The sequence below is a fragment of the Daucus carota genome, chromosome 3 (assembly GCF_001625215.2).
Source record: "Daucus carota subsp. sativus chromosome 3, DH1 v3.0, whole genome shotgun sequence".
Taxonomy (NCBI): Eukaryota; Viridiplantae; Streptophyta; class Magnoliopsida; order Apiales; family Apiaceae; genus Daucus; species Daucus carota.
In genome coordinates, this window is record NC_030383.2 from 13,473,826 (window position 1) to 13,618,004 (window position 144,179).

Genomic DNA, 144,179 nt, shown 5'->3' on the forward strand with positions numbered 1-144,179 from the left:
TAGTGTGTGATATAATATGACTGTAATACCTTAGCACATGATCTTCTTCACATAGGACTTACCTAAACATTTTTCATTGTCGGTGGCGAAGTTCGGTGGAGGAAACGAATGGAGAAATCAAGAGCCATCACTTTCACGAAAAGCAAGGTTGAACATGTGGGAGAAGAGAGATTGGTGCAAACCAAATTGAAACATAAAACCTTGAAATCTTATAACAATCACATATGGAGATGATCCAGCGGCGAACACAGTGGTGGGAAGGGGAGCGGAAGGGCCATGTGCAATGGTGAAGATTTCGGTGTAGTACCACCGAAATCTCTTCAACTTGAATGGGCCTTCTAAATCTATATATTATTAAAAAAGATGATAAAATCATAGAGAGTCACAAATATGGTGTTCTCTTCTTTTGTAATCGCTGCAGAGCATTTTTCAAAGTCGTTCAAGAAAATCCCTTCTGACCCAGATGAGAGTCAGCAATCCACCTTTTGTAACCGCTCAATCCTACATGTCGATTATAAATGATGATGCAATGGAACTAAGGATTTTCCTAGTTTCTCAAGCAATATTCTAAAGGGAAGAGATATCTTGATGTACAATTTAAATATTACACTTAGAGCAAATGACAAAGTTATAATTATAATTTTTCAAAAATTGAAAAATATTAGCTGAATTGAAATTCCAACACAGAGGCCAAAGTTAGGACCAAATTCTGAATTTTCTTAAAGTGACATCCGTTAAATAACCACCAACGACCCTAACAAAGTCGGGGTAAACGAGGATCTTAGATCAAAAAAACCATGAGTCACCAACAATCAAAACCCTTAAATATTCATCTTCATATTCTAACTCAAACGTCTGTTATCAATAATCAAAACCCTCAAATATTTCAAATCATTTTCACGATATATGAATCAATCAGAATCAAAACCCCAATTGCGGCCAATCCTAGTTCATATGTATAAGCCCTAAATGTTGGGTTGATTTTTCAGATATACACTCCTTTTTGTTTAATTGTTTAGAATTAACGGAGTATAGTAACGGTCCTTAACACTCCTTTTTCAGATATACACTCCTTTTTGTTTAAATGTTGGGTACATTAAAGAAGTACTCCTTTTTGCATGTAATGTAGTCTTATTTAAATTCTAATGAAATTTGTTTTCGTAATATTATAAATTTTATTTAAAAAAAATAATTTTATTAATGATTGTTAACGGAGGAATTTGGTAGTTAACAAAATTTGAGTTTAGTGGCCGGAATCAACACAACCAACACATCGCCAAAACGAGACACTCAAACTACACAAACAATAACTCAAACTAAAGGAAACAAAAAAAATCAAATGGGTTTTTCGAGTTTTGTGCAAAACTCGAATTTATTGATGAAGAAACAAACCAAAAGAAGATGTTTATTGATATAAATTAAAAACAAGAAAAACTGTGTTTTGTGGATGGAGAAGCGGAGTTAGGAATTGACATTATCATGGGAGACAGAATTGAGATGGGAAGAAAGAGGTGGAGATGGAGATGGTAGAAGAGATGGAGGCAATCAGGGTTAGAGGAAGATGGGACCGCCGACTCTCATGATATTATTTGACTTGTTTTCTTAAGAGCATCTCCAACCCCAAAAATCCTTAGCTAAAATTTTTTATGTGGCATCTAGGTGGTACCTAGGTAGTACTTATAGAGATTATCCAAAAATTAAAGCACTCCAACCCTCCACCCCCTTAGCAAAAAATACAGCCAACCATGTTTGGTTGGCTATATTTGTCGAACTAAGAGCATCTCCAACGACGTTGAATATTAGCTAAATTGGCCCCGTAAGGCATTAGGTAAAATTTGCTGAAGCTGTAACACATTTTGCTTCAATGGTATTGGCTATATTGGTTGGCTATAATTTAAAAATAGTATGTTATTAATATTTTAAATTGTTAAAATAGAATATATCAGTTCAATATGGTAATAAATGATGTACAATCTTCCTACATATTTTCTTACAGACCTGTAGAGGTTCGACAAATTTAGGCATCCATAGGAGGTTGGCTAAATCTATAGACAACAGGTGAGCATGGTTGGAGTTGATTTTTTGGAGCTGTTGGCTAAATTTTTTTATTTTAAGTAAGCCAACTCACTTTTTAGCCAAGGGTTTTAGATAGTTGGAGATGCTCTAAGTTGAGCGCTTAGGCCTTAGGTATAATTTTACACAACCACAATTATACATAATCCCATTGGAGCACATCCGTACGTGTTCTTTTAGCAAAAAAGTTACATAATCACTTTAGCTAATCAATATAAGAGCATCTCCAACAGCGTTGGCTAAATGAGATCTGCAAGACATTATGTAAAATTTGCTGAACCTGTAAGACATTTTGCTTCAATGGTATTGGCTATACTGGTTGGCTATAATTTAAAAATAATATGTTATTAATATTTTAGATTGTTAAAATAGAATATATCAGTTCAATATGGTAATAAATGATGTGGAATCTTCTTACAGATTTCTTACAGACCCGTAGAGGTTCGACAAATTTAGCCATCCATAAGAGGTTGGCTAAATTTATAGACAACATCTGGGTATGGTTGGAGTCGAGTTTTTCAAGCTGTTGGCTAAAATATTTTATTTTTAATAATATAACTCACCTTTTAGCTAAAGGTTTTTGATGGTTGGAGATGCTCTAACCAACCATTATACATATTATCCTAACAGATGCTTTAAAAATAGAATAATCAATCAAATAAGCACTAAAATGTACTAATTGTGAAATTTAATATGATAGCATAGAAACATACTCCTGATAAGTGCAGTAACAATTAGTGTAGCATTAAAAACCTTAAATTTGGTCTTAAAAAATTTCTTGATAATGTTTATTGTTATTGGCAGTGTGATAATGTGATAGTATTATTATAATACATCTAATTAAAGATTATTGGCTCATTACAAACATTTTGAAACAGTTTTGCTATCATTTTGGGAGTAATTTTCTAAACAAATTAACATGACCTACTAGATGACGCAAAAGGCTGTTTGATAACGAAAATAGGTGTTCCCACTATAAAAATCCTATCTCCTCTCAGTAAACGAAAGCGCGGCCTTATCTTAAAGCCGGGGCAGCTAGTGGGCCACAGCTATCACAGATATCTTCCACGTCGTCACCCATTGGGTCCTAGCCAATCGAAGAGATAAGTGTCAAAGATGCGCTGGGTCCTCAATTCTTCTATGTCAACCGCAGATGACTCGACCCAAGCAAGTCAGAATGGTGATATGCTGTGTATCTGCCCAGTTTTTTTTTTATAAAAGTTAATTCAATAATAAAAAATCATACGGCATCTATATAAACAGACGAGTTGAACAAATAAAATACAGAAACAATAACTGATTAATCCATTTTTCTTGAAAATAAAATCACGTGATTTGTTGAAGATGATATATACACATGCTTCGTCAACAAACAGTTTGAGCTATTGACTGAGAATGCAATCCCCTGACAATCTCTATTACTAAATCAAGCACCATACTCACAAAAATGGTGAGAAAATAACAAAACTCACACAAACGGTGAGACAACAAAAGAACCAAAGCGTGACAACCTAGCAATCAGATGCGTAAATGAAATATTAGCTAAATCAAGGCAATCTTTAAATTTGGGGAACAAACCCACAAAAACAAGATAACTCGGACACTTTCGAGAATAAAATCACTGGGAAGAACGAGAAATCCGTAATTTCGTGGAATTGAAATCTAAGAAAAACAAGGCGAGATCGGAAAAGGCTTTGAATCCTTAGATTCGAAAAAACAAACTAATGTCCAAAAAGTTTTATTAAAAGAAGGAAGAAAACACAAAAGAAAAGGAAATAAAAAGTTTTGGGGCTCGTAGAGATCCGGTGGAAGCCCTGTCGGCTGCCACTGCTGAGAGAAAAAAAGAGCAGTGAAAACTAAAGTTTGCAGAGGAAAAGTGTTTGAGTAATATTTTTGGTAATGTATCTACCCCGTTTTTATTTTATTTTTCAAAGCTCAATACAATTTCATTCTGCTATTTATACTCCATCCGTCCCATGAATATTATATATTAGAGGATGGGGACGCAGTATCGACTTTAATGCTCTTGTAAAGTGTAGTTGTATAATTTATTTTTGAAATTTTCTTTTTTTGAATTCAAGTTTGGATATTAAATTTTTATTCAGAAAAAAATCTTAAAAATAAGTTGCGGAATTATATTTTATAAGAAAATTGAAATGCGTGTCGAGCATTTGAAAAAAAATGTATAGAATTAAATTGGACACGTGAGTCATTCATATAGGCTTGCCTTAACGAGCTTGAATTTTTTCTACAAGCAAGACGGGCCTAGGATTTTATAAATTTACATATATTTATAAAATATACATAATTTATTTCTGAAATTCTTAATAATTTGCAATTTCAAATAAAATTGGGTAAATTTAACTAAGAAGAAGTTAAAATTAATATTTAACCTGAAATAGATGGAGTAACTTTTGTACCAAATTTTACGCTAAGTATCACAGTATTTTCACTATTCTATGAGATAATAATCATAGCACTATATTTCATTTTTATTTTAATTTAGTGTCAAATATTCCCTCCTTCCGTCTCATTCAATTGTATATGTTATTTTTTAACACGTTATTTAAGACCTTTCTTTAAAATATAGCTCCGTGATATATTTTTAAATTATTTTTTTTAAATAAAAATTTGATGTTTATTTTTGTATTCAAAAATATAATGAAATTTATTCAAAAAAAAAATATAATGAAATTATAATTTATAAGAATTTTGAAATGCATACAATGAACGTATACAATTCACCGGGGGAGTATAGAATAATTAATTTTAAGTTTTGTTAGATTTAGTACATCACTAGACTAGTTGTTATCGTCGATGCAAATAAAGTTACTTAAAAGTAATACTGTTACACCAAATACAATTATATCAATTTGAGTAAAACCATAGATATAACATAAATCTGAAAATTCAGCCAATTGTTCCCTAATATTTTCCTTTTGCAGAATCTTGTCTATTTAAAGATTTCTTCTATAAAGATAGAGGTGGTTTAGTGGTATCTTGTGACTGGAGTAGATAGCACACTTCTGTTCTTGCACTCTTCCAGGATTACATGGATGCAACAAGAATTTGAAATGTTCAAACAAAAAAGTAGGATCATTCAACTCCTCTCTTGTGTACATTTTAATCGATTTAACACTATCGGTAACACACTAAATATTCTTATATTGATTCAACCAACCTTATAATCACATCGAGCCATATATTTTTTTATGTTTTCTCAGTTGTAATCCTCAGTTTGAATATGCTCCGATATCCATACATGAGTCTAAAATTTCAAATTCTAAGAGAGTAGGAGCCAAAAAAAGATAGAATATCCAACCAGCACCCTCAACCCCAAACCCAAAGTCCTCTTAAAGTGTTTGCACTAGCAGCAAAATCTTAAAAAATAGAAAAAATAAATTAGCAGGACCTAGTGGGAGTGTCAAGTGTGGAACTGCATAAAGAAGCTCATCCACAACAGCAGCTAACTAGAATAATCAATAAATGTTTAAAAGAACTTTAAAGATGCATTTAGAGATCTCACAACAATTTTTCAAAAATTTCAGGGTTTACAGATTACCACAAAACAGGGAAGAAGAGCTCTGGGATTTAGCAGATAAAGCTCCTCAATGTTAGCATGGAGACCAATCTTCCCAGCCAACGAATCAAATCCCGACTGACCAGCCATTTCTTGTATGTTTTCCAGAGGTCGATGTACTCTCCCTGCTATAACTCTGCAAACTATTAGAACTTTTCTCATGGTGTGATCATTTTCATCCATTTCTATTGATTCTAAAGCTTTCTGACTTGTGGAAGTTGTGAAAACTCCTATACCACCCTTAAGTTCTTTTTTGTTAGACGACCCGTTTCTTATTATTCGACAAACACAGCATTTGTCAGATAAACAAAGGCTGCAGCAACCATTTATGCCGAGGGAGCAAGACACAGTTGTTCCATAAAACCTCAATAGTTCATTACCGTCTGCAAGACAACGGGGATGTTTCTTTTGGAGTTTGCTAGCCTTGAGCTTCACCATCTCCCTGTATTCTTCGAATCGAGCCAACATCTTTTGCATGTTATGAACTTTAAATACCTTCTCAATTCGTCCACAATGGTTTTCTGATTTTAACCAGCTTGAGCGGCAAATTATTTCAACAATTTTCCTGGATGAGTCACCCTCTACGAGCTCAGTAACTGTGGAATTAAACATTTGCAAGCCTTTAGCTCAACTGAAATAAACAATCTGAATCTGACTTTTCAAAGCTATAACTGTGAAGTAAAAAGACATAAAAATTCCTGTCATGTGCAATAAACAACAAAGTGGAAAGATCAATTGACAAAAGGCCGAGTCTACTGAGCAGAAGGTGATCAAGAATCTAACTTTTAAACTTCAAAAGTAGAAAGTATTATAAAGAAATATTAGTTCAAAACTGAAATTATACCAGGCACTTTGTTTTACTTGGAAAAAAAGTACCAGATTCACAGAAATCCCAATACAAAACAACTATAATTCAATTCACAAATCACAATCATTTGGGCCAATTTGAAAGTGAGGTCCTTAAAAGAATTGTTGGCAAATATATAAAAATACAATTAAATTCACTGTCAATTACAAAAATTGTCAACCTGGTAAGATATGATTATGAACTTAGCAAAGACAAGGTAAAAGGGCCAACTCTGATATGAGACTACGAGTAAAGAACATGAACAGAAATCCAGAATGAGGAATATTTACCTGCGTGCTTGGAGAGATGATGAGCTTCAAGAGCTTCCATTTTTCCAAACTGCTCTCCACATTTATGGCATGTGACCGAGCAAGAAGACCCATCATCGCCTGCCTCAACAGTCAGTCTAGCTTCCGAAGGAATTCCATTTCCTCCCCTCGAATTAGATACCCCCCCAAATCGAGTCCCTTCCCTTTCTGTCAAAAGTGCAGACTTTCTTGGAGGAGTTGCAGCAGGGTTTTTAGTTGAAGAGTTAAAATAGTGCATTGCAGGATGGCCTCCAGGGCCTGGTGTACCTGGCCTCAAAGTACCCACATAAGTTGAATTACCACTGCTGACACCGCCGCCATCTTCTTGAAACCCCCCACCAAAACCACTAATATGAAGCTCAGTCTTTGAATTACTCAAAATGACTTCATGTGTAATTGGGTTCAAGAACTCACTGCTACCAATAGATCTTGGACTACAATTAACAGGAGTCTCCCAGTGCCTTTTACTCCCATGAATCACATCTTTGAGATTTGCAATAGACCTAGAACAGCCTGACCTCCTGGATTTTCTAGTCAAGATGTTGCTCAGCTGTTTCTTGGTTTTTGGATCATGAACCTCTGATGCTTCTGATTTACAGTGCAAAGATCTCTTCAAAGAAAACCACATTGTAGGCATTTTAAATTACCCCTCTTTCTCCTCACCCACCACAAGCTTCAAACTCAAAACCCCTTCAATTAACAGCCCTCTTCATTATCTTACAAGCTGCAGAATAACAGATATGATTGTGCATATATGAAAACAAAACCAGAAAAATCTACAAATAGTACAAATATATGTGCCTTTTATCTGCAGAGAATCAATAAAAAACAACTTTAAAAAAATTACCTAATCAGTGAAAGCAATTCATCAAGTGCACACATTGAGTGACAGTGAAATTTCAAATTAATAAAATGAATTTCTGAATTATTACTACTCGAGTACTAGAAAAATACTGTAATGACTGCTCTTTGTCTTGGGAGTATGACCAGCAACCTGGATGTAATAAATGATACTAAATGCATAGGTAAACATCATAAACAATCAAGAAAGAGACACCGCTTGAATTTATTAAAGACACAGGCTAATGGCAATACAGTCTTGCAGTTTAAATAAAGACTTGTCCCATTTGATTTTCTAAAGTTACATGCATTTGAAATGTTGCAAAGATCTGAATGCTTGGTTTACAGTGATTTACTCCTAGATTCTGTATTTATGTTTGAGATTGTTTACTAAAATTAAGCAAGCACCACACTCTCTCACATATTTGGGGTCAAGTGTGTTTGATGAAACATTGTGGGACAATGTTACAAAATCACTTGTTTCACATGTGTGATGTGTTTGTTTTTTCAGAATTGTTAAGGTGACATATGTTGACTTGCAAGACTCATAGTAGCAATCTTTGAAATTTGTCTGAGATATGTTGAATCCCTCCTCCGGCACAAAGTCCAGTGAGTTATCAATCTTTATCTTAAAGCTAAAAAATTTAACGATTTTTCTATGGTGTGTCCATGGTGCCCATGGCTAAGCGCGGAAAATTTTGTGCTTGGGAGATTTTGATTGGCTCCTCTCTCTTGATAATGGTGGACCCCCTGCAAATACACCAACCACACCAATCAAAATCTCTCAAATACAAAAATTTCCGCGCTTAGCATGTGCCCACGGGCACACACTAGACAAACCGAAAATTTAATAGTGTACGTAATTAATCTGTGAGCGGTCGCTAAATCTTGGGGACTCGATTTCAAACCACATAAAAATTCGTAGACATTGATATAAAAATATGTGTAGACATTTTTTGGGAATCACCGTACTGGGTTCCCTGTAACTTTGGTTATGGGTGTCAAAGAACCCACTGGCCTGCTGCTAAGCCCATTATATATAGTGAAATTTTTAGGAAAACCCATTTGAAATTTCTCAAGAGCCCATTATTATTTTGAAACCCATTAGATAAAGACCAATAAATTAAAATACATTTCATGTAAAACAGTCTTACAACACTCCCTCACCTTCTCTTCCGCGCACTTTTGTCAATTTGAAAAATGTTGATGAGATCGATAAAAGGCTTACAAGGACTCAGAAGAAGCGGCTTCGCCAAAAGGGGAGTTCATCCCCCCAATCTCAAGCCTAGTTTTAATGGTTTTTGATTTTTGTTCCTTTAACATAAGAGGTCTCCACAATAAACTGTCTTTCTTCAAAGATTTTGTGAATAATAATCAGCTTGGGTTAGTAGCTGTTTTGGAGACTCGTGTTAAGGAAGGAAACGCCCAGTCCCTCTCCTCTAGTATTCATCGGCGTTTCCATTGGTTATTTAATTACCAACACCATTATAATGGTCGAATATGGCTAGGCTGGGACCCTGTTTTTTGGACTGTCCGTCATCTTTCCTCCTCTTCTCAGCATATTAGTTGTTTGGTAAGCCGAATCTCTGATCAAGTATCTTTTCTTTTGACTGTGGTTTACGCTTTTAATGCCACTGTGGACAGAAGAGCTCTTTGGAGCGACCTGGAACTATTTAATTCTCAATTTGTGGACTGTGATTCTGGTAAGGAATGGTGTATTGTTGGGGACTTCAACACCTATTTGTCTGATGCTGAGAGTAGTGGGCCTCCTCCCCGCGATCATCGAAAAATATCGGATTTCAGAGATTGCCTCAACACACTGGGGGTTACTGACCTGCAGTATACTGGTGAGTTCTACACTTGGCGTGATTGCTCTCTGCACCAGCCTCTTTTACGCAAATTAGACCGAGTTCTCGTCAATGATCAGTGGCTTCTTAGATTTGATATGTCTAGAGCTCAATTTCTGCCTCGTGGGTTATCTGATCATAACCCCGCTGCAGTTTGCCTGGGTTTACCGAGGGAGAGGATCTTTAAGCCCTTTCAAATATTTCAGCATCTACTTGACCACCCTCAGTTTTCTGAGATTGTTAGTGATGCTTGGACTGATTCTGTTCATGGCTCCCCCTGGTATGTTTTGACTACCAAACTGAAACGTGTCAAGGAGGGTCTAAAAAGTCTCAATGGCAGCTTTGGCAACCTTCATAATAAAGTTAATCTATCGAGGCAAGCCCTCCTAGACTTTCAGAGTTTGATGGTTTCCCCCTATAATCAATCTGCTCTTCTTGAAGAAATGAGATTAATGGATGATTACAAAAAAAATCTGTTTTGCCAAGAGGTGTTCTTAAAACAGAAATCGCGCATTAATTGGCTTAAATGCGGTGATGGCAACAATCGGTTTTTTCTCAACTCATGCAAAGGTCATTGGAACAGTAACAAAATTATCTCTCTTGAACACAATGGCGTAACTTTAAGTTCTCATAAAGAAATCTCTGCTGCCGCTGTTTCACACTTTCAACAACTTATGGGTAATCCTTGTTCGGTTAAGCTGTTACCTAATGATCTGAATCTTTCCAGCATCTCTTCTGAGCAGAGCAACAGTATGGTGAGGCCTATTAATCAATCTGAGATTTTTAATACTCTCAAAAGCATGGCTAAGCGAAAGAGTCCGGGTCCCGATGGCCTGACTTCTGAGTTTTTTATCCAGTCATGGGACATTATTGGCAACGATGTGTGCAAAGCTATCCAATCTTTCTTTGAAAGCTTAGAGCTGCCTAGAATTATTAATTCTGCAGCGCTGGCCTTAATACCGAAGGTCCCTGCTGCTGTTAATATTACTCAATACAGACCGATCTCCTGTTGTAACGTGCTCTACAAGATTATTACTAAAATCCTTTCCACCAGAATGCAATCCGTTATGCCTCTTTTGATTTCTCCAAATCAGGCTGCCTTTGTAAAGGGGAGAAAAATTGGGGATCATGTTCTTTTAGCTCAAGCTCTCTGTAAGGATTACCACCTTCATCGGGGTGCACCTCGTATTGCTTTTAAGCTTGATATCTCCAAAGCTTTCGATATGATTAATTGGGATTTTCTGTTCAACCTTCTCAAGCTTCAAGGTTTCCATCCCAAATTTGTGGAGTGGTTGCATACTTGTATATCTGGCACTATGGTTTCGGTTAAAGTTAACGGTGCATTGGAAGGCTACTTTGGCTGTCGCTCTGGTTTAAAGCAGGGGGACCCCATCTCCCCCTACCTCTTTGTTCTCGCAATGGAAGTCCTTACTGCCTGTCTCACTCGAGCCACAAATTTGCCGAATTTCAAGTTTCACAGCAAGACTAAGGAAGCCAGACTCTCCCACATAATTTTTGCTGATGACGTTATGTTATTCTGCAAAGGTGATGTTAATTCTGTGAGTATTTTGTTGAAAAGCCTTAAGTTGTTTTCAGAATTATCTGGTTTACATTTGAATAGTTCCAAATGTTTGGTTTTTTTCGGCAATGTTCCAAGTGAAACTCAGGATATTACGATTGCTTTGTCTCGTTTTAATAGGGGATCTCTCCCTGTCAGCTACTTAGGCCTTCCTTTGCTCTCTGGTCGACTTTATAAGCGTGATTGCCAACCTCTCATTACAAAAATTCGCAGAAAGTTTGAATCCTGGAGTAGTAAATACATTAGCCAAGCGGGTCGTGCTCAACTTATTAAAGCTGTTATTTTCGGAATCTTAGGCCACTGGTCCAGTTACCTATTTCTACCAAAGCAGATCTTAAAGATAATTCAGAGTTCCATGGCCAGGTTTTTATGGAAAGGTGATGTATCAGGACCTTGTCATTTCAAAGTCTCTTGGAATCGTTGTTGTCTTAGGAAAAATGAAGGTGGGCTGGGGTTCAAAGAACTTCTAAGCTGGAACAGAAGTGCTGTGATGTTTCAAGTCTGGAGAATTCTAAAAAATGACGACGACTCCCTTTGGATTACTTGGGTTCATAAATATTTATTGAAGCGAAGAGCTTTTTGGACAATGAATATTCCTCAAAGTTGCTCATGGGGATTACGCAAGATTCTCAATGCCCGTGAGGATGTCAAGCCTCTGATTTCTTACATTGTGGGTGTTAATTCTAATTTTCTGCTTTGGCATGATCCGTGGTGTGGTGCTACTCCGCTTATTAATCGTTTTGGCAGAAGTGTAGTTTCTTCTATGGATTCTCATGATTTTGCCAAGGTTTCTTCAATTATCCGCGAGGGAGTATGGTCTCTTGGTCCTTCTAATGATTTCCGGGTTATAGAACTTTGCTCCTTGTGTGCCAGTATCACTCTTCATCGCCAGGATGCAATCACGTGGAATGGTTTCACTCATAAAATGCGTCAACGTGATATATGGGATAGTATTCGCACATCTGGTATGCAGCCAGACTGGTACAACATGGTTTGGTGTAGATTTTCGGTTCCGAGATTTGCTTTCACAACCTGGCTAATCATTCAAGAAAAATTACTCACAAAAGACAGAATGAGGGACTTCCGTATGCAAGTTGACAGTATATGTGTCATGTGTGGTACTCACAATGAAACACATCCTCATCTTTTTACTCTCTGCAGTTATGTGAAAGGTATTTTTAATGCATGGCCTTTTGCCATATCTTCTGTTTGGGCAGACTTTCAGTTGGGAAGACCTTGCAGTGCCCACAATATCAAAAACATTGAAAAAGAGATGTCTTTTCTCTTTATTTCGGCAGTTTTCTACAATATTTGGAGGGAAAGAAATCGACGTATTCACCAAGGTTCCCCTCGGCTAACTAATATGCAACTACTGAGAAGCATTAAACGGGAAGTTCGTGAGAAGCTTGCATCTTGCACTTATTTTAAAGACTGTGTTTCTAAAGATCGCACCTTAGTTACTCTTTTGTATTAATATTAATATTAATATTATTCTTGTTGATAATATTAATATTGATATTATATTTAGTGGCCATTCTGGATAGTCTGTTTTTTTTTTTTTCTGTTCTACCTTGTGTTAGCTTTGGTTTAAGTTCTTCCGCGGGGTATGCCCCTAGAAATGTATTCTTCTTCTTTCTTTATTAAACTTTTATTTAGCAAAAAAACAACGAAAATTAAAGTGGGTAAAAAATATAACAAATTAAACTGCGGAATGTTTGGCTGCTTCTAACTAGTAATATAAATTGAAAGCCCTCCGGAGCATCTTCAAGGAACTCTTTAAACAAGTTCTTAAAATCAAATTTAAAGAGCCAACGCATAAATGAGAACTCCAATAAACTCTTGAAAGCTTTTCAAAAATTAAGAGTTCATCATCTCTCCTCTCTCTCTTTTTTTTATTTATAAAAAGCTAATTCAATAATAAAAAGCTATACGACATCTACGTAAACAGTCTTGTTATTAATTCATGGACTTATCATGAAAAAGATGGCACTGGAGTATAAACTTATCATGTATATTGACAATGTGAAATGCGACGAAAGATTTATTCATATAAATGAAATTAGTGATCTTGTCAGAGTGTGGTCCAAACAAGAAAATATTTATCTTATCCTTAATTTATCGGTTGTTAAAATTTGTTTTGATTGCCCATTGCAACTACAATTGTGGAGATATGTTTTTTAGGAAAACTCGTGAAGTTGGTTTTGCGCAAATGAATTGGTGATGTATTTTTAATTGTTACTCCCTCCGTTTCAAATTAGATGTCCACTTTAAAAAAATCACACAGTTTAAGAAAAGTGGTTGTTCACAAATTAATTGCATTAAATGATCAAAATATGTGGAGTGGGATTCATCTAGGAAATATAAATAAGAGATATGTGGAGTAGAATTGACTTTGGAAATATGATTTTGCATTGAAAGTTGAAGTGGACAAGTAATTTGAAACAAAAAATTTTCTTGAAAGTGGACATGTAAATTGAAACGGAGGGAGTATCTTATTCCGACTATTGACAAGGAAGCACTTGCCAATGTTAGTAATGATGATATAATGAACACTTTCAAAAGATGAAAATGCTTAGAGAACAATTGTAATTAAAATATTTTTTTATTTATATAATCTTTGTAATTTTCCATCATTATTATCTTCATTAACACTTATTGAAGGAATCTCCTCATAAAAAACATTCCGAGTTCTCCACTATGTGCAAGGGTGGTGTACAACTATTAAAATATGCGAGGGAGTATGATGTTACCGTGTGTCTCTTGAGCTCGCACACGCACATCGCCGCAACTAGGGGTGAGCGTGGGTTGGTTCGGCTCGGTTCCGGAATAAAACCGGAACCGTAATCATATATCTTCGGTTTTTAAAATCGAAAACCGCAACCGCCGGTTCGGATTCGGTTTAAAAACTCCCGGTTCGGTTATAATCGGTTCGGTTTCGGTTACAAAACCGACAAGTTTATAAATTAAAAATAATATACGAAGAAGACCAATTGACGCGCGCAATATAGACATAATAATCACTGTGCACTAGCCTACTTACTAAAAGTAGGCATGTACGCGGTTCGGATTGGTTCGGTTGGAGGGTAATAACCGAACCAAACCGCAACTTGCGGTTTTCTAAAATCTCAAACCGCGACCAAACCGTTGGTTAAAAAAAACCAACCAAATCCACCCACGTAATTGCGGTTGGTTGCGGTTCAACCGCTAAAATAGTTAGACAAAGAAGTTCTATCATACACTCTGATATAAGTTTCCATTTGGAGCATGAAATAAATTACAGTCATGGACACATTGACTAATTTATATTGGGCTTTGCTCAAAGAGTCCAAATTTCATTAATTTAGTAACTTTTTTTAATTTATGTGAATATCTATAAGTAAATATATAAACATATATAATAAAAATATTTAAATTTATATAATGTGCGGTTGGCGGTTGCGGTTGGTTTTTTGCGGTTTTAAAAAAAATGAATCCGCAACCAAACCGCAAATTAATGGTTATTAAAAAATCCATCCGCGACCGCCCACATTGTGCGGTTATCCATAATACACGGATCGGTTGCGGGTGGTTGTTGCGGTTGATGCGGTTGAGCGGATTGAATGTACAAGTACAACCCTAACTAAAAGACATGAAGAAGAAAATTGCAGATGATCACATAACTTTGTGGGAAACCTTAACTCTTAGTTAGATCAGAAACACCAAGAGCAAAAATAAATATGACTTTGGATGAATATATCGTGAGAAGGTATAATAGCACCCCTGCAAATCATCTAAATCAACTGCTATTCGTTGCATGAGGCAGAAACTTGAATTGTTTCATTGTTAAGGCCTTGTAATTCAAACAAATTGCAACTCGAGAGCCACCATCTTAGAATCATATATGCTCCGGCCATCTCAGTTACTTGTGATTCTTGAATATTCATTTCAAATTAGTTTAAAATTCATATAAATTATATATATATATATTATTTATTTAATTATTTAAATAATTGTTCGGTTTGGTTTTAACCAATAACCGGAACCGAACCCATAACATCGGTTCGGTTTTTAATTTTTCGGTTTCGTTTTCGGCTCGGTTTTTTCCGGATCGGTTTTCATCGGTTTTTACCGGTTTCGATTTTTTCTCACCCCTAGCCGCAACCATATTCGAGATGAGACGTAACATAAGTTGTAGCCTTGTAGGTGGTATTTGTAACTCTAAAATATAACTTAATTATTTAAAATTGTATTTTATTCATTCCGGATATTATGTTAACCAAAGACTTTATCCATAAATTATTCGCGATTCAAATATTTTGGATTCATGATATATATTTTTATTTTTAATATATACAAAACTTAGAAATTGCGACTTACCAAAAAAGAATTTTAGAAATTATCGAGGGAAAAGCATATAAGCTTATATAGCACGAAAATCAGAGCTAAGAAGATTCGATATTTTCAAAAATATGATCGATATTACAATTAAAATTATAATACAGTTGATTTTCAATATTGCAAATGAGGTGGTAAATGATTGCACGTAATTTTGAAAATAATTCCACTACGTGAATTATTTAAAAAAACCCAAAACGAGAGCTAACGATTGGGCAGAGGATTAGTGGGAGGGAAAGGGACCGCGAAAGGTAAATCCAAAACGGAAAAGATACTTCAAATCGATCCGCGTCGTGCCTTTTAATCACTCATCCAGCCATCAAATAAAAACACATCCAACGGCACACAGCCACGATCCGCGTGATCACCTCCTACTGGCTACAAGCGAAACCTCACTTCACTATATAAACGCACATCCTCTCTCATCTACAACCACACACACAAACATCTCAAATTTAATTTGAATCCCCATCTCGTCACATTTTCATCCTCGATATTCCTTTAATATTCCGATGGCCGGAAGAGGAAAGTCACTGGCAGGAAGCGGCGGCGCAAAGAAAGCCTCCACCTCTCGCAGCAGCAAGGCCGGCCTTCAATTCCCCGTCGGTCGTATCGCTCGTTTCCTCAAGGCCGGCAAGTACGCCCAGCGTGTCGGCGCCGGTGCTCCTGTTTACCTCGCTGCCGTTCTTGAATACCTCGCCGCTGAGGTATATATCCAATATATTTAATTAATTTAATTTTCGTTAATTGTTGGTCTATAAATGTTTATACTAATTTAATTGAATTGGTGATTAATTAGGTTTTGGAATTGGCTGGGAACGCGGCCAGAGACAACAAGAAGACGAGAGTGGTGCCGAGGCACATTCAATTGGCGGTGCGAAATGATGAGGAGTTGAGTAAGCTGTTGGGAGCGGTTACGATTGCTAATGGTGGAGTTATGCCCAACATTCATGCTAATTTGTTGCCCAGGAAGGCTTCTTCTGCTGCTTCCAAAGGCGGTGATGAAGATTAGAGTTCGCAACTTTGTGCTTTTAGGTCTTATTACTCGTTATGTAAGGATAGGATTAGGTCATGTGTAGATCGACGGTTCGTAGTTTGATTGTTCATTGTCTATTAGTAATTTTTACCAGGTTGTCGTTCTAGTTTCTTTAAATCAATCAAATATTGCTTCTATTTTGATGTTTAATGTTCATGGCTGCTACGCCATATGGTATGATCTGGGTTATCTTTTCATCCAACAGAACCCCTTAACTAGTACACACCAAAATGGTGGTGTGAAAATTACAGTCGCCTAAAAGCATCATTTTAAGTTTTAACCTCCATCAAAATGAATTTTTTGGATATAAAAAGGAATATACTATCTGTAATAGATTATTTATATCAGAAGTTCGATTTATGATCACGAGACCCCAAGCTTCTAGAGCTGCCGGGTAAGGGATGAAGATGACAATTAATGACGATAATCATTGAAAACACGAGAGGAATGAGTTTAGTAGTTGCTTTCAGGCTCCAGTGCACTAGAAGCTCCAGCTGAAACTTCTGTTGTAATCACGCAGAACTGGTCTGCCAGAGAAAGTATCAGCACAAAACGAAGCATCAACATTGAGTTTAAGACAGCATCAGGATTCAGAAGGTTTCCATCTGTGAGGAGTTGTGGATATTGAAGTCGTCGATGAGGAAAGCATGACTGCCCTATTTTCCTTTGCACTCTCCCAGTCTGAGAACATCTGAGCGCTCCAGTCCTTAATCACAAAATGAGTTACTGATTTGTTTTCCCTTCCCTGATTTTTTTATTTCGAAGGAACCAAATTTCCCACAGCTTTTTTGCAATTCTGATGACTTTATCTTCGCTAGCATTATTGATTTTCCAGAGCAACCAGTCATGAGCAAATTCTTCAGAGTGCATATCAATGTTCCCCCTCTGTATGCCAACATTGACGTGCAAATGACCAATCACAAATCATACAGTAACTTATTTTATCTGCTTTTGTAATTTGTAATTCTGTTTATTTATAGATAAATTATTGAAATACTATAAATATATAAGTCACATTATTCAGATATATCATAATTTGTAAGTCCGAAATTATTTATCATTGATAATCTGACTACTGCACTTTAAATACTTAAGAGCAAGTCCAACAATGTCCTAGCACATGCCCTATAAATATAATAAAATAATGTGTCCTAGTGATTTAGGACATCATCTTCATATATCAACTCCAACAACATGCCTCATTATTGTGCCTTATTATTAAAATATTAATATATTTAAATTGTTATTGGAGGGAAATGAAAAGGAGAGAAGAGAGAGATGTAGTGGAATGGTAGGAAACTATTTTTTTATTGAATAGGGCATGCATATTGGTGCCTCAAAAATAAGGCAATTGTTACATGTCCTAGTGTTTTAAGGCACCACTAGGACATTGTTGGAGCATTGATTTGCTTCACATGCCTTATATTTTGATTTAGGACATTAATATAGGGCACTCTTGGACTTGCTCTAAGATCTGTTTTTTAAAATTAAGTTAAACAGTCAAAAGTTTTGACATAAAACTGAAAACCAAAAAGATTTATGACTCGTCGAGAATGCGGAGACAGATACAACGGCCCTATTTGGAAGTTAGAGGTTTGGAGGCAAAATTAGAGATTTGAGGTGTTTTACAGATTTGACCACTAAAATAAGTTAATGTTAGTATTTGATAGTTAACGGATTGAAATAAAGGTTTGGATCCAAAAAGCTAATTTTGAAAAAGCTACTTAGAGGAGCTTTTTGGGTTAACGATTTTGGTTTGTGTCAGAAAAAACTAATCAGTCAGCTATTTACCAAATAGCTTACGAGAAACAACTAATTTCGTCCGCTAGTCAAATATCTAATTCAATCAGCTAGTCAAAACAGTTAATTCAAACCGCTAACAGCTAACCGCTAATTCCCAAATAGGGCCAACTACAGTTTTTTAATATTCTGCTTTTCTGCGAGAGAAGAAAATAAAATGGCTTGTAGAGTGACTGAATAAGAGGGTGTTTGCATGGGCTTAAAGCCCAGGTTTTAAGATATCTCTGGCTTTAAACTTAAAAATGTCTGTTTGTGTAATAAGTCAGAAACCAGCTTAAAGTCAAAAATAAGCCAAAATCTGGTTTTAAACCAAAAGTTAGTTTGAGCTACTTTTTCGGTGGCTAAATATTTTTGAACCTCTTTCATGATAAAAATTACTCCTAAATCATAAGTGATTCATAAATCATTTTTATTTTTATTATTATATTTTTAATAATTCATAAGTCAAAATTACCCAAACAGACATTTTAAACTGTCAGCTTATCAGATAAGTCACGTTAAATCATAAGCCACGTTAAGTATAAGACAAAAACTCAGTCAAACGGACTCTAAGTTAGAAGCGTAGCAGTCCATAATGAAATGAATCAAAATGAATCAAGAAATGGTCAATCCATTTCTTTGGCCCAACGTAAAATAAATGATCCATTCCCTTCAAAACTGACTCGCTAAGTTTTGTTTGAAATGTATTTCACTTCGTTGTGCAAATAAATTGTACTCCCTCCGTCCCAGTCAATAGTATACATTGGGAGACGGGGGCGCAACACGGACTTTAATGCTTCAATATAGTATAGTTCTGTAAATTATTTTTAAAATTTTCTTTTTCTGTATAAAAGTATAACATTTATACTTTTATACAAAAAAAGAAAATCTTAAAAATAAGTTGTACAACTATGTTTTATAAGTGCCTTAAAAAGCGTGTCGAGCAGTGAAAAAGAAACGTATACAATTGACTGGGACAGAGGGAGTAGCCCATTTTCATCAAAGCAGGGTCGTGTGCATGGTGGTCAAGTTGTACATGTAAATATGTAATCATGTGGCCTTTGTATCGAACCCGTATATCATGTGGTAGTGGGTCCATAAGAAATGAAGGACCACACGACATACACATCAGAATGGTTGGTTGTATCTGGCTCCAATCCACTCATTTTCATTGCCTTTTCGATCGCGTTTCCACGGCCTCCAGAGCCAGAGGTCGGATTTCTCCGAATGCCCTTTCAACAGCAAGCTTGCTTCTCCTAATTTATCGTTTTCTTGTTCTTAATATATTAATTTTAGGGGAATTATCTTGTATATTGTTTTTTCAATCTTATTTTCAAAAATACTACCTTATCCAATCTTATTTTCAAATCTCTAAAATATTTTCAAAAATACTACCTTTTTGAAAATATTTTCCAAAAATACGGTGGTTGCATATGCAACCATATATGCAACTACAAATCCTGATTTCAAGTTTCAGTTTTCAAATGTCATTTTCGACCTCATCTTTCCAAATATGAGGTCGAAAATGACATTTGAAAACTGGAACTCGAAATCAGGAATTCAGTTGCATATATAGTTGCATATGGTTGTATTCAGTTGCATATGGTTGCATTCAGTTGATTCTATTACAATCTAATGGCCCCGCCAGGGGCACACCATACATCCGTTGCAACTTACAGTTTTCAGTTGCATTTAGTTGCATATGAGGTTGCATTTAGTTGCATATGAGGTTGCATTCAGTTGATTCTATTGCAATCTAATGGCCCCGCCAGGGGCACCTATACTTCAGTTGGAACTTACAGTTTTCAGTTGCATTTAGTTGCATATGAGGTTGCATTTAGTTGCATATGAGGTTGCATTCAGTTGATTCTATTGCAATCTAATGGCCCCGCCAGGGGCACCCATACTTCAATTGAAACTTACAGTTTTCAGTTGCATTTAGTTGCATATGAGGTTGCATATGAGGTTGCGTGCAACCTCATATGCAACGGAAAACTGTAAGTTGCAACTGATGTATGGGTGCCCCTGGCGGGGCCATTAGATTACAATAGAATCAACTGAATACAACCCATATGCAACCATATATGCAACTGAAATCCCGATTTCAAGTTCCAGTTTTCAAATGTCATTTTCGACCTCATATTTGAAATCAATATATATATATATATATATATATATATATATATATATATATATATATATATATATATATATGAGTGAGGTTCCAGAAAAAACCAAATTATCAAGAAAACCGAGGAACCCTCTCAGATGCCGTTGATTATTTTTGTCACATATACTTATTTCCCAAAGTAAAATCAATCATAATCTAACACACAGAGGGGCAAAATCGTAAGCAATCTGTTTTTTATTAATTATAAATATTTTATTTTTGGCATCTGTCCAAATCAAATCAAAGCACACAAAATACACTCAAATCATTACATCCGAGATCATTACATATACACACTGTAACATCTGGGATTATCCGTGTAATTATTTTAATAATTAATGAATATTATATGAATTTCTGTGAATTAATGGGTTCCTGTTCTATTTATTTAGTTATACATTTCTGATTAAATTTGAGGAATATAAATTTTTATATGTTCAGTGCGAAATATAGTTTATTTGGATATTTTCATATCGATTTATGCATGGTCGTATGATTTTATATTTGATTTATGGATTTAATTACGTATATTACAATTAATTATTAATTATTTTGATTTTACGAAAACCGTCAACCTGTAACGGTACCGAGATTTTTCTTCCCGAAAATTTCAACAAAATTCACCTTTAGCTTAATTTGAATATTCCGGACACTTTTCATGTTTTGACTTTTTCGATCCGGAGTACGGTTTGTTCCGGAGCCGGTCCGGCGGAGTTTTTCGGTATTCGATAATTATCCGTTTGTATCGATAAACGTGAAATCAGATATTTTATACTCATCCTTATCTTGTAATAATGACGGTGGGACCCGCATACTAATGACGGATTAAAAAGCCCCGTTTTGATAGTTATCTCGAAAACCGGTACCGATTGGACTTGTTTTATTATATAAAGCTATTAAACATTGTATTTTCGTGTCATATATGATCCAAAGGGGTATTAATTTTTCATATCTATAAATAGCCTTAACCGCACTTTAATTCATCGGGGAAATCATAATCTCAGTTAAACACGGGTTTAGGGAGAGAGTGTTCTTCGTGTTCTTGAGATTCAAACGAAGATTTGGAAGCGTTATCGGACTCGGATTTTGGCGTTCAAGTACTCAAATCGAAGGTTTTGACGAGTAGAATCCATATCTAGCATCAAAATCAGTGCAGCAACAACAGGTGGGCACAGATTTTCGATTTTTAATTCGAGTTAAATAAGCTTAAATTAGGTTTTTTTGATTGTGAAGTTGTTGATGTGATTTGATGATTCCATGCTGTAGGTTATCTTCTCCTGGGCGTTTTTATATGTCATATGTGTGATTTGGAGTTTAATAACACGTTTAAAATTGAGTTTGATTTCCGAATTTGAAGAACTAGGGTTTATAATTGGTTGAAGTTTTTCAATTGAAATTAGGGGTTTCTTGTTCTTTGATTCTGGGTGTTAATTGTTGGTATCATTGGATTGCCGAGGATGAGAGGAAGCTATTAATGGGGTCGATACAGATGAACGACGCCGGAATAGGCCACCGGGACCTGGAGAACAACTCGCCGGCGGCGAGTTTTCTCGAGGCTTTTCCGGCCGATTCCGGCCGTTTCTGATAGTTTTGATTGCATGGGTAAGTCGTGGAGGTCTAGTACTGTATATCTGCACCGGATGGTGGCCGTTAGAGGCCTGCAACGCCGTCTCCGGCGATTCAAGGGTGGCCGGCGGCATTTTTGCAGTTTGGTCACCCATCATTTAAAGATGGTGAAGTCTCCACACCCTAGTTTCATTTCTGACGTTTCAAACCCTGTAGTTTTAAAACTTGCGATCCAAACCCTCAAGTTTAAAAAAAAACTTGCAGTTTGAACCTTGAAGTTTCAAAAACTTTTAAAAACAGTTTTATTTCAATTATTTTATTTCGAAAATTATTTATTTAATTTCAAAAATAGTTTTTAATTATTTATTAATTTAAAAAATAATTCTGATTTAATTTATTAATTAATTTTAATTAGTAATTCATTATTATAATTAGTCAATTAATTTAAATATTAATTGATTAATTGTTTTAATTAATTATTAATTAATTTTAATTGATTTATTAATTAGATTTAATTATTTTAAATGATTTTAAAATTCCGAAAAATAGTTTCGAGCTTTGAAATATTATTCTAAAATATGTGTGAAGCTCGTTAATTGTTTTCAAATGATTTCGGACTTGATTTCGAGTATCCAAAATTGATTATTTATTTATAAAATGATTCTTTGACCCGTTTTAATTCCGAAAAATGTTCGAAAATTCATATTAAATGCCAGAAAAATCCTTTTGACTTCAAACCTTCTTTGAAAAATAAATTTCATTGAATATCTTATGTGATACGTGTTATGGCATATCTGATTGATGTGTTACGTGTCTACATGAACATTATAGGATTGTTTTAACATATCTTTTGATCCGTAAGGCGGATTTAAATGAAACGAAGGGTAGTTAGGAACTCGTTACGAAGGTGTGATGATAAGAATAGTATGAGATCATATATTGATAGATGATTGTTGTGATTAGCAGAAGAAACGAGGCGTAGAAAGGAACAGCAAGTGGCGATAGAGTAGTATAGCGAGCAAGTGTAATTGAAACTTGAGATCAGCTACATAAGGCAAGTTCCCTCAGACTTTCCTTCAATTATATGTTGTATCTGTTGTGATTATTTAGTGAACTTTCTGATGAAGTCCTGTGACCTATTGAATCATCGCATGGATTATTTATCCTATTGATTCTTGAACCTTCAACCAAATTTCTTGAACTATTTTATGGATTATTTATCCTATTGATTCTTGAACCTTCAACCAGATTTCTTGAACTATATTATGGATTACTTACCTTATTGATTCTTGAACCTTTGACCGATTCTTTGATACCTGCTACGAAACTTATTTCAATTGTAAACCTTCCATCTTTAAAACTTCTAAATGATTACCATAACAACCTAATTTCATTTCAAAAATATACCCTCGATACCTCAACCAGTTATCAATCACTTTTATTTCAGACCGTAACCAGTTGAACGACCCCAAATAACATCTGTTATGACATATAACTTACAGTTGATTGATTCTTTCCATAAACTCCAGTTTCTTGATCTTAACAGCATTCATTTATACTTGGATTCTTTTTGTGAACCTAGAACCCTCCTTCATGTAAACACGAAACTTTGACGTGCTTTGCCATCCTATAAGGCAATATCTGATTCTTTGCTAAAACCATGAAGATAATTCTCATTTCTCCTTTGAGATCCATTTGAGACACTTTGAATAGTAGTTGCTTCTGCTTCAAAATTTATTTATGATATTGATGTTCTTATTTTATTGAATAATATTGTTGATCATCTTGATTGTGATAGAATTGGATAGTTTTCTAAACTTGGACCAGATGAATGGTCAGACCAGATGAGTGGTCACTTTAGGCCAATGTGTGCCTTGGATCCAATAAACGAGCATGGTGGGACCTGCTCGGGGTTAGTGTCTGACTGATCAGCAGCCTAACCTTTGATTTTTAAAAAATAAATTTAATATCCAATTCTAATCAATGTTCTAAAAACAAATCTTGGTATTGAGATTGATTCCTTGAGACACTGGTTTCCTTCAGCTTATGATTAATATTTTAAATTGATATTGTTATACTTGCTGAGCTGGTTAGCTCACTCTTGCGGTATTTTATGTTCTTTCCAGTGAAGGCAGAGAAAGTTGGTAACGATGACCCTCAGGCTAGTAGTAAGGTCAGGATTCCAGGCTAGGAGATGAAGAGAGCTATCAGCAGCACCTGGCTTTTCATATATGTACTAGTTTGAATAACGAGACACAAATGGCGTGTAAGCTTGTAAGATTTAAGTTTTTATTTTGGGATTTGGGTTTGTAATAATTAAAGTTGTGTTGTGGCTTGTTTTATACTTTAACCTGTTGCGATCCAAGGATAGTGAAGGGTCACTATATATATTATATCATTAATTACAGGTTTATGTTGAGATGTGGACCCCAAACTTCTGACCCGGGTTTGGAGGGCGCCACAGGTTGGTATCAGAGCCACAGGTTTTAAGTCAATGAAACAAGCCTAGATTGTTAGGTTGGGTAGAAGATTAGGACTAGAAATGAGTGATAGGTAGATAGAACGTTGAGAGGTTGAGGAATTCGTAATAGATGTAGGGTTGATTCTGGTAGTGGATACAGATTCTTATGCGTGTTTGTTCTGTTGATTCTCAGACTATCAGGCATGTCAGGCCCCAGTACCCCGGTTCATTCTGATCATTCAGAGTCGACGGTTGAAGGACTTCCACCTCGTCCTGGAGTTGTACCTATATTTCCACCCAGGGCACTTACACCCCCACCTGTAGCTGGACCTTCACGTCCACCTGGATACCCTCGTAGTGGACAGACCCCTATTGCACCTATACCACTTAGGGCTATACCCCCGCCCGCTCCTGTGATGTCCCCACTTGCTCCCCTTATACGACCTCCTATCCGTGGATCTCCACCAGAGCATGAGTCTTCTGGATTCTCAGGTGTCGGACCCTCTTATCCGTGTTCCCCTCTTTCGGTACCCTATCACTACTATCAGGCACTCTTGATGGAGAGAGAGGAGTTGTTGGGCCAGATTGGAGAGTTGACACAGGCGATGCAGAATTTAGATCCTAACAGGGGAGAGCGACAGTTGAGAGAGAATATCTTTGTCTTCCGGAGGATTGCAGCAGCGAGACTACATGGAGCCACTTCGGAGTTTGGTACCCCTGGGGATATTATAGATTGGGCTCGTTGGGTCTTGGAGCAGCTGGAGGTTATCGGAGGGCCAGACTTTCCATAGGTCTGGAGTATATCATGTGTTGGAGATGGTCAGTATGGTAGTGAGTAGTGTGTATGATGCAGTGTGTAGTGAGTAGTATGTATTAGGTCAGCAGATTTTGTCATGTATATATAGACTAGCGGAGCTGACTAGATGATATGTATGTTGTTGTGGTTGTCAGCAAATTTTGACATGTATATATAGACTAACCGAGCTGACTAGATGATAGCCTTGTTGTTGCTGTTGTTGTACTTTACTTTTGACGAAGCGTTTGACGCTTGTATCTCCAGCACTGACTTATATATATCAGCATCTTTACTTTTCAGTCTTGTCCTTTACTTTATCGCACTTGCTTTACTTTACTTTACTTTCAGTACCAATCATAAACTCTTGTGATAATATTGAACCCTTTTCTTTTATTGCTCTACATTCTGTAAAGAAGCATGCAATTTATTTAGTTAAACAATCTCAAAAATGTTTTCAAAAATGTATAATTCTGTTTTCTCAAAAACTTTTTATAAAAAGAGAATTTGATTTAAAACGACTAAGTGAATTGTTTCTTCTTTACAGAATGCCTCCAACAAGACATACTCGTGCCAACAGTGATCCTGAAGGCACCAACAGTATCAATGATAACAATGATAACCAGAATGTCAACATAGGCCCAGTAGATCCTGCTGTGGCCCAACTAATTCAAATTTTGGCACAACAAACTGCTCATCTTACCCGACAACAGCAACATCAAGAGAATCCTAGGGTAACTTTTAAAACTTTTCAGGCAGTTAATCCTCCGGAGTTTAAGGGCTCAGCAGATCCTGTTGCAGCCCAAACATGGTTAAAAGAAATGGAAAAGTGTTTTGAATTAGTTCCAGCAAGTGAGGACCAGAAAACAAAGTTTGCCAGTCATTACTTAAAGAATGAAGCAACGTATTGGTGGGAATCTGTGAAGAATATGGAAGGTACAGTTGAGGTTACTTGGGAGAGGTTTAAGGAATTGTTTTTAGAAAAGTATTTTCCTAGGTTTCTTCAAGATCAAATGGAGTTGAACTTTTTAGAGTTGAAACAAGGAAATATGTCTGTGGTGGAATATGAGAATAAGTTTGCGGAATTGGCTAGGTTTGTGCCAACTTATGTAGAGACAGATAGGCAGAAAGCAAAAAGGTTTCAACAAGGTCTGAAGCCTTGGATTAGAAGCAAGTTAGCTATTTTGCAATTAGAGACGTATGCGGCAGTGGTTGAGAAGGCAATGATTGCGGAGGCTGAGAATGAGTTGTTTCAGAGGTCTAAGGAGGATAAGAAGAGAAAGCCAGACAATAGAGGAGGATCATCTCATCAAGGGAGGTTTCAGAAGAAAGGGAAGGTTCAAGCAGGAGGAAATCCTAATTTTAAGAGAATAGGCAGTGGTGGACAAGGAGGACGTTTTCTTACGGGAAGTCAGGCCAATCAACAAAGGTCTTCAATGCCGGAATGTCAAACGTGTGGCAAGAGACATGGAGGAGTATGTAACAAACTGAATGTGGTATGTTTTAAATGCAACCAGAAAGGACACTACTCTAGAGAATGTCAGAACCAGCCAGCAATAAAGGATCAGACCAATAGAGGCTCAACAAGTAAGACTCCAGCCATAGGATATACATGTTTTAAATGTGAAAAGCCAGGACATATGGCTAAGGACTGCAAGACACCCGCCTCTGGTAGCAATGCACTTAGAATCATGGGAACTGTTCCAGAAGTGAACGAACCTCCTAGGGCAAGAGTCTTTGATATGTCAGTGGAAGATGCTATTCAGGATGCCGATGTGGTGACAGGTACGCTTAATGTAAACTCTATAAATGCCAAGGTGTTAATTGATTCTGGAGTCACTAGATCATTTATTTCTCAAGCTTTTGTTGATAAGTTGAATTGTCCGGTTGAATTGTTGAATGAGGCTATGAATGTAGAGCTAGCTAATCAGGATCGTATTTCCGTTAATCAAGTTTGTCCTAATTGTGAAGTTGAGATTTTAGGAAGTAAATTTTGCGCTGACTTGATACCTTTCAAGTTGGGGGAATTTGATGTAATCTTAGGGATGGACTGGTTGTCTAAACATAGTGCGCAGATAGATTGTAAAAATAAGAAGGTAATGCTAAAGGCACCAGACGATAAGATAATAACGTTTAGAGGACAAAAGCAAGTGAAGAAGTTCTTAACCATGATGCAAGCAAAAAGGATGTTACGTCAAGGATGCGAAGCCTATATTGCCTATGTAATTGATAAAAGTCAAGAACCAGTAAAACTTGAAAATATTCCTGTAGTGAATGAATTTCCAGACGTGTTTCCGGATGAATTACCAGGACTTCCTCCAGATAGAGAGATAGAATTTGCAATTGATTTAGCACCTGGAACGGAGCCAATATCCAAAGCCCCGTATAGGATGGCACCAGTAGAGATGAAAGAATTGGCAAAACAATTACAAGAGTTATTGGAAAAAGGAGTGATTAGACCTAGTGTATCCCCATGGGGAGCACCAGTGTTGTTTGTAAAGAAGAAAGATGGAAGTATGAGGTTATGCATAGATTACAGAGAGCTTAATAAGCTTACTATCAAGAATAGATATCCTTTACCCCGTATTGATGACTTGTTTGACCAGTTGAAAGGAGCAGAATCTTTTTCTAAGATTGACCTTAGGTCAGGATACCATCAGCTCAAAATCAAATCTGAGGATATACCTAAGACAGCTTTTAGAACAAGGTACGGTCATTATGAATTTTTAGTGATGGCTTTTGGATTAACGAATGCACCAGCAGCTTTTATGGATTTAATGAATAGAGTTTTTAAGAAGTATTTGGACAAGTTTGTGATTGTTTTTATAGATGATATTCTGATATATTCTAAGACAGCTGAGGAGCATGCGGAACATTTAAGAACAGCCTTAGAGATACTAAGAAAGGAGAAGTTGTATGCAAAGTTTTCTAAATGTGAATTTTGGTTACAAGAAGTTCAATTTCTAGGACATATAGTGAGTCGGGAGGGAATCAAGGTAGATCCAGCAAAGATTGAAGCTATAATGAATTGGGAAAGACCAAAGACCCCCACAGAAATCAGGAGTTTCTTGGGGTTAGCAGGTTACTATAGAAGGTTTGTACAGGATTTCTCAAGAATTGCAACCCCATTGACTAAGTTAACTAGAAAGAATGAAAAGTTCATATGGAATGAGAAGTGTGAGGAAAGTTTTCAGGAGTTGAAGAAGAGATTAGTGTCAGCACCAGTATTGTCCCTTCCAGATGATCAAGGGAATTTTGTGATTTATAGTGATGCCTCTTATAAGGGATTAGGATGTGTATTGATGCAACATGATAAAGTTATTGCGTATGCGTCTAGACAACTGAAACCTCATGAACAAAAGTACCCCACTCATGACCTGGAGTTGGCAGCTATTGTATTTGCATTAAAAATATGGAGACATTATTTGTACGGAGAAAAATGTGAGATTTATACAGATCATAAAAGTTTGAAGTATATCTTTACCCAGAAGGAGCTTAACATGAGACAAAGGAGATGGCTAGAGTTGATTAAGGATTATGATTGTACGATTAAGTATCATCCAGGAAAAGCCAACGTTGTAGCGGATGCTTTAAGTAGAAAGGAGAGGTTAAACGTATTGACTGTGCCAGAGGAATTGTATAAAGAGTTCCAAAAGTTGGAAATCGAGGTAAGAATTCATGAACCAACAGAGATAGCGGTGTATACCATGACCTTTCAACCAGAGCTATTAGAAAAGATTAAGAAGTGCCAGGAAGAGGTAATAGATCAGGATGTAAACAAGTTAGTAGGAGAAGAGTTATGTACACAGAAAGATGATCAAGGGATTTTTAGATTTTCTTCCAGGATATGGATTCCACCGGTGACAGAGTTAAAGAATGACATATTGCAGGAAGCACACAATTCCAAATATTCAATTCATCCAGGCAGCACTAAGATGTATAGAGATTTAAAGAAGAACTATTGGTGGCCAGACATGAAAAGAGAGATTGCAGAATGGGTGAGTAAATGCTATACGTGTCAAAGAGTGAAAGCAGAACACCAAGAACCAAGTGGATTATTGCAACCTTTAGAGATTCCAGAATGGAAGTGGGAACACATTGCTATGGATTTTATTGTAGGATTACCAAGGACCAAAGCAAACCATGATGCCATTTGGGTGATAGTGGACAGATTAACCAAGTCAGCTCATTTTCTTCCGATCAATGAGAGATTCTCTTTGGATAAATTAGTTCATATGTACTTGAAAGAGATTGTAGTTCGTCATGGAGTCCCCGTATCCATTGTATCAGATAGAGATCCACGATTTAATTCAAGATTTTGGAAAAGTTTTCAAGAATGCTTAGGCACTAAATTGAATATGAGTACGGCATATCATCCACAAACAGACGGCCAAAGTGAGAGAACTATTCAGACGATAGAGGATATGCTACGTGTTTGCGCAATCGATTTCAAAGGCAATTGGGACGAACATCTACCTTTAGTGGAGTTTGCATACAATAATAGTTATCACGCAAGTATTGGGATGCCTCCTTATGAAGCTCTTTACGGACGCAAATGTCGATCGCCAGTATATTGGGATGAAGTCGGAGAACGCAAGATACTTGGACCGGAATTAGTACAACAAACAAAGGAAGTCGTTGAAATTATTCAGAAACGACTAATTGCAGCACAGAGTCGTCAACGAAATTATGCAGATCAATTCCGGAAGAACGTAGAATTTGAAGACGGAGAAGCAGTGTTACTGAAGGTGTCACCATGGAAAGGACTGTTCAGATTCGGAAAGAAAGGCAAGCTAAGTCCCCGATACGTGGGGCCATTTGAAATCTTGAGGCGTGTAGGCAAAGTAGCATACGAATTGACGTTACCCCCGCAAATGGAGCACATTCATAACGTCTTTCATGTATCGATGCTTAAGAAGTATAATCCAGATTCGAAACATGTGATAGAGTATGAGCCGGTAGAACTCGAGGCAGATTTATCGTATGTAGAAAGGCCAGTGGAAATTTTAGATAGAAAAGAGAAGGTGTTAAGAAACAAGGTAGTTAAGTTAGTAAGAGTATTGTGGAGAAACCTAAAGGTTGAAGAGTCAACCTGGGAATTAGAAAGTGATATGCGTGAAAAGTACCCTCATTTGTTCACCTAAGCGATTCTGAGGACAGAATCCTTTTAAGGGGGGAAGGATGTAACATCTGGGATTATCCGTGTAATTATTTTAATAATTAATGAATATTATATGAATTTCTGTGAATTAATGGGTTCCTGTTCTATTTATTTAGTTATACATTTCTGATTAAATTTGAGGAATATAAATTTTTATATGTTCAGTGCGAAATATAGTTTATTTGGATATTTTCATATCGATTTATGCATGGTCGTATGATTTTATATTTGATTTATGGATTTAATTACGTATATTACAATTAATTATTAATTATTTTGATTTTACGAAAACCGTCAACCTGTAACGGTACCGAGATTTTTCTTCCCGAAAATTTCAACAAAATTCACCTTTAGCTTAATTTGAATATTCCGGACACTTTTCATGTTTTGACTTTTTCGATCCGGAGTACGGTTTGTTCCGGAGCCGGTCCGGCGGAGTTTTTCGGTATTCGATAATTATCCGTTTGTATCGATAAACGTGAAATCAGATATTTTATACTCATCCTTATCTTGTAATAATGACGGTGGGACCCGCATACTAATGACGGATTAAAAAACCCCGTTTTGATAGTTATCTCGAAAACCGGTACCGATTGGACTTGTTTTATTATATAAAGCTATTAAACATTGTATTTTCGTGTCATATATGATCCAAAGGGGTATTAATTTTTCATATCTATAAATAGCCTTAACCGCACTTTAATTCATCGGGGAAATCATAATCTCAGTTAAACACGGGTTTAGGGAGAGAGTGTTCTTCGTGTTCTTGAGATTCAAACGAAGATTTGGAAGCGTTATCGGACTCGGATTTTGGCGTTCAAGTACTCAAATCGAAGGTTTTGACGAGTAGAATCCATATCTAGCATCAAAATCAGTGCAGCAACAACAGGTGGGCACAGATTTTCGATTTTTAATTCGAGTTAAATAAGCTTAAATTAGGTTTTTTTGATTGTGAAGTTGTTGATGTGATTTGATGATTCCATGCTGTAGGTTATCTTCTCCTGGGCGTTTTTATATGTCATATGTGTGATTTGGAGTTTAATAACACGTTTAAAATTGAGTTTGATTTCCGAATTTGAAGAACTAGGGTTTATAATTGGTTGAAGTTTTTCAATTGAAATTAGGGGTTTCTTGTTCTTTGATTCTGGGTGTTAATTGTTGGTATCATTGGATTGCCGAGGATGAGAGGAAGCTATTAATGGGGTCGATACAGATGAACGACGCCGGAATAGGCCACCGGGACCTGGAGAACAACTCGCCGGCGGCGAGTTTTCTCGAGGCTTTTCCGGCCGATTCCGGCCGTTTCTGATAGTTTTGATTGCATGGGTAAGTCGTGGAGGTCTAGTACTGTATATCTGCACCGGATGGTGGCCGTTAGAGGCCTGCAACGCCGTCTCCGGCGATTCAAGGGTGGCCGGCGGCATTTTTGCAGTTTGGTCACCCATCATTTAAAGATGGTGAAGTCTCCACACCCTAGTTTCATTTCTGACGTTTCAAACCCTGTAGTTTTAAAACTTGCGATCCAAACCCTCAAGTTTAAAAAAAAACTTGCAGTTTGAACCTTGAAGTTTCAAAAACTTTTAAAAACAGTTTTATTTCAATTATTTTATTTCGAAAATTATTTATTTAATTTCAAAAATAGTTTTTAATTATTTATTAATTTAAAAAATAATTCTGATTTAATTTATTAATTAATTTTAATTAGTAATTCATTATTATAATTAGTCAATTAATTTAAATATTAATTGATTAATTGTTTTAATTAATTATTAATTAATTTTAATTGATTTATTAATTAGATTTAATTATTTTAAATGATTTTAAAATTCCGAAAAATAGTTTCGAGCTTTGAAATATTATTCTAAAATATGTGTGAAGCTCGTTAATTGTTTTCAAATGATTTCGGACTTGATTTCGAGTATCCAAAATTGATTATTTATTTATAAAATGATTCTTTGACCCGTTTTAATTCCGAAAAATGTTCGAAAATTCATATTAAATGCCAGAAAAATCCTTTTGACTTCAAACCTTCTTTGAAAAATAAATTTCATTGAATATCTTATGTGATACGTGTTATGGCATATCTGATTGATGTGTTACGTGTCTACATGAACATTATAGGATTGTTTTAACATATCTTTTGATCCGTAAGGCGGATTTAAATGAAACGAAGGGTAGTTAGGAACTCGTTACGAAGGTGTGATGATAAGAATAGTATGAGATCATATATTGATAGATGATTGTTGTGATTAGCAGAAGAAACGAGGCGTAGAAAGGAACAGCAAGTGGCGATAGAGTAGTATAGCGAGCAAGTGTAATTGAAACTTGAGATCAGCTACATAAGGCAAGTTCCCTCAGACTTTCCTTCAATTATATGTTGTATCTGTTGTGATTATTTAGTGAACTTTCTGATGAAGTCCTGTGACCTATTGAATCATCGCATGGATTATTTATCCTATTGATTCTTGAACCTTCAACCAAATTTCTTGAACTATTTTATGGATTATTTATCCTATTGATTCTTGAACCTTCAACCAGATTTCTTGAACTATATTATGGATTACTTACCTTATTGATTCTTGAACCTTTGACCGATTCTTTGATACCTGCTACGAAACTTATTTCAATTGTAAACCTTCCATCTTTAAAACTTCTAAATGATTACCATAACAACCTAATTTCATTTCAAAAATATACCCTCGATACCTCAACCAGTTATCAATCACTTTTATTTCAGACCGTAACCAGTTGAACGACCCCAAATAACATCTGTTATGACATATAACTTACAGTTGATTGATTCTTTCCATAAACTCCAGTTTCTTGATCTTAACAGCATTCATTTATACTTGGATTCTTTTTGTGAACCTAGAACCCTCCTTCATGTAAACACGAAACTTTGACGTGCTTTGCCATCCTATAAGGCAATATCTGATTCTTTGCTAAAACCATGAAGATAATTCTCATTTCTCCTTTGAGATCCATTTGAGACACTTTGAATAGTAGTTGCTTCTGCTTCAAAATTTATTTATGATATTGATGTTCTTATTTTATTGAATAATATTGTTGATCATCTTGATTGTGATAGAATTGGATAGTTTTCTAAACTTGGACCAGATGAATGGTCAGACCAGATGAGTGGTCACTTTAGGCCAATGTGTGCCTTGGATCCAATAAACGAGCATGGTGGGACCTGCTCGGGGTTAGTGTCTGACTGATCAGCAGCCTAACCTTTGATTTTTAAAAAATAAATTTAATATCCAATTCTAATCAATGTTCTAAAAACAAATCTTGGTATTGAGATTGATTCCTTGAGACACTGGTTTCCTTCAGCTTATGATTAATATTTTAAATTGATATTGTTATACTTGCTGAGCTGGTTAGCTCACTCTTGCGGTATTTTATGTTCTTTCCAGTGAAGGCAGAGAAAGTTGGTAACGATGACCCTCAGGCTAGTAGTAAGGTCAGGATTCCAGGCTAGGAGATGAAGAGAGCTATCAGCAGCACCTGGCTTTTCATATATGTACTAGTTTGAATAACGAGACACAAATGGCGTGTAAGCTTGTAAGATTTAAGTTTTTATTTTGGGATTTGGGTTTGTAATAATTAAAGTTGTGTTGTGGCTTGTTTTATACTTTAACCTGTTGCGATCCAAGGACAGTGAAGGGTCACTATATATATTATATCATTAATTACAGGTTTATGTTGAGATGTGGACCCCAAACTTCTGACCCGGGTTTGGAGGGCGCCACACACACTGTCCTGAAGAACGACTACGAGATCGTTTCCAAGATCATTACATATACACGCCATCCTGAAGAACGACTACGAGATCGTGGAAACACTGTAATTCATCAATTGAAGGTCTGTACCACACATCATTCTCAAGGATCTAAAATCTTTTTCGTTAAATTTGTTTGTTATAACTTTTGTATAATCTGCAGACCCATGTATTCCTTTTCCAGAGAGAAAATGACGGAGAAGAATCTCCATGAGAACACCGACCAAAATGACGAAGAAGAATCTCCATGCTGAGATTCTTTTAGGTGTTTAGCTAGGTTTGAGGTTCTTAAGATTTAAGGTTTCTTTTTATAATGTCATGTTTTATGGCCTGTGATTCGGGATCGCTTGCTAACTCGGAATCGTCTTAAATATTGGCAAGTGCAGCAAACTGTTTCTTGTAGTTTTTGTGGAGAGATTCCTGATTCTCTTTCACATTTATATTTTCAGTGTGGATTCTGTCACTTTGTCCTTCCGAAATTTCAAAATGAGGCTATTGTTTGTTGTACCAAGGGAATTGGGAGGAGTTTATTCGAGAATCTGTTGTTGCTTGGCAAGGAAAATCTTTGAATGTTCTAATTAATAAGCTCGTCCTGGTTGCTGTAGTTTCTCATCTTTGGAATGAGAGAAATCGAAGGCTTTTTTAGAAGAAGAATAAGTCTGTTGGGTAGATTATTGATGATAAATCTGATGATATTCGGAAAAAATTGCAGGGGATTTCAATTTTTAATTCTCCGACGGTGAGAGATGATTTGCTCAGATGGGGTTTAAATTCTGAGCTTCTGTTAATCAATCATGTTTGACATGGAGGATGTCTTGGTTTTGGTGGCAGTTTATTTTTGGCTGAGCCAAGAATCTGCGTCTGCTATTTGTTTCTGGGGTTTTTTTTGCATCAGCCTACTGGATTTGTAAATTGATTATTGGCCGCCTGTTATGGGTGAAAGCCTTCTTTTTTGTATGTTTAGTCTTGGCCCTTGCTGGGAGAAAATTTTATCTTTTAAAATCTCATGTATGGATTGTCTGAAGTGTTGATAGAGATTTATTTCTGGAAAAGTCTGCAGAAAGTTGTTGATGCTGCAGTTCACTGGGCCATTGTCTTTTTATGGTGCTGTGGTATAATTGATGGTAGTCCTATTTTATTTTTCTGTGATTTGTTCCAGGATTGCTCCAATCGCAGGGGATTGTTCTGCTTGAGTAATTTCGAGGCGCTGCAGTTTTTTAGGTGGTCTGGCAGAGTTAAATGTTTGGTAAATTTTCTTTTTGATAGTTCCAGAGTTCGATTGTTTGTTGGCTGCCACTGGATTTTTGTTTGGTTCGAATTGTCCTGTGATTCTGTTAAGGTGATGAGTAAGGTGATGAGTAGAGGGTCTGTTAGGTGGATGCTGCAGGAGTTGCTGCTGCTATATGAGGGGTCTTTTTTTTAAGTTCTTTTCATGGACAATTCTGTTGGCCGAGATGGTGGTTGAGTCCTTACTTGCTACTGTTGCTCGAGTAGAGTGGTTATGGTGGTAAAGTTGCTTTTGAATATTTTCTGGCCGCCTGATTTCGAGATGTGCTCTAGTCCTAACAGTATGCTTTCATTAAATTTTAGGAATTTAATTTCGGGGTCTGTGTATCCAAGATATTTTATTAATTTTAATTTTTAATATTTGTACCATGCGAGATTCTTTTAAAATTCTTAGATTTGTCTTGTATAATTTTTTTAGAATACTAGGTTCTTGTGTAAGTTGATCTTGAGTTAATTTTTGGGTGTTCTGGTTTATGTTCTAGTTATGTTTGCTTAAAATATTTCGAGATGTGCTCTAGTCCTAGCCGTATGCTTTGATTAAATTTTAGGAATTTAATTTCGGGGTCTGTGTATCCAAGATATTTTATTAATTTTAATTTTTAATATTTGTACCATGCAAGATTCTTTTAAAATTCTGAGATTTGTCTTGTATAATTTTTTTAGAATACTAGGTTTTTTGGGTGTTCTAGTTTATAATCTAGTTATGTTTTCTTAGAATACTAGGTTTTTGTGGAAGTTGTTCTTCAGTTAGTTAGTTTCTTGGTGTTCTAGTTTGTGTTCTAGTTATGCTTATTCAAAAAAACTTCTAGTAGAATCTTTTATTCAGAGAAAACTTGATAATAAAACTTTTAGCAGAATCTTAATTTTAATATTAAATTAAGACCATACAATATTCTTTTAGTTAATATATACGAGATTCTCTAAAATATTTTATTATTTTTAATAACAAAATTTGTGCCATGCAAGATTCTTTTAAGATTTGAGATATTTCATGTATAAATTATTTACCTTATGATATTCTTGTGACTCTTTTAATAATTTTAATAATTATTTTGAAGAATCTCAAACCAATTAATATAAAAGAATCCCAATACAAAAATTATAATAATATCTAAAGGAACACTTTAAGAAACCTCCTCCATCCAAAAATCATAAATAAAAATAAATGCTAAAATAAATCCATGAAATCTTTTCTATTTATCAAGTTCAATCTTTTGAAATTTGAAATTTAAAATTCAAACTGAATACACACTGATTAATTAAGATATGAATAATATAGAAAAGGAAACCAATTAATTGTATATCTTATTATTTATGTTAATTAAAGAACGTGTATATTTTGTAAGATGTTAATAAGAATGTTTAATGAGAATATTTTAATACTATTATTTGTAAAAATATTAATAGATTTTACGAACATTTGGTAGGATATTAAATATTTTTTTTAATGCTTTAATTATTTTTTTAACTATTTTACAAAAGAAACATGATGTATTATAATTTTTTTTATTTTTGTGATAAGTGAAAGATTAATATTAAGATTCTATTAACCATTTTACTTTTAACATCATTTTACTAATGATGTTAAAATATTAAGATTCTATGAACCATTTTACTAATGATGTTAAAATATTAAGATTCTATCAACCATTTTACTAATGATGTTAAAATGTCAACATCTTATTTTTTATTTAATAGTAAATAAGTAATTAAAACATTAAATAGAAAGCATTTAGTATGATAAATGCTTAATATTTAATTTAGTAATTTGATATTAAAACACTTAATCGAATCTTAAATATATAATCATTAACATGACCATACAATTTTTTTTTGGAATATATGTGCGAGATTCTCTAAGATATTTTATTATTTTTAATGATAAATATTTGTGCCATGCAAGATTCTTTTAAAATATTTGTTTTGCCAAAATTCTCTTAAGTACTTTAGTATAAATTTAAATAATAAAATATTTGTCGTACCAAGATTCTCCTAAGTACTTTAGTATAAATTTGATAAAATATTTGTTTTACCAAAATTCTCATAAGTGATCGTAAATATTTGTTTTATCAAGATTCTCCTAAATAATAAAATATTTGTTTTACCAAGATTCTTTTAAGTATTTTACTATAAATTTAATAAAAAATTTGTTTTACCAAGATTCTCCTCAGTAATACATAGTAGAATTTTTAAAAATATATTTACAAAGTTGAATTAAAAAATCTATTATAATATATAGTAGATGAAGAGATTCTTTACAATAACCGTTCAAATATTTTTCAAGTGAGGGATCTTTAAAATGTTGTTTCAATATTTAAATTTTATATTAAAAGCAAAAGAAAATTAAAAAAAACTTAAGTCATTGTATACAATTTTTAATAAATTTGCAATATTATTTTATAATATTTCAAAGATTGCAATAAAATATTTATTTTAAATTTAATAAATTTAAAACAAAATTTCATACAAAGATCTTAAACACTTTAATTATATTTTGCTTCCCTTTAATTATATTTTGCTTCTACTATAAAATTTAATATATTTTTTCAAAAAATATTTAAAATTTTCAATTTTATACATCTTGCATCTTTGTTTATGATTTCAATTAAAAAGAATCATTTTGGTGTTCTAGCGGAAGATTAAATTTTTATTATTTTATGAGTATGAAGTCTATTATTTATTCAACTTAAAGATTTATTTGGTATTTTGGTATACTATTCATTTTTTGTTTTGTTATATAATGCAACGTTTTTTTTTCCATTCAGTTTTACACATATTTCTTGCTTACGCTTACCTTATAATAGATTCATTTAGGTGTTATCATTTATTTAGAAAAAATATTCATTTATATATTTAGGTATCTGATCAATTTTTTATTATTTTATAAATATGGAATATACTTATTTTTTTTAAAAATAAAGATTCATTTAGATATTCAACTATAAATTTAATTTTATTCATTTTTTGTATGTGCTTATATTTCACTTATTTTATATAAGATTCATTTAAGTGATCTAGTGCAAGATTTGATTTTTTTTATCACTAAATCTATATATATTTATAATACAAGATTCAATTTTTTATTATTTTATAAATACAAATGATGGTTATTTATTAAAAATAAAAATTGTATCAAGTTTTTTTCAAACATAAATCTTGTTTTACACGTTAGTTTATTTATTTTCTGTATTTGTGGGTTTAATATTTTTTTTATCGAAACCTTTTAATATCTAATCACAAGCAAATCATTATACAGTGAATTAAATAAAAAAATTAGTAAAGAATTTTTGAAATTCAAAATCATGAAGTGGAGTGTAGAAAACCGAATGCATACATCATTAATTAGAATATACTGTACGAGATTCTTTAACATATTTTATTATTTTAATTATTAGAATAAAATAATACTACCAAAAATATGAAAAGAAAATCCAGCTTTTTGAGGTTTTGTACAATCTTATTTTACTGACTAATTTATATATTTTTTATATTATATCACTAAGTTATTTTCACAAGATTCTTTAAGGTGTTATTTTCACAAGATTCCTTAAGGTGTCGCGAGATAAAAATAGTCTATTTACTTATATCCACCTCCGGTCATGATGTTATTTTAAAAGGAATTTATGAACACTTTAGAATACCTGAGATAATAGTTATGACTCCTTCATTAAACACCATTAATAACCTTAAAAAAACATATTTTCAGAATTACTATTAGTTCTTTCTGGGTATATTCTGCGTATTCCTTGCAAGTTCTTGAATGGAGATACTATCATGTATTCCTTGTAACAATTAAAGCATTGATCAAGTTCATTTTGAGCCATCTCAACATTCAGTCATCTGATATGTAGCTAAGTTCTGTATATAAACTCCAAAATCTTCGAATAAACTTGGATCATCAAGAATATTGTTGCTCCAATCACCTATGAATAATAAACAACAAAAGAAGTATGCATGCTTATATATCTGTTTTACAAAAACTTCGAGAACTTGAAAATATTTAAAAAATTACCAGTAGTTGAATGGATTGCTTCATTTGAATCTGTGTTCTCCATTAAAACTTGAGAGAGATGAGAATGCACAACAAGAGTAAAAAAACTGAAGCGTAATGTTATGCAATTATGGAAACAATATGCAATAATGATCTTACGTTTCTTCTGCAACAGAAGCGTGTATCATGCAATTATGAAAAAATATTCTCTACAATCTTATTGCACATAGTAATATTCTGATTGATTATGTGTAATTCTATATTCCTAAACTACCCCTTATTAACTAGATTTAATTGCTTATTTTATAAATTACTGATTAGATCATGATTATAAGATCAACGGTAGATAGACGGGTTCCTCAGTTTTCTTGATAAACTGGGTTTTCTTAGGATCTTCCCCCTATATATATATATCGATTCCAACGATAAGGTCGAAAATGACATTTGAAATCTGAAACTTGAAATCAGCATTTGTAGTTGCATATATGGTTGCATATGCAACCACAGTATTTTTGAAAATATTTTAGAGAAGGTAGTATTTTTGAAAATAAGATTGGATAAGGTAGTATTTTTGGAAATAAGATTGAAAACGTGATTATTAATAAAAAAAGCCCATAATTTTAAGTTAATAAGTGAATGAGAGAACATTTTTTTTTTGAGCAAAAGTGAATGAGAGAACATGAACGGTACCATTCTCTGTTGCTGTCCATGTTGTTTGTTTTACGGCTAGATTTTGGACGAGGGACAAAAAAAAGGTGAACGACGGCTCCTTTACACATTGACTGAATGATTGAGCACAAACGTTACCTACACTGATTTTAATTTTCTTAAACAAAATATTATAATCGAAATTAATAATACTATCTCATGTACATGCACTCAAAGTAAATATCATCAACTATCTATTTATCTTTTATTTTTTACATCCAATAATCACGCTAACTCACTAATCACATATGTATAAAACATACGTTAATCAAATATATATCCACGTTAATATTATATATATTTTTATTATATTTCTAATTTTTTTAAAAATAAATAGCGCCCATTTTTTTGTTTCGCTCTTGAGCCCCTCAAAAGATATGGAACGGTGCTGCCGACAGCTGAAACATATTACACATTTGCGTATTGTTCATTTGTTCCGGGTAAGGTTCAAAATAAGGAGAAAAAAAAACCTTATTTTAATTTTTTTTTTCATATTTTATATGTTAGTCCTGTGTTGTTTTATGTGAATAACTTTCTTTTTTTAGATATTCTAAAAGCAGTGGCGGACCTACAGTCAATGTAGTGGGGGCATGGGCCCCCAGTGAACTTCTGGCCCAAACTCATATTTAGCCACTGAGTACTGCCCTTACAAGCTTATGCTTATGGAAAACTGGGTAAGCATGAATGAAAGAAAAGTAACCAAGCTCTCGACTTTATAACTTGTTTCATGTCTACGACATATATGCACATCTTTTACTCAAATAATTTCAAGTCATTTAATATATCTTTTATTTTACTATATCATGTTTTTTTTTTACAAATTGTTGTGCCCCCAATGACATTTATTCCTGGGTCCGCCACTGTCTAAAAGTAATAAACCACCCTTTTTATATTGTTTATTTAAGATTAGTAACTGTATATTCTTAATCTCTCTCCCTGTGATTAAATTAAAATCTATTGTTCATTCATAACAAATGTTCCGGTCAAACAAGCTCTAGTGAAAGGAGTACTTTTTCGAGTTGAGCATGTACAGCAAACACAGACGCATACGATTTTATTATTCACATAATTAAGTACTTGTTTTCAAAAAAAGTTATATTATTACAGAATTAAGCAATTTATTGCGAACATATAAACAAACAAGTATACTCCAATATTGTATGATAATCTTGCTCGCATATATCCACGTGATAAATCACCTCGTTCGTGGATGCAATAAGAAGCAGCCCCACATATTTACAACATTATAAAAATTTGAACTCCGCGTTATGGGCATCCAACGAGGCAACAAGTCATTCTTTAATCTTGATTGCTAAATAACATCATTACTTTATAATGACCACACTCCCACTGTTAATTTTCTATCTTAAAGAATAGACCACATTTGACACTCCCACTGTTAATTTTCTATCTTAAAGAAGGACGCAGATGCCTTGTGCAACTTGGAATATGTTCGTTCGCATTGTTCAAATGGCATCTAATTAAGGTTTTTTTTTTGAGAAAGGCATCTAATTAAGTTGTGATATTTATTTATGCCTGCTCCTATAGCTGAACCTAAGAAATATTTTGAATAATAATGCTTTTTTTTTATCAATTACTTTCTTACAAATTTTTTGTCTAAATATCATTTTCAAATCTTTATATCAAAAACTCAAAAGAATTACTTTTTTTTCCATTTCACATATTTTCTAATTTCATCTGATATATTCAATATCGATCAATTACATCATTTTAGTCATTTTTCTTCTTAAGGCATCTCCAACCATACAATAGCCTTAACTAAAAGGTGAGGTGACATGTCAAATAAAATTTAGCCAATCAGTTGAAAAAATACCACTCCAACCACATCCGTCTGTTGTCTATAATTTTACCCAACCTCCCATGTATGATTATATTTGTCGATCCGCTACAGGTCTGTAAGAAATCTGTAGAAAGATGACACATCATTTATTATCATATTGAACTGATATATTCTATTTTAACAATCTAACCTATTAATAGCATACTAATTTTAAATTATAGTCAACTAATATAGCTAATATTATTGAAGTATAATGTCTTATAAGAGCATCTCCAACCACCTAAAACCCTTGGCTAAAAAGTGAGTTGACATACTTAAAATAAAAAAATTTAGCCAACAGCTCCAAAAACTTAACTCCAACCATGCTCAGCCGTTGTCTATAAATTTAGTCAACCTCCTATGGATGGCTAAATTTGTCGAACCTCTACAGGTCTGTAAGAGAATCTGTAGGAAGATTGTACATCATTTATTACCATACTGAACTGATATATTCTATTTTAACAATTTAAAATATTAATAACATACTATTTTTAAATTATAGCCAACCAATATAGCCAATACCATTGAAGCAAAATGTCTTACAGGTTCAGCAAATTTTACATAATGTCTTACAGGTCCAGTTTAGCCAACGATTATAGCCAACGCCGTTGGAGATGCTAAGTTCGACAAATTTTACATGATATCTTATAGGTCAAATTTAGACAACGATTATAGTCAACCTCGTTGGAGATGCTCTTAACCTTTTCGATTATAATAACTTTATTTATTATGACGTTCATTTCAAACATTTAGATGAAACGGAGATGTAACAATTAAAATAAATAATTACTATGAGAATTTTTAAAAATAATCTAAAATATAACTCATCAACTAATATCAATGTAATGCAAGACAGAATAATGTCATAGAAGTTAACAATGTGTTATATATGTTGGATACTCCCACGTTATAATTATTTTGAAAATGTTCTCAGTACTTGCTCGTATATTTTTTTAATATTAAATTTTTGTACCGGTCACACAAATGCATATTCTGATTCTCTCAAGAAAAAAATTGATACATTTTTTATGTTTCTCATATTTTTGAATAGTAGCAAGAAAATTTCAGACACCAACGACTGCATAATGGATAAATCTCCTGCTTTTCGAAACAAATTTATTTCTTTTCATGAAAGGTTTTTGAAGTATTTTAGTAAGTTGTATTTTATATAAAAGTGTCCCTCGAATTCGGAAATTAATTAGATAAATTCTTTTATAATATTATAATAGCATTTGATTTATTAAATTATATTATTATATAATATATTATTTAAGAAAATTTAAAATAATTAATCGAATTTTCGAAATTAAATCAGAAAGACATTTTATTATAGACTAAACAAGAATTAATCTATTGAATGGAAATTTTAATAACCATGTCCTGGAAATTTTATTAAGAAAAATGAAATAAAAAGTGGAATCGAACAGTATCCGGACCCAAATAGAAAGGCATCCTATCGTTCCACGCTCTTTTTTACCGTCTCGTCAAACAACTGAAAGAGCACGTTTCCCCAAGCTGCTCACATTTCTCATTTTCTCCTCTCTCTACACAATCCTCTCATATTTCTCTGTCCTACTCCTATCAAATTCGCCGGAAAATCCTCTAATTTCCGGCACGATGGTGTCACCGGAGAACACCAATTGGCTGTATGGCTTGCTGGACGATATTGCTGTTCCCGATGCTAATTTCTCTGTTCCTACTTCCTCTGCTTTTAATTGGCCTGTGCAAGCCCTAAATAATCCTCTCAGGTTCTAATCTTTCTCGTGTTAGATTTTTGTGTTATGTTTAAATCTGGAAGCCTGTGTTTTACTCGATAGATTTCGGGCTTGTTGAAATAGGAGTAATATATTATTGTTTCTTTTATTATTCATCTCGTTTTTATTGTTTAATTAGATTATAGATGCCCTTTAATCTCTGATTATATGTGTAAGCTTTGATCTAAATGTGAGTAGATATTTGATTTTTTGTTAAATGATTTATGTTCTGATGCTTCTTAATTGATGTGTATGGGATTCATTACATCATCGTCTTATACTGCTGTAGACTGTAGTCATAGCTTGTTATAATGTTTATCTTATTTGTTTATCAGTGTGGAAATTGACGGGTCAAAAGGGAACTCGAGTGTTGTTATGGAAGCAGGCTCGAAAAAGAGGTATTTTTTCCTCCTAATTTGTGCTTCTTTTGATTGGTGTATATGCATTGGTCTTTGCCTATAAAATTTGTTTGGTGTTTGTATACGATAGTTGCATTGCTTCGGGTCTCGCTGTACACTTTTAGTTCTGAGCTTAGATGGCTTTGGTTCTCGTAGTTGCTTTCTTTACTGATGCTGCATTTGTGTGTGTGGAATCATTATATAGGGTAAGATCTGAATCATGCAGCGGCTCAAGTAGCAAAGCTTGCAGGGAAAAGATGCGGAGGGATAAGCTTAATGACAAGTGTGTTTCTTGTTCTTTTTCCGTATTCTTGTATGAATTTGAACTTGAACTTGATAGGTTTGGTTTGTTGTATAGGTTCATGGAATTGGGTGCAATTCTCGATCCGGGGAGGCCTCCCAGGACAGACAAAGCAGCTATACTAATTGATGCTACTCGGATGGTAACTCAGTTACGTACTGAATCCCAGAAGTTGAAGGATACAAATTCAGATCTTCAAGACAAGATCAAAGAGCTGAAGGTGAGCATCTCGTGCTTGTATCTACTCTGTATTTATTTGGCTCCTGCGATATCGACCTATCTGTATGCATTCTCTTACAATTCTTGGTCATTTTTAAGTAAACAGTAATTTACAATTGCATTATGGTCAACTTTAAAGGCACTCTTAAAATTGACAATAGATTAACTAATAGGCTGAACTTTACTTTTCTAGAATGAGAAGAATGAACTCAGAGAGGAAAAACAGAGGCTGAAGGCAGAAAAAGATAAGCTGGAAAACCAGTTAAGTACAATGAATGCACAGCCAAGCTTCATGCCTCCCCCGTCTGCTATCCCTGCTGCCTATCCTCAAGCCACATATGCTGCACAAGCTCCGGTCGCAGGCAACAAATACGTGCCTATCATCAGTTACCCAGGAGTTGCCATGTGGCAATTTATGCCACCTGCCTCTGTTGACACCTCTCAGGATCATGTTCTCCGCCCACCAGTTGCCTGAGTTGACAGTTGTACTTGACATGTTTTGATGTAGTCTGTCTTAATCAGTAAATTTACTACTTTGATAGTTTTTGCTAATGCAAACTGGAATTGAATATTTGATAACTGCTTCTGCAATATGAATTAGAATGCTGCCATATTGGTAAACTAGATGAGCCGTGGTAACTAGATGAGTTAATGCTGTTTCGTCCCTTTAGTGCTCCACACTCTGGACAAACCTCAACTGGCCTGATGTTTCCAGTGCCCACCTTGATGGCTGCCTGTCCCTTTTAACGGGTTCCAGAGAGGCAGAGAACTGGAGGATAAAGTTTTTTTTTTCTTGCCAAGTTTCAGACTAACAATTTTGTTTATCATGAACTCTGCAGCAAATCTATTTAGTTAAATTTGAAGGAAACTTTAATGGTCTGAGTGTGTACTCCAGTTATTTTTGATTTTGCTTCTCTGTGCATTATAAAACAAGTTAATGTATAAAGTGTTCATGGTTATCACTTACCGTGGCAAGACCCTTGCAAATGTGTGTTTAATGAAACATTATTTATATTTATACTTCTTGATTTATCCAAGTACAGTTTTGTCAGAGGTTTTTTCCGGTTTCTAATGCAGTAGGCAGCTTATTCGCATGAAGTGACTGGGAACTTTATGCTGTTGGGTGTCGACTATATAAATCTATAGTAACCCTTCATTTCCACTAAAAATTCCTCTCCGCAGAAAGATTAAAAACCCTTTTCTGGTTTTGTCAAAAAAAAAAAAAAAAAAACCTTTTCTGGTTAATATATATATTATTACATTCCGCTCCACCATATTCTTCCATTTAGCACTCTGAGAGGCTTGCTGGATCTTCAATAGTTCTGTTTATCTTTATGTAAAGTACTACTAGTGCCCCATTCATATAGAATATAATAGCCTAATTATACCACTTAGCACCTATAGAGAATTTTAATGGTGTATATTTGTTCACGAGACTGACGTAGATTCCAGAACCTGTAAGAGATTAAAGAAACGATATTTTATAATTTAAGATTTGGTTCCTGCCTAAGGAAGGTAAGACATGTTGCACTACCAATGCTTAACAAACTTGTAGAGAATATCATGTGGTGATATCATGGTTCTGATGTTCTTTAAGTGAGATTATCAAGTAGAATCAGGTAACAGAAATAAAGGTTTATTCCCAGTTGTAGTATTTCGTATGAATTTCAATATTGTACTTCACTAAGAAAATTTTCTGAAACACAGATCTAGGAAACTAGAGTCCGATACACAAGGCCTGGTAGCGTCTAGCCCTTCATGAAATATGAGAACCTTGATACGTTGAAAACCTCTACAGAGTTTTTCTCAGTCCGCGTACGTTGTTAAGCCAGCTCATTATAGGCCTCTCCAAAATCTTTTATATCATGATCTGATAGGACAACTTTTGATAAACTTATCAGATGAATTCACATTCTTTGTCCATGATTCTCAAAGTTATGATACTTGGTTACTCCATGCAAGTGTATCTTAGAAGACTGCATAATGTATTTGGATGACAGATATAGTAGAGGAGGTGCTGTTGTCACCTGTTTAAGCCAGTAGTCATATGTTTTACTTATGTCCGTCCTCCTCCAAGCCTCTAAACTGAAGATGTTCATCCCATAGGCCCATACAGAAGCAAATTTCATGACATTAGAGTATGAGAAACATAAATTCAAGTAGTGTTAAGCCGCTTAGACACCACAAAATTGTCTCCTCCTGCACATGCTTGTACTGCACCATCATCTAGGAAGGTAGCTTTGATAAGACTAGGAAAGAGCTGCAAGAACATGCGAACATGTCATATTATGAGCACAGAAAGCGTTGTAACTTGAATCTCTGACTACTTTATGATTTATCTCTGGTAGATATATTCTAATGTGGTTCATTAGTGGATGTACTTGCAACTAATGTTGTGTTTGGTTGGGGAGAATGGAATGGAATGGAATGAAATGAGTAAAAAAAATACTAGAAACTAGTAGACATAGGGAGAAAGTTTTGAAAAAATTTGAAGGAGTGCAAAATTGCTATGATGAGATTTGAGAAGAAATTGAGGATGGGAGAGAATGGAGCATTCCATCTCAAATGGAAGGGGTGATATCTAGCATATGATGTAGGGAATGGAATGGAGGAAGGAATGAAATTTCCTAAAAATCATCCATAAGATAGTTCCTTTTTCATTCCATTCCTTCCGGAATCATTCACCCCAACCAAACACAACATAAGTGCTTGTAACTTAGATGCACTATCATAAGGCTTTTCAGTGTTATTTGCTACTGTGCGTGATGATCGTCCTCTAACCTACGATCTTACTCTTTGGTCCTTTTCTATAGCTTCCAATACTGGAACTTTCCCTTCTGTCAGCCAATCAAAATGGTGTAATCCCTAGATTTCAATGATTGCAGGTGTCACTATGTGCAATGTAAACCATGTCTGCATTGGAGGGTAAGTTTTTTCTATCCATAATGATATGTAAACAACTTTTCCAGTGTGCAATGAGTTGTGAACAAGTGAATTTGCCAGAACAGAAGCTGCAAGGATATTATCTGAGGCAAGGACAAAGTGGAAGAAGGAAATTTCAAACAAGGCAGGAACTAGTTCAGGTGAAGGGAGCTGAAGGCGTGCATCGGCATTCATGGCATGTTCATTTGCTAGCATCAAATCAATGCAGTGGGACTGTTTAGGTTTGCTACTCGATGCTACATGGCGATGCAAAAATTCCTGAATTTTGCTGTTCTTGTCCTCTGAGTTTAAGTGATGTAACCTGCCAAAGGTAGAAACTTTGTGATAGTAGAGTGAGCAATTTCTAGTGGAATTTTAAATCATGTACTCAAATATCAAAATCAATTGGAGTTTCATATATCATGGCTTTCAGTTTGACTGCAAATGGCTCAGGCGCTCAGCAACAAGCTCGTCTAAGACTTGGGTATTTCGTCTTCTCTTTTAACCTCATCTAATTGTAAATAGGGGCAGGGAAGAGTGAAAGCTCTCTCCCAAACTACTTGGTTCTCATCTTTTGCCCAACCTAATGTTGAAATGGAAATGGATAAACATATTGGATAGGACAACAGGATATATGCTTATGAATGAATGGACTATCATATAAAATGCATGAAAGATAGTATGCAAGGAAATTAACAAGGTTGAGCATTTTGGTTTGTCCATCAATCATGCTGAATGCGCCTAAAACAAAGATGAAACGAAGAAGAAAGGGGAGGAATAAAAGAGAATAAATATATCAGCATGTAATAAGATTTCTTGACCCTACTTTCACTTTGATAAATTCTCCCACTCCTTTTGTTGGCAAATATAATGTATATATTTTCATTTTATATTTTTATAAAACGTATATAAAATATAATTTTCTAATTACAATTTTTATTAAAAAATTTAAAATTTGAACTTTTATGTAGAAAAAATATTTAAAATAATTTATAATATTGTAAATTACTTACAACAACATTAAAATGCGTAAATACGTGTCGAACACTATATCCCCAACATAAGTAAATGGGAGGACATAAAAAAAATATAACTGATGATAAAATGGTATTCAAACGGTTGAGTACAAACATGTTAATTTGATCAAAATTCACATTTTGAATATTTGAATTCTATATTGATGCAAAATCTGAATATAGTGCAACAGTGGATTCAACATGCGTAGAATTTGTATTTTATAATCCTTTGAGTTAATTTGATCGCTTATTTGAAACGGTTTTTCTATGGTGTGCCCATGAGCATACAATAAGCACAAAATTTGATAGTTTTTCCATGTTTTGATTGGCTCACACCCCTTTAATAATGATGGCCTCCCTGCATTCACACCAACCACACCAATAAAAACACTCCAAATTTATGAGTTTCCGTGCTTAGCATGTGCCCATGGGCACACACTAGCAAACCCTATTTGAAATGGTAGTAACATGGAATGACCAGCAAATCAATTGTAGAATTTGTAGTAGCCATGCACTTTACGCATCCGTCAAAAAAAAAAAAAAAGCCATGCACTTTACGCCTTTAAACCTTGAGCTTTAAGATTTACAAGCACGTTAAGCCAATCACAAAACAAACAATCCGCCCACAAGCTCTGTTTTTCTGACAGCCTGCCAATCCGCGGCCCGAGATCCAATACCAGAGCTTCAATCCTCTACATCTCACAAACCCCCTATCCTATTCCCCATTTCAATCACCACCGTCCATCTCCCGCGACAACCTCGATCAAAACCCATCTAATCACATTCCCGATCTATCTGCAACACCGAAAGCAACAAACTCCAGAGTCCTCGCACGTGCCACTCTTTCCTCTCACGTGCCAAAACACTCACCTGTGTCACCTCTCTCGCGCGCTCTCTCTCTATACGTTTCTTAATTCTCTCCCGCAGTTCGAACTCCACAGAAATATCTCCGGCGGCGCCGCATTCAACTCCGAGTAAGCGTAGATCTGCGATTTTATCGGGAACTGAAATGGAGTCGATCCTGGCTCGAGCGCTGGAGTATACACTTGGCTATTGGCTCAAGTCATTTACTAGAGATCAGTTCAAATTGCAAGGCCGTACCGTACAGCTTTCTAATTTAGGTCATTTTGAAGCTTCATTTACTTACAATTCTGCTCTTATTTGCTTCACTTTGTGTTTATATGCATATATATTGATCCGATATTTTATTGTGCTTGTTGGTAGATATTAATGGAGATGCTTTGCACGCTAGTCTTGGATTACCACCAGCACTGAGTGTTATCACTGCAAAAGTTGGGAAACTACAGATTACGGTATCGCAAACTCACAATTCTCTTATAATTTGGAATTATATTGTTGTTGCCACTTTTTTGCTACTCAAAGTTACCTTTGGACTGTGTTTAAGTAAACCAAGTGTGCATTTGAACCGCGTGCGTAAAGATCTGTTTAGTGTTTGTGATTGACTTAATGTTGCTATGATAATTGAAGCTTCCGTCTATGAGTTATGTGCAAGTAGAGCCAATTGTGGTTCAAATTGATAGGCTCGATTTGGTTTTGGAAGAAAATGATGATCCAGATGCATCTAGGAGTACAAGCAGGTACAATAGATGCTCAATGATAGGGTGTATTTTTAAATCATGTCATGTTGTTGAGTATATGTAGAATTTATTGTTCAGTAATTATTTTTTAATAGTTCGCAGGCCTCTGCTAGTCCAGCTAAGGGTACTGGTTACGGATTTGCTGATAAGGTATGCTCTCGAGGTCTGCATTTTAGGGATCCAGAATGTATTATATCCCACCATTTTAGTCAAATTACAATAGCTAATACTAAAATCAACTACTAATTTGTGGGATTAGGTCAATGGTTAATATTAAAACTTATTTGTGTTATGACTGTGACAATTAAATTACCAGATAGCGGATGGAATGACTATAGAAGTTGGTACAGTTAATCTTCTACTTGAAACACATGGTGGTGCTCGGCATAAGGGAAGAGCAACGTGGTACTCTGTTTCTAATCCACTTATTTTTCTTTCTTTATAAAGTTATTGCTTTTGGCAGACTGTCCTTTTTGTGAATTGAATTGTTGCTCAATATGCAATGAATAATATGGTCTCGGTAGATGCTACAATATATCATATATGTAATGGAATTGATAGTTATGTATAGAATGATCATATGAACAATAATGGGGAAATATAATGTTTATCTTTCTTTTTACATTTTTCTAGCTGGGTTGTTTTCTTCCATATTTAATTAACAGTTGTACCAACATATTATATAAGAAGATTCCTCTTTTTAATTAAACAATTGAACAGAGCTACCAATATATTATAAAAGAAGAAAACAAATACTAGTGGCGAGTTTTGTAATCTGTATTAGGCGATTGGTAGTAATAAAACAATCAAGTTACTCAATATCGTTCATTCCCGTAGTCCTGTCTGTAGTATACTGCCTTATGATAACATATTAACTAAATATTGGGCTCTTTGATTTTTTAATGAATCGGTTTATATGAACTAAGGACTATTTGTTATAATCAAATAGATAGTCATTTTTTTGTTACTCATTTGAAGTCTCGGAAAAATGGTTAGATCAGCAAATACCAAATGGTGAATGAGTAGCATGTTGTTTTGTCTAGTTCTTTATTTCTGATACTTGTGTGAAGCTGGTCTTTCAATTCTCACCTAAAGTTTGTCGACATTTTCTGGTTTTAAGCTATGGCGCACTTTTTCTTCGATTACTTTGTAATCGTTCTTCAATTTTTTGCTTCACTGTTAGAGAATCTCCAAGGGGATGCAACCCCTTAGCAATATCTTAGTTGGCAACAACCCTTGGCAGTTGGCAATGCTTCCTTTCTAATGGTAATATGTAAATTAAAACTCTTAGCAAAAAATTTAGATAATCTCTTATGTATGGCTATATTTAGCAACCTCTACAAAATGTCAGCAGAAAATAGAGATAATACTGATAGCTAACCACATGGAGAGAACACCTTTCAATTTTTATAGTTTAACAAATCACTGTTCTATATGACTTTAGCGAATCAGTTTAGCCAACACCATTCAAAATGCTTTAACTGGACAATATTGTTTATCTATCCATGTATCATGGAGTCTTTGTTTCGGTACTATCATCCATTTACACATTTTGATTTTGATTATGCATTAATATGCAACAGCTGGTTTTGTTTCCGTTTATGCTCAAGTCCTTGGATATTTACAAGGAAGAGTTAGTCACTTCTAGTATAACTTAGTGATTTTTAGTGCAAAGTATTGTTCCTCACATTTTGCATTTTAATTCCCCCATCCCCGACTCCCACTTAATAGGGCATCTCCTATAGCATCTATTACAATGCGCAACCTTTCGCTATATACCACAAATGAAAGCTGGCAGGTTATCTTCCACATCACGCACCGTCTTCTTACTCTATGCTGATTACTATAAATTGATCAACTGATAATTTTCTGTTATAGGTGGTTAATCTCAAGGAAGCTAGGGACTTTTCTGCTGACAAGAAGTTCATTTATCTTTTCAAAGTAATTACATCATCCTAACCTCGTAAAGTTTTTATATTAAAGTGACTAGCACAACTTGTGTGGTGTTTATGGTTCTATTCTTTTATAAATTTGTATCTGTTTCTGTGCTCGTTCTATAACTACTATATTCTTGTGGAATCTCACCGGTTAACTTATTACCTAGATTGTTTTAGTTTTTTCTTTTACTTCATTTACACCAAACCATATCATGATGTAAATGCCATGCCAGTCTGAAATAACGTGTTTTTTGGTGATCAGAAACTTGAATGGGAATATTTATCCATTGACCTTCTGCCTCACCCTGATATGTTTATGGATGCTCAATTTGCAAACTCTCAAGAGGGGTTTTGTGGGAAAGATGACGATGGCGCTAAGCGAAGTTTCTTTGGTGGTGAGAGATTCATTGAAGGAATATCAGGAGAGGCCTATGTAATGCAAATTAACGGTTTGAGTTGATTCTCTGTGAGTTCTTGCATTTAGCTGGAGATGAGTGCCATGTAGAGAACACTGTTTGATCTGTTATAGTTCCTTTTTCTTGTAATAATGATCAGATAACAATTCAAAGGACTGAACTAAATAGCGCTTTGGGGCTTGAAGTTCAATTGCATATCAGTGAAGCTGTTTGCCCTGCTCTAAGTGAACCAGGCAAGTCTTGATTTGTCTTCTGCATCGTCTTTGTTGTTTTTTAAACTTCGTAAGTTATTTGAATAATTCGATGTGCAGGATTGTGTTCACTCATGTGATTATAGACTGACTTTTCAGTTTTTTGGTTAATTATGTTTACAGGATTGCGTGCTCTCCTTCGCTTCTTGACTGGATTTTATGTCTGCTTAAATAGAGGGGACATTCATACCAATGTTCAACAGGTATGTTTTGCCTCTCTCAGTTGCCTTACTACTAAGAGTACACTAATGGATGTAAATATGTCAACCATTTTTTTTCCTGGGCAGCATTCTGCAGAAGCTGCAGGACGCTCTCTAGTCAGCCTAGTTGTTGACCATATATTTCTGCGCATAAAGGATGCTGGTTAGTTCTCTCTTTGGAATGAGTCTGCTCTTATCGACATTAGTTTTTTGTTTAGTATATCTTCATATATATCTGTTTTGTAGGACTGGAGTCTGTTACCTACATGAGCTAACTACTTAACTTTACATTGGCTTTTTGTGTATCTTTCTTTTCGTCCTATAAAATTCCAAATTTAAATTCATATAATGATTATGATTTAACTTGCAGAGTTTCAGCTCGAACTACTTATGCAGTCACTTTCATTTTCCCGGGTAAATTTTTTGGTCATTTTTGAATTGTATTGTTTATTCATTCTGTGCTTGAATGTATTCATGCACAGCTAAGCTATTTGCATTACTGTTGAGTGTAAGATAACGAGATTGTTAATGCTGTACTACTATTGCAGGCAAGTGTTTCTGATGGAGAAAATGCTAAATATTTGACTCATGTTACGATAGGTGGATTATTTTTAAGGTTTGTTTTAATTAACATTCTTATATGTTTGTGCTTTTTTTTCCCCACAAGTATTTTGTTTACTTGACATTCTCATTTCCGTCCCTTCTCCTTAATATTACAATACATTTAGACATTTAGTAATTTGATTTCACGCAGTGTTCAAATATCCTTATTTTTATTTTTAATCTGGCCCAATTATCCTATGACTAACAAAGCTAATTACCGATTAATCAACCGGCTGCTAAACTTACAATATTTCAGATTTAATAATATGGTATAAATATTGTCATATTGTTTTACTCATATTACACTATGAAAGTGATGTAAATTTAAAATTTATATCAGCCTAAGTTTTACGAATAATCAGCAAATCAAATAATTTTTGATCTTGTTAATTTGGAGTAGGCGTGTTAAATAGTGTTACATAATTCTTGGCCATTTTAGCATCAAAAACCAATGGTAGTTGCTAAATTTGTTTGACAAGAAGTTCCTGCAAGCCTTGCTTGATTATGTGACCATCATAAATAGATATTTTGCTTTCTCTTAAAGCAGTTGGGAACCCTAATACTTATTGGGGATACATTGAAATTTGTAAAGACTAAAGCAATAAGTTGGTCGACGTCACAAATTCCACCCACCATATTTCAACTGCAGTACAACTATATCAACTATACTTAGATTATCGCATAAAGTGATAACAACATTCATTCCATGCTATTGCATAACAGTAAATGAATTTTTATAATTTATACCGCTCATTGAATGTCATAAAGAATTATAATGTTGTGTTTGACTGTTTGTTTGGGCTGATTGGAATGGCACGACCAAAAGTTAACCAACAGAGAAGGGAATATTAGAAAAAAATTGATCGAGTACAAAGTTTATATCATGAATTCTGGGTAGAAAATGGGTATGCCGGAGAAGGCAGCATTTCTTTTTAAATTGATGGGTTGAACTATAATTTAGGAGACTCTTGGAGATGCTTTAAGAATAGAATGGAGGAAAAATAAAAATTCTGAACATTTAGCCATTGTGTAGTTACATTTTTATTCCATTTACTCTAAATTTATTTATCACAACGGAACACAACATAAAAGTTTTTTTTACTGCTGTAGATTGGTGAATAATTAAAAGAATGTAATAGCTTTATTGGTTGTCGCTGATCTTTGCAGCTATTGAAAGGTTAAGGCAGCAGTGTTTCTTTTTTCCCTCGTTTTATTTCAAATATTCTCCTCATATCACATAAATAGATTTTAGATGGAAGTTTTTTGAAAATCAGTGTGCTGAGTCTAACAAGTCATGAGGAAGAAATAGTAAAAGTGGCTGATGTTTACTAGAAGTATAAAAGAAGAAAATTAGAACAAAAGAAGAATATTTTATAAAATGAATTAGATACCTGAAATGTGTATATTGAAATGTTTAAAGACTTCTGTACTACAAGTATAAAATTGTGACTGAACCCTTAAATTTATATATTTAGTTTAACTAGTGGATGACCTGCATACAAAATTTACTAATGTGAAAATGATTTATTTGGTATCGCATGTGTCTGGTAAATTGTTTTTTCTGTGAAGTAATTGCTTCTGGGTCAATGTGTGATGCAGGGATACTTTTTCACATCCTCCCTGCACTTTGGTTCAACCACCAATGCAGAATACTGCAAATGATTCTCTGCATATTCCGGACTTTGGTATTGATTAAATAATTTATTCATAAACAAAAGTACATGTATCGAAGTTATTAATATTGTGAAATATTTTTATCTAATTAGGAGTTAATTCTTTTACCAGCAAAGAACTTCTGTCCTCCAATATATCCTTTGGGAGACCATGGGTTGAAATTAAATGAGGGTGTGCCGCTAATAAATCTGTGTTCTCTTCAGTTCAAGCCTTCGCCTGCTCCACCATCTTTTGCTTCTCAAACAGTTATTGATTGTCAACCTCTAATGGTATCTATCTTTCGTTACATATATGCACCACTAAGAATGCATTTCTTTTTACAAGCTTCTATTATTCTGTTTGCAGATATATCTTCAGGAAGAATCCTGCCTGAGGATATGCTCATTCGTAGCTGATGGAATTGTGACTAATCCTAGTACTACTTTGCCTGATTATTCAGTCAATTCCCTCACACTGAATGTGAAAGAATTAGATGTTACTGTGCCCCTGAAGATGGAAAACCAAAACCATCATACTCATGGTGAAAACAATACCTTCCAAAACTCTTTTAATGGAGCAAGGCTTCGTATCGAGGCGCTGTTCTTCTCAGAGTCGCCTTCTCTAAAACTCGAATTACTAAAGCTTGAGAAGGATCCTGCATGCTTTTGTCTGTGGGAGGATCAACCAGTTGATTCTAGCCAGAAGAAATGGACTGCTGGAGCTTCTCTTCTTAGTCTGTCGCTGGAATCCTGTAACAACTCAGTTGGTGTTCAATGTTCTAATGGAGCTTCAAATTTGTGGAGTTGTGTCGAGTTAAAAGGTGCTTGTATTGAGGTTGCAATGGCAACTGCTGACGGAAGTCCATTGATAGATATTCCTCCTCCAGGAGGTATTGTCAGAATAGGGGTTTCATGTCAACAATATCTATCCAATACTTCGATTGAGCAATTGTTTTTCGTCTTAGATCTTTATGCCTATGTTGGTAACGTCAGTGATAAGATGGCTTTAGTAGGAAAAAGTAATCATCTAAAGGTAAAACGAAATGAGTCATTTAGTGGCAATCTTTTTGAGAAAGCTCCTGGAGATACTGCTGTGAGTTTGGTGTTAAAGGATCTCCATCTGAGATTTTTGGAATCTTTGTCCAGTGACACAATAGGTATGCCCCTTGTTCAGTTTGTGGGAGAGAATTTATCTGTTAGAGTTGGTCATAGGACTTTGGGTGGTGCTATAGCTATATCTACTAATTTAATCTGGGAAACAGTTGAGGTGGAGTGTGCAGACATTGAGAAAAACACGGGTTATGAGAACGGTATGGTGCTGCCTTCTGTTGAAAATGGCCATATGGGTGACGATGGATACCATCAACTGAGAGCTGTCTTTTGGGTGCAAAATGGAGATAATCCATTTTTGGACGTCACTATGGTGCATGTGATCCCATATAATGCGGAGGATATGGAGTGCCACAGTTTAAATGTGTCAGCTTGTATAGCTGGTGTTCGCCTTGGGGGAGGTATGAATTTTACTGAGGCTTTGCTTCACAAATTTGGAATTTTGGGGCCTGATGGTGGTCCAGGAGAGGGTCTTTCTAGAGGGTTAGAGCATTTATCTGCTGGGCCGTTGTCAAAACTTTTTAAAGCTTCTCCTCTAATAGGAAATGAGTTCCAAGATGGTCAGAGTAAGCTATTTTTACGAATATGATAAAATATCCACCCTTCCGATGTTTAATTATCACAAGTTTCAGTGACCACTTCAATTTCTTGTTTTCTCTACCCTCACTCTTACTTCTCTTACAGATGAAAGTCCTGGAGGGGAAGACAGTACCATCCTGCACCTGGGTTCACCGGATGATGTGGATGTATCAATTGAATTCAAAAACTGGCTGTTTGCTCTCGAAGGTGCAGAGGAGATGGCAGAAAGGTGGTGGTTCAGCGATTCTAAAGATTCTAGTAGAGCACAAAGGTGCTGGCACACAACTTTTAGGAGTTTGCAAGTGAAGGCGAAAAGCAGCCAGAGGCATTTGCTCAATAGTAATGCAATACCACATGAAAAAAAGAAGCATCCCATTGAATACATAACAGTGAGTTTTTCATTCTACCTCGAGGATAGTTTAACAAGATCTGGACAGTAATTTTAATATTTTAAAAAAAAAGATGCATGTGTTTTTTTAATATTTATAATATAAAAAAATAAATATAAATTTGATAAGTCCATATTTTTGCATAAATTAATTGCCAACACTGAAAACTAAAGTGTTATGCCAATACATCAAAATTGTAGGATCTTGAATGATTTATGCCAATACTGAAAACTAAAGTGTTATGACACCTGTTTCAAACATCTTGACCGATACATGTATGAAATGTCATATTAATATATATTTGCACGCATCATGCGTTCATGCTATTGTCCTTGGGGTATTTCGACCATATGTTTTTCTTGGCTCTCAGCTAAAGGACTACAGTAGTTCAAAACTTTATTAATAATTTGTTTTGGCTTTATGCTGTTCGTTAAGTTTAGGTTTGCTGTGAAATAATCATTTTGATCAAATTATCTTAAAATTTTATTTTCTTAATTTACCTTCGGTACAAGAATCAAATAAGAAATTTTTATACAGATAATTGCTGAAGGCGTAAAGACTTTGAAACCCCAGCCCTGGAAACACGTCCAGCAAAATGGTGAACCAGCAAAAGGGCTCAAGCAAATTTCTGAGTCATATGGTGGTATTAATTTTGAATTTGATATGGTTATATGTGAGCATGATATTGATGATGATGCAACGGCCAAGTGGGTGGTTCAAAATGTGAAATTCTCTGTCAAGCAGCCGGTAATAAGACTGGACATACTGGCAGTTTCATTTTTTTTTTCCGTATCATGTATAATTAGTTACAAACATTTTACCTTGTAGTTTGAGGTGGTCGTGACAAAGGATGAGCTGCAAAACCTTACTCTGTTGTGCAAGTCTGAAGTGGATTCTATGGGTCGGATATCTGTTGGTATCCTGCGGGTACTTAAGCTGGAAGGTTCTGTTGGCCAGGCAGCAATCGCTCAACTAAGCAACCTTGGTAATTTCTCTATCCTGAAGATGTATAAAGATTCCACTTATAAGGATGGGCTTATTACATATTGAGTTTCTGGTAAACTGCAATGTGAAAGATTGGTTCTCAAAGTTGCGATTAGGCTTTGCAGATTGACTAGGAAAGTTCTATAAGAAATTTAGAATTAACAATTGAATCATGTCTGATTTGTAAATTTGTCATACTTGGTTCTGGTTGAACTTGAGTTCTACAAGGTGGAGATGAAACAATGAAAAATATAATTTTTACTTGGGTATCCTTCTCAGGATAATGCTTTGGATACTCAAGGACATACTTAAGGGGAGACGAGGATGGTAGTTTTACAATTAGAAAATGTTTGTTTCTTCATGGAAGCGTAACTTTACTTGCAAATATAAAACTGTGTCGTTTTCTCATCTTAAATATCACAAACTATAAACTTTTGAATGAGACTTATGAGAGAACATAAAATACACACTATATAAACTACAATCATGAATTTAGTTTCTTTGGCAGACAAGTGTATTATTTTGGATAGAGGGTCTCTTTATTACAAATTGCAGGTTAGTATAGGATTCTCAATTACAAATTTACCTCTGTCCTTTTGTGTTTCTATCATGCTTCAGTTTCTTAGTAATAAAAATTTTAAGATATTTTTAGTGACTTGCAGGTAGTGAGGGGTTCGACAACATTTTTGGTGCATATAATTCAAATGGTGGTAAGACTAAAGGAAGTGCTGTGGTCTCTCCATCTTCTAAAGTGGCTAATGGAAGCTGGAATCCAGGCCTTGAATCAGCAGTTGCTTCACTCGAGGCGGCTGTGTTGGATTCTCAGGCCACATGTGCTGTTCTTACCACTGAAATGGGTGATTCAGAAACATCCATGGAGCATCTTGATCATATTAAACAACTCAGCGATCGACTTGAAAGCATGCAGAAATTACTTGCTCAGTTGAGACCTTAAATACAGTTGGTCATTTTTTTATTCTTATATATGTACAAATTTTGTGATGGAAGAGATCCCCACACATAGTTTACCAATTCTTTTTGTTCAAAATGTACAGAGTATATGTATCATACACAAGGCACCAATTACACATATAGTAAATTTTGTTGTGCGGTAGAGTGAGACTTGAGACTTGTTTCAAGTGTAAGGATTGGATCCTAGCCGAAATGGCTTATTTGTAGATGATGTATGTAAGTAATTATAAATATTAAATGATCGATATAGCGTTTGTTTCTGGGACGTCTAAATGGAGTTGTATAATTTTTTAAGTCTGCAATGTTCTTTTAACAGTTACTTTAAGGAATACAAAACCAATGTTACTATGAATCTTCAATCCTCGTGTTAGGTAAATGGTTGTAAAATTTTGATGTGGTTATAATACTTGAAAGAAATGTAACTTTCAGCCATAGCTGGGGTGGACTAAAAGTGTAACCTTATCTTATCTTCCGTGATAAACTCTCATTTGCTGGCTCATAGCTCCTATCCATGGCTTCCTGCGTCCCTCAATTTCTTAAGCCAATGCATAATCTTCAGCCTCAGTACCAGAATCAGCTTTCTCCACTTTCACATATTTGTAGTTTAAATCTTAGAACCAAATGCACAAATTCAGAAAATTCAACCCCGGATGATTTTCCAATCCCACCTCTATATTCGGAAGACCCCGAGAGTTTCCCAATCGAGAAACGAAGAAAATCAGAAATAATACGTGACAGGAAATCAAGCAGTGGGCTGGTGAAACCAGAGCCCCCTAACTTTGAAATTGGCTGGAAACGAACCAAACCGATTCCAATGGAGAAGCCAACTGGGTATGTGATCATGGATTTTCTCGAGAAGTTGGAGGAATTAATGGGGAAACAATTTGGGTCGACAGAGTTGTTAGAGAAAGTGGGAGAAATAGTAACAGAGAGAGTGGTAGAAGAAGCTGAAGTGCTGAGGGATGAAGGTAAGGTGGAGGATAGAATGGTGACCGAGTTGTTTAGAGTTTTGAAGTTGATGAAGATGGACTTGGCTATGGTGAAAGCTGCTGTTAAGGATGATACATTACAAGAAAGACTTGAGCAAGCCAAGGCGCGGTGCAGGCAAGCTATCCTCGTCGCCAATTCTTTCTGATATTTGTTAGATGAACTTAATCTAGTAGTTACCAGAGTATTGAATGATTTAAACTATGACTGTTTTCTACATGTTACCTTGTAGTCGAGAGTGTAAGATAATATTTTTGCAGTGCAATATTTAGTAGGCTTATTCTGAATATACAGCCGGATTGGTTAAATTCTCTGCTCTGCTACTCGAGGATTTGGTTCTTGTGTGAAGCTGATGTTGTCGAAAACTTGAGGATTCGTTTGATAAAAACACTATCTAAAAACTGACCATTACAATTCTTTTCAAGATGTATATTTTGACTGGAGTCCCATATCAAATCTCATTTCCAATGGATTCAAGAGGAGTTTCTGCAATGAAAATAAGATAAGTACTGCTCCAGTAATAGAAAGTATATACTACTATTTAATTATGAAACAACAATAGTGTTGTAGCCGTTTTTGTATATCACATGAAGGAGAGGACGCGCCCTCCCCGGACATGACCCGGGAGGTGCGGTCTCTTGTCCAGGAAGAAATACATGAAGACAAGGAAGGGGAAGGACGCGTCTCCCCGCGAAGGACGCGCCCTTTGACTTAAGAAGTGGCATAATTATGAAATGAATGATAATTGAGTGAGTCTCCGTGACGACCCTTCCGAGGGATATGAAGACTAGTTACCAAGCTCATTTGGTAGTTATCAGGCTCATCTGATAGTTCCCGGGCTCATCCGGGCATGATCTACAATCCTCAATCCTGCTATCTGCCGAGTTAACCCTCGTGTGGGGGCTTGAGGTGATCATGGTTCTTGAAGGCCCTCCGGGGTAATGTGAAGGCCGATCATATGTCTGAATCCTGTATTCTGGTGAGTTAGCCCTCATTGGGGGATTGAGACGATCGTGTAAGTTGGCTCCTTGTCTACCTTGTCTGAAGATGAAGACCTCACCGGGAGGTGAGGACATGTCCCTGCACCTCGAGGGGTTGGTCATGGCTTGCCCAGATAACTTCTCCGTAAGAGTCGTGGTAGATGCTATCTCTCGTAGTGGAGATATCGTTGAATCCGTGATCTATTTGGATTAGGAGTCTGAGGTGGTCATACTCAAGACTAATTCTAACAGGAGTAGGACTCTCCAGGATGGGCCTTCGGCCTATCTCCGACCTTATCACCAAGAGGCCTAGTCCTGATCAAACTAGGACTCCTGGTTCCATAGAACTACGTATGGCTTGATCCCCTATATAAAGGGGTACGTAGGCACATCAGGGGGATATATCGAGAGTTGTGAGAACGAGAGCAGAAATATATTCCCTTGATCTCAGCCACCCTCAAACACTTAAAACCACCGCCCACGGCGAATCTCTGTCATACAATCACCGTGAAACACCTTATTCCGGCAACGAACCTCACGTTTGTTGATTCACCAAATTCCTCTATCAACAAATTGGCGCTAGAAGGAGGGGACTAGGTGAAATCTCGAAGAGGAAGAGATGGCCAATCACGATGATGACCCGTACGAAGGAGATTACTATGTTGAAGATGAACAAGTAGAACCATACTCACCGGAGCACATACAGGACCCCCGCACTTTGCCGAACAACCCACCCCCGGTTGTAGTCAGTAACACGGAGCTCCTTAGTGCCCTCCACCGGATGGAGCAAAGTCAAGCGAGGTATGATGCAAGGTTGGATACCATGGAGTCTGTACTCGAAGAACTCGTCCCCAGACACTCGCGTCATTCCAAAAGCCATGGTAGGAGAGGACGTAGACGCTTCAGACGACCAACCCCCCGAATGTTGGAGTACGGAGATGCGCCTCCCAACGCTAACCTCCCACCAGGAGCCATAATAAGCCAGGGAGTCTATGACGCAAACGGCGCGCCCCTGGACGTGACCACGCCTCCCGCACAAACAGGAGGGACGGGACAAGAGACGGTCAACCAAAACGCAGACGCCCGACCCTTGGCTGAAAGATTAGGGATCACCCCGGACAGCCTCGCTATAATTGTGCGAATGGCAGAGCAGGAGCAGAGGAGACCCTCCCAGGGAAACGGTGCGCCCCTACGTCCTCAAGGGAACGACGCGCCCCCTGAGGCAAGACGTGAAGCAGGAACGGGCAGGACATACCGAGGAGTGCGAGGAAGGGGAGGAGGCCTCATACCAAACTCAAAGGGAAGGCGTCGAGGGGGACCCTTGATAGAGTACCTCCCTTCGCAAAGTGACTCGAGCCAACACACTCCGCACCCAAGAACCACGGGAAGGACGCGCCCCCTTGGCAATCAAGGAGACGCACCTCCCCGAGGCCCGCCTACTGCCAATCAACAAACTACGTCACCTCCAATCATAACTACTGTCAATCAGCAGACCACGTCACCTCCAATCATGACTACTGCTAATCAACAAGCCACGTCAACTCCGCCCATTCCCACTCTGCAGCAAACTATTCCTGTGTCCACTACACCTACTCCCCCAACACAAACGCTCACCCAAATCGTCCAACCAACTGCTACCCAGACTCTAGCCAACAACGTGCTTCAGACCACGGTGGCCAACACAAACCTGGCAACTACCACTGCTACCCCTCCGGTAAACACCCAGACCATTCCAGGAGTCGGAACGATCAACCCCGAAGACCTGAAGAAGTTGCTAGCCCTTCTGCAAGCCAGCGCTGCCACAACGGCACCACAGATCTCGTCACCATTTACCGCAGCAGTCCGCGACGCCCAGCTACCAACCGGTTTCAGAAACTTGAATGCAGATCTCCGCTATCACGGGAACGCCGACCCTCGCGAATTCTTGATCAGATTCAACATTGAAATGGACTTATATCAGATCCCCGACCTGGTCAGGTGTAGGTTCCTAGCAGCAACCCTGAGGGACAGTGCTCAACAATGGTTTCAAAAGTTGGGAGGAGGAGTCATCTCCTCTTGGGAAGGCATGCAGCAGATGTTCATGACACAATTCCAAGCCGCAACCAAATACGCTCCACCCGTTACTACACTCGCCAATGTCAAGCAGCGTGACAATGAAACTTTGACTGCATACTTCAAGAGGTTTAACCAGGAATCTATGGGAGTGAAGGGAGCCTCAGATGAAACCTTGAAGAACTTCCTTATCGCTGGACTCAAGGTTGGCACCGACTTCTGGAAGCACCTCCAAGGGAAGGACCCGGCCTCTCTGTCCGAGCTATACTCCGCAGCCGAATCCTTCAAAAAGGTGGAGCAGTCGCTGGCCGAAAATCAAAAGGAGATCGCCAAATCTAAATACAAAAGAAAAGATCGCACTCCCAGTCCAGAACCAAGAGGACGCGCCCGCTCTCCGGGTAGGGTAAATATGACTTCGAGCAAAAGGACTTGGAGTCCTCCTCCGAGACAGTCAGGAGTATATACCCCGCTAACAGCCTCAGCTGAACACGTCTATGCGATGACCAAGGATAAGGTGCCGTTCCAGAAACCTCAACCTATTCCCCAACATATAGCCAAAGACAAAAAGAAGTATTGTGACTTCCACGAATCAGCAGGACATAGCACCTCCGAGTGTCGGCATCTGAAAGAGGAAATCGAATATCTACTCAAAGAAGGATACCTAACGGAATGGGTAAAAAAGTACAGGACAGACCACCCTCCGGAAAGACGCGGCCTTGGTGCTTCGCAGAATGACAGAACTGATGAAAAGCAGAACGATACCCAGTTTGTAAGAGAAGGCAGCATCAGGAGCATATTTGGGGGACCCTACATAGGGGGAGGCAGTCGAAAGGCAATGGAGAGATATGCTAAGGAAGCGAAGGACTACCCTCTTACCAACGTGAACCATCTGTCGGCCAGAGCCCCACGAGTATTTAAGGAAGAAACTATGGACATCACTTTTACGGAGGACGATGCGAGGTGGGTACACCATCCCCATAACGACGCTTTGGTGGTCGCCATGCGTATCGCCGCCCTAAACATTCACCGAGTGTTTGTCGACAATGGAAGTTCGGTCAACATCCTCTACTACGACACTTACAAGAAAATGGGATTACCAGACAAGGACATGACTGTGGAGAACCTCTACATATATGGCTTCGGGGGAGAGGCCATCAAAGCCAAAGGAACCATACGCTTGCCAATCACCTTAGGAGAGGCTCCACGTGCAGCAACTCAAATTGCCGAGTTTGTGATCATCGACCATCCCTCGGCGCATAATGCACTTATGGGACGCCCCCTCTTGAAAGACATGAGGATAATCACCTCCATTTACCATCTTACCTTGAAGTTCCCCACTCCTGGAGGAGTCGGCTGTGTGAAGGGGTCCCAGTATGAATCTCGCGATTGCTACGGCCGGTCACTTAAAAATTTTCGAGATAGGAGGGGAGTGCCGCCCCACGAGGAACTACACTCGGTCCACGTTCTCTACCTCGTTCAATATCCAGAAAGCGACAATGAAGACACGCCCAGCATCCCACTACTCGGGGGACGCGTCCCTCACAAGGGCGAGCCCACTCTCATCGATGACTCGACATCTGAAGAGTGTGAAGAACTGGTTATCGAAATAGAAGAGGCACCTCTGAAAAAAGTCAGGAGGATGGATCCACAGGAGGTTGTCATGGAATTAGAGGAGCCTTCTCCTCCCAAAAAAGTTTCTAAGGACGCGTCCTCAGAACCAAGGGAAACCCCGCACCAGTTCGACTTCGACTTAGACCCAAGATTACCCATGCAAGTGCAAAACACAGGGCCGGCTGAGGATACGATCGATGTGCAAGTTACACCGGGGAGTGATGGCAAGGTCCTGAAGATAGGATCCAAACTAGGTCCGGAGATAAGGAGCAAGCTGATAGAATTCCTTACGAATAGCCTCGACGTATTTGCTTGGAGCCACGAAGATATGGTAGGGATAGACTCGGCAGTTATGTGCCATCACCTGAATGTCGACCCCTCTAAAAAAGGTGCTAGACAAAAGAGAAGACCCATCAGCGGAGAAAGAGCCGAGGCCCTGCAGGAGGAAGTCGATCGCCTCTTGAAAGCAGGATTGGTAAAGGAATCGTTCTACCCGAAATGGCTAGCAAATCCCGTACTTGTTAAGAAACCCAACGGGAAATGGCGCACATGCATAGATTTCACGGATCTCAACAAGGCGTGTCCTAAAGATAGTTTCCCGCTCCCTCGCATTGACCAACTAGTAGATTCAACGGCAGGACACGCCCTCCTCAGCTTTATGGATGCCTACTCGGGATACAATCAGATTCCCATGTATGAGCCTGACCAGGAGCACACTTCCTTCATCACGGACAGGGGGCTATATTGCTATATTGGTATGCCATTTGGGCTTATTAACGCAGGGGCGACTTATCAGCGATTGGTGAACATGATGTTCAAGGATCAGATTGGGAAAACAATGGAAGTATACGTGGACGACATGCTGGTTAAATCCAAGAAGGACACTGACCATGTTGCCCACTTGTCAGAGATGTTCGAAATCTTAAGGAAATACAGGATGAAGCTCAACCCGCAGAAGTGCGTGTTTGGGGTAGAGTCAGGGAAATTCCTTGGTTTTATGGTTAACCACAGAGGCATAGAGGCCAACCCAGCAAAGATCAAGGCATTACTAGACATGAAGTCCCCAGCCAACGTTAAGCAAGTGCAGAGTCTGACAGGAAGGATAGCCGCCTTAAACAGGTTCGTGTCGAAATCCTCGGAGAAATGCAAGGAGTTCTTCAAGGCCATCAAAAGCGCATCCAAAGATTTCGAATGGACAGAGGAGTGCGAGGACGCCTTCATAAAAATTAAGAAACATTTGGGCGAGCCACCCCTCTTAGCCAAACCTCAGGAAGGAGAGACGCTTGTCCTTTACTTAGCCGTTTCAGACTACTCCATAAGTGCTGTATTGGTAAAAGAAGATGAGGAGGGGCAGTCCCCAATCTACTACGTAAGCAAGCGGCTGCTGGATGCAGAGACTCGTTACACAAGCATGGAGAAGCTGGTATACGCCTTGGTACATGCAACTAGGAAACTGCGACCATACTTCCAGGCTCATAAAGTGGAGGTTAGGACGGCGTACCCCCTCCGACAAATCATGCATAAACCAGAGGTAACCGGTAGAATGATGAAGTGGGCAGTCGAGTTGGGGCAATTTGACCTAGATTACAAACCAAGAACCGCCATCAAAGGACAGGCACTAGCAGATTTTATCTTGGAATTCCCGGAAGATGGAGAGGAGTCTGGTCTCCTGATCAAATATGATCCCAACCTACCACCTCAGCAGGCATGCCCTAAGGAAAGCATACCCGAACTCTGGTGGATATTGCATACAGATGGAGCAGTGAATAATGAAGGAGCAGGAGCTGGGATAGTGCTCGTAAGTCCGGAAGGACATAGACTCTTGAACGCAACTCACTTTACCTTCCAGCTCTCGAACAATGACGCAGAGTATGAAGCCCTGATCGGAGGGCTCAGGCTTGCCCTTGAAATGAAGGTAAGAAAGCTTGTTATAAAGGTCGACTCCATGCTGGTGGTTGAGCACATCAGAGGAGGATACCAAGCAAAGGGACCCAAGACGGCGATATATCTCAGATGTGTTCAGGGATTAATAGATCAGTTCGAAGAGGTGCAAGTAAACAGGGTACCCAGAGAATTCAACGGGGATGCCGATGCTCTCGCAAAGTTAGCGTCTCAGAAAGATCCGGCCCTATTGGGAGTTATCCGCCTAGAGATACAGGAGGTACCTAGCATCCCCGAGCTTGAGGTAACGGAAATACAAGGCAAGAATGGAGATTCAACGTGGATGACCCCGATCTGGAAATACATCAAGGAGGGTACGCTGCCCGAAGATAAAGCTGAAGCCCGAAAGTTAAAATACAAGGCTGCCAGATATGTGGAATATGATGGGAAGCTGTATAAAAGAGGCTTCAATCAGCCCCTTCTCAAATGCGTAGATGGGGAGGAGTGCACTTACGTGATGAGGGAGGTCCACGAAGGCATATGTGGGAACCACTCGGGAGGTAACTCATTGGCCATGAAGATCTTGAGGCAAGGGTACTACTGGCCAACCTTGAGGAGTGATGCTTTCAATTTCGCCAGAGCATGTGACAAATGCCAACGATTCGCCAACTTCACCAACAGCCCAGCCACGTCCCTCACCACCATGACTAGTCCTTGGCCCTTCGCTATGTGGGGGATAGACTTGATCGGAGAACTCCCAAAAGCCAAGGGAGGAGTGAAGTATGCAGTGGTTGCGGTCGACTACTTCACCAAATGGGCAGAGGCCGTACCCTTGGCCACCATCACAGCCAAGAAAATAACAGACTTTGTGTTTAACTCTATTGTTTGCAGGTTTGGAGTCCCTTACAAGCTGATCTCGGATAATGGAAAGCAGTTCGACAGCAAAGAGCTAAGAGGCCTATGTGAAAATCTCGGAATCAAGAAAGATTTTGCGGCAGTGTACCATCCCCAAAGCAACGGGCAGACGGAGGCGGTCAACAAAATCATCAAGCATACTCTAAAGACAAAGTTGGAAGATAGCAAAGGGAATTGGCCGGAAGAACTCCCCATGGTCCTATGGTCTTACAACACAACCCCTAGGACAACGACCGGGGAGTCGCCCTTCGTCCTATCTTATGGGTGCGAGGCCATGGTCCCAATTGAGATTGGAGCAGGATCGTTCAGGAGAGACTACTTCGACCAACTGGATAATGATGCAAGTCAGAGATTATACTTGGATATGATTGAAGAAATCAGAGCTACATCACAACTACGCCTGGCCGCGTATCAACGCAGGACGGCTAAGTATTACAACAACAAAGTAAAGGCTCACCCCTTCCAAGTTGGGGACCTTGTCCTTAGAAAGATTGTACTCAACAACAAAGATCCCCAACATGGAGTCTTTGGAGCCAATTGGGAAGGCCCTTACAGAGTCAAGGTCATATTATGGAAGGGCACTTACAGATTAGAAGACCTAGATGGAAAACCCGTTCCAAGACCTTGGAACGCGGAGCATCTGAAGAAATATTATCAGTAGCCGCAGGCTACATAGACTAGCAGTGACTAAACATCATCCCTAGTCTAGGGGAGTGGTATACATACGCCCCTCTTTAGGCTAAGGCCCTTGCTAGTCCTTTTATGTCCCCTTGGAGTTAACAGCTCCTTGGGACGGGTGCGGTTTCGTACTCGAGCGCATTAGTTATCAGATTTACTATGGGCCAAAGGCCATGTTATGATTCAGTTATCCTTAATAAAAGGCCTAGAGCCACTCTTTTCTCCATACAAAAATATGTGTGAGGTATTCTTAATATCAGGCGCGCCCACCAGTTTATGTGGAAGACGCGCCTCCCCACTGACTATTTAATAGGGGTTGCTCGGAGAATGATGGCTTAATAGTCATGAGTTATGAAAACAAGAAAAACATTATATTAGACGCGTCCCCATGGATGTGTGGAGGCGCGCCCTCCCCTACCATTCATAAGACAAATCACTTGGGGAGTAATGCGAACATAACTTTCATGCAAAGTAAAGCCAAGTTAAATTATTACCTGCGAGGACGCCTCTTCCAGAGGACGGCGCATTGATCTATTTAGCATAGAATATAGTCGTCTTTAAAAATAAAAACGACTATATTCAATAATATCCTGAGGGGAAGGGCGCGACCCAAGCGATAAAGCGGAGGACGCGCCCTCCCATGTCAATAATATCTTGAGGGGAAGGGCGCGACCCACTCCATGTTAAAGAGGGTAATTTATCTTCCGCTCGGAAAATGCAGGAGCATGACTTTCATCTTTAAGTAAACATAAGGAAGGACGCGCCCACCCGGGAAAGGCTCGTCCTTCCCCTGCCGTATCGTTTATACTATTATGAGGGTATAAACACGAAGGCATGAAAGAAAGTGATAAACAAGAGACTGTGCAAAACGCAATTAGAAGTTTAGGGCGCGCCCCATAAAACAAAGTAATTATTAATTACAATCTGCAAGGTTTTACAGAGGGCCTGCTCCTCGAAATATCTAAGAATAAGAGAATTGTTTAATACAGGGCTGGATTGGATAATAACATAAGTTAAGGATCAGACGCGTCCTCCCCCTGATGGCCGCCCTCCTGGCGCGCCGTTCCTTCAGCTGCCTCCTTGGCCAGGGTGGCCTCCAGTTCTGCCCTCTTGGCCGCCATCAGTTCAGGATGCTCCTCTGGGAACTTAGCCATGAAATCGGCTGTAGTCTTCCCAAACTTGGGAAGCCAATCATAATGAGGCTCCCCAGAGAGGAACGTAGCAACATAGCTACATACACCCTCGAAGAAGGACGCGCCCTCCACTTTGTCCTTTTCCTCCACCAGACTTTGGTTGGTGGATTCAAGGGTGGAGTTCGCCTTCTTGAGATCGGTGATCTCCTTCTCAAGGCGCGCCTTCTCGGAAGCTAGGCTCTCCTCAGCTGTTTTCTTGGAGCTTTCGGCTGCCTGCAGCGCCTTCTCCTGCTTCTTAGCCTCTTTCTTCAAGTTGGAGACCTCCTTCTCCAAGTTTGAAAGGCGCGTCTCCTGAGCCACTTTGGCATTTTCCCGATCCATGTTGTGGACCAACATCTCACAACTAGCCTTAAGGATCCATGCGTCCTTGTCAGCTTCAGGTTTGGCGCGCCACGCCCTTAGTTCGTCATCAGAGGCGATGGACGCGCCTATCTCGCCCAAGGCCCTAGCTGAGAGGCTAGTGGAGGATTGCTGCCTCTTCAACACTCTTTGTTTTTTCGGGGCTCTAGAGTCCTCCAATGCAGGATTGGCCTTGTCACCCTGCTTTTGAGTGTCAAGGGGGGGCGCGCCCCGTTTTGATCCTGAGGGTTGAGAGGACGCGCCCTCCCCAGTGTTGAGCTTTGTCCGGTTGAAGAAAGCAGGAACGTTTGTCATATCTGCCAAGCAATGATAAAGACATGTCAGTCACATACATAAATTGATAAACCAAAGATATGGATATAAGATGTGTTTCAGAAGTAAACAAGTGAGGTCATGCAAATATATGAAAAGTGTAAGACGCGCCCTCAAAATATAGGGAGGGCGCGCCCAGTCATACCTTGGTCGGATAAATTTTCGGGACTTGGCTCCCTGGATTCTTTCCTAGAAAACCTATGCTTTCTATCTGTGAGGGGTTTACCGTCCCTAAACACTTTGAACCCCACCTTGGTGCCTATGTTGGGGGGAAGGAAACCAGCCCTAACAAGATTTGGGGTGGTGACGAGAAGTGTCATGTTCTTCCTCTCAGCAGGAAGATTCAGAATGTGTTGCGCTCTTTCCAGAGCTTCATCCTCTAGAGAGGGCATCCCTCGTTCAACTAAAGAAGGTAAAGGACAAGTCAACAAAAAGGATCTCAACAAATGAAAGGACGCGTCCTAAGAAAAGATGTGCTAACCTGGAGAAATGTTGAACTGCGTCCTAACCCTTTTAACGTCATAAACGTAAAAGAAAGGTTCTTTCCATTTCTTGATGTGGGAGGCGCGCCCTTCACTAAATCCTTTGTTGTTGTGTTGCTTCCTGACAACAAGAAAGAAGTAGCCCAAAGAACTTCTTGTGAGCCGGAAGAAATAACTTAACTCTTCCATAGAGGGCGCGCCATACCCCTCGTCTCTATATAGGATGTACAGGCCTGCTGCCAACTTATAGGAGTTTGGTGACAGCTGGATGGGCGCGATATCAAACCATTCACAAATAGCCTCGAAATACTCATGTAAAGGCGCGCCCACTCCTAAGCTCACATGTCGAGGGGTCAGGACGAGGCGAGGAATTCTGTAATTTCCTATGTCAAATCGATGAGCCCTCATTTCCTCGAGGGGCACCACAGCAGTCCCCTTTTGCTCGTAATAGGCCATTGTCCATTCCAACTCCTCCCAGGAAAGTGAAGAGGGTTGGTCTACACAGCTTAACTTCCCCTTATTCTTCTTTATTTCTTCGACCATTTTGAAAGAGAGCTCCATATCCTCGTACTCAGTCCAATCCACGTCTTCTTCCCATTCTTCCACCTTTGGATGTGAGTATGGCTCAGGGGAAGGTGGAGGAGATGGGCGAACCCTGGGCACCTTACTTGAGGACGCGCCCTGAGAGCTCTCTTGGTTATCATTATCCTCGCTAGCTTGGTGGGAGGACGCGCCCTCACCCCCCTTGTCGGAAAGCTCGTAGTTTGGATCATCCTTGTCACTAGGTGAAGAGGGGGAGGTGTCGTGTTCCGAGGATGAAATGATTTGGTAATATTTTCCCTTCCCCTTACGAGTAGGGGCAGACGCGCCCTCAGGTTCCTCCAGCCAGTTCTCGAACGAAGAGTCGTAGTCAGAAGGGCGACCACGGGTGGTTTGTGAGCTGGTGACTTCGTGTGTAGGAGCATTGGGGGTGATTGCATGAGGGGTTGAAGAGTGGGAAGACTCCATATCTCGTATAAGATTACGAGTGATTCTTTCTTTGTCCTCCTCAGAAAGGATGTAGGATGGACGAGGTGGTGATGGAGTAAACACCTCTGGAGGAGAGATGGAGATGCCTCGTCTTTCTAGGAAATTTCTGAATGGATGGAAGGGTGGAGACGCGCCCTCGCCTGCCAGCTGAAAGAAAAGACGAAAGGAATCAGGGCGCGCCCTCTTGGTAATAAGCTTGAGAAAATGGACCAAGGAGGGGTGTAAGAAAGAAGAAGGGTTTGTGATAAGAGGAAGGACGCGTTGTGTATTCAGGACGCGCCCTCCAATTAGTTGGAAGTATTCTTAAGGAGGGGAGCCACAGGGGAGTGTTCAGTTTAAGGGACATTAGCCTAAACTACAGGAGGCGCGTCCAAAAAGGGAGGACGCGCCTTGAGCCTGGAGATGCAAATTCACTTTTTACAAACACTTTTATATAAAACTAAAGCGGATCAAACGGATCAAAAACGAGGAGATACAAATATATATACATATGCACGTTTGAAGAACATGAAGAACAGGCAGGAAGTCGAAAGGACACATACTCAGATCTATCGATTTACTGGATGAAAATGAAAGAGAAAGGATGGGAAATGTACCTTTGAAGATGGTGAAGAGAATGAGTGCTTAAAATCTGCAAATGGAGGCCGGAAAGTGCGGTGTCGTGCTCGGAAAGCTCAAATCGCCGGGGAGAGAATGGCAGTTGCGTGAAATGAAGAAGACGAATGTGTGAAGGGGTATTTATAGGAAAGGAAGGGACAGCTGTCAGTTTTAATTTCAAATTAAATAACGGGTGGAATGTTGGACGAGGGAGGACGCGCCCACTAGGAAGGACGCGTCTTGTCAAAAGAAGAAGTGCAAAAAGAACAGGATGAACAGCAAAGCGACAGAAGATATGAAGATTCCCCTAACATTTTAATGATAGAAGAGGACGCGCCCTCCCCGGACATGACCCGGGAGGTGCGGTCTCTTGTCCAGGAAGAAATACATGAAGACAAGGAAGGGGAAGGACGCGTCTCCCCGCGAAGGACGCGCCCTTTGACTTAAGAAGTGGCATAATTATGAAATGAATGATAATTGAGAGAGGATGAGTGAGTCTCCGTGACGACCCTTCCGAGGGATATGAAGACTAGTTACCAAGCTCATTTGGTAGTTATCAGGCTCATCTGATAGTTCCCGGGCTCATCCGGGCATGATCTACAATCCTCAATCCTGCTATCTGCCGAGTTAACCCTCGTGTGGGGGCTTGAGGTGATCATGGTTCTTGAAGGCCCTCCGGGGTAATGTGAAGGCCGATCATATGTCTGAATCCTGTATTCTGGTGAGTTAGCCCTCATTGGGGGATTGAGACGATCGTGTAAGTTGGCTCCTTGTCTACCTTGTCTGAAGATGAAGACCTCACCGGGAGGTGAGGACATGTCCCTGCACCTCGAGGGGTTGGTCATGGCTTGCCCAGATAACTTCTCCGTAAGAGTCGTGGTAGATGCTATCTCTCGTAGTGGAGATATCGTTGAATCCGTGATCTATTTGGATTAGGAGTCTGAGGTGGTCATACTCAAGACTAATTCTAACAGGAGTAGGACTCTCCAGGATGGGCCTTCGGCCTATCTCCGACCTTATCACCAAGAGGCCTAGTCCTGATCAAACTAGGACTCCTGGTTCCATAGAACTACGTATGGCTTGATCCCCTATATAAAGGGGTACGTAGGCACATCAGGGGGATATATCGAGAGTTGTGAGAACGAGAGCAGAAATATATTCCCTTGATCTCAGCCACCCTCAAACACTTAAAACCACCGCCCACGGCGAATCTCTGTCATACAATCACCGTGAAACACCTTATTCCGGCAACGAACCTCACGTTTGTTGATTCACCAAATTCCTCTATCAACAAATAGTATGATTGTACTTAGAGAAACTCACACTCATGAACTCCAGACACTCTCCGGTGCACCGGACTTGAGCCTAATATAGTTTTTCTAGATTTTCAGGGCATGTTTTGTGGATGCAAGTAGTTTGAGCAAGTCCAACAGTGTCTTAGTGAAAGCCTATATATATAATAAAATATAATGTCCTAGTGATTTGTGACACTATACACATACATCTATTCCAACAATATGCCTTATCTTCATGTCTTAATATTAAAATATTAATATATTTGAATACAACTATATATAAGTCAAGTATGAAAAGGTGTGAAAAGAGAGAGAGTGAATATTTTATGGATTAAAATGGTTTAGAACAAGTGTGGTACTGCCTTATAAATAAGGCACATGTAGTGTGTCCTAGTGTTTTAAGGCACCTCTAGGACACTGTTGGATTACATCTAAATCTTAACTTAGGACACTGTTATAGGGCACTGTTGGACTTGCTCTTAGTAGTTACAACTTACATAGTTACATGTAACATGCGGGGTGTATGAATTTTGCATGTTTACACGAGACTATACAGGAGCGCCACATATTTTAAGGTGTTAAAGTCACATTTAAACATAATTTCTTTATAAAATTTATATCAAATAAAGGTTTTAATTTAAATTTTTATCTGATATAAGAATTGAATTTTTTTTATTGATTATATATATTATTTTTTTACATTTCAATAAACGTGTTAAAAAATCAAACATCAGTTAAAATGAGACCGATGGTAATTGGTTTGGGAGCAAGAAGATTAAAGGTGTTGAGCTCTTCGTAAAGATGTCCGTCAAATATTTGATAATTTTACAAAAAAAAAAAGGTGGGCGTTTGTTTAACACTTGTAAGCCCAGCTTTTGTGATTATAAGTTATGAGCACTTATTCGTACCGTTTGTATAATAAGTCAAGAAGCACTTATAAAAAGCTAGGAATATTAGCTTTTAACTTTTGTTTCAGGGTTTCTACTTATTTTTCAAACACTTTAATCGCTTATAAATCTTATTTTGCTTCTAACTTCTACTCCACTTATTTATTTTAAGCTCACCCAAACGGCACCAAAATAAGTCAATAAAGTAAAATTAAGATGCAAGTTCATCGGTCATAACAATCGGCCTCTTTGTAGAATGTTGGCTCACACAAATGGTGGACAGAAGTGACCAATAAAGCTTGTGAAAGAGAATAAGATGAATAAGCAAAAATTAAGAAGTTGAGTGGACTTACCTATTTATACGAGTAGACTGATGAATGGAAGGAGTAACCGGAATCCTAGGAGTTGATTGAGTGGTTGTAGATCAGGCAGTGATGATGTGAATGTTTCATAAAACAGAGGTATTAAAATTTGTAGTTGAAGTTTGCTAGGGACATTGTTGTTGGAGATAACAATCGCTACTTTTTTTTTTTTTTAAAAAAAAGATTAATTTTACTCCCTCCACCCCAATTTAGATGAGCTCTGTGCTCATTTCACACATATCAAGGAGTATTAAATGATAGTAATTTTTTCTAGTCTCTACCCATATTTATTTTGTCGACTTTTGATAGTATTAGCTAGTTGATATATTGAAAATGATAAATAAGATAGGGTAAAATTGGAAGATTGTTGATAAATGAGCATTGAAAAAAGAGTGGATCAACTATTTTGGAATAAATTTTTTTGTCAAAAGGATCATCTAATTTGGGATGGAAGGAGTATTCGGTAAACTTTAAAGGTAGCTTTTCTGAACATTAGCTTTTAGCTCAAAAATTGTTTTTGTCTCATGCTTTTGCAAAAAGTCACTTCTAAGTTTTGCTGAAGCTCTCATAGATTTCACTATCAAACCTCCTCAAAAATATTATTTTTTAAAATTAAGTATCAAGTTGGTCACTGATATGAACATATATCACTTCTTTCATTGATCTTTTAGAACTACCATTTGATGATTAATATCAAATGCATACCTCTAGATATGTGTCAAGAAAATAATTTTTTTTTTATTGAATACATATTTTTATTCAAATCTATTATGACCAAATGAAAAGTGGTGAATTTTAGTATTTTAAATAATATATCTAGCTTTTATTCATTCGAGATCATCATATTTAATTAGTATATTTATTATACTGTTTAGGGTATTTTCAACTGTATGAGATAACATATCTTTGATTTTTTTGAATTTAATCAAACCTCAAGAAAATAATAATCGATCCTCATGTTTTAATCAAATCTTAGAAGATGTGTTGACATAGAATTGTTAATTCTTTTATTCAACGATATATGTAAATAAATGACAACCTTTAGATTATGTTCTACAATATAATCATTATAATCAAAAGGTAGAACGATCACTCTTATAAATTACAGAACATCATGTTTACCCCCCGGGGGAGGGGGGGGGGGGGGGAGCCCCGGTGCCAACCCCGGCTGAGGAAAAAATAAAAAGTATAATTTATTTATTTTAAATTTTTAGCCTAGGGACAAATCTAAAAATGATTATATATATAAAAAAAATAGCCCACTTAACATGATGGTTTACATCGAGAAGGTCATATTTAAAGACATAGACGATGAAGTTATCTTACAACGCTATCAAATTATGCAAAATCGTAGAATTCAGTTGTCATCCATTCCTTCCTCAAAAAAAGGTAGTAAAGATGTCACCACTTAACCAATTAAGGTATGCATATTTAATTTAAATTTTTTTGCTGAAATTTAAATAATAGTTCAGCCCGGGGTCGAAATTAATCCTGGTTCCGCCACTGTATCTAATAAGCATTAAAGTGAGCTTAATGCTTGTTTAAGTCGAAAGATGTTAATGATTTATTGATAATTATATGTAAGACTACTTATATAATATCCCAACAATTCATTAATTATTAATTATATTTACTTAATTTATATTTATTTTAAGTTATATCGTGGAGATTAATATTTGATAATAATCAATGAAAGAACATCTTCGATAAAAAAAATTATTTTGATATTTGCATAACTTACATAAAATTTAAATTCACTTAGAATCCTCTCCAATAGGACATCTTTATTTAACTGATCCCGTCAAAAGTCAAATGGTCAAACTAGCTCAAAAAGAATCTCCAGAATTATATTTATATTATATAAATATAAATAATACTCCTTGTTTACAAAAAGATTTTCAATATTTTTCTAAGGAGTATTCAAAGTTTTTACACCGCAATTTATCGGACGAGAAATATCGATTAATGGTATCTTCTTGTTTTACAATTGCAAAAGCAAAATGCAAAAGAAGCTTGAAGAAGGAATATACATCCATTATATTCTTTAGAATACTCTTTTGACATTTATTTGAAAAGACAAAAATTTATTATTCAAGTCTTTTAGTTTAAAGTAATTTATTCCCAATTATTCAATTTATTATTTTACGGAATAAATTATTTTAAACTCTCAAAATATTTCCTTCAAAATTCAAAATATTTTATTTTCAAGGAAATATATTTTAAAGTGTTTACTCAAGTCAAAATATTAGCCAAAGTTCTGTTCAAACTCGCAAATGGCTAATCGTATTTTATTCAAACCCGGAGACTGGTTTTTATCGTTTTAAATCAAAATAAAATACTTCCACTTGCTAGAATGACTTGAAACTTGAGATGGATCATTTGAATAATGTTTTTGGTGCATAGTAAAATTTTCGTAATTTTCTGAGAAGTTTGGTCCAGACGCTATTTTTAGGGGCTGACTTGGATCTTTGACTGGACGTTTGACCAAGTCAACATTGACCAAAATTTCCAGATCACCATTTTCCAATATTCTATGATTTATCATATTTTTGGTGTAATTTATTGGAGGTTTCAAAAAATCGTCGCATTTAATAACGATACAAAGTTACGTTATTAATCAAATTCTCGGGAAGCGTGTTTGTCTTTTAGTGACACAACTCAGCTGAGATTTCTCCCATAAAGTTGTTTGTCTTATTATGCAAGTGGCAAACAAACACAACAAAACCACAATCCACACCTTTTCAATCTCCACCCTTTATTTTCCTTTCATCTCAACCATTCACTCCACCCACTTCCCTCTATAAATACCCACCTCCCACACACCAAATACTCCCAAGCTAAGAGCCAAGAAAGTGCTGAGATTTTGAGAAGTCTTCAAGTTTTTCAAGTTTATACTCTCTCTCTTTAATACTTCATCTCCAAAACCTTCTCTTTCTTAAATATATATTCATATATACAAGGTTTTGATTTTCAAGCTCTAACCCACCAACTTAGCTCATCAACAACCACTTCCAAGCCTCCGTAGGGGCTGCCCAAGTTCTTCCAAGTGCCCAAAATCCGGCCGAACCTCCGGCGAATTTTTCCGGCGAACTTTTCCGGTCATCTCCCGTAAGTGGTTTCTTCTTAGCTTCTTATTTGTGTCTTAACCGACCATTTTGTTTCAGGACTTTGTACTTAAACTCTCTTCATCTTACAAGTTCTTCAACAAGGTTCTCTAAACGAGACCAAAAGATACGGATTTTTTCAAGATATAAAAGATATATATATCTCTCTCTTTTTAAAGAGAACAAAGAAAGAACATCCGAGGAAGTACTCGATCTCTTCAAAGAGACAAAAGATTTGAACATAGTTTCAAGAGTACTTAATCTCTACAAGAGATTTGTGATAAAAGCATCGTCGTCCTTCCATCTATCACCTTAGTGTTGTGTGGAAGAAAGATTTACGACAAAAGAGCTTTTAATCACTATAGCTTCAAAAGCAAAGTTTAGCAACTTATTTGTTGTTATTATCTTGGCTAAACTTTGAGAAGCTAAAGAAAGCATATTCGATCCCGCACTAACTTAACTTTATTATCTCGGGAAAATATCGAATATTCCGAACTATTGTTCGAGGAAGCTTTCTATATCCTAAACTTTAAAGAGCACAACTCAAAGAGGCTAGCCACCCACATTTTATTTATCTTGGCTTTATCAAGTTGTGCAAGAAGTTAAAGAAAGGATATTTTACAATCTCCGAGATCTCTCATTATATCTCAAAACGGAGTTTTGTAAACCAAGTATTCTTTGATCAACATTTTGAATCAAAAGAAAAGAATACTTGTGTAGCCTTAAGCATATTTTGCTTAAAATAAAAGGCTTGATTAATTACTCCCAACTTTACTATACTTGGAGTAATTAAACGTATAATTGATCTTATATTATAGATCCAAAGAAAGTATACTATACTTGACTATAATATTTATAACTTGAATATTATTGTCATCTCCGAACTAGTACAGTAACATACTAGTTCAAAACATATCTTTTATAACTTGTTTGTTGTTCGTAGATATTGTGTTTAAACTTTTGCAGTGAGGTGAAGTGAAGTGAGGTGATTCTTGTTCTAAGACCCAAGTCCTAGACGAACTAACGGGGAGTTAGTCGTCTTTGCACCGTGAAGAAAAGAAAAGACCCAAGATCTAAGACCTAAGATCCAAGACCCGCAAAAGCTTAGGAATACAAAGACTACACCAAGGTTCTACGCCGACTTTGAAGAAGTAACGGGGAGTTACGTTCTAAGATAAGTCAAGTAGAGGTTTTACATTTATTGTGAGGTTGTAACGGGTAGTTACGAACCAAGATAAATATTTGTAAGTTTAGATTGTAAAGGCTTCTCCGCCGGCTATAAGGAGTACATCTTTCTTATAGTGAAAAATCTCGAGTCCGGAGAGGAGCTCGGGGACTGGACTAGGGGTGAGAGAATCTATTAGAGGTTGCTCCATCGCGAACCAGGATAAAATCGACCGTGTGATATTTGCTCTTTACTTCCGCACATATAATTGATAAACAACACGGTAAAAATATTTAAAACTTGGAAAATATTTTTAAAAGGCAATTATATTTTTTAAATTGGATATTAAACTATTCAACCCCCCTTCTAGCTTAATTTACGCCTTATTCAGGACCTAACAATCAATATTAATTCACATTTTTGTGGACATAATACTGGATTTGTTATGGATAAACACAAATTGACTTTCGTTTAGATAGGCATGCTTGACTCAGTAAGTTCAGGAAGTTGATAAGCGAAAGATTTGTTTTTCAAACTCTAAGATCAATCTTCAGTTAGCCTATACCTATCTATATAATAATATAAATATTAGCTAGTGACCCGTAGAGTATACACTTAAAGAATATAGTGAGAAGTGGAGAAGAGTACTCAGGAAACACTTGGTCGTCATAGCCAGTAGGTAGAAGTATTGTGGTGCATTGTGCAACTTATTTGGGATATATATTAAATACAGTAAATCGTGTGCATTAGAGTTGGTTAACAACAAGAGGCTACTGTTGAGTCGAAGTCGAGAGTCACCATACTAAGAGCTTATTATTTCGTGGAGGTGTATTTGGTGTGGAAGGTTTGATTAATACTTAATATCTCGCGTAGTATTTTATTTAAAAACTAGTGAAAATAACGCGCTTCGCGCGAGTGAGAAAAATATAAATATAAAATATTTTAAAAGATCTTTGTGATTTATAATTTTTGAGTTCTTTTTATCTTGTATTTTTTTGTTAAAATATAAAAAAAATATAGGTTTGACTAAAATTCTAACCTTCACCACTTAATGAAAAAAACACATATGAATCTTTGATAATGAAACTTACTGCAACCAAGAATTTTTTAAATACAACCTAAACTTCTTCTTTCTTTAATGAACTATACAATGACTTGTAGGAATCCACATCAGAAGCATGCATCATATGTGAATGTGATGATCGAAGACCTTGTGTAGCTGATGAAGAATAACCTTGCTTGCATTTTTAAGTCCATCTAGTCAATATCACAAATTCATTTGCCAGATTCTTCGAAGAATCTGGTAAAACTAAACAGTGTTATCTCACTCTTTCACCAGAATTAGTGATGATCACATGATCAAATTATTGAGATAAGTAGTGGCCGTGGAAAAACTTCAAACTCATCATTTGGCTATACTTATCAAACTATAGATAACACATAAGAGGATATCATGAAACTTTTAGTACCGCCCAAAGCAGGAGTGATGTAGAAGTGTCTTTTATGGTTCCGACACAAGCCTGTTTTTGGCAGTCAATGCCGCTAAAAAATACAAAAGATGAATTAGCTTAGACACGATAACTCACAAACAGTTGAAACCAAAACAAACAAACAAATATAAACATAATAACATTTAAAGATAAAGGACAGTTAAAATTCAGGTGCAACATAAATACCACCTCTTGAATTTCAATCAATTTCATACAGGAAAACTTGATTGATCTGCCTCTCACGAACACCATCCCTGCAAGTTGTTCGTCATTAAAACGTATCAACGGCAAGTGCCATAAAAGTGCCTAGAACACTGACAATACATATAATAATAAACACCTGTAAAATATAACGCGTTGGGATTTCTGTTAGTTGATCTGTGGAATGATATAAAAAGGTCCCTATAGCAAAGAAACAAAATTGATATATGAAAGCCTGATGATAAAAAATAAAAAAGGAACCATATAAATAAAAAGAGCACACCCAGGTCTACTATGTATTATATATCAAATTAGAGGGTAAGAAATGAACATACTTGATTATACAACCTCTCGTAGTCCCTTTTTTTATATCCTCCCGGCTCTTGTAAAGATCCCGGATAAGCTCTTGTCCATGTGCTTGGGTAGAAACCAAACCAGCATACTTTGTTAGATCTGGCCAATCCTGGGAGGCAACAATCTGGATTTCATACAACAAAACCATCATAAAAGAAAAAAAATTGCAAGAACATTATAAAAGAAAATTATGTACAATCGAGTATCGACACTATAAAAACTGACGCTCACTCTTGCAGCACCCGGCCTGTGTGCATGATTGAGGATTGATTGACCCAACTTTTATATACCCCTCTGTCATTGTATTTCAAGCTTGAAAATCTGTAATAGGCATATCATCAAAACACCTCCTAGCTTCAGCAACCTGTCCTGCATTTACAAGTCCAGACATAATAACAATCCACGACGCATTGTACTCCAAGCTTGAACATCTCTAATAGGCATATCATCAAAACACCTCCGAGCTTCAGCAATCTGTCCTGCATTTACAAGTCCAGACATAATAACAGTCTACGACGCAACGTCCCTCGTACCCATTTCACCAAACAACTTTTTCGCAAAATCTAATTCTTGATTACTAACTAAACCAGCAATCACTAACTAAACCAGCAATGACTAAATTCGAAGAAATCACATTCTTCATAACCATCTTATCAAATACATTCAAAGCATCACTCATTAAACCAATGCAAACACACCCAGAAATCATCGAATTCAATGACACAAACATCTTTACAAGGCATGTAATCAAACACCTCCTTCGACCCACAACAAAATTGATATATGAAAGCTTGATGATAAAAAATAAAAAAGGAACCATAAAAACAAAAAGAGCATATCCAGGTCCACTACTTTGTATTATTTATCAGATTAGTGGATGGGAAATGAACATACTTGATTATGCCACCTCTCATGGTCCCTCTTTCTGTATCCTACCAACTCTTGTAAAGATCGTGGATAAGTTCTTGTCCATGTGCCTGGGTACAAACCAAACCACCATACTTTGTTAGATCTGGCCAATCCTGGGATGCAACAATCTGGATTCCACACAACAAAACCATGATGAAAGAAAAAAATTTGCAAGAACAGTATAAAAGAAAATTATGCACAATATCGACACTATAAAAATGGCTCTCACTCTTGCAGCACACGGCTTGTGGGCATGATTGAGGATTGATTGACCCAACTGAGGCCTCATTGAACAGCTTCTCGGCTTCATATCAAAATAGCCATTTTAAAACTAACCACTAATCATTGCATTCGACGTTGCTGTACTTCAAATCGAGGCATTTCGTCAAACAGCCTCTTCATGAATGTAGCCATTTTCATCTAACTTGATATCTCTGAGTTGAGAGGCTTTAAACTGGGGAGTTATCACCACATAGACTTGCAAGATAAGCTCGTACAGGCAATCATATAATCAAAACCGAGTTTTTGCAACCATATGATGAAGACCGACCCTCTACATACATATATCATGATATGGAAAGTAAAAGATCACTGTAACCGATAACAATTAATAAGCTTGAACAATAAAAGTTAATTATTTTATTTAAAAACAAAAATCAATAAAACAGAGAAACTCTAGGAAAACAGGAAAACAGATAGAAAGTGCTCAGAGATGCCACGTCACCCTCCCAGGAACCTCCTTTATATAAATATAAAGATTCTATTAATTCTGATTTTTTTTGTTTATTTTCTTTTATTACAGGTCAATAAATATTAGCACACGATTTGTTTTGCCAGGTTGAGGTAAGAGGAGACTTTGATATTATATGGATATAATCATTTACTGATTTATATTTATTTTTATTTTATTTCTTTTGATATTGTATGCGTGGTTGTACAGAAGTTTCCTACTAGTATTTGTGATATATAATTGTGGTACCTTGAGTTTGATATAATTTAAATTCTATTTCAATATATTAATTAGTATGATTTGCGTGGTACATTGTATATATAGATTACCGTTACAATTTTGATATGTAATGACTTTAAAATGGTATACTTGACGAGGAGTAATGTGACTCTGTATTTATTTACGTAACCATGCATGTGTGCCTTTTACTTGCCTAATTGTTTCATAATTTATAGTGCCTAAAACATATCTCGTATCCTAACTTAATTGAATAATATTAGTTATTATGTGTTACTATAATTTTCCGACTGCATAAGCGGTGTAAAATTAATCTTTCCGATTAAAGTTATTCAATTTAGTTATTAGTGCACTCATATATTTCAGTTATATTATTATCAATTTAGTTGGCATATTTGGTTAGAGAAATTTATTTAAGACTTGCTATTTTTATTTCACTTCTGATTTTAAAAATTAATAAATATTTACGTATGTATTTTTGGGTATTTGTCAGAAGATCGTTTTTCATATCTATTTATATAATAGTTCCTACTGCGTGATATTGTTCGCAAAAATCTACACGCAAGCGCACGTGATCACAAGTAATATATTTGTTCGTTCCCACAGAGACTGGTGAATTAAGAATACGCACCTATGCAACAATGTATGAGTAATTTTCACTGCTAAGACAATTAAAAAGGATGTGTTCTTTTATACTAATAACTAAATTTACTAATCAAAATCAGAATAGGAAAACACATGGAATTCTAACTTCATTATCGAATTCATCTATAATTGAAATTACTGATTAACATGTGACTGTTGATCCTAATCAGACAACACGAAAGTAATACATGCCAACTCTCGTTGCACACATATCATACCAATCAAAATCCACAATTAAGACAGAAATCTCATGGACACCAACAAAGCTCAGACCCTATATCTCTATAGCGGTAGTGTAAGCAGAGAGGTTTAATAACAGGTCGTCTATCGTGATTACACAGGGTGATAAAAATAGTTCAAGTCTATCACAAATTATGCTTCATTCACATAATCCTATGTTTACATGGCATAGTTCTAAATTCAATCATCCACTCTCGCTTCAGAAAGAATTAACAAACAACTTAGAAGTTATCTACGCTCCTAAGAAGAATAAGCACGGCTCATGCAAAGAAATCAACGTACGTCACATAATCAATCAAACAATCTCGTTACTAGACTACATCGATAAATCCATTAGAATCCCATGAAGGCGGTTAGTTCATAATTGAACTAATCGACATCATGGGTTCTAATGAAAACATGATAAATAAAATACGAGAATTAAACGGAATATAGATGCTAGAATTAATAATAAAGAACACAACGTTACAGAATTGATGTTCACGATCTCGCTCGAAACTGTCAGTTCCTCGCGAAGAACGATCCACTACAAAACTGATAATGTGCTTGATTACACGAGATAACTAAAACTATAATATTGTTCTCTATCTACTACTTCTTCTTCTTCTTCTTCTTCTTCTTCTTCTTTTTTCCGAGGCTAGGGTTTTACACATGAGAAAATAAATACATTGACCAAGTGAACCGGGCCTTGACCGCTGCTAAAATCCATCAGAAAAGCTGCAAAAATCGGCCCGGAACAACTCTGCTGGGCGCAGCCGCGCTAAACTAGCGCAGGCGCGCTAGTGGGACAGTAGCTAGCGCGGGCGCGCTACTGTCTGCCACTGGCAGCCTGTTTCTTCGTTTTTAGCTCGTTCTCGCGTGCATGCCCTTCCTCGCTCTAGTACCACTTCCGGAGGTGATCACGGTTGCATTTAGCATATGCAACAACTAGATAGCTCTAGTGGACGAGTGTGTTCTCGTGAGGGTTTGTAGAAGATGTACCCACAAAATCCCAAGTCGTGATGAATCCACATTTCTCTATTCTTGCAAATAATGCACCAAAAACAACCTAAAATGATAGAAACTCGCTTCATCACCTCAACTCGTGACCTGCACAGAAAAACACTAAAAACACATCAAAAGACACTAAACACTTAAGTACAACCAACCAATTTAAGTGGAAATGAAGGCCTATAAGTGTGTATAAATACCACTTATCAGATATGTACAGTAAACTATGCCTAACTAATTGACCTCTGCTTTCTTACTAATTGCAAAAAGGCCACCGCTTCATACTTCACTTGCACGTGCTCAATCTCTGTCTGAAAACAAGAATATTCTCTTTCCACCAAGCTTCTACAGCTTCTTCGACAAGCTTGAGGTTTGTATCTTACTCCTCCACAGAGCTCAGGCAGGTACAATTTTCAAATTTCGCAGCTCGCTTTTCCAATTTCGCACACACCGCTGTATCTGCTACATATTTCCTACATAGTTTTGAACAATGTCTAATGTTCGCTCACGCTGCCTTTATCCAATTTATAATCCTATCACTGTCATCTGTTTTCTGTAACAAACGTTTTAACCCGTTTGCGTCTTTGTTTTCCCTTATAGGCTGGAGACGAAGACAAATCATGACGTTTATTCACTTCGGAAGACATGATACAAGGTACTTTTGTATCTCTGTTCACCGTGTTTTACGGACTTACATTCTTTGTTGTAATGTTTGAATGGTGCTTGGTGATAGGTTACAAAGCACTAAAGAGACGAAAGATTGCTAAGGCTCCTAAGAAGCGAGGTCATGGAACAAGCACCTGTTATTCCACCGAAATAGGTACTATTCTTTACCGACTAAATTTGGATCTGTTGTTGAGGCCGATTTTATTTGGAGATGTTTGTTAACATGTGTTGCCTATAATGAGAAAAATGAAAAATGTAGTCACAATGAAAGTTTACATCAATTTTTGTTGTTGCAGTGTGTAGTATATCACATTCTTCACCCAATACCTTTAATTTGTCGATCTGATTCTTATTATATAATTTACATTTTGGAGTTGTTGTTGAGGCCGATATTTATTTGGAGCTGTTTGTTAAAATATGTTGCCTGTCATGACAAAATTAAAATTGTAGTCACCGTCAAGGTTGTGCATCATTTTTTGTCACGACAATGTCTAATATATCATCAACAAGACATACTTTTGAGTTTACAGTGTTATAATAGATATTAATCCAAGTTGATTTTGTTTAGTTTCCCCATTTTTTGCAGCTACACAGCCAGGATATATTAAACCTTTGACCATGGTAGATGATCGTAGCAGGAATAGTAGTAATACAGAAGATATGGACACTGATTCACCAATGTCAGCTGTTACTTATTTGCAAGAGACATGTAAAACATTCTTATTACATTCTATCAGGAACTCTTAACACTAAATGTAGTATTTCCCACTGATATAATTTTTCACCATATACAAATTTATTAGTCATATCTAATCATTATTAATATCATATTCTGGCTCAATACTTTCAGTGCAAATTCCACAAAATACTAATGAATGCAACAAAGTCCAGGAGAGTGAATCTTTCAGGGCAGTTGCTGCCAATATGGTCGTTGGATCTCTAACACCAGATTCTACACCTTCATCTGTGCAAGAAAGTATGCAATTTGTTTTCACAACACATCATACTGCACTGCTGTTCTGCATGCTATACCTGTTTTTGTTTCATAATTGTTGCATCTGATTCAAGCACACCTAAGTCTTGTATGACCAGTTTACGAGAACATAATCTGCCACCGAAAACTCCCTTTGCTGATATAACAAGCACTGTGGAGAGGAGTGTAGTTCATACCACTAAGGTGAAAGGTAAAGTCAGAGAAAAAAAACAATCTTTGAAAACAGTAATAGCATAGGCAAAGAGAATGCAAAAGGGTCAACTTTGCAGAGCATTGAAGCGCATAGAACAAAGGGTGGAGTCAAAGACAAAGTACGAACAACAAACTTGGAAAGCAATAATTTCGCAGAGAAAGGGAAGGGAAAAGTGTCAAATTGGAAGGATGCACCTCTAAAAGATTGGAGTCGGAACTTATTTGCAGAGGAATTCTCGACAAACAAGAGCACTGACAGTGTGTTATATGATGAGGATTGGGTAAGACAATTTCCGATGTGCAAATTAATTTTAATATTTGTTAATGAATTTTTTCCTATGAATATATATATGCTCTTGAAACTGTATTTCTTCTGTTTGTGCAGAGGAGACTAGATTTGATGCTTCATATTTCTCGGAGGATTCTGATTCTGATATGGACTCTGCAGATGGTGAGCATTGTAAATTTCATAAAGTCATATCCAACCTGAACATTTATCCATTTTGTTCGTAATCTATGCAGTTGACAATTTTTTCGATGATGAGTTTGATGATCAAAGTCATGTAGAGCCTGACAGTGGTATGTTATACGCTGTTCATAATGAGTGCTGGTGTGTAGTGAAATATCTTTTCATTGACTGGTGCCTTTTTTTTATTTACAGAGAATATAAATCAAAATGAATCAAATTTACAGAAGAAGTGCAGACGTGGTTCCAAGTATCTTATACCAGAGGAATATGCAACGCTTGGCGGCCTTTCTAAACGCTGCACTTCCTGCAATGCTATGATGTGGCATGAGGAGCGTGTAAACAAGAACGTGACAAAAGGCAAGCCACTGTTTTCTATTTGTTGTAGGAAAGGCGAAGTCAAATTACCAGAACCATTGCCGACTCCCGTCTATCTCCTTAATCTTTATCAAGACAAAGATCAAGGTGCAGATTTCCACAGAGGTATCAGGTTGTACAATGCTATGTTTGCGTTTACCTCTGCCGGCGGAAACGTTGACCATTCCATAAACAAAGGCAGGGGACCCTATATATATCGTTTATATGGCCAAAATCACCATGTGTTTGGTTCTTTAATTCCTGATGATGGGGACACTCCAAAGTTCTGCCAGCTCTACATATACGATACTGCAAATGAGGTTAGCAATCGTCTGCGCTGGGTTGATGTTTCTGATGAACAGCCTGTACATGCAGAGGTTTTTGATGGTCTGATGCAGATGCTTGATGATACTAATGAATTAGTGAAGAAATTCCGCACTGCACGTGATAGATGGGAGAACAATGATATCTGTGATTTGAAAGTTGAACTTAAAGTTTGTCGCGCTCAGAATGGCAGGGAGAATCATGTATCTGCATCCAATGAAGTTGCTGGTGTTATGGTTGGTTCCACCTCGAATACTACTCCCGTTCATGATATCACAATTGAGCCTAAATTTGGAAAACTTCAACGTGTTTCCTACATTCATCCCAAATTTATGGCACTTCAATACCCTCTTCTCTTCCCAAATGGTGAAGATGGTTACCATGACAAGATCCCATTTCAAAGTGCGGATTTGTCAAATTTGAAAGTGCGAGATTTTATATCAATGAAAGATTATTATGCATACCGTTTCCAAATCAGGCCTAATCATTGTAAGTTTTGTTATTACATTTCATGTGTTCACTTAAGTTATAAGATTACATGTTTTAGATTTCTTTTTTTAGGATTTATATGCAGGATTAATATATTTACGTTATTGTGAAATATGTAGCTTTGACCACGAGGTTAGGTGGTAGGCTTTTCCAACAGTATGTTGTTGATGCCTTCTCTTCAATTGAGCAAACACGTTTATATTGGTTTCGGAAAAATCAAAGAATTCTGCGCAATGAACTCTATAGTCATATTTGTGATTCTGTGCGTAAAGGTGATTTGAGTGGATCAAATGTTGGGAAAGGTGTGATCTTACCAGCTGGTTTTGTTGGATCCAAACGATACATGCAGCAGAATTTCCAGGATGCGCTGGCGGTGTGCCGCCAAGTTGGTCACCCTGATATATTTCTCACCATGACCACAAATCCTTTGTGGGACGAAATTCAGAAAATGATGCATTATCTCCTAGGTTGTAAGTCTGAGAATTCCCCAGACATCATTTCTAGAGTTTTTCGCTTTAAACTAGATCAGCTCACCAACGATATCAAGAAGAAAAGCCTATTTTGGTGTTTGTGTTGGAGGTAACTGTTTTGTTTATTTTTTTAAAATATATTTAAATCCTATTTTGCTTAACTAATTCAATTTTGAACAGTAATGTATGTTGTAGAGTTTCAGAAGCGTGGTCTCCCTCACGTGCATATGCTCATATGGCTTGACAGTAAATCCAAGGTTTACTTGAAAAATAATGTTGACAAATTCATCTCAGCTGAGATCCCTAATCCTATTAAAGATCCTGTTGGATATGCTGCAGTGAAGGTCTTTATGATACATGGACCTTGTGGATTGCAAAACACTAAGTCTCCTTGCATGAAAGGACTCAAATGCATCCGCCATTTTCCTAAAAAGTTAGTATTTCATGAGGCCTGCCTTTTTTCCACCTAACTGTGTTCACAAGATTGTAGCTGATTTTCTTTGTTTGTGTATCAAGTACTCGGCCAGAACAACGTTTTATGAAAGTGGATTTCCTGTTTATCGAAGAAGAAGACAGAACATAACGGTTAATGTTCGTAATGCAGAACTTGATAATCAGTGGGTGGTACCTTATAATCGAGATTTATTGGTCAAGTATCAGTGTCACATGCATATCAAGATTTGTTGCCATGCGCGAAGCTTGAAATACCTCTTCAAGTATTGCTTGAAAGGGCATGATACTACAACTGTACATGTCACTGGAAAGAAGAAAAGAGCTTCAAACCAGGATCCAGATAAGGCTATAGATGAAATTGATGCATATTTTGATGGTCGCTACATCTGCGGTGCAAAGTCAGCCTATAAGATTTTTGGTTTTCCTATACACCATCGCACTATTTCTGTTGAGCGGCTACCATTCCATTTACCAGGCCAGAAGAGTTGCACTTTCCATTCTAATCAGCCATTAGACAAGGTTGCTGATCGTGAGAAGAATAGACTGAGCAAGTTGGAGGCATTTTTCCAACTATGTACCACTAATGTCGATGCTCAAAAATACACTTATCCAGAAATTCCAGAGCATTTTGTTTGGGATGATGGTCAGAGGAAATGGAATCCAAGGAAAGAGGTTTTCAGATTGGACGTCTTTCCTACACACATCACAGTAGCGGTGAAGTATGGTTTATGCGTTTGTTGCTCACCAAAGTGCGTGGTCCTACTTCGTTTAAGAGTCTGAGAACTGTTAATGGAATCTGCTATGATTCTTTCCGTGATGCGTGCAAAGAGTATGGCTTTCTTGATGACGACAAGGAATGGCATGAAGTATTAAATCAATGTGCAAATGGTGGTTTACCTCCTCAAATCAGGCAGCTTTTTGTTCACATTATTGTTAACTGCAAGGTCACTGATTTATTTCAGTTGTGGAGTTCTAATTGGAAGCAAATGGTTGATGATACTATTTTGGAAAGAAGGCGCTTAAATAACGATGATCCCCTAATGTTGGATGACAAACAACTACAGTTTTATGCTCTTGCAAGTATTGCTCACTCATGCTTTACATTTTACTCAAAGTTATACTGTCTTTCTTATTTTATACTGTCGAATCTAATTATATGTTTTTTATCTCCAGAGATCGATGACTTGCTCAGGTCAATAGGCAAATCTTTAAAGAATTTTCCTCAACTTCCTCAACCACCTGAAAACTACCTCAATCATGGTAGTAATAACCTAATTTTAGAAGAAACCAACTACAACATTAATGAGATGGAAAAAGAAAACCACAGGTTGCTTTCTACTATCAACGACGAACAGTTAAATGTGTACAACGCCATTCTAGAATCTGTTGGGAAGAACGAAGGTGGACTCTACTTTGTTCATGGCAGTGGTGGTTGTGGGAAGACCTTCCTTTGGAGAACTTTGATTTCCAAGTTAAGGTCTCAAGGAGACATTGTTCTACCGGTTGCATCTTCGGGAATCGCTGCCACGCTTATGCCAAGAGGTCGAACTGCACATTCCAGGTTTAAAATACCTATTGTCCTAGACGAACTATCTGTTTGTGCTATAGGTAATAAATCAGACATTGCTGAGTTAATTAGGCATACCAAACTTATTATTAGGGACGAGGCTCCAATGCAACATAGATTTACCTTTGAATGCTTGGATCGATCTTTGAGAGATATTATGCGGTGTGTCGATGAAAGTCGTGTCGCTCTACCTTTTGGAGGAATAACAGTTGTTCTAGGAGGTGATTTCCGTCAAATCCTTCCAGTTATACCTCATGGAGACAGAGCTGAGATATTGGCAGCATGTATCACGAGATCAAGACTTTGGAATATTTGCAAAATATTCATTCTGGAAAGGAACATGCGTCTCAACAACGGTTCGTCTCAGGCAGAAGTTGATGAACTAAATGAATTTGCCAAATGGGTACTTGCAGCAGGAGATGGCAGGTTGGAAGGTGATGAAGAAGCAAAATCTCTCTTTGTCGAGGACGGTATTCAAGTACCACTGCAGTTCTGTGACTTGGAAATTGACAACACCGTTGAGAATATGATTCACAGCATCTATCCAGATTTTGCAGACAATTCCACAAATGCCAAGTATCTCAGTGAAAGGGCCATCTTGACTCCTACAAACCAAACTGTTGGACACCTAAATTCTCTAATTGTAGATATAATACCAGGAGACGCTGCTACTTATTACAGTGTTGATAGTGCAGAAGACTTTGGCGGCACAGATGATGATTTGAAGTCTGCCTTTCCTGTTGAGTATCTGAATTCGCTTTCAGTTCCAGGGTTGCCGGCTCATGACTTGAAGCTAAAAGTTGGCGCAGTTGTGATGCTAATGAGGAATTTGAATCAAACTCTTGGCCTCTGCAATGGAACTAGAATGATCGTAACCAAGTGCTTGAAATTTTGTGTAGAGTGTGAGGTAATTTATGGATCATTTGCTGGAACGCGACACTTTATTCCCCGCATGGAATTAAGTCCCAGTGATTCTGTACTACCTTTCAAGCTTGTGAGGAAGCAAATGCCCCTGCAAATCTGCTACGCCATGACAATAAACAAATCTCAGGACAATCTTTGAAAACTGTTGGTTTATTTCTTCCGAAGCCGGTTTTCACGCATGGTCAGTTCTATGTAGCTGTTAGTCGTGTCACATCTCCTGCCGGTCTGAAAGTTTTTATTGACGATGATCGTGGTTTTCCTACCAGTATAACGCAAAATGTTGTTTACACAGAGGTTTTCTATGCTTTGCCTAAGTAGTTGTGTAGTTGGTTCTGTGAATGTATGTATGAGTATGCTTGAATATAATTTATAACTATAGTTTTATGAATTTTTGACTGCTGTTGGTTTATTGTTAGTACTGCTTATTTATGTACTGCTTCCCAGTTTGTTTATGTACTGCTTCCCAGATTGTTTAATTGAATGTGGTATCTTCCTTATGTTTCCATGTTTTCACTGCTATTGTAGTGTTTTATATTACCAAATCATGACAATAATTCAAATAAATTAGACAATTTTCAAATTCATTCAAGATATGCAATATCCAAGCATACACAAGATTTTTCACCAGGTTCAAATAAAATAAGTGCATAACAATCTTAGAATGAAAAGGAAGCTATCCAAGTACATGACAATTGAAATCACAGCATTCTTTCTAAAATTCCATTAGACAATTTTAGTGACTGCAAAGGTTGCATTTCCAGTGTATGTGAATAGCAATTTCTGGCCTTCTTCCAATGCATTGCCCAATACGAATTCATTCCATCCAACACCAAGCCGACATGTCTTTTGCCTCCTCAGAATGGCCAGTCTATAAGCTCTGGAATTCATGATTAGTGTCACTATTGTCCTTTTCTTCCAGTTCTTATAGAGTCCAAGCAGATCCCTAGGTAGAAACTGAAAAAAAATATTTAGTCTTACTCTTATACATTTTAGTTATTGTTAAACATTCAGAAAGATATTACTAACCACTCCGTGGTAGTTCTTATCAACATGTGATTTCAACAGCTCCACTGTGAAATTGTACTGTCCTTCATAATTTTCAGGGTCTGCATTTGCTTGAATAATTTGCTCTGCATCATAAATAATTATGTTGTTGAATTACATTAGTGCAAAATACATAAACTTTGTAATCTTAATATACAAAATACCTGAGGTCTGTTGACATGGTGAATTGCCTTATGCAGTATGCGACATTCCAACATCCTCTCTCCTGCATTACAACCAGAATACTTTCCTTTTATAAAATTGTTGAAAAAAATGGGATTATTTGAAGCTAATTTGTTTGATCAATACCTTCGTTATCATCACTATCTGATATAACATATACATCTGCTGCCATATAGTTTAGAACAGACATCAAAGCTAGCTTAGACGTCAGATCATTAAATATTTCCAAACCATGTGAGTCATAGATTGAAGCATAGAATGTGGAGTCTCCAATGTAATCAAAGAACATAGTATTGTTCTCCTCAACCTCATACTTTTTCAGCAAATCCTTAAGACCAAAGATTAATTTCCCCGTCTGAGATAAGTAGCAAATACGTAAGGAAGTTCCTACCCCAAAAAAAAAATTGTTAAAATTCAACCATAGTTGCATTTATTTAATTACCAAATTTACCAAAAGCCTTATTCAGTATGATTACCACTTCTCCCGTCAAGAGGTTCATCCAATGCAGAACCTTAAACCATTTGAGAGAACCCTTTCCCTCAACAGAACCTATTGAAGGATACAGATTTTGGCACATATAAATCCTAAATAACTTCAAGGCCAAATATATAAATGAAGATTGTTGTGTATTTCAAAACATTTATACGCATGAATGAGTAGATAATACCTTTTTGGTAACAATTTGTTGCCTGATTTTGGTGGTACACAGCTAGGCTGAACCTCTGATACGCGAAAGTACTGACGGCAAGACATTTGTCTCCAATGGCCAATTTACAATCTTCTACCAAATCATGCCATTCACTGTGAAAGAGCAATTTCTTTTTTTTCCATTTCAAATGGATTCTCCACACAGTTTTTTCAAAACCAAATTCCACCCAGTCCATTTCTTCATCCAAACCCATTTCCTCTGCTTCCTCCCTGCTAAATACCTGAAAAAGCAATTCATTACTAAAGAAGCAACCCATATAGTTGTATGGTCTAATTTTGGTATGCTGAATATACCTCTGTCCAACTTCTCCTTCCCACATGATTCTCAGTAATGACAATCTCAAGGTCTGGGTCAAATGTAGAAGCTGTACTATAAAAATAGTTAGCCATTATTTTTTCTTTCTCTAAGTCAGTGAGGTTGAAGCACGGTTTTCTCAGAACGCTGCTACTTCCCTTACGTGAATAATCCACTTCCACTGCATACTCACTAAAAATCTCAACTTCGAACTCAGTACCTCCTATGTACTTAACTATAAAAGAATACCAAGTATTTACATCATAGTATTCCATTAAACTCTCTATTCCTTCAATTGTTTCAGAGGAACTAACGTAACGAGCAATCCAAGCATTTTTCAAGGGTAAATGCAGGCCAATAACATTCAAGTTAAGCTCACAAAAAACCGCAGCAAATGCAGAGGGTATTTTCTATATGATCAAGTAAACATAGGTTCAGAAAACTAATTGGATGATTTAGTATCACAAATCATGTAAAAAAAATGAAAGATTTTTTTACCAAAACCCCATTGTTATTTGGCCCTTCAACTACACGACAAATGAACGACTTCTCAGTCCTTGATTTTTTCATTGATATGGACGCTGCTTGCAATAACAAATGAATGGCAATATCACTAACTACCACAGATTACAGATAAACAAAAACTGGCTTGGTTGAGTGATTACCTGTCTTGCTGTTATCGGACATCCTGTAAAATGCAAAAAATTGAACAATTAGCAGACACAAGCATGCATAGAAAACGTATGTTGGAAAATTAAGATTTCTTACCTTCGTGCTTTTGACAGAGGTTAGGGTTCTTACAGCGCGAGTAACTTCTTTCCCCTTTCTGCAATAAGACTGTTATGTTTAGTGCAATGGGTGTTACTTTACCAATTCTATTTTAAAACTCCATGCTTCCCCAACTGTTTGAATTTATGATGAGTTTATTATAGTTTAATTATACAGATCAAGTCAAGGCGGTTTATATTTGAAAATGTCTTTTTAAAGTAAATGTACAAGCTAACCCCTATAAAATAAACTCATCTTTTTTAATGTTTAAATTATTTGTTATTCGGAAAAGAAGATACATGCACGGTTCAAAAAAAAAATTTAACAATTTGAAACCAAATTATGCATCAAAATACTTTTTACCCAAAAAATACTAGGTTCCATATATTTAACTGAACTAATGGAACTAAAATTAAAAACTCTTGCGTTGCATTTTACATTGTTTTCAACTTTTCACAATTTTATCATTCAACTAATAAAATTCTATTATATAGCGTTGTTATAATTTTTAACTTATTGGTGCATCCTTAATACTTTGTGGTGTACATACTCTATTTCAACACAATTACAAAAGAACTCAAAGCACTTGAACTATATAAACCGGAAAATTTCATTTTTTTTATTTTAAAGATTAAATAGATCTAATAAAATTTATTATATTTGCGAAAACATATTATTATTTATTATTTGTTAAAAGATCATAGTTTTATAATTTAGTATGAGGATATAAAATCTACCACTGAGCACTTTTAATCCCTGATTTATCCGAAAATCCTTGGACACCATTTCTACGTTTTATTATATATAGTTTTATATTCTCATACTGTAATTTCATCATTTAACTATTAAAATTTTATTAAATATCATTGTTATAGAATTTAACTAATTCAAACTGGCGGTGAATCCTTAATACTTTGGGCTGTACATACTCTATTTCCACACAATTAGAATAAAACTCAAAGCACTTGAACTGTATAAACCGGAAATTTCATTTTTTTCCCTAACGATTAAATAGATCTTATAAAATTTATTTTTATTGCGAAAACATTTTATTATTTGTGAAAATATCATAGTTTTATATTTGATGTACACAATATTATTTCAAATTTCACTCCAAATATTCCCCGACTATATGTTAATACTATAATTCCTTTCGTACCTGAGTTTTCCAAGAATGGATTTGAAGAACAAACATTACCTAACACATAGGGAATAATGACCAAATCTACCATGTACAAGAGAATCAACTTTCAAAGAAATGTAAAATTATTTTATAATTTTGAAAAAAGTTATAAAATTATTCAATTATCCCTAATAAACCCTACTCTATACTACGAAGATTTGACACCAATTATAATGTTTAACCTATTATCTTATTTTATAATAAATGTCTTTGGCATATCTGTAAATTTGACCATCATAGAATATGATTAATTATATATTTATCAAAATTTCCAAATATTTCTGTGAAAGATAAATATTATTTAAAATTTCACTACAAATTTCCCCGATTTTATATTAGTCCTTCATTTCCTTCTTCCGACTGTTACCAGAGTGTATTTGAAAAACAAACCTTACCTAACATTCGACGAATACTGACCAAATCTACCATGCACAAAAATATTTATATATACGTTGTTAAACTAACAACGACCCATTTCACTTTTTTCCAAATTCGATCGGCTCTTGACATCATACCAATATCATATATAAAATAATAAAATATTATTTATAATTTGATTCGAAATTTTCGCCGAATTAAAATTTCGTATCAGAGTGTTTTTTAACAACCGATTGTGGCCAGAGAGTTTTTTAACAGCAAATAGTAACTAACAGCCATTAAAGAACAGCCAATATTTAATAGTGTGTAGTTGTAATAGTTGAAAAAATATACTTATATTAATATGTAATACCACAGCTGTAAAGCTTTACATAAAAAGGACTAAAGGTATTATAGGCTCTACTTCAATCTTAGCCGTTGCCAAAATCTGCGTGTCTCCTTCTTACCATACCACACAAATCTCTACAAAACAGATGCTGTCCAAAACTAACACATAATACAGGAAGCAAGAGTAAATCCTAAACTAGGGAAGCCAACTACTCTCTAATTGAAGGCGATCTGAAAGCCAACTGCACCGACTGTAAGTATAAAAGTTAATTCTTTCATTCAGCTGTTTCTATTGAATTCTTCTGCCGGCGTAAATATTGTGTGTACAGATGCTTATTTACTCATCCAGCGACGTTATTATGAAGGAGTTGAACTCTACCAGCCTATAAACTCTGTGGACACAACTACTTTTGACTGGATGTGCAGAGTAAGGGTACAATCATTCTGGAAAGGGCTTAACAGAGAGAGTCAGGAATTTTGGGGAGTTAATATGGTACTAATAGATGATTCGGTATGCCTTTCTGAGCCTTTGTTTATTTAATTGAATAATGTGTGCAAAGATGAATTATTTAAAGATTAAGTGCGTGACATATTATGTTAATATAGAATGATAGGATACATGCTTTTGCGAATTCCAAATATTGTGATGACCTGGTGAAGGATATAAAAGAAGGAGAGGTTTATGTCATCTCGAATTTTAAAGTAAAAGATTACTTGGGAGATGAAAAATACCGCGCTGTCCGAAATAAGAAGCATATATATTTCACTGCTCACACACAGTTCAAGAAATGCACCAATGGTGGACTGCAAATTGAGAATTATGCTTTTGACTTATTTCATCTTGAAGATATTGGGAAACTTGCAGACGACAATCGATTCCTCATTGGTATGCTCTGATTAGTTTAACTTAACTAAATAAAATCAATGTCATGGTTAGTAATGCAATTAATTCGGCGAACAGATATGGTTGGCAAAGTGAAAAATGTGCAAGAACTAATCAAAATCAAGAAGAATGATGTTGAAAAAAGTCTGTTCAAGTTTGAAATTTCAAATGGGAGGTATCTTTTTTTAATACACTGTATAGTAGTAACCTGTTGCTTTGTCAATTGTGACTTAACTATTATTTCAAAAAATTGACAGCTCGAGCGTGCCTGTTACGTTTTTCGATGAGTTTGGACAATTAGTGGAGAAGCAGTTTGGCAGCTTAGACGCCAAAAATCTTTATGTTATAATATCATGTGCTAAAGTCGGACGTTATGAAGGTCATGTTTGCTATTCTATCATTTTTCCAACCTTATGGTAAAAAAACTCCTTATTAAATTAAGCGGTCTTTGCAGGTACACCGCCTTTGTCAAATTACCCAGCCACAAGAGTGTTTGTTAATCCTAAACACTATAGTGTGGCTGAGCTGAAAATGAGGTGTAGTAAATGAATTAGAGGATATTTTTTGGAGTGTTTAGTAAATTACCAGCTCTTTTAACAAATTCTTATAATATATCAAAATTGTACAGTTGGACAGAGAAGAAAAAAGAGCCGGTTAAGCCGTCTGTTCAGGGTCTGCATTTGCTTGAATAATTTGCTCTGCATCATAAATAATTATGTTGTTGAATTACATTAGTGCAAAATACATAAACTTTGTAATCTTAATATACAAAATACCTGAGGTCTGTTGACATGGTGAATTGCCTTATGCAGTATGCGACATTCCAACATCCTCTCTCCTGCATTACAACCAGAATACTTTCCTTTTATAAAATTGTTGAAAAAAATGGGATTATTTGAAGCTAATTTGTTTGATCAATACCTTCGTTATCATCACTATCTGATATAACATATACATCTGCTGCCATATAGTTTAGAACAGACATCAAAGCTAGCTTAGACGTCAGATCATTAAATATTTCCAAACCATGTGAGTCATAGATTGAAGCATAGAATGTGGAGTCTCCAATGTAATCAAAGAACATAGTATTGTTCTCCTCAACCTCATACTTTTTCAGCAAATCCTTAAGACCAAATATTAATTTCCCCGTCTGAGATAAGTAGCAAATACGTAAGGAAGTTCCTACCCCAAAAAAAAAAATTGTTAAAATTCAACCATAGTTGCATTTATTTAATTACCAAATTTACCAAAAGCCTTATTCAGTATGATTACCACTTCTCCCGTCAAGAGGTTCATCCAATGCAGAACCTTAAACCATTTGAGAGAACCCTTTCCCTCAACAGAACCTATTGAAGGATACAGATTTTGGCACATATAAATCCTAAATAACTTCAAGGCCAAATATATAAATGAAGATTGTTGTGTATTTCAAAACATTTATACGCATGAATGAGTAGATAATACCTTTTTGGTAACAATTTGTTGCCTGATTTTGGTGGTACACAGCTAGGCTGAACCTCTGATACGCGAAAGTACTGACGGCAAGACATTTGTCTCCAATGGCCAATTTACAATCTTCTACCAAATCATGCCATTCACTGTGAAAGAGCAATTTCTTTTTTTTCCATTTCAAATGGATTCTCCACACAGTTTTTTCAAAACCAAATTCCACCCAGTCCATTTCTTCATCCAAACCCATTTCCTCTGCTTCCTCCCTGCTAAATACCTGAAAAAGCAATTCATTACTAAAGAAGCAACCCATATAGTTGTATGGTCTAATTTTGGTATGCTGAATATACCTCTGTCCAACTTCTCCTTCCCACATGATTCTCAGTAATGACAATCTCAAGGTCTGGGTCAAATGTAGAAGCTGTACTATAAAAATAGTTAGCCATTATTTTTTCTTTCTCTAAGTCAGTGAGGTTGAAGCACGGTTTTCTCAGAACGCTGCTACTTCCCTTACGTGAATAATCCACTTCCACTGCATACTCACTAAAAATCTCAACTTCGAACTCAGTACCTCCTATGTACTTAACTATAAAAGAATACCAAGGATTTACATCATAGTATTCCATTAAACTCTCTATTCCTTCAATTGTTTCAGAGGAACTAACGTAACGAGCAATCCAAGCATTTTTCAAGGGTAAATGCAGGCCAATAACATTCAAGTTAAGCTCACAAAAAACCGCAGCAAATGCAGAGGGTATTTTCTATATGATCAAGTAAACATAGGTTCAGAAAACTAATTGGATGATTTAGTATCACAAATCATGTAAAAAAAATGAAAGATTTTTTTACCAAAACCCCATTGTTATTTGGCCCTTCAACTACACGACAACTGAACGACTTCTCAGTCCTTGATTTTTTCATTGATATGGACGCTGCTTGCAATAACAAATGAATGGCAATATCACTAACTACCACAGATTACAGATAAACAAAAACTGGCTTGGTTGAGTGATTACCTGTCTTGCTGTTATCGGACATCCTGTAAAATGCAAAAAATTGAACAATTAGCAGACACAAGCATGCATAGAAAACGTATGTTGGAAAATTAAGATTTCTTACCTTCGTGCTTTTGACAGAGGTTAGGGTTCTTACAGCGCGAGTAACTTCTTTCCCCTTTCTGCAATAAGACTGTTATGTTTAGTGCAATGGGTGTTACTTTACCAATTCTATTTTAAAACTCCATGCTTCCCCAACTGTTTGAATTTATGATGAGTTTATTATAGTTTAATTATACAGATCAAGTCAAGGCGGTTTATATTTGAAAATGTCTTTTTAAAGTAAATGTACAAGCTAACCCCTATAAAATAAACTCATCTTTTTTAATGTTTAAATTATTTGTTATTCGGAAAAGAAGATACATGCACGGTTCAAAAAAAAAATTTAACAATTTGAAACCAAATTATGCATCAAAATACTTTTTACCCAAAAAATACTAGGTTCCATATATTTAACTGAACTAATGGAACTAAAATTAAAAACTCTTGCGTTGCATTTTACATTGTTTTCAACTTTTCACAATTTTATCATTCAACTAATAAAATTCTATTATATAGCGTTGTTATAATTTTTATCTTATTGGTGCATCCTTAATACTTTGTGGTGTACATACTCTATTTCAACACAATTACAAAAGAACTCAAAGCACTTGAACTATATAAACCGGAAAATTTCATTTTTTTTATTTTAACGATTAAATAGATCTAATAAAATTTATTATATTTGCGAAAACATATTATTATTTATTATTTGTTAAAAGATCATAGTTTTATAATTTAGTATGAGGATATAAAATCTACCACTGAGCACTTTTAATCCCTGATTTATCCGAAAATCCTTGGACACCATTTCTACGTTTTATTATATATAGTTTTATATTCTCATACTGTAATTTCATCATTTAACTATTAAAATTTTATTAAATATCATTGTTATAGAATTTAACTAATTCAAACTGGCGGTGAATCCTTAATACTTTGGGCTGTACATACTCTATTTCCACACAATTAGAATAAAACTCAAAGCACTTGAACTGTATAAACCGGAAATTTCATTTTTTTCCCTAACGATTAAATAGATCTAATAAAATTTATTTTTATTGCGAAAACATTTTATTATTTGTGAAAATATCATAGTTTTATATTTGATGTACACAATATTATTTCAAATTTCACTCCAAATATTCCCCGACTATATGTTAATACTATAATTCCTTTCGTACCTGAGTTTTCCAAGAATGGATTTGAAGAACAAACATTACCTAACACATAGGGAATAATGACCAAATCTACCATGTACAAGAGAATCAACTTTCAAAGAAATGTAAAATTATTTTATAATTTTGAAAAAAGTTATAAAATTATTCAATTATCCCTAATAAACCCTACTCTATACTACGAAGATTTGACACCAATTATAATGTTTAACCTATTATCTTATTTTATAATAAATGTCTTTGGCATATCTGTAAATTTGACCATCATAGAATATGATTAATTATATATTTATCAAAATTTCCAAATATTTCTGTGAAAGATAAATATTATTTAAAATTTCACTACAAATTTCCCCGATTTTATATTAGTCCTTCATTTCCTTCTTCCGACTGTTACCAGAGTGTATTTGAAAAACAAACCTTACCTAACATTCGACGAATACTGACCAAATCTACCATGCACAAAAATATTTATATATACGTTGTTAAACTAACAACGACCCATTTCACTTTTTTCCAAATTCGATCGGCTCTTGACATCATACCAATATCATATATAAAATAATAAAATATTATTTATAATTTGATTCGAAATTTTCGCCGAATTAAAATTTCGTATCAGAGTGTTTTTTAACAACCGATTGTGGCCAGAGAGTTTTTTAACAGCAAATAGTAACTAACAGCCATTAAAGAACAGCCAATATTTAATAGTGTGTAGTTGAAATAGTTGAAAAAATATACTTATATTAATATGTAATACCACAGCTGTAAAGCTTTACATAAAAAGGACTAAAGGTATTATAGGCTCTACTTCAATCTTAGCCGTTGCCAAAATCTGCGTGTCTCCTTCTTACCATACTACACAAATCTCTACAAAACAGATGCTGTCCAAAACTAACACATAATACAGGAAGCAAGAGTAAATCCTAAACTAGGGAAGCCAACTACTCTCTAATTGAAGGCGATCTGAAAGCCAACTGCACCGACTGTAAGTATAAAAGTTAATTCTTTCATTCAGCTGTTTCTATTGAATTCTTCTGCCGGCGTAAATATTGTGTGTACAGATGCTTATTTACTCATCCAGCGACGTTATTATGAAGGAGTTGAACTCTACCAGCCTATAAACTCTGTGGACACAACTACTTTTGACTGGATGTGCAGAGTAAGGGTACAATCATTCTGGAAAGGGCTTAACAGAGAGAGTCAGGAATTTTGGGGAGTTAATATGGTACTAATAGATGATTCGGTATGCCTTTCTGAGCCTTTGTTTATTTAATTGAATAATGTGTGCAAAGATGAATTATTTAAAGATTAAGTGCGTGACATATTATGTTAATATAGAATGATAGGATACATGCTTTTGCGAATTCCAAATATTGTGATGACCTGGTGAAGGATATAAAAGAAGGAGAGGTTTATGTCATCTCGAATTTTAAAGTAAAAGATTACTTGGGAGATGAAAAATACCGCGCTGTCCGAAATAAGAAGCATATATATTTCACTGCTCACACACAGTTCAAGAAATGCACCAATGGTGGACTGCAAATTGAGAATTATGCTTTTGACTTATTTCATCTTGAAGATATTGGGAAACTTGCAGACGACAATCGATTCCTCATTGGTATGCTCTGATTAGTTTAACTTAACTAAATAAAATCAATGTCATGGTTAGTAATGCAATTAATTCGGCGAACAGATATGGTTGGCAAAGTGAAAAATGTGCAAGAACTAATCAAAATCAAGAAGAATGATGTTGAAAAAAGTCTGTTCAAGTTTGAAATTTCAAATGGGAGGTATCTTTTTTTAATACACTGTATAGTAGTAACCTGTTGCTTTGTCAATTGTGACTTAACTATTATTTCAAAAAATTGACAGCTCGAGCGTGCCTGTTACGTTTTTCGATGAGTTTGGACAATTAGTGGAGAAGCAGTTTGGCAGCCTAGACGCCAAAAATCTTTATGTTATAATATCATGTGCTAAAGTCGGACGTTATGAAGGTCATGTTTGCTATTCTATCATTTTTCCAACCTTATGGTAAAAAAACTCCTTATTAAATTAAGCGGTCTTTGCAGGTACACCGCCTTTGTCAAATTACCCAGCCACAAGAGTGTTTGTTAATCCTAAACACTATAGTGTGGCTGAGCTGAAAATGAGGTGTAGTAAATGAATTAGAGGATATTTTTTGGAGTGTTTAGTAAATTACCAGCTCTTTTAACAAATTCTTATAATATATCAAAATTGTACAGTTGGACAGAGAAGAAAAAAGAGCCGGTTAAGCCGTCTGTTGAACGAGAAGAGGTGGTTGTTGAAATTCCTAGGAAAATATTAACTGTCAAGAAGATAAAGAATTTGCCAGCTAATCACGGAGAGGTATTTTAACACAGTATTTTTACCAGCACTCCAAAAATCAAGAATAATTAGTTGCTTACTGCGTAATTTTAAATTACACAGGGTAACGTCTTCTGTGAAGTCACCGTGAAGAGGATTAGTGACCCAAAGAATTGGTTCTTCAGGAAGTGTTCAGGTTGCGATTTAGAGTTGGAGCATGAGGGTGGGAAATTCAAATGTTCGCGTGCCAATGGATGTGGTAGAATTATCCCTTATCCAGAAAAGAGGTGCTGGATTTTTGATTTTTTTACTCTACATGATTATCATTTTTTTTATTATATTTCCTGTCATTGATAAGTGTACAAATATTTATTCAAACAAGTTCCGATTATGCACTTTATGCTCAGATGAAAGCGGTTCAATTGCAATTATCTTCCCAGACCATGAGATCACAAAAATCATTGACAAAACCGTAATTGATTTGCATGCTAACTGCGCTGATGTATGTAGTATTTTGTTTGCTTTACTCATTGTTGTACATTAATCATGTGGTGCATTCGTAATTCAAATGGTTTCTGCACAGGAAGCCGAGGAGGACAAATTCCCAGAAATTCTGAACACATTCCTAAAGAAAAAATACACGATCAACCTCTGCATCAACCAGGATAATATACAGAAGGGCTCAACTGTTTATGATGCACATGAAATTTTTCTTGGACCAGAAGAAGGGGATAACTTTGATCCCGCTGGTGCAACAGTGTTGGAAGTTGCAGACTGCTCCATAGTCAATGTATGCCACATACGTTACTATTAATATATTTACATAAACTTATCATAATATTTAATTTCTTCAATAGGACAATTCGACTGATGGCAATGGAAATCAGACTCCACAGACTGGCAACTCAACAAACATGAAAACCAAAGCGCGAAAAAGAATTGAACCAGTGGCTTTCAGTACATCAGACAATTCAATGCCTCCACCGTTGAAGAATATCAAAGTGGAGAAGGTAAAAAAAAAATGAAATACCACTATTTTTTCGCTTCTGTATTTATTAACATAATGGTTTTTTTTTTCAGATTGGAAAATGATCAATTTCGTGGAAATTGAAGTTCACGAAAGATACTGTTTCGTGGCTAACATCTTTTGTTAAGAATTTATTCAGTTCCTGTATGAGGACAAACTTAATTCGACAATCTCTGTGGTGTACACGTATTAAGATGTCTAACAGTATGCTACTTTTCTCTATTTTGTGAACAACTGCATGCTTCTGTTTGGACAATTTACTTCATATATTTTTATTATTTCTATTCTATCAAATAAATGCATGTTCTATTAGGTAGACATCTTTACTGCAGGGAGATAAAAAAACAGAACTATATAACCACCCATGAGGTCATTATCTTAGTAAACCAGAGAAGACAATATGGCAAGCAGTCAATACACTACCATTGATAAATTGAAAACTCGCGTTGATACCTACAGAATCACGGTCAGAGTGATAAGGTTATCGAGAGGTTCAACCAAAGAAGGAGAGGAGTTCAAAAGTTTCAACATTGTTCTCATCGACCAAAAGGTGATCACTGTATGCTCTCCAAATTCCACAATCAGCCACCATATTTCCTAACAGTTAAATCTTTTGTTCATGCAGGGCCAAAGGATTCATGCTTTTGTTCCAACAAAATGTGCTGAGGAATTTCAATATCAGCTTTATTTGGGAAAAATGTTTAGTATTAAGAACTTTGATGTTCAGCATTACAAGCAGACTGATAAGTTCAGGTTCTTGAGGAAAGATACACAGTTGGTGTTCAGTAAGGAGACGAAAATACAAGAACTACCAGACGATGGTGTTACAATACCAGTGGATGGTTTTGATTTCTATGATCTTAGCCAGCTGGAGGAACTCACTAAACAAACAACCTACCTTTCAGGTTATTTCATAAGTGTTTAAACTATCAAAATTAAAAACAATGTACGTTCTACACATTCTTTCTTTTCATACAGATGTGGTGGGGATCATTAAGGACTATGACAATATAAGAGATTTAAGGAACAAGCATGGAAAAGATCAGAGACAGGCCAAATTCATCATCACAGATGGCAGGTATGTACAACTTTCTGAGACAAGTATGTTGTAATTTGACTGGGCATAATGTGTTCTTTTTGCTTTCAATTGTAGTTCACAAGTTAACGTAACCTTCTGGGATAAGTTTGGTGACAACTTTGATAAGTAGATGAAAACTCCTTTGGATCAGCCGGTTATCATAATAATATCAGGATGCAAAGTTGGAAAGTGGAATGGTAAGTACTCTACAAAATATACTGCTGATTCATGAACATTTTTTATTACTCCATTCTATTTCATATGCAGGTCAGATTGATATATCAAACAACAACGCAACGAGAATCTATCTGAACTACAAACATCACAGTGTGACACAGCTTAGGAAACTGTGAGTCTGTTTTCTTTACTTCTTCGTATAAATATAGTCAAAGCATATTTAAATAAACCTAAATTTTAAAAGCATTTTCTTTAGTTTAAAGAACCCTGACTTTGCGAAAAGAGTGTTGGGAAAGGCAAAAGTGAAGCCGATGGTCATGGCAACTGTTGAAGCACTTGGCAATATGGGAAAAGAAGTTGTTGAGGTTAATAATATGATTATATAAGGAAATATAAAACTAAGTACACTTGACCAAATTAAGATGTTGTATTTGAAATAAAATATTACTCCCTTCCATGCAAGATTTATTCATGGCTCATGTCAGAATTGTTAAAATAGATGAAAATCTTAAATGGTTTTACAATGCTTGCACCAGTTGTGACAAAGAGACGAAAATTGAACAATTAGGTCCAATCTGTGAAAGTTGTAACAGAATTGTTCCATATCCACAGAAAAAGTTAGTACGATCATTTCATGTCTAACTTATTTTTCATACAAAGAGTTGTGTAATACTGTTATATGTATTGACTATAGGTTCAAAATTTGTGTTGTTGCTGAGGACAATTCTGGGCAGATGCAAGTTATCTTGGGAGACAGAGAAGTCCGAACGATCACTGGGAGAAGAGCTTCTGATTTAGCTCATGAGGTGTTTGTCATCTTTAAATCTTCAACTCACAGTTAAATTATAATTTAACAATTTGTTATAAACAGATTTTCAACATGCAAGGAACTCCAAAATGTCTGTTAGACATTGTTGGACACGAGTACAGAATGGTGATCCGGTTGGAAGAGACTAACATTGGCAAGAGTTTCAAATTGTACTGGTGTAATAACATTTGAAGAGGTTTTGTGAGTCTGCCGGCAAACACAAGTGATAGTGCATCCAGCAGTCAAGCACAAACATCACAGGTCATGTTAATTACATGTTAACTTAATAGGAATTTGTAATTTGAGATTAATAAAACATTGACATTTCTACACTAACAGGCAGCTACATCAAAGGACGATGCGTAGGAAATATCTGATGTGAACCTGGCTTCTAGTTTAAATATCTGAAGCGTTATTGGGAAGGCAGAACTTTTAGTTTATGTTATCTTTGCTAATGTACTATTTTGCTCTGTATTAAAGCATCAAAACTTTGCACTTTAGAACAATGTATTTGTTTTTGGTATGATTGCCTAATTCCTATTTAACTATTTTGAGTGGTAACTGAATGTATTATCAATTTGTATTGTACAAAGGTTTGTGATGGAAACTAGAAACTATCTAAATTACAAGAATTTGTTGTTCCTGCATTTGCTTTCGATTTGTTGAAGAATATGCAGGCTTCACTAAGGTTTGGAAAATTTGTTCGCGAGAAAGGAATCAACCACTGAGAACTTGATTTCGTGATATGGCCGACGGTGTCAACAATAACATTTCACATACCTGAAAGAGTAGATGCGAAGACGAAAACAACACAACAAACTTGGAAAGCATTGATTGGAGAGATGAAGCAAAAGCAAAAGCATCCACTTTGCAGAGCACTAAAGGTAACTTATGAAATAAAATGACTAAAATGTAATTTTGCCCTAATGCAAAACACTATTTACTATTGAGATACTGTTAGCATAAAAAATAAATTCACCGTGCTGTATAATGCGTTCTATCCTTCTGAAATTTTAGTATTCAAATTCTATCAAGTGAAAATTATTTTGGGATTTATAGTGTGCACATTCGACTTATGGAAAGTAACAAATATATATGCCAAAAAATAATATAACCATGCAGGTGGCAGAGAAAAAGCAAAATTTGTAGCATAGGCTTTGCAGGGCACTGAGACCAGACTGCATATATGCACAGGAATGCTGAGTTAAGGTTACAGTTAGGAGCACTAAAACATTCAAAGGAGTGGCAAGCACCAGTGGCTTTAAATCAAGGTCTGCTTGAAAGAAAAAAATCACACAAACATGGCTGAGATCCCGTACCAAATGATATCAAACCTACGCACTCAAACAACAACTGCATGGAGGCTTAAAGTCCCGAGTAACGAGGATTTGGCAAGCTATTGATCGCCATGGAGATATAGTAGGTTTAAACTTAATTTCTGTCGATGAATTGGTGAGTAAAACCGTTTCTTTACCTACCAATTACTCAACCTCAAGGTTTATTACATTACTAATGGTAGTTCTGCTCTAACAGGGAGGGCGCATTCATGCATGGATTGCTGCAGCAAACATAAATCAATTTCAGAATTTGATTACGGAAGGAGAAACCTATAATGTCCATAACTTTGTTGTTAGGCAATATGGTTCATGCAAACTTGCAGATGCTTTCAAAATGATGTCTTCATCCAATTGTATCATATGACTGAGCTCTTTGTGGCTGAAGGTGTGGATTACATCCAGCGTCATGTGTTTCACTTCACTGACTTATCAGCTATAATGGATCTTGCAAGAAAGCAACTTTCTAATCGGTCAGCCATTTTTTTTTTGTAAAAGAGTTCCATAAATCCAATATATTTTTTTCTAACTGCCTATTTTGTTTTGTAGATGTTGTTGGCATTGTAAAACAAGTGCAACCAATCAGTACCTACAGGAACAAATATAATCAGCTGAAATACAACATTGAGCTTACCATCAATGATATGCTGTTTGTGGTCATCTTTTACATGTAAGCTCTAATACAAATATTGCATGTTCAACCATTGAAATTTTTTATCAATCTCTTAACAGCACTTCTGCACAAGTGATATTCTACGATGAAATGGCACAATCTTTCGATCAGGAAGTCCATAATGCTGGCCAACATCCAGTTATAGTTATCATTTCCAGTGTTAAAGCTAGACTCATCCAAGGTAGTCCTCAAAATATTGCATTCCTGATTTTTAATGTCTTCCTAAAACATTGTCAACTTAATTTTTAAGGTGAGGCGAAGCTGACAAACTATTCACCGACAAGGTTTTTCATAAATCTTAATCATGAAGCAGTGAGGGATCTCAGAGATGCATTCAGGTTAGTAATTAATCTTATGTAATGTATGATTTTGTAAATAAATGTGAATAAATGTAATGGTACAGATTGGCAAATTTTAAATCGCTTGAATCCTACAGATTGGCAAATTGGCGTCTCCACTAATGTTCGCAAAGAGAAGTAAGCAAAGAGAGGACTATACTACCTCCATCATGCTATTCCTACTATTCCATCATGTTGTTTATCTTATGTAATGTGTGGTTTTGTAATAACATTTGGGAACTTTGTACTTTCAAATTCTATCTTTGCATTTGGTTTGGTAGCTAGATTAAGAACTTTGTATTATTCTTAAGATAATGGTGCCGTAGGTTTTTATAACTCTGTATTAAGAACTCCGTTTCCGTAATATGATTTGCTCCTTTCAGAGCATCATGTTTGAAAGGGATAATGTTAACGCTTATGTAATTTCCTTTCTATATTTAAGAATCATCCAGGTATGAGATAACAATTTATTTTTCCAGGCAATTTAAAATATGCAGAGGCCCAGCAGCGCGGGCTTAAATACTAGTAAATAATATATCTTATAGCATGTTTGCGACAAGAGAGTGTATATGTGAAGCTAGCATTATTTTAAAAGTATAGTAAGCAGACACGTTAGTGCAGTACTAATTAAAGCATAGGCGCACAGGAGTACAGTAAACTTGATCACTAAAGACAGAGTGGAGCATTGGTCTTTCTTCTTTCTTTTTATTATTCCAATGTGCTATAGGTATAATTACTTATTATTAATAGCTTGATAACTCATGCTCTGTTTGTTATTATATAATGGTCTGGTTAGAATATTTTTCGAAAACATAATCTATTCTATGTGTTTGCATTAAATTTACATGAGTAGCGTATTAAATTGTTATATTCATGATTGTCATCGGTACTTAAATTGAGTTGTAATATTATATATTCTAATTTAGAATTATACAATTGATTATATTTATTATTGTGACCTCATTAAAATCTCTTTTGTTATTGCACACTACTCTTTTCATTTGGCCTCCATATATTTGAATTATTGTTGCCTTGACTCATACTGTTTCCTTTCGTTTTGTTATTGTGCTATTGAATATATTTTGTTCATTGAGTCGGCAACTTTTGTATTTGTTGGGCTCTTAAACTTATCCGTGTGGGTAAATCACGGACAATGTTCACATGGAGTTCGTAGTAAAGGTGAACTAGACACCAACTCGTATCGGTGATTTAAGCATACGAGCACGTTTCTGGGGTATGAGACGTGAGAAGATCATGATCGTTATTGTTTTGTGGAATGTTTTACGCATTCTTTATTTCTTCTTGTGGATAGCCGAAGAAGAAATCATTGTTCTGTATTTGCTCGGTGATTGGAGTTGAGCAAGTACAGTTTTGTGTAAGAGACCCGTATTGTGTCATTTATTCATCACCGAGTCTTATTTATTTATCTTGATTATTGTGACTTAAGGTATATATTTGTACCAATTTATTGTAATCATTGTTTCGAGATTATTGATACTCCTTGCACCTACATTATTTTTATATTCGTACCGGGCATTGGCTCACTCTCGTTTGTTTCCTTTCCGCAGGTAATAGGGGTAGCGGGGAGAGTGATGAGTGACACCCACTCTAGTTGCTTTCTTTGTTAGGGGCTATAATAAGACTTTAGAGCTTATATTTATGTTGATTTAAGACTTTGTTGGATTTATCATCATGGAGTCTCAGACTTTATTATCCATATTGATTTTTGGTTTGTTAAATTATTATATTATTTCCGAATCAATTTGGAATCATTTAATTGTTTAGCCCTATTGTAAAAGTGGGGTGTTACAACTTATAAATGACAAATTATACATAAATAATTTGGATAATCAAAAATATTATCTATAGTATACCCAAAACTCCAATTTAAGTGCGTACTCCATGAAATCTAACTTATGTCGCTCCGTCGCGGTGGAAAGTATACGTTTATTGTTTGTACGCATTTTGAAATTCTTATAAAGTATAGTTTCATAATATATTTTTAATATTTTTTTGAATAAAAATTTAAATATCAAATTTTTATTTAGAAAAAAAATTAAAAATATATTACTGAACTATATTCTAAAAGAGCCTTGATGAAATGTGTGTTAAAAATTAACGTATATATACAATTAGGAGCATGTATTATTAAAATTGCAATGTATCAATGATATCTTTGAGTTCTGTCGAACTCTAAAACTAAAACTGCATAGGATGATCAAAATCAAACCGAATCAAACTTAGAACCCTATATTCGTCAAAAAAAAAACTTAGAACCCTATTTTTCTTATCTTACATCATGGTCTGAATTGTTATGCAGACGTACATATATATACTTCAGTTCAGAACATACATATTTTAATCAAGTCGCCAAGAAATAACACACATACTATACATCAGAAATAAACCTTGATCGTCGAAATAAAAATAAAATACATATACGTTTATTCAAGTGCGGCTGGATTTGTAATGGCCATTTATCTTAGAAACCTAGGAAGCCCTATTTTGTTGCCGGTTGACTTGACATCCAATTGAATTTGTTGTTTGAACTCCTCAAAGCTAAAGTCCCTGTAAATTGAAGGCTGGCTACAACTGCTTACCACTGTATCCCTGGTAGGACAAGAAAAGTAGGCCACTGAGAACCTCTCGAATTCGCCGTTCGCCACAACTCTGTGCCTGACGCTCTTATACAACCCGTTGCTCCAAGCCTGTAAACATCTCGAAACTTTTAAGGCAACAGTCCGTATTTTTATGCACATTTCAAAAATTAAACTCATAAACTAATCCTATAGTTTTTTTGTCTCCTCGATCCGTAAATATATCATGTAATCGTATCATTTAGCAAAAAAAAAAAAATGTAATCGTATCCTTTAAAAGTGCTAAATATAACTCATCAAATTACCTGATCACTACAAATATATAAATTTATACCTCGAATAGGTCACCAATATTGACGACTAAGGCATCAGGATTAGGATTAACACAAATCCAAGCTCCATCTTTCATCAGCTGTAAACCTCCAATCTTGTCTTGGTGCAGGACAGTGAGATAGGAAGTATCAGTGTGTGACACGAGGCCACAGGCTTTAGAATAAGATTTAGGGCAAGGCGGATACCGGTTCATTCGAAGATAACATGAACTTGGCACCACCTTGTCTTCCAGAAATGTTTTATAAGAGCAGATTCCCATGTTATCTGCTAATATTTCAGCAATTTTTGTAGTCAACTTTGAAACTACTTCGGTATATTCCTCAACTGTGGAGCTGCAGAATTTACAAATTAATATTCAAATTAAGTGAAATTTGTACTCAAGAATTCAGGATAATATAATATTTATAAGATAAAGTCATGCCCTTCTGGTGCTACATCTCTAAACCCTAATAGATTTTCTTGTGATATCCAAAAATTTAGAAAACATATAAAATTAAAGTGTTACCTTAAATGGTTCAAAGTCCTAAAATCTGAAACGCTGGACACAGGAATGTGGAAAGCTTCTGACCATGAGAACTGAGCGCGGCTTGTAGCTGCCAGGTTTCCCCAACGGTAGAAGCCCGACGGTGAGTTGGAAGGATTCTGGTTAGCCTTTTGGTGAAATGGCTGTCGAAATAATTTCACTTGTTCTTGCTGTAAATTAACCAACATTTCTTTACATATTCCATGATTTACAACCTGAAAGAATCCCCATTCTTTTGCGGCTTCTATTATTTCTTTCTCACACTCTTTTCTCCACACTGGATGGCCCGAACTCAGACGACCAAGATCCACCAATGGTAGCTGACAACATTGTAATCCAAACACATCAGTCGGCTCCTCTTCAATTTGTGTCTTTCTTTGGGACAGATTTCGGAAGACCTGGGAAAGTGGAGGCTCGTATTCTTCCATGCTGAACTAAGAACATATAATAATCAAAGGTCAAATTTCGCAAGTAATTATTTATTATTGCAGGAATTCTAAAACATGATGAAGATTTTCAGAGTACATTTACACATCTTTTTAGGGTGAAATTAAGGAGAAATTGCTTAATATCATGCATAGAGAGCTTAATTTGTGCAATATATATATAAACATAAGCTAGAAGAAGCAGTTAATTGCAAAGGTAATGTGTTTGTAAAAGAAAATCAACGAGACTAGAGTTCAAAGATGAACAACCTAATTTCTGGCCGATCAAGATATTGGTATGTGCGTAATAGAATTTTATTCCGATATATATAAGAATAAATTAATAATTAGCTAGGTTTCTTACTTCTAATACGTGTGAAACGTCGTCCTAATTCCTGTCCAAGATATTTTTTCTAATAATTCAATTGTCCTTCTATTAGATTTGATCGGATAATGACACAACATGTACATTGCAAGAGTGAGTGACTGTTAAAAAATAAATTAGAATCTATAAAACAACTGAATGTGATGGAGTAAACACAAACACTAAAAATACAATAATTTTGTTGCGGTACAATATCAAAACTAGCTTTATATATTCATATTCACATATATATATATATATATATATATATATATATATATATATATATATATATATATGCACTTGCTTAAATGAGAACTTTCTTTAAATGAGAACGGTGGGAACTTTTTTAATTTATCAAAATCTCATTCATTTGAAGGGTCCCGTCAGGGGCACCTTCACAAAAAGTGTATATCATTAAGGTCTCCACCTAGCTAGCTGGAAAAAAAAAAAACACTGATGACGTGGCAGTGGATTTTTTTTTTTTTTTGACTAGCTAAGGAGAGACTAGTTTTATATACATTTTTTATATTGGGTACCCACTAGTTTGATGTTTAGATTAGTCAAAATATGATAAATTAAGGAAGTTCTCACGGTTCTTATTTTAAGAAGTTCTCACTGGAGTAACCCTCTATATATATATATATATATATATATATATATATATATATATATATATATATATATATATACACACATGGGGCATTGCTCAAAACAGAACACCCTTAAAAGAAGAACAAAGAAGAACATTTTAGAATCGAATATAGAATCTCATCTAAAACTTGAATTAAATTCTAATTTTGAACTAATCAACCTTTTATTATGAATAACAATAGTATCTAACATGTTTAACAATAAATATGGATTAAAAATAACATGATTATATGTAATATTAATTATCTAAAATATATATATATATATATGATTCTATTCTAGATTCTTTTATAGATTCTATTCCGGATTCTATAATATTTCATATTAATAATTTAGATGAGTTTGGATGTTTGATTTCATATATTTATCAAGTTTAATTGGTGTTTAACTATGCGATTATGATCTTGACAAATCATTTTTTATGAAAAATAAAGTATTATGATAGTGTTCTGTGTTGTTCTTTCTTTAAAATGTTCAGTGTGGAGTGCAACCATATATATATATATATATATATATATATATATATATATATATATATATATATATATATATATAACTGAGTTCACCGGCGTAAATTTTCTAATGATAAAATATTAATTTTTTTGTCTTTTGTATATTTAGTTAATTAATTGATTATATGTTCATATAACTATTATATACTTATAAATTATATTTAATATTTTTAACCTACTTATATAGCTCTTCAAAAGGCAGGAGATCCTTCCTACCTAAAATTTTTCCCTAAGAACCAGCCAACTAGCTCCATAGCCAACATGTAGGTAAATCGGATTAACCGAGCGATAAGATCGGCCAGTGGGTGGGAACTTCCATGCGATACGCACGGATTGGAACCCGATCTACTTTCTTCAAATCATCCCAGTGCCTCTTCATCTCGGGTGAACTCTCAGGATCTGGTGAAGTTCGAACCCGTGGCATTCTTAAAATTTATTAAATTCAAACTAGCAACAAATTAAACATAAACACTTGATAAAACTTAATTGTAAATACAACTTACATGAAAATATAATGTAAACTAAAATTTCGAAAACATAATATAAACTAAAATTAAGTTTCACAATTATCGCAAGGTCAACTCAAGAGCCATTGAAGTGCCAAATCCGGAAGTTGAGATGGTTGAGACTTGAGAATGATTAGAATATTCTATTTCAACAATTCTTGGACGACATTGATGAAAAATAAACAAGCCTATATTACATTTTGAGAAACATTTAGTGAGCGTTTGGGGAACAATATATTAATTTGGAATGGTATTGAATCTTTATAATTTTTATTTTACTTAATTAAGTAAAATGTTAAATTTTCTTTTATTTTCTTTGTTTAAATGTAATGTTTTTCAAATTTAATAAATTTATTAAGTTTAACATTAATATGATATCTTATATTATTGTTAGAAGATTAAAATAATAATATAAAAATAAAATATTAATATATAAATTTAGACCAAAATTTCAGATCAAATTATTGGAGTAGAAAAATGATTCGGTGTAATTTTGGACCCAAATTTTGGCAAAAAATTAAATCTGCAATTGAAGATGGTCTTATTGGATACATAAATGTATCAAATATTTTTGTAGGATTAAACTGCCCCTAAATAAGTGAGATGCCAATCAGGGCCGGGATCAAGGGACCGTTTACGAATTATTGGAGTGGGGACAAACACATACAGTAACTTTTTCACAGTTGTGGATGGGACTGCTTCCCTTTGATTGATAATAATGTGTTACTCATTTTCTCCGGCACATTGCCTAGAGGACTCTGCATATTAATTTTTTTAAAAAAATATAATTTAATAAATTATTTATATTAATTTTTTAAATAAAATTTAATATTTAAATTTTTACTAGAAACGGAAACACAAATGTTTCAGTTGGCTTTTACCTGACATCCAAAAAACAATTTCAAGAAGTTAAATAAATGTATATTCCCTGCCAAATACATGTTTTCTTTTTCCCTTTTTTCTAAAAACAGTATGAAACCCTTACAAAAATCAAGCTCAAAAGGAAAGTCCAAAAGAGAAGGGGAAGAAAAGCAAAAATCCCCGAGAACGTCTTTTCGTGTATTTGTGTCTCTTCTATTGTTAGGAATGTCTAACCTGTGACGGAAGGCCAAACATCTGGTATTACTTTGCTATCTTTCGAGAGTATCTAGTTTAGTGCATAGACCAAAAACAATAAAATAACAGGTCATGGTAATTATTAAAATTTATATCCAATTTTTCTTGTTTATAAGTTTATATGTAATTCCTTGCTACCAGTGTAGGTGCATGGAGGCTAGAGTGTTGTACTTGCTTAGTGATTTATGTGGCATTTTATAAATTGGGGATGCACGTGAAAGATTTATGAAGCTCCCTCAAAATATATCCATGTTCTCGCTAATCTGCATGAAATTCCTTCCTGCAAGCTCTTAATTTTCTCGTCCATTCTTGTTCCCAGTTCGAAAGAGGTTTTGACTTGGGCTTAGAATGCCAGATCCGTGTCTGTATGGGCTTTAGATCCCTTTAGACTTATTTTCCACCATTAAACCTAAACACGTCTGTTCATACGAGAACTATAAACTGGTTTAAAGTAATTTAAAATAAGTAAAAGTAATATAAATTAAAAGTTGATAGGATATATATATTCAACCGAACTCGAATTCAAGTATATAGCAATATTCTATTCTCTTGGACTAATTTTAAGTACATGTCAGCATGAAACAGAAATTTCAGTATATAGATTAGGTTAAGGTTATGAATCATAATTTTTTTCGAGAAATGCTACTGGTATTGAGGAGGCTTGTTTTACCTAGCTTATTTTATTTTCTTAAAAAAGTAACTTTCGAAATATAATAAGTAAAATATATATAATCACAAAAATAATTACTTTATTTATGAAATAACTAATACGAAATTCTTTATTAACATTTAATCTAGAAGTACGCGCGTGTTTTCTCAAAAATATATATCCTTCGAAAATAAGGATTTATTCGTACACATCAAGGGAGGAAAAAAATCGGATATATATGTTCTTCTTCAGGGCCAGCTAACCATATATTTTTTTCATGTCAAGCCATCACCCACTACTAGAATTATCGTGGATGAACAAAAGTGCAATACATTAAAGGTATACTGTATATGCCCAAGGAGTTCCGGGAATTTAAAGCCGAGTGTCCGTCACACAAGCCTGGGACGATCGGAAAATTTTGTCATTTTGAAAAGGTCACTACGTTGTAGAGATTTATTTATTCATATCCATTATCATATTAGGATCAAGATGTTTTGTAATTAAAAAAACATTATCATTTAAAGAGTTTAACTTAAATGGGTTTACTTTAATTATATAAAACCAAAATTTCCTTTCACTGTAGAAAGGTTGTCACACTAATTGAGATTATTAATTTTGAAAGGTTTTGATTGGATGCAAAACTATTAAAATATAATATAAAATCCATTTAACACCTTAAGATTTTAAGATTTTGGAATAACCCGCTCTGGTTGACAGAATTATAATGTTCCAAGTGAACCTCATATTAGCTGGTGATGATGAAATATAATTGAACGATTTATTTGGAGTAGATATTTATAATAAAATGTGAGAAACATAAACCACTCTAATTGGTGTTGAAAAACTTTAATCACTTAGAGCTTCGCCCCCAAATCATATATATATCGCACTCACTCATATATATATATATATAGATATTGAAAAGATAGATTTAAAGGCATTTCACTGATAAACTAAAGATGGTATTTTGGTGAAGATGAGACCACAACAAAAGAAATTGATGTCGGCAAAAGAGACAAAACATGAATTGACCTCAGCGGGACTGCGAACGTGAATCCAATTATTAAATCATCGTGAGCATGTTTTTGACAAGTCATACAATGGTCAATCTAGAACAAGACGTTTCAGTTTTTCCACGTGTCCCGGAGATTCGACACTTTTATGAGGTGTTTATAATTATATCTGTTGTAGGTACTACTTGGATTAACTTAAAACACTAAACCGATCTAGATTCTTATAGAATGGTATTATATGATGAGTTTTACAAGTGAAAATAGAAACAAATGATATGGTATATATATGGCCGAGTACATCTTTTGAAAATAGCAATACCTATTTCGTATTAGTTAGAGGGAATTTTGTGTTATGATCGTCATTAAGTGTGTAAAGAATTTAAACATCTTTAGAACAACCTCCTATTAATAGAGTTTTGATTGCAGTTGTGTAAAGCCTCTCACATCACACATCACACAAACAGGGCAATCATAATTCAAGAATCAGCTGCTTAACGATCGATTCTGATATTATTTATATCACGTAACACTCATTAACTCCACATTTCATATTACTCTCTCTGTCCCATAATAAGAGTCGCTTTGACTTTTGACACGTAGTTTGAGGTGTAAAAAAAACATACCTCTACATATTATTTTTCAAATTTTTTTTTTCTGAATAAAAATTTAACATCTATATATTTATTAATATGAGTGTTAATGAGTGTTATGAGTGTTAATGAGTGTTATGGGTGTTAATGAGTGTTATGTCAAAAGTCAAAGCGACTCTTATTACGTGTCAAAAGTCAAAGCGACTCTTTTTCTGAGTAGTATCGTATTATTAATTATGGACAGTAGTCAAACGCGCATGGATTTGATTTTGAATACCAACCTAAAAAACATTAAGCATCAGTCAATGTATCTTGTTTTGACTGTGCACTACATATATTACTAATAAAAACAAATTTTGTCCCTTAACCCCCTCAACGTAACCCAACTCTCTTTCAAATACAAATGCATAGGAAAGATCTGGTTCTCTCACTATAGGTCTATATTCCGCCAGTTATATAAGTAGTCAAAGATTAAATTATAGGTTATCTTTGATTCAGATCCTTCTACTATAAACCAAAATATTTCCACCCCTTGATTTTTAAAATTTTGATTTGGATTCCTCCGTTCAAATTTAAATTTGTATAGCAGACGTTAATCAATATTTAGGGGTAATTTGGTGAAAATCAAAATTCACAGATCTAAATAAAATTTTTAATACACTAAGCTATGTGTGGTTACAATAAAAAAACGGATGACAAAAATTTTGGACCTTGATGAATTCACTAAAGATTCTCATATATCTCTGCAGGTTTATAACTATAAAAAAATGACATAAACTTAACGTGGATAAGGATGGTACTTGCATACCTTGTAATGTATATATGTTGTTACCTCAAGTAGATAGTTGACAATCAAACTTCAGTCTGAAGTTCTGGCAAGTGCTGCAGGCCACGATCGACAAATGATCCAGTTTCGAGCTCCAGCCAATTAGTACTAAACAGGCTAGCTAACTGCTAAGAAACCACTGTTGCATGGAGTAAACAGAGAGTTTATATCAGCAAGCGTTCTAAACTCACGTTTATCATAAACGCATGAAATCAAAAGCCGGAGTATGACAATATTCTAAAAGAGTAGCATATCATATATTACCTAAGAGGTGATGATCAGAATATCAGATACAAATATGTACGTAGCTTATAAATGACATGCATAAATACTACATACTTGTTCTAAGTTATAGTAACACATATAAAGCACGTTGATTACATGCATTAAAACATGGCATTAAAAATAAGAGTTTGTTGTGTAATTAGAGACGAGTACCTAAATTGTATTTGGTTGACCCACTCAGCAGAACGGCTGATACTCTAAATTCTCAGTGTTTCACACACACTCAAGTTGACACGCAAACTCTCTGTGTGGCTAGGGAAAAAGAATATGAACTGACCTAGCTAGATGGGGGAAGTTGTCAATTTTTTTTAAATTGGGAGAGGTCTTTGATGTATTTATACTAATTACTACTCACTGTGTATGTCCTTTAAAATTTGGCTTGGGAAAAATAGTCAATTCAGTTTTTTCATTACACAAAATATTTTATATTTTGCGCTTCTAGTGAGGGGCCGATGGATAAGGGGAGGGGGCCGGGGTCAGCTTTTCGAAGCTCTAGTTTTCACTGCTGAAACAGTAATACCGTTTTCCTCAAGTTTGATCTCGAGGCGAGTTTTAGCTGAGTCTGAGTCAAGTTTTTCCCGATCGAGTTCAACTCAGTTGACTTGTTAATTAATATTTTTGTGCAAATGTAAATTATCGAGTTGAGTTCGAGTTGGTCAAGTCGATGCTGAATTCGAGTCGAGTCGAGCTTATGGACAATGTTTTTTTTTATCTTTGACTTTGTTTTAGCAGAGTGGATTAATTCCAAAGCAAATGTCCACATATGCTTGAAGAAAAGATAAAATAATCATATATTTGATTTCAAAATCTAATCTAAATATTTATTAATTCATAGTAAAATATTTGTAGAACTAAATATCAAATAGTTGAATTTGTAAGACATTTTATTTGGATGATAAGAGAAAATTATATTTTACTAACCGTATCTAAGGTAAGAGTAAAACAAGTACTACCTCCGTCCCATTTTATGTGAATGGGTTTGACTTTCACGGAGATTAAGAAAAAGATAGTAAATGTAGTTGAAAAGTGGGTAAAGTGGTGGGACCTATCAATATTTAATAATAGATTTGAGATAGTGAATAAAAGTATTGGGTGTAATAGTGTTTATTTAATAATAAGAGAGTTTAAAATAGAGAGTTAGTGGGTGTGATAGTGAAAAGTAGTATTCAAAAATAGTAAGTATTCTAGGTTCATTCTTTTTGGGACGTCCCAAAAAGGAAATGAGGTCACATAAAATGGGACGGAGAGAGTAGTTTATATTGCTAGAAGAAAATCAAGTTGTGCAAGGGAAACTGATGTCGGCAAGGCAACCAAAAACCAAGTTCATCTCTTGTTTTAACTTTTCCAGCCGACGACCTATATTGGATTTGTCAAGGGATCCACGAACTTCTATCAACATCCTCAGCTTATCACAAGTACACCTTTTTCCGACTCCCCCTGATCTCTTAACAGATTGTAGCATATGTGCATATATACTCCTACTAGAGTACTAGTCTTATCTACTAGTATACGTATATCAGCATAGGTTTACCTAAGTACCAGTTGTGCGATTGCTTCATTTTTTCACTAAAAAGAATAGGGGAATTATCTTGTATATTGTTTTTTCAATCTTATTTTCAAAAATACTACCTTATCCAATCTTATTTTCAAATCTCTAAAATATTTTCAAAAATACTACCTTTTTGAAAATATTTTCCAAAAATACGGTGGTTGCATATGCAACCATATATGCAACTACAAATCATGATTTCGAGATATATATATATATATATATATATATATATATATATATATATATATATATAGAACTTTACTATATATATATATATATATATATATATATATATATATATATATATATATATATATATATATCGACTCCAATGATGAGGTCGGAAATGACATTTGAAAACTGAAACTTGAAATCAGGAATTCAGTTGCATATGGTTGTATTCAGTTGCATTCAGTTGATTCTATTGCAATCTAATGGCCCCGCCAGGGGCACACCATACATCCGTTGCAACTTACAGTTTTCAGTTGCATTTAGTTGCATATGAGGTTGCATTCAGTTGATTCTATTGCAATCTAATGGCCCCGCCAGGGGCACCCATACTTCAGTTGGAACTTACAGTTTTCAGTTGCATTTAGTTGCATATGAGGTTGCAATTAGTTGCATATGAGGTTGCATTCAGTTGATTCTATTGCAATCTAATGGCCCCGCCAGGGGCACCCATACTTCAATTGGAACTTACCGTTTTCAGTTGCATTTAGTTGCATATGAGGTTGCATATGAGGTTGCGTGCAACCTCATATGCAACGGAAAACTGTAAGTTGCAACTGATGTATGGGTGCCCCTGGCGGGGCCATTAGATTACAATAGAATCAACTGAATACAACCTCATATGCAACCATATATGCAACTACAAATCATGATTTCAAGTTTCAGATTTCAAATGTCATTTTCGACCTCATCATTGGAGTCGATATATATATATATATATATATATATATATATATATATATATATATATATATATAGATATAGATATATATATATTTATATATATATATATATAGATATATATAGATATATAGATATCAAATATGAGGTCGAAAATGACATTTGAAAACTGGAACTTGAAATCAGGAATTCAATTGCATATATGGTTGCATATGCAACCACAGTATTTTTGAAAATATTTTAGAGAAGGTAGTATTTTTGAAAATAAAATTGGATAAGGTAGTATTTTTGGAAATAAGATTGATAACGTAGTTATGATTAAAAAAAGCCCAAAAGAATATTTCTATTAAAATATATTAAAATGAAGATAATGTATTTAATTGAGATTTTTAAAAATATTATATAAATATTTAAATAGGTTTTTTCATTTCAAATTTAGAAAAATATATTAGAATCTTCGGTAGTCAATTATAATTTTAGATTATCCTGATAATATTGTGGTATTCAATGACAATATTAAATAAATTTCAATTTTAACAATATTGAACTAATATTATTTATAATTTATTAGAGTATGATAAAAAAAAATGGTAAATTTTATAAAATTAATAAAATCATGGATTTTGTTATGTTTTCAGAAACCTCTCCATAATCCATTAAGGAATTATACGATTTTAAACTAACACTGTGTATCCCATGAAGTACTCTTGTATTAAGTCCCAGACCCTGTTGTTGAGATATAATGGAGTTATGTCTTTTATTACATTATATTTCTCTACCAGGAGTATTACTTTCATATTCAACTTGTTGAGGAGAAACTCATCTTTACGGTATAGTATCTTAGGGATATGTAGGGCCCCCTTTTACTAAATACTAATACAACAGAAACTTTTTAAATTAATACTCGGTAAATTAATAAATTCTCTAAAATAAAAAATTTGTCGGATCCCGACTTAGGCCAATGCAAAAAATTGAAAAATTCAATAAACTATGAAGATAATAATTTTTTGAGAGATTCTTTTATAATTTTCAGTCACCAAAAAAATTATAAATTAATAATTCATAGAAACTTAATTAAGAATACTGTACATCGAAAACATTTAATGCTCTTGTTTACATTTACTGTACAGTACCTGAAAAGTCATTATTGATTTCCAATACATATGAATAGAGTAGTTACTAATTTACTTTGAGTTTCAAAGTTCGCTGCAATGTAAATCTAAGAGGCATAGACTAATTTGTATTTTTGTTTGATATGTACAATATAATCAATTAAAAACTTTTTAAATTAATAATTATTAATTTATCGATAAATTAATAACTCTCTAAATTAATAAATTTCTCCGGTCCCGATATTATTAATTTATAGAGTTTTTACTGTATTTGGATCGAATATTGTTGAAAATTGGGATTTTGGCTGAATATTGACCCAAGAATTATGATTGCTCAAAAGATAATATCCTTAATAGAAAAACGAAGAACAACAAAATCGAATACAGCCCTCTATCCAAATAGGTTATTGTTTATGTTTAGTCTCCAGTGCGTTCTCGGACTCTCTTCCCTCTTTTGCCATGCTGGTTTTAATAGTATGCTGATGTATTAAAAGTAGTCTAGTCAGGCTATTTTTCTTTTGTGAGGCCTTATTTGAGATTTGTAAGGGTCATATGCCTCAATGCAAGGGATTTCGAGATTAATATTAATGTTATTCGCTTTGTTTTTCAAAAAAAAAAAAAAAAGAATCTCATGTACAATTTGAAAAAAATTCTAGTTTTAAGCTAATTAACTTTTTATAATGAATATAATAATAACAAACATTTTAAAAATAAATATGAATTAAAAAATTTATGCAGATAAGTTGTATGTTTTTCATAAATATATACATATGGAGAGTATACATACATACACACACACACACACACACATATATATATATATATATATTATTTTAAAGAATCAAATAAATTCTATATGTAATTCTTCATATTAATTTATTATGAATTATTTTTTAAACAAAGAAATAAGTAATTAATGAGGTTTGAAAAATAGGTGGAATTACTAAGCATAGTTTAGAACTTAGATTCGTGACGCTAATATTCCAGGTACAAATTGTGTGAATCATACAGCAATAACTTGTGTTTAACGTGCTGGAAAAATATTTTCTGTTAAAAAACATCAAGGATGCTTTCAGAAATTTCTTGGCTAAGCAAACCACCGTGATAAAATCATCTGTCAAAGATTATTTAAAAGTGAGAATCCGAATTAATCGGTGAAGATGTGCTTATCAGGAATTATTTAGATAATTGATGATTGATCGAAAGATTAATCAAATTAAAAATTAAATATTTTTGATATTGAAATAATATTTGATAGATTTATTTAATTTATTATATATTTTATCTTTAAAATATATCTAAAAAATATTTAAAAAATTATCAAATTTTAAAAAATGAATCAGAAGGTTCGTGCATGACATGAACATGGATTTTTTATTTTTTTTTGACAAAATACAGTCATTAAAACTGGAACACAATCAAGACAAATCCCGAACTGATAATACAACCTAATAATTGAGAAATTGAAAAATAAAATAAGCTAAATAACTAGTCATTTTATTTTCAAATTGCTTAACAAACATAATATAAATATTTTTGACAATCAAAATGATTACAAAGGTTTCCCGAGCAATCCACCCAGTCGACACCAACAATTCCGAAAATAGAAACGTCGTAATTGACATGCGCACATAAAAAAACTAGTGATAGCCTCGTTTTCATACCGTCAGTTACGCCAACTGAGACCGGGATATAAATGTCCCCATATATTGAACAATCTTTCATCGTGCAAGATAAGCTTTTGCGAGAATTAACATCATTTCATATTCAAAACGGGGTTCCAAGATTTCCTAATACATCAATTGAATTATTGTCAATTGACCAACATAACAAAATAAAACACACCAACCACTCCAAAAGGAGAGACGCAAACCACTGCAAAAGTAGAGGCATAAAACACCTAAAAGGACAGATGCAAGAATCTAAAATCTCATCCAAACAACGAAGATTATTGAAAATTATTGATGAAAAGCCAAAAAAAAAAAAAAGAGAAAGGAGAATATAGGTCTCTTGTGGTGACTATAATTATTTAGATTGAGAGTATGAAAGTAAGCAATAGAGGGAGAGATGAGGCGGTGGGTTAGGAGAGGAATAGGAGAGAGGGGGTCAACTCCCGTCAGGATTTTCATTAAGACTGTGTCTAATTATATATTATTTTTATATAAGCCGGGATTAATCCACTCAATTTTAGTTTTTTAGAATCAGGATGGAAAGGGAAAAAACAAAAAGACTGTAGGCTTTTAATCAATGGGCCCGATGCAAGTGATAAGCATTTGACACAGGGTGACCAGTCATAGCTATGTAATGACTGCTGACAAATAATAAACAAGTTTTTAATGTTGCAACTGTCTAAAAAATGGCGCTACATAGTACATACCTCTCACACGGAGTATTTTTTATTTCTTTATTTGTAGAACAACGAAACTTTCGTTTATATTTCAAAAAAAAAAAGCGAAACTTTTGTTTACATGGATGCAAATAAATTTAGTATTTAGAGGAGTTATATTATATTTTGTTTATATGGATGCAGATAATTTTAGTATTTAGAGGAGTTACATTATTTACTTGCACTAAAATGAAACTGATTAAAAGGAAAAAAAACAGATAAAACTAAAAAACATATTGATTTGTTTCCTATTATTTAAATAACTTTTTATATTTCTAAAATATAAAAAAAAGGATAACTTAGGAATTATAATTATAAAAATATCTGAGTAAATAGATCAAATCCGCATTTCAGTGGATCAAAATATTTTATGAACTTTGATAAATTCATAGTTCAATGCATTATAATAATATATAAATTTTGATAGATTGTAACATATTTTTATTTTACAAGAGTAGTTTGATCACATTGGTGTATATATCTTATGGCTTGAGTTAATTTTATTATTTAATAGAGACACGACAATCTTGTCAAACTGATCACTTTGACCTTTTGAACTACACTCGTAAGTTGTTTGATGGTCTATTAAAAATAATTATTTTAAAATTTTGCGTATATGGATAATATATTTTTACTTTAAATACGAAAATTAATTTTCTATACGATGAACGAACCGAAAAGTGTGTAAAACATTCAAGTGACTTATACAAAGGGCACAGGAGTACAAGAAAATTATTTATCACATTTTTGTATTACCATGCATATATGCATTTCAAATGTATCACTGGCAATTGGCATGATGAAATATAAAAGCCAATAATGTCATTTGTTACGCATTCCTTATTAGATATATTACAGTACCAATTAAATCAATTATATCACACGCAAAGACATCATTTTTTAGTCAATTTGTAAATAATTTATTTTGTAGGACACTTTTTTTACTCTTGAGTTTTTTTTCCACATGATTTTATTTTTGAAGGGTTTTAACGAGGTCTTTTTGGGTGGGTTATCTGTTCTGTCTTGAAAGTCAAGGTAATTTAAACATTCGGAGTACTTGCTTACTTTCGATTAGATAATATACTTTCTTGATTGAAAGAAACTCTGTTTAATTTCTAATTTTGGTATTATACAACAGTTTTATGAAAAAAAAATAAAATTATATCATACGCAAAGGCTGAAAACTGGACACTTAGTTGTGGGCGACTTTATATGATATATAAGTGATTAATTATCTAAGAAACCCGGGAAGCCCTATTTTATTGCCAGTATACTTGACATCTAGTTGAACTTGTGATTTGAACTCCCCGAAGCTAAAGTCCCTGTATATCGAATGTTCACTCAAACTACGAATCACAGTATCAGTTGTAGGGCATGAAAGGTACGCCACCGAGAATCTTTCAGTTTTGCTATTCGTCAGAACCCTGTGAGTGACGCTCTTATAAAAACCATTGCTCAGAACCTGCATGCAATTAACGAAACCATTTAATTAAAACGAATGTATTGTGTGTTATAGCTATGGAACAGTGTTGCTGTGCCTCTAGGATTGCAAGACATAGATAAATGATTATATGGAAACGATAATAATATATTAGTAGGCATTAAAATTGGGTGTGTATATATGCTCTCCTGCGCGAATTTAGTGGCAGTGTCGAAAATTCCAAACAAGTTATATACTTCTTTGTCTTAAAAGAAGAGTCGCTTAATTTTTTTTTCTAGAATAAAAATATAGATGTTAAATTTTTATTCAGAAAAAAATTATATAAAAAAATAATATGTACATCCCAAATTACGTGCAACAAATCAAAGTAATTCTTATTTTGGGACCGAGGGAGTAACAATTACTACTAATTAATGTATACCTGGAATAGGTCACCGATGTTGATGACTAAGGCATCAGGGTTAGGTTTAACAGAAATCCACATTCCATCTTTCTTCATCTCTAGTCCACCAGTCTTATTTTGGTGGAGTATGGTGAGATATGAAGTATCTGTGTGTGCCACCAGGCCGCAGACTTCAGAATGGAATTCAGGGATAGGTGGATACCTGTTCATTCGAAGATAACATGAACTAGGCACGACTTTGTCTCCCAATAATTTTTGGTACGACGATTTGCAGATTCCTATATTGTCCGCTAAGATTTCTGCTATCTTCTGACTTAACTTAGAAATCAGTTTTGTATATTCCTCAACTGTCGAGCTGCAAATTCATAAGTTGGAACTACCAATTTAAAAGACCACAAGTTGAAAAATTGTTGCTTGAAACATTTACTGGCCATATACATCTAGTTATTAGCTAGGATCAACTCATTAAAAAGGTCAATTAGCAAGGAACAATCTGTCCCAGGAGCAGCAATAATAAACCCTTATGTACTCGCTAGTCCCTACCCTAAGGATCAAGAAATACATATAATAATTTATAATTGTTCCTAATGAGCACAAGCATATAATCACATAATTGAAAATACGCGTGTGATCTAACAGCTCTCACATATATTATTATAGAAGTACCTTAGATGGTTGAGACCTGCGAAATCTGAAACACTGGAAACAGGAATGTGAAAAGCTTCAGACCATGAAAACTGAGCGGGACTTTTTGCAGCCAGGTTTCCCCAACGGTAAGAGCCTATGGGTGAGTTTGAAGGATTCTGGCTAGACTTTTTATTGAATGGCTGTCTAAATAACTTCACCTGCTCTTCATGCAATTCCATTAACATTTCTTCACATATACCATGATTTACAACCTGAAAGAATCCCCATTCTTTTGATGCCTCTATTATTTCTTTCTCACACTCCTTTTGCTGCATTAGTTGTCCCGAATTTAAACGGCCAAGATCCACCAGCGGTAGCTCATAGCTTTTCGATCTGGATGAATTAATGAGCTCCGCAACATGATCATTTTCTGAACTTGTTTTGCAAAGGTTTTTGAACACTTCGATGAGTGGTGGCTCGAATTCCATTTTGAACTCTGAGAAAAGATGAAAGCTAGATCAAATTAAGTTGCAAGCAATAAAATTAGCTAGATATGAAAAAACAAATTACAGTATACATAATATATACACAATTTTCATTCAATTTAGAGGTAGTGGTTCCTTTGTAGACAGCTTAACAATTTATTAACATATATAAACCTAACAAATATCTAAACTCTCGGGATCAAAAGCTCCCAGGTAACAGCTAACCAATTTGTTTGCAAGACTGGAATTTAGAGAAGAATCTGGATCGATATGATGTGCGCACACCGGTTTATAAAGATGGAATTCATAGTTAGGTTTCATGCATACAATAATTAGGAATAAACTTCCTGCTCGTGATGTTATGTGTTAAACTGTAATGTAATAATACTAGCTGCTACACTTCCTGCTGTTTTGGTGTGACATTCTGTTGTGGGAAGTTTTCGTGTCACATTAATACTGGACTGCATTCCATCACTGAATTTTCATTATAAATGTCAAACTATTGACTCGGTCCCCTTGAATTGTACTATGCCCCTGTTTATTTAGCAGAAACAACTTATGCTCCATGCCAGGGACTTCTATTTTTTCTGACCCGTTTTCCTGAAAGTGTAAGAAGCTGAGAATGCTAGCTGTTCTCTCAGAGTCTTTGTTTTTTTCCAAACACTTTATTAACTTATTTACTTCTCTTTTAATTCACTTCTTAAAAATAAATTGTAAAATTATATTTCACAAAAATCATAAAATACGTGTTAGGTAATAAAAAAATTATAAAAATGAGTAGGATAGAAAAAGTACAACGTACGACCAGAGATGGAAAGTTTGTTAATGGGTTTAGGGACAGATTAATAAAGCAAAACAGTATACTAAAAAGGAGGTTCAGTGCCCGAAAATTACGCGTTTACATTTCTCCTAGTAAAATTAAAATGAGGTAAGTTATCGTCGTCCTTGTTTGAGCTATAACTTAATTCTTTGACATATACGGTAGAAATGAAAGAAATGAAGTTACCGAACAAAATCCAACAGAAATACGTACTTAGCTCGTAATATATGTCACAAATCAATCTCGTTTCTTCTGTTCAAAATAGATCATTAATTTTTTTATTTTTGCTAATCAAACCAGACCGTTAGTTTTAGCTTAAAAGTTATGATATTGAAACAAACGTACTATTCGTTGATCTCCAGCACGTTCGTAAACATTTTTTATACATTGGCGCGAAGCCTGAGGGAATGCTAAAGTAGTTACTACTACATCATACAAAAAATGTGTTCAAGCTTTTCATTTGTTATTGTCGTCAACATATTCCTCTTCTCCAATAACTCATGTTCTGTTTGATTAGTGTGAATGAATATAATAGGAATGGAATGAAATTTGTATTATGTTATAGGCAAATGTTTAGGAAATGTTTTAAAATTTTCATTCCTTCCTCCATTCGATTCCATTCCTTACATTCAATGTTGGAGATCACATCTCCAATTTGAGAATGAATGCTCCATTTCTTCTTTTGCTCATTTTCTTTTTTAAATTTTATCAGGGTTAATTATCAAGTTGGTCACTGAAGTGGGCTTAATGTATCAAGTTGGTCACTGATCTCAAAACGGTATCAAGATAGTCACTGAGGTTACTGTAAATATCAAATAAGCACCTCGAAATATGAGTTCAAGCATTAAAAATATGATTTATAGAGTTTTACGCATTATTTTTAAGTGTTCTCACAACCAACTAAAAGGTTATGACTTCTAATATTTATGATAATATGTTTAGATTTTATCAAGTTTATTTGTTATTTATATTAATTATATAGTTATTTTCTTTGTTTTAATTAAAAATAAATAATAAATAAACTTGATAAAATCTAAATATATTATCATAAATACTAGAAGTCATAACCTTTTAGTTGGTTGTGGTAACATTCAGGAATAATGTGTAAAACTCTATAAATAATATTTTTACTGCTTGAACTTATTTTTTGAGTGACTTGTTTGATAATTATGGTGACTTTAGTGACCATCTTGATACTGTTTTCAGTTCAGTGACCAATTTGATACATTAAGCCCACTTCAATGACCAACTAGATAATTAACCCAATTTTATCATAATAATTTTGCATTTTCTCAAAAAAAAAAAATTCAATTTTTTTTCAGAATTTTCTTCTTGCTTCTACTATTTTTATTTATTTTTAATTAATTCATTCGATTCTCCCCACCAACTGAACACGAACATCAAAAAAAATTCTTCTATATTAATCTCTTTACCCCCGGCTATGCTAGAATTCTATATTACTCACCTGTAGAAATTTTGACATATTGATGACAAGACACATGCAGTTTTATATACTTGATCCATCTCACAAATAAATTAACATGCATACATCATAGATCAATGGCTTCTCGTGTATTTTCATAACCTTGCTGTACAAAAAGGAAAACGAGTATATATTTTAGTTTTTGTTCATCTCACTTTTCAAATTAAAAGTGAAATCATTTAACTGCGCTTCTGTAGTTTGCGCTTAAAAGATAGAGTAGATATTTCCATTCAAATATAAAAAGTGCTTTAAATTATAGTTTTTTTTAGGATTTGGATATAGCTAGCATTAGCTAGAGACTAGAGAGTCAAGAATATCACGCAGCTCCCTGCAGCCCGAAAACCATGTCCTTTACTTAGGAACTAGTTGAGAATCCGCGCGTTGCGGCGGCCTGTAAAAATTATATTAATGATCCAATATTAATATTTATAGAATAAAATAATTTTATGACTGTCTATAAAAAGTATATTAATGTTTCAAGTTAATATTTGTACGATTAAATAAATTTATATTATAAAATTCTCGATGTAATACAAATACTAATATATAAAATTACAAAATTGGACTATAATTCATGGTGAAAAAATGACAATAAATTTATACACGTAAATAACAATTTAAAGCGTGACGAATCTTAAAATTTTATTTTTTATTTGGAAAAGTAATCATGTTCTTACATTGTCACCTTCCTCTAATTTTTTTAGATTGATTGTGCACAAAAACATTTAACTTAAATATAACTACCCTCTTAAAAGTTGCTTGAACGGAGCAAACATATAATGCATGAATAATTTTTTCATGTATACAAAGTAAATAATATAAAAATTAACAACAACAAACATGTCCGATGAACAAAACAAATATTATAAAAGAATAACCAACAAACATACATCATTAATAGTTAATTAATTGACATCAACCATCGATATCCTATCAAGACTATATTCTTTCCCCGTGTTTGGATTTGTCGACTCCAATATAACGGTCTATAACTACATTTGCTTGCAACAACCTTCACTGTAACAGCCTTCACTTATCGTTGCTGAATAACGACACCTCCGAGTTAAAAATCGAGCAAGAGAAAGGTATTTCCAATTTTTGATATTTTTCATCCAATAATTTCAGAAAATTAAAAAATAAAACGGAGCGATGTGAGAGGCACCACCTACACGCCCCTCGCTTCTCCTTTAAAAATCGAGTAAGAGAACTATCGGGTAAATTTGTGGTATTAAGAGAGGAGGTTGTGTTTTGATGATCCAAAATATTACGATCTATACGGGTATTTATAGGTGGAGAGAGACTTGTTTGCTACTCTTTCCCATAATTAAATAATCTGAACAAAATCAGATTAAAATTTTCAAGCTACTATATTCCATAAATAATCTGTCTTTCCCATAATTGAATAATCTGAAACAAAATCAGATTAAAACTTTCAAGATACTATATTCCATAAATAATCTGAAACAAAATTGAAACAAAATCAGATTCTGAAACTTGCTTCTAATATACCCGAAACTAAAAAAGATAGTTCTAATTTTTAATATTTTTCATCCAAAAATTCCAGAAAATTAAAAAAATAAAACGGAGCGATGTGAGAGGCGCCAAGATACTATATTCCATAAATAATCTGTCTTTCCCATAATTGAAACAAAATCATATTAAAACTTTCAAGATACTATATTCCATAAATAATCTGAAACAAAATTGAAACAAAATCAGATTATGAAACTTGCTTCTAATATACCCGAAACTAAAAAAGGTAGTTCTAATTTTTAATATTTTTCATCCAAAAATTTCAGAAAATTAGAAAAATAAAACGGAGCGATGTGAGAGGCGCCACCTACACGCCCCTCGTTTCTCCTTTATATAAGTATATTGATGATTGATTTCTGATATTTATATATTACTATTCTATTTCAAGCTCCTACTAAAAAACTAAAAATACTACATTTATATTAACAATTTTCGCATGATAGGATCAATTAATTCCCAATAATAAAGAATCTATCGTTCCTTGTGCAAAATTATAACCCGGATTTGTTCGGATTATAAAAGGTCGATCCTTTATTTTGATAAAATTTTATTATTATGTATTTCTTTTGAAAATAAATATTAAGAAAATGGTTCGTAAGTACTTATTATGGACTTCCTAAGGAGAAAATTGATATTTTTGTCACCTAACTAATCATATTTCTAAAAATTACTACTCAACTAATTTTGTTGTTCTTTTACTCATTAGTGTTAGGTTTTGAATTTGTTCTTAATCATTAACTTAGGTTTGGATGTGATTATTAGCATTATGATAATTTTTTGTAGTATCATTAATACATAATGATAGTATGTAATATTTTGATGATGTGACGTATATATATATTTTAATTATATATACCAATAATAACATAAAATGAGTTGATAAAATATTAAAATCAAGAAAAATCATAATTAGAATTCTAGAAATTCGTTAAATCACCAATATGGAATCAATAACTTCAAACATTTTTTCCTCTTTGATAAGATGAAATCTAATTAAGTGACGATGCATCATCTTTCACTATTAAAATTTCAATCGATCAGTTTAGCCTAAAATCTCTCTTAAATTTATCTTTTTAAATTTTTATTAACTTTATCTTATTACAATGTTCAAGATAAAGATAAATAAATAGAGATAAAAACTTAATCTTTAATGATTGATCTCTATATTGCATCATTTTATATTATTTTAATCCCTCTGTTCCTTTCATTTGTTTACAATTTTTTCTATTAAGAGCAAGTTCAATAGGCTACCTAAATGAGTTCATAAACTCATATTTAGGTAATGCATCAAAAAAGAGGTACTCCAACACTGTACTAGTGAATACCTAAATCACCAATACTGGGATTCATTATTTTATATTATTAATAGGTAACGAGATATGTAACCTATTGGACTTGCTCTTAGCATTTACTTTAAGATTTTTATAAAACATAGTTTTGTATCTTACTTTTCAGATTTTCATTTTGTGTATAAAAATTCAAAAACTAATTTTTTATTTGGAAGAAAAAATAAATTAATTTATGAAACTACTCCCTCCGTCCCAGTCATTTGTATACAAATGGCTGGGACACGGAGACCAAGAAATTGTGGAGAAAATGAGTAAAGTTAGATGAAAAGTGGGTATAGTGGTGGGATCCACTTATATTTAATAATAAATTTGAGATAGGGGAGGAAAGTATTGGGTGTAATAGTGTTTATATTATTATAGAATGGAGATAGTGGAATAATGTAGTTGGTGTAATGATGTTTTATATTATAAAAGTTTACTATTTTTGGAATGTATACAATTGATGGGACATCATAAAAAGGAAACTGTATACAATTCATTGGGACGGAGGGAGTACATCTTTTAGAAGCCATAACATGTATGCCAAACTCTTATCACCCAAGATAAACAATCTTGAGTACATAAAAGTACTATATATAAAGATACAGACATATATCAAATATTCAAAATATTACAGATTACCACTACATCTTAATAATGCTTACAAATAATTAATATAATGCTAAAAGTCAAAGTCGAATCTGACTTTAGTGGCAAAAAAAATCTGAACCTAACATTGGTGAGTAAAGTAAAAGAATTTATAATTGGGTAGTAAATTCGTAAATACATAATAAGTTGACTGAAAAAAAATCTATTTTTCCTATAGAAAAATAAAAAAAAATTAGACACCCTAAAATTTCTCGGCCTGACAGGAAATATACCAGTTACTTTGTACGGTGAGTCTGAATAGGATAACGATAATTAACGTGGCCATAATGCATTAAGTAAATGCTAAAAACATTACGCTGCCGTTGCAATGCTAAAAACACGTACAATATATAATAGGTAAAATTGATAAAAGTTAATGCGCAGAAAGATCGTTAAGTACCGAGGCTTTGCTAAGAAACCCCTGCTGCACGCGATACCGTTGAGTAATGAGCATCTGCTAAGAAACCCCTGCTGCACGTACACCTGCATTCAGTAATACTAGTACTATTAGTGAGTGTTCTGAGTGATCTTCAATTCAGAAATGCATGAAGATAGATTTGGTGCGTACATGTAAAGTTGAACAAGTAAGCCTCCTGCACCCCGCTACTACCGGACAAAAGTGCATTATGAAATTTATCTGATGCATGTACAATAGATATGCTCGAGTTGGAGAGCTCATATTTATACTATCCATTGTAGTGTCCTCAAAAGTTGTGCAAGAATAGTCCTTTTGGTCATGTGTTTCGAACGAGGACAAATGGTGGGGGGAGAGAGTTTTGATGAATTTATTCATTCAAAATTTTATTCAAGTTTGATTAGGTAATAAATTTTGATGAGAAATATGTTCTCAGAAATTACGTATATTTTATAGAAACATCTCTACCTATCGGTAAATATTGGATGTCAAGTGATTCATTCAAAACTCCAACTTATTATAATAAATATTTTGAGCAACGGAAAAAAATGACACATTACCTTACAATCAAAATTATGATTTAATATTAAATTATCAATTTTTCTTAAAACTAAAATATAATACAGATGTATTTTTTTTGTCAGGATAATACAGATGTAATTGAATATCCCTTATTTTATAAGAAAGCAAATTTAATAGCCCCCTACCATGTACCATCCAGTATACTTTCCAGTGCGTGCATCATATATCTATATATTGCACAATCCGATACAACTATATTTTTAGGAATTTCCATTAAAAAATTATAATTTGTGCTGGGGCCTGTTGGAAATACAAGAAGGACTTTATAATAAAGAAGACAGTAAAATATTACAGGGTTGATAAAAATAGCAAATTAATTAACATCATATCCAAGCTACTCTCGGCTAGGCCCGGCTGTCACTTCATCTTTACAAACCTAATCTTTACAACTTTTTTCATGTGCATGCAAGCCGGGAACAGTCTTCGCAACTCTGCTCATATGGTGGCTCAGTAATACGGATATCGTTTGATTGAGTTTAAAATAAGTACTTCTTGTTTAAAATAAATAAGTGGAGTAGAAGTTAGAAGCATGATAAGATTTATAAGTGATTAATTGATAAATAAGTAGAATTTCTGAAACAAAAGCTAGCATTCCTAGCTTTTTATAAGTACTTCGCGATTTATTATACAAACGATACGAATAAGTACTCCTAACTTATAATCTCATAAGCTGGACTTATAAGTGTTAAACAAACACCCACACAGATGTAATTGAATATACTATATCCCTTATTTTATAAGAAAATAAATTTAATGGGTCGGAATACCTAACCTGAACTCGACCCGAAATATAATATTTATTAATAAATAAATATCATTTTAATCCAAATAAATTAAATACATTTTTATTAAATTTAACTAATAACTATTACAAAATTAATATAAATATATGTATTTTATATAAATATATATAATATTTATATTAAATATTAATTTTCGGGTAAATTTCGGGTAATCCGAAAATGACCCGTTTTTTCAGGTTGATTTTGGATCAACCCGAATTAAATCCGTACCCGAAAAAAACCAATCCGAATTCATATTTTACGTGTCAAATTCGTGTCGGGTTGTCAAATCAGATCTAATATTGTCACCTCTAATTTAGTGGCCGACTCCATATTAGAAACTGTTGTAAATAAAGGCTCATGATCTTTAAAAAAGTTCAAGAAGTGTTACGGAACTCAAACCAGCCTTTAATTAAGGGGTTTAAAATTTGAGGTTCGTGAATCATGAGTAGTGAGCTGAAGCTCTATCATGCCTAGCAACTACTGTCTGAGGGTTTGGGGCTGGAAGCTGTCTGGAAGAATTACCAGAGGTCTACCTAGATATACCTCAACTGCAGACGAGGTTCAGCTGTGATCAGCTTCTACATGTGCCAAAGGTTCGAGGTTCTAAATGCTCAGGCATTTTGAGATTTTTATAAAATATAATTTTATAATATTTTTTAAATTTTTTAAAAAATTAAAAAAGCATTATGAAATTAAATATTATAGGAGTTTTAAAATACGTGAAAATAATGAACGTAAACAATCTGCTGAGACGAAAGGAGTAATATTTTGTAAAATAGATTTTATATTGTATATTAGCTCTTATTTTTAAGTGTTTGCCTTTTAGTATGTTGAGTTGTTTTTATTTTTTACGTGATGTTTGACAAGATAAGTAGAAGGGCTTCTTTTGAGATATTTAAGAAGCAGAGAATCTCAGAAATGCTAAATTTTTTTTTGAATTTTTTTGTGATTTGCATTTAATTTTGAAGTTATGTAATAAACTTTATTTATTAATAAAGTTTCTTGTATTTTAATAATTTAAAATTTTTTAATTTATAAATTTAAATTATCAAATACTCAATTAACTTATTAAAATATTATTTAAACACTTTTAATAATTTACATGTCAAGTTTACTTATCATTTATAATTTTTTTCTTATTTTAAATAATAAATCATTTTTTTAATATAAGTCAAACGGTCCTGTATATTGCTTTTCACTTGGAAAATCAGAGGGGATGAAAAAAATTTCATTCTACTTCGACCTGTTTCTATGCTGTACGGAAAAAAAAGAAGAAGGATACATATAAAAACTCTAAACAAAAAACTTATGTCGGCAACCAAATCGATAACAACAAAAACCAGCTTGACATCTCGCATCTCCTGCTCTAACTTTCCAGCCGACGCCCAAAATTTGGTTTGTTATGGGCTCCACTGCTGTCAACCTCTGTTTTCATCATTCCAACCTAAGAGAAAAAGATTGCCACTTTCTCCTCTTCTTTTTCTTTTCTTCTTTCCTGAATTGGCGCGCCCCACCTAAACTGACTCGCCCCTGCCCCTCCATTAGGAAATGGACATATAATCAGGGCCGGTTTTTGAGACGTGCAAGGTGGGCGACGGCACAGGGGCCCAAAACTATAGGGGCCTCAAAATTTAGAAATCAATGTTTTATTTAATAAAAAAAATTTAGAGAATGAAATTGAAAATTAAAAATTTTATATTTATTTTCATACTATTTATTTATAGATAAATAATTACATAATCTAATAGTTTATTATGTCTATTTGCATTTTAAATTCTTTTGTGTTGTATCTTTACTTTTTTTTATAATAATTACTCTTTTATTAAATGTTTTCATAATGTTTTTTACATATTATATTTTTTCATATGTACTATAAATTTCATTCTTTTCAATGAAATATAGATATATCTCAAATAAATTCATATATAAATTTTGTTTAAAATACTAGAATTACTGATTATTTAATAACATTATTTATCTTATTTAAGGTGACCTGTTTTAATTTTATAAAAAAAATCTTTTTATTATTTATTTACTTTTATAATATACATTTTTTTTTTATTATTTGGGGCCTAATTCATATTTTAGCACAGGGCCCCAAAATTCTCCCAGACGGCCCTGCATATAATAATATTGAGATTATTGTACTCGTACCAGTGGATTTTGGATTATTAGTAAATGAGTATTTACATTTTAAATTCGTACCTTAAAGTTTGTTTTAGCATTTTTTGTAACTTTGATCCACCACTTTGTTAAAAACAGCCGTTAACTTTGATCCAAAAATGGCTGTTAACTTTAACTGTGAGAGATAACAGCCGTTAACTTTGATACACCACTCTGTTAAAAACAGCCTGTTTGAGAGATAACATAGATAAAATAAAAGTGTTCTAACAGCTACTTTATCCTCTGTAACCCCTCAAAATTTATGTATTTTTTGAAATTATTTCTGAACACACACAACGACGTAAAAAAAATAATATGTATATAGATTTAGAATCTGAAAATTTATTTAAAATTTTGGACTACTGTAAAAAAATATGTATTTTTATTTAAAAAATATGTATTTAGATTTAGAATCTGAAAATTTATTTTAAAATTTTCACATCGTTGTGTGTGTTTCAAACTATAATATATAAATTTTGAGGGGTCACAGGGGGTAAAATAGTCGTTAGAAACTAATATACACATTGTTACCTCTCAAACAGTTAAAGTTAATGGCTGTTTTTAACGGAGTGATGAGCCGGGTTATAAACTGAAATCTAATATAAATTTTGGGTACGAACTGCCACATTTTAAAGTGGGATATTCATTTGCTAATGACCCGAAGTTTGGGGTAGAAAGTACAACCGTCTCTATAATATTCCATTATTATATGCATACATCATGTATGATGTATCTTTATTACTCCCTCCGTCTCTTTTTATCTGTCCATTTTGGAAAAAAAACACATATCAAGGAATAATTGATTGTATGAACTATTTCATTAAATACCTTTAATTAATATCTTGAAAATGGTGGAATACCCCTACTTTATGTCTTGAAAACATGAATTCAACCAAGTTTTAAATAAATCAAGTTTTGAAAATTGAAATTATGGAGATATATTTGAAATAAACTATCATTAAATTAGTTTTGAAAGTATAAATGGACAGATAAATAGGGACAAATTTTTACTTTCAAAGTGGACAGATAAATAGGGACGGAGGGAGTAGGTTTTAGTAGAAAATTGCTTGTTATAAATAAATTGAAGGCTTATGCAATGGCGTGGAATTGGACTTACTTTATAATTAGGTTATGATTTGAAAGGTATATATATATATTTCTCTGCATATAAACATCTGAAGAAAAAAAAAAAAGAGGATGATCGTCATACCTCTGGTATATATGCGGTCATGAATTAATAAAAATATTTTAGGGATAGTTTGGTTAGGGTTTTTGACATATAAATTTTGTTCATTTCAAACTTATATATGTTGTTAGGTTAAAAATTAAGAATAAATATTGGCGTACATCCTTATACACTACTAACTCACGACCTAAAATTTAGGAACAGATTAGAACACACGTTTCTTTCATTTCGCTATTATCCATTGAATCTATCAAGAATAACTGCTATCAAAAACTTATGTATATACATTATTTTTTTATTGATGCAATTTTTTATAGTATTATATCTTATTTTTTTTGTCATAAAACACTAAATCATATTTTTTATATTTATATGAAAAAAATAATATATAATATATAAATATGTGTTAAATACATTTATCAAATCAATTTATCTATACTTTACAAAAAAAAATCAATATATCTATGAAATATATAATTTTTACTGGACGTCGTTATGTTCAAAAATAATTATACAAAAATTTAATATAATTTTATATCACATTGCATTCATTCATTCGAATGAATAAAAATAATTTTTATTTCAAATCATGCAAAAAATATTTATTTTCAAAAAATTATCACAGTAGACATCATATCTACATAATAAAAATAAAACGCACGGCAAAGTAAATAAATGAATGATATAGTATTTAATATTTTATCACCCACCTAAACAAATTTCTAAATATAAGTTATTTTATGAATATATCAGGCTTATTAAATTATAAAAATGTTATATAATAAAAGTTAAATATGTGATCATAAGGTAAATAAATAAAACAAAAAAAAAGTTTTAGGTCATAGTTTTTGTACGTATATATTTAATCTACAGTTAAAAAACCTTGAAGTGATAAAAGAAATCCTAAGGAAGTGTGTAGAATTGTTCCTAAATGAAAGAGACGTGATTAGAAATCTGTTCTTAAATTTTAGGTCGTGAGTTAGTAGTGTATAAGGATGTACGCTAAGATTTATTCAAAAATTAAATCTTGAAACTCTTAACTTAGCCCCCGAAATATGGATCGTTCATGCCAAGCAGTAGATTAATGGTTAGGACAGAAGAAGGGTATGAGAATAAATTCTATTTTATCTCTGTTTAAACAATTATATATTAATATTTAGAGTTAATTACAGTTTGTTACCTCTAGGATTGCTCCAAACGCACTTAAGATCCTCAACTATCAAACGTGACATAATGCACCCTGAACTTTACATTCATGTGCAAGTTGTAACCCATAGTCACTATTCCGTCCAAATATGCCGTTAACTTTAACTGTTTGAGAGGTAACAGTTTGTATATTAGTTTCTAACAGCTACTTTACCTCTTGTGACCTCTCAAAAATTATGTATTATATTTTGAAATTATTTCTGAACACACACAACGATGTAAAAAAATTTAAAATAAGTTTTAAAATATGTATCTAGATTTAGAATCTGAAAATTTATTATTATTTTTACATAAACGATGTAACTTATTTTAAAATTTTAAAATAAATACATATTTTAAAAATTATTTTAATATTTTTTACATCGATATGTGTGTTCGGAAATAATTTCAAAATATAATACATAAACTTTGAGGAGTCACAGGGGCTAAAGTAGCTGTTAGAAACTAATATACACACTGTTAGCTCTCAAACAGTTAAAGTTAACGGCATATTTGGACGGAATAGTGACTATGGGTTGCAACTTCCACGGGAATGTAAAGTTCAGGGTGCATTATGTCACGTCTGATAGTTCAGGATCTTAAGTGCGTTTGGAGCAATCCTAGGGATTACAAACTGTAATTAACCTAATATTTAACACAGAAAACATTGATGTAACAAAGTGATTATAATAATAATTTTATTAATTCAAATTAATACTCCCTCTGTCCCCCTCATTTATTTACGTTACTTTTTGACACGCTTTTTAACATTCATTTAAAGCATAGTTTTATAATATATTTTTTAATTTTTTTGCTCTGAATAAAAATTTGGTATATAAACTTTTATTAAAAAAAAGAAAATTTTGAAAAAATATTATGGAGCTATACTTTTTGGGAGCCTCAAAATACGTGCAAAAAGTGAACGTAAACAACTAAAAGGAACAGAAGGAGTTACTTATTTCTTTTATAAATTAAATATATCGAGTCTAAGCATTCAACCAGACACAGACACGTGGTATAACATATGATATTAATAACTTAATTATTCACTCCAACCTCGTTGCATCGCGAACAAACGATCCCTTATTTATACTAAACTATAACAATTAAACATGGGATAGATTGTCATACAAAAAAAAAAAAACATTGGGATAGTATGTAATTTACTTAGATATTTTTAGTCATTTGAAAATTATCAATTTTCTGTCGTATTTTAATATATACACTGATATGGGTCAGAAGTAATATTTAATTATTATTAGATATTAAAAGCCCAAGAACACTAAAGCCCAGTTAAATAGGGTCTGAGGCTCTTAAATATTAATTAATTTCGTAATTAATTAATAGAGGCCCAGTCAGAGGTCCAGTTACAAGTCCAAATTCTATAATACATCTGATTCTAGCAGATAAATATTCAGAAGTTCGGATAAACGTCAACAACAAGAGGATAAGAGTTCTATCTTATCTCTTGCTTCGAGGCATACTTCGATAAGAAGTCTGATACACGGAATCGTACTTCCGTCCCACTTCTGACTCCGAAGCGCCTATATAAAGGGCTCTACCCCTCATAACTAGAACTACGTTTTGGACTTGATTCTTCTCCACGCAGAAGATACGTAGGCATCTCGCACCGAGACCAGTCCAAAGCACGAATCGCTCACTCCCGTTTTTAGTTCTATAACATTTGGCGCCGTATGTGGGAAAAGACAACAACCATGACGAATCCAACCAGACCACGTTCAGAAATCCATGTTCCACGCAGTCGAACCACCACCGGGGTCTCGACTGAATCAACCCCTGTAACTACCTCCCTCCCGCTTGGTACGACCATTGCTCAAACTACTACTCCCCTGACTTTTGGCTCGCTGCCCCCTCTGACTCGAGTAATTGCAACCGTCACCGACGCCGGCACACATTACTCAACGGTCACTACAACCACCCGTGGAGGCACAAGAGATGACTATGTGCATGTAACTGACTACGACTCTTCCGAATCGGAGCAGGAGCATAATACGCCACCTCGAAGGAGGAGAGATGCTGATCGACACCGTCGACGCCGCCATAGGCAAGAAACTAATGAGCCCCGGGGGCCAATAACTTATGAGGAAAGGATCCGGGCTCATGAAGAGGAAATCGCACGGTTAAAAAGAGACCAGGCAAGGATGCAACCCCCAGAATCTAGGGATGAAACCCCTCGTCAAACCGTGATGAATCAGATTCACTTGTTACCAGCAGGTGATCCCGATAACCCCGTTCCCCCTTTCACGCCAGAAATTATGGGTGCAAGAATCTCTCGAAAATTTAAGCTCCCAACCATTAAAGCTTATGATGGCACGGGTGATCCCGCCAACCACGTTCGAACCTTCATGAACGCTCTGTTGCTCCAACCCGTTACGGAAGCAATCAAGTGTCGTGCTTTCCCTCAAACTTTGAGCGGAATGGCTCAGCACTGGTATAGTCGCTTACCACCGAACTCTATTTCCTGTTTTGCTGACCTGAGCAGGGCCTTCATAGGACAGTTCGTTGGAAGCAAAACTCACGCCAAAAGCTCCGCCTCGTTAATGAATTTGCACCAGGGTAAGAACGAATCGCTCCGAGAGTATATGAATCGTTTTACCAAAGAAGCCTTAAAGGTCCCAGATCTAGATCAGAAGGTAGCCATGATTGCGCTCCAACAAGGCACCACTGATGACAATTTTCGCCGATCTCTAGCCAAGAGGGCTCCGGACAATATGAACGATTTACAAGAGAGAGCCGGAAAATATATAAAGGCGGAGGAAAGTTTGAGAAAATCCCAGAGCAATCAGGGACCGAATGCCAACTTCAAGAAGCGTGGGAATGATACGGAGTATAATGCTGAGAATAAGTACTCCCGGAAGGATGATGAGGAAAAATCGCCTGCTAAAAAGAAGATGGGGCCGAGGTTTACTGAGTATGCCAGGCTTAACGCCCCGAGGAGTCAAATCCTGTTGGAAATTGAGAAGGACGAAAGTGTTAGATGGCCGAAGCCTATAAGGACCGATCCGGAGAAACGTAACAAGGATTTATATTGTCGATTCCACAAAGACACAGGACATAAGACCGATGATTGCCGGCAGTTGAAGGATGAGATTGAGTTCTTGATCCGAAGAGGCAAGTTATCCAAATTTACCAAGGATGGAGACAAGAATCATCGAGACAGTGATAATCGCGGAAGAGACAACGATGACAAAAGAACTCAGCCTCGAGGGCCTGTTATTAATGTAATCTCCGGAGGACCTACGGCTGCAGGCACGTCAAGCAATTCAAGAAAGGCTTATGCAAGGGAAGTAATGAACATAGTTGTAGAACCTCCGAAGCGGGCAAAAATCGATTATGCTCTAGCATTCGACAATATCGACCTTGAAAAGGTGAAATTTCCTCATGATGACCCTTTAGTAATTACCCCAGTGATTGGAAACTCGTCTGTAAAGAGAGTGCTTGTTGATAATGGAGCCTCGGTAGATATCTTGTTCTATGATGCTTATGAAAAGATGGGGTATTCTGATACTCAGTTAACACCCTCAGACATGCCTATATATGGCTTCAACAATGTGGAAA

The 144,179-nt window shown here is 35.0% G+C and overlaps 10 protein-coding genes, 1 long non-coding RNA gene and 1 pseudogene across 18 annotated transcripts; 8 read left to right on the plus strand and 4 right to left on the minus strand.

Annotated features, from left to right (window-relative positions):
• Positions 1 to 5,454: 5,454 nt before the first annotated feature.
• On the minus strand, positions 5,455 to 8,155 carry LOC108211669 (uncharacterized). The gene is made up of 3 exons (XM_017383327.2): positions 7,656 to 8,155; positions 6,791 to 7,532; positions 5,455 to 6,249 (listed from the first exon to the last, which is right to left on the minus strand). Exons 2-3 carry the CDS (start codon positions 7,443 to 7,445, stop codon positions 5,618 to 5,620), a joined length of 1,287 nt encoding a protein of 428 aa, XP_017238816.1. The 5' UTR covers positions 7,446 to 7,532; positions 7,656 to 8,155; the 3' UTR covers positions 5,455 to 5,617.
• A 7,709-nt stretch (positions 8,156 to 15,864) lies between these two features.
• Positions 15,865 to 16,627, plus strand: LOC108211386 (histone H2A.6). Its single transcript, XM_017382975.2, has 2 exons — positions 15,865 to 16,155; positions 16,248 to 16,627. The coding sequence occupies exons 1-2, from the start codon at positions 15,961 to 15,963 to the stop codon at positions 16,458 to 16,460; spliced, it is 408 nt and encodes a 135-aa protein (XP_017238464.1). The 5' UTR covers positions 15,865 to 15,960; the 3' UTR covers positions 16,461 to 16,627.
• Positions 16,628 to 43,488: 26,861 nt separating this feature from the next.
• LOC108210626 (transcription factor ILR3) lies at positions 43,489 to 45,314 on the plus strand. Its single transcript, XM_017381992.2, has 5 exons — positions 43,489 to 43,769; positions 44,111 to 44,173; positions 44,379 to 44,456; positions 44,532 to 44,694; positions 44,887 to 45,314. Exons 1-5 carry the CDS (start codon positions 43,639 to 43,641, stop codon positions 45,166 to 45,168), a joined length of 717 nt encoding a protein of 238 aa, XP_017237481.1. The 5' UTR covers positions 43,489 to 43,638; the 3' UTR covers positions 45,169 to 45,314.
• Positions 45,315 to 46,273: 959 nt separating this feature from the next.
• LOC108212275 (probable galacturonosyltransferase 12) lies at positions 46,274 to 47,987 on the minus strand (annotated as a pseudogene).
• Positions 47,988 to 49,246: 1,259 nt separating this feature from the next.
• On the plus strand, positions 49,247 to 59,616 carry LOC108214214 (uncharacterized). 2 transcript variants are annotated; one of them, XM_017386082.2, is made up of 20 exons: positions 49,247 to 49,752; positions 49,856 to 49,944; positions 50,120 to 50,229; positions 50,325 to 50,379; positions 50,546 to 50,634; positions 51,961 to 52,027; positions 52,108 to 52,170; positions 52,429 to 52,599; positions 52,722 to 52,815; positions 52,957 to 53,036; positions 53,121 to 53,196; positions 53,404 to 53,447; positions 53,582 to 53,649; positions 55,236 to 55,321; positions 55,422 to 55,579; positions 55,656 to 56,964; positions 57,083 to 57,366; positions 57,904 to 58,113; positions 58,195 to 58,351; positions 59,013 to 59,616. In XM_017386082.2, the coding sequence occupies exons 1-20, from the start codon at positions 49,641 to 49,643 to the stop codon at positions 59,303 to 59,305; spliced, it is 3,615 nt and encodes a 1,204-aa protein (XP_017241571.1). In that variant the 5' UTR covers positions 49,247 to 49,640; the 3' UTR covers positions 59,306 to 59,616. The 2 variants fall into 2 exon arrangements, with proteins under 2 accessions (XP_017241571.1, XP_017241573.1); XM_017386084.2 differs by lacking the exons at positions 49,247 to 49,752; positions 49,856 to 49,944; positions 50,120 to 50,229 and having other exon boundaries at positions 50,546 to 51,495.
• A 65-nt stretch (positions 59,617 to 59,681) lies between these two features.
• On the plus strand, positions 59,682 to 60,598 carry LOC108214216 (protein CHLORORESPIRATORY REDUCTION 41, chloroplastic). The gene has a single exon (XM_017386085.2). It carries the CDS (start codon positions 59,834 to 59,836, stop codon positions 60,455 to 60,457), a length of 624 nt encoding a protein of 207 aa, XP_017241574.1. The 5' UTR covers positions 59,682 to 59,833; the 3' UTR covers positions 60,458 to 60,598.
• A 206-nt stretch (positions 60,599 to 60,804) lies between these two features.
• LOC135151353 (uncharacterized) lies at positions 60,805 to 70,366 on the plus strand. The gene has a single exon (XM_064089729.1). The coding sequence runs from the start codon at positions 61,909 to 61,911 to the stop codon at positions 68,407 to 68,409; it is 6,501 nt and encodes a 2,166-aa protein (XP_063945799.1). The 5' UTR covers positions 60,805 to 61,908; the 3' UTR covers positions 68,410 to 70,366.
• A 15,287-nt stretch (positions 70,367 to 85,653) lies between these two features.
• Positions 85,654 to 92,228, plus strand: LOC108212277 (uncharacterized). The gene is made up of 13 exons (XM_064089808.1): positions 85,654 to 85,663; positions 85,742 to 85,828; positions 86,261 to 86,383; positions 86,525 to 86,650; positions 87,246 to 87,311; positions 87,383 to 87,439; positions 87,522 to 88,496; positions 88,616 to 88,963; positions 89,162 to 89,310; positions 89,483 to 90,091; positions 90,193 to 90,499; positions 90,593 to 91,962; positions 92,076 to 92,228. Exons 1-13 carry the CDS (start codon positions 85,654 to 85,656, stop codon positions 92,226 to 92,228), a joined length of 4,380 nt encoding a protein of 1,459 aa, XP_063945878.1.
• Positions 92,229 to 97,257: 5,029 nt separating this feature from the next.
• LOC108212278 (uncharacterized) lies at positions 97,258 to 98,372 on the plus strand. The gene is made up of 5 exons (XM_064089809.1): positions 97,258 to 97,308; positions 97,404 to 97,683; positions 97,759 to 97,855; positions 97,938 to 98,096; positions 98,309 to 98,372. The coding sequence occupies exons 1-5, from the start codon at positions 97,288 to 97,290 to the stop codon at positions 98,370 to 98,372; spliced, it is 621 nt and encodes a 206-aa protein (XP_063945879.1). The 5' UTR covers positions 97,258 to 97,287.
• A 4,325-nt stretch (positions 98,373 to 102,697) lies between these two features.
• Positions 102,698 to 103,402, plus strand: LOC135151625 (uncharacterized). The gene is made up of 3 exons (XR_010290350.1): positions 102,698 to 103,022; positions 103,098 to 103,194; positions 103,277 to 103,402. It is a non-coding gene; the product is annotated as an uncharacterized LOC135151625 (long non-coding RNA).
• Positions 103,403 to 111,379: 7,977 nt separating this feature from the next.
• On the minus strand, positions 111,380 to 119,846 carry LOC108213792 (gibberellin 2-beta-dioxygenase 8). Of its 2 annotated transcripts, none has more exons than XM_064088924.1 (5): positions 119,711 to 119,846; positions 119,279 to 119,411; positions 112,600 to 113,051; positions 112,096 to 112,426; positions 111,380 to 111,872 (listed from the first exon to the last, which is right to left on the minus strand). In XM_064088924.1, exons 3-5 carry the CDS (start codon positions 113,043 to 113,045, stop codon positions 111,642 to 111,644), a joined length of 1,008 nt encoding a protein of 335 aa, XP_063944994.1. In that variant the 5' UTR covers positions 113,046 to 113,051; positions 119,279 to 119,411; positions 119,711 to 119,846; the 3' UTR covers positions 111,380 to 111,641. The 2 variants fall into 2 exon arrangements, with proteins under 2 accessions (XP_063944994.1, XP_017241073.1); XM_017385584.2 differs by having other exon boundaries at positions 119,255 to 119,411.
• Positions 119,847 to 126,694: 6,848 nt separating this feature from the next.
• Positions 126,695 to 134,929, minus strand: LOC108213586 (gibberellin 2-beta-dioxygenase 8). 6 transcript variants are annotated; one of them, XM_064088743.1, is made up of 5 exons: positions 134,853 to 134,929; positions 134,685 to 134,767; positions 128,027 to 128,483; positions 127,379 to 127,715; positions 126,695 to 126,978 (listed from the first exon to the last, which is right to left on the minus strand). In XM_064088743.1, the coding sequence occupies exons 3-5, from the start codon at positions 128,473 to 128,475 to the stop codon at positions 126,748 to 126,750; spliced, it is 1,017 nt and encodes a 338-aa protein (XP_063944813.1). In that variant the 5' UTR covers positions 128,476 to 128,483; positions 134,685 to 134,767; positions 134,853 to 134,929; the 3' UTR covers positions 126,695 to 126,747. The 6 variants fall into 6 exon arrangements, with proteins under 6 accessions (XP_063944813.1, XP_017240879.1, XP_017240882.1 ...); XM_017385390.2 differs by lacking the exons at positions 134,685 to 134,767; positions 134,853 to 134,929 and adding an exon at positions 128,698 to 128,917; XM_017385393.2 differs by lacking the exons at positions 134,685 to 134,767; positions 134,853 to 134,929 and adding an exon at positions 128,647 to 128,917.
• Between the last annotated feature and the right edge of the window lie 9,250 nt (positions 134,930 to 144,179).

Excerpts from the sequence above, each read along its gene's own strand:
- LOC108211669 (XM_017383327.2), bottom strand. The coding sequence starts at position 7,445 with ATGCCTACAATGTGGTTTTCTTTGAAGAGATCTTTGCACTGTAAATCA. Across the intron at positions 6,250-6,790 it reads TCATCTCTCCAAGCACGCAG|TTACTGAGCTCGTAGAGGGT; the intron begins GTAAATATTCCT and ends TTAATTCCACAG.
- LOC108211386 (XM_017382975.2), top strand. The coding sequence starts at position 15,961 with ATGGCCGGAAGAGGAAAGTCACTGGCAGGAAGCGGCGGCGCAAAGAAA. Across the intron at positions 16,156-16,247 it reads TTGAATACCTCGCCGCTGAG|GTTTTGGAATTGGCTGGGAA; the intron begins GTATATATCCAA and ends GTGATTAATTAG.
- LOC108210626 (XM_017381992.2), top strand. The coding sequence starts at position 43,639 with ATGGTGTCACCGGAGAACACCAATTGGCTGTATGGCTTGCTGGACGAT. Across the intron at positions 44,457-44,531 it reads AGGGATAAGCTTAATGACAA|GTTCATGGAATTGGGTGCAA; the intron begins GTGTGTTTCTTG and ends TTTGTTGTATAG. Across the intron at positions 44,695-44,886 it reads ACAAGATCAAAGAGCTGAAG|AATGAGAAGAATGAACTCAG; the intron begins GTGAGCATCTCG and ends TTACTTTTCTAG.
- LOC108214214 (XM_017386082.2), top strand. The coding sequence starts at position 49,641 with ATGGAGTCGATCCTGGCTCGAGCGCTGGAGTATACACTTGGCTATTGG. Across the intron at positions 52,028-52,107 it reads CCACAAATGAAAGCTGGCAG|GTGGTTAATCTCAAGGAAGC; the intron begins GTTATCTTCCAC and ends TTTCTGTTATAG. Across the intron at positions 52,171-52,428 it reads AGTTCATTTATCTTTTCAAA|AAACTTGAATGGGAATATTT; the intron begins GTAATTACATCA and ends TTTGGTGATCAG.
- LOC108214216 (XM_017386085.2), top strand. The coding sequence starts at position 59,834 with ATGGCTTCCTGCGTCCCTCAATTTCTTAAGCCAATGCATAATCTTCAG.
- LOC135151353 (XM_064089729.1), top strand. The coding sequence starts at position 61,909 with ATGGCCAATCACGATGATGACCCGTACGAAGGAGATTACTATGTTGAA.
- LOC108212277 (XM_064089808.1), top strand. Across the intron at positions 86,384-86,524 it reads TACTTATTTGCAAGAGACAT|TGCAAATTCCACAAAATACT; the intron begins GTAAAACATTCT and ends CAATACTTTCAG. Across the intron at positions 87,312-87,382 it reads TGATATGGACTCTGCAGATG|TTGACAATTTTTTCGATGAT; the intron begins GTGAGCATTGTA and ends TAATCTATGCAG.
- LOC108212278 (XM_064089809.1), top strand. The coding sequence starts at position 97,288 with ATGGTACTAATAGATGATTCG. Across the intron at positions 97,856-97,937 it reads TTTGAAATTTCAAATGGGAG|CTCGAGCGTGCCTGTTACGT; the intron begins GTATCTTTTTTT and ends AAAAATTGACAG. Across the intron at positions 98,097-98,308 it reads ATCATTTTTCCAACCTTATG|TTGGACAGAGAAGAAAAAAG; the intron begins GTAAAAAAACTC and ends AAAATTGTACAG.
- LOC108213792 (XM_064088924.1), bottom strand. The coding sequence starts at position 113,045 with ATGGAAGAATACGAGCCTCCACTTTCCCAGGTCTTCCGAAATCTGTCC. Across the intron at positions 112,427-112,599 it reads AGGACTTTGAACCATTTAAG|CTCCACAGTTGAGGAATATA; the intron begins GTAACACTTTAA and ends TAAATTCTGCAG. Across the intron at positions 111,873-112,095 it reads ATATTGGTGACCTATTCGAG|GCTTGGAGCAACGGGTTGTA; the intron begins GTATAAATTTAT and ends AGATGTTTACAG.
- LOC108213586 (XM_064088743.1), bottom strand. The coding sequence starts at position 128,475 with ATGGAATTCGAGCCACCACTCATCGAAGTGTTCAAAAACCTTTGCAAA. Across the intron at positions 127,716-128,026 it reads GCAGGTCTCAACCATCTAAG|CTCGACAGTTGAGGAATATA; the intron begins GTACTTCTATAA and ends ATGAATTTGCAG. Across the intron at positions 126,979-127,378 it reads ACATCGGTGACCTATTCCAG|GTTCTGAGCAATGGTTTTTA; the intron begins GTATACATTAAT and ends AATTGCATGCAG.